The sequence below is a fragment of the Sorex araneus genome, chromosome 5 (assembly GCF_027595985.1).
Source record: "Sorex araneus isolate mSorAra2 chromosome 5, mSorAra2.pri, whole genome shotgun sequence".
In the NCBI taxonomy this organism is placed as follows: domain Eukaryota; kingdom Metazoa; phylum Chordata; class Mammalia; order Eulipotyphla; family Soricidae; genus Sorex; species Sorex araneus.
This window is the reverse complement of record NC_073306.1, coordinates 52971645-53093540: the sequence shown is the minus strand read 5'-3', so window position 1 is coordinate 53093540 and position 121896 is coordinate 52971645. Positions and strand designations below refer to the sequence as shown.

The 121896-nt window shown below is 56.5% G+C and overlaps 1 protein-coding gene across 2 annotated transcripts; it reads right to left on the bottom strand.

The window, feature by feature from the left end:
• Window positions 1-213: 213 nt before the first annotated feature.
• On the bottom strand, window positions 214-111540 carry ECE1 (endothelin converting enzyme 1). Of its 2 annotated transcripts, XM_055138482.1 has the most exons (19): window positions 111418-111540; window positions 54001-54087; window positions 44901-45042; window positions 38773-38985; window positions 25734-25855; window positions 24096-24242; window positions 22383-22448; window positions 20689-20880; window positions 17156-17298; window positions 15372-15486; window positions 14012-14122; window positions 12827-12925; window positions 12321-12398; window positions 10804-10907; window positions 9297-9407; window positions 7750-7817; window positions 6769-6959; window positions 3108-3203; window positions 214-2392 (listed from the first exon to the last, which is right to left on the bottom strand). In XM_055138482.1, the coding sequence occupies exons 1-19, from the start codon at window positions 111418-111420 to the stop codon at window positions 2216-2218; spliced, it is 2265 nt and encodes a 754-aa protein (XP_054994457.1). In that variant the 5' UTR covers window positions 111421-111540; the 3' UTR covers window positions 214-2215. The 2 variants fall into 2 exon arrangements, with proteins under 2 accessions (XP_054994457.1, XP_054994456.1); XM_055138481.1 differs by lacking the exon at window positions 111418-111540 and having other exon boundaries at window positions 54001-54129.
• Window positions 111541-121896: the final 10356 nt, after the last annotated feature.

Sequence of the window (121896 nt, the reverse complement as noted above, 5' to 3'; positions counted from 1 at the left end):
TGGGTGCAGTGACTTTGTATACCAACACCAGGAGCATGACTGTTACTGCAACTGTTACCTTCCCTATAGCAGATACAGTAAGACAACTGACAGCAGCATGTGAATGTGAGGCCCTGGGTCTCAGCTCTTCCTAGGGACAGCCCTTGGGGACACCTCAGGGTGGCTGGAGACCTTCCCATCCGGCCGGGACAGACACACACGCTCAGTCACGAGGCCCTTGGTACAAGTACTTTATTTCCATGGCAAGAGTGCCACACCCAAACTACAGTAGCACAGGACATGATAATACAAAAAAAACAGACTCCCAGCTCCGAGCCCCGTCCACGTGTCCACGTACCCATAGAGGAGACGGCCCTGTGGGCAGCCGCCCCTGCTCCCCTCAGTCTCTCTTTCTCCAGGCTTTGGGGTGGGGAGGGGTACCAGCAGGGTGCCCACGGCTTCCAGCCCTGCAGCTGGCGTCCTCCTGGGCCCTGCCGGCACATCCTGAAGCGGGAGTGCGGGCCACAGTCTCCTGGGGGAACACTGGCTTCTGGCTGGGGCGACAGCAGGGGTGGGGGGGCTCCCTGCCACGCCGAGTGCTGACATCTGCTCTCCTGGACGGTGGTTTTCCACGGGGTGAAAACCAAGGAAGGTGGGTGACAAGGGGCACAGCGGGTGCCCGGGAGAGCGTACTTGGGAGCGACTCTCGCCTTTCCTTCTGGCCAGCCGAGGGACCAGGCGCCCCCTCTTTCGCAGTCCACTCCCCACAGCCCCCCTCTGCTCGAGAGCATCTTCTGCTCCTCTGGCGGGGGGGGGGGGGAGGGTCCTCTTCTGGGAAAGTGAGGGCGGTGACCCGGGCTGCTGAGGCGGGAGGGCACGGGCTTCCCCAGGCAGGGGTGGGGTACACCGAGCATGTTCCTCGAGGTGCTGGGGGGTAGGGGGGAGACGTGTGGCCGTCTTGGCGTCCCCACCTCGTGCCACACGGGGGAGGCACAGCTGCCGGGGGCGGGCTGTGTCTCCACCGCGGGGACTGTCCTGGTCCAGCCGAGGGGCTGGGGTGGGACGAGCGCCCGGCAGGCTCGGGAAGCCGCCCGGACTCCGGAGCGCCAGGAAGGCCACTGGTCTTCAGGCTGGAGCTGCTGGGGGGCAGGAGGGGAGCAGGTGGGTGACGCAAAGTGGGGGTATGGCCTTGAGTTCCAATTAAGTCACTTGGGGGCTTCACTGCAGAGGCCAGAGGGGCCCTGGGGCTGGGCTGGGTGGGGGGTAACAGGAAGCTCCCCTCTCCTTAGTGGGGAGCCCAAGCCACAGCCTCAGATAAGGCACTGGAGGGGGGCAGGGCCGGAGCCGAGGGGGATTCCTGGGGCTCTGTGGTGCGTTTTCACTTCTCCGTCCCCTGGGGAAGGGTCTGGGCAAGGCAGCCCCCTTAGAGGCTGGGATGGGGTGGGGGGTGATGCTGCAGGAGGGGAGTGGGGCCCCCAGAGCAGAAAGAAGAGGGGCAGAGGGTGGGGGACGGCGTGGGGGGTGGGTGCCCAGGGCCTGTAGACGAGCCACCGGGGCAGGCAGTGCCAGTGTGGGGGCCACTCCCCGTGCCAGGCCTCCAGGCCGCCCGGACCCCTGGGGAGCACTGGCAGTGAGGGGAGTGGCTGGCAGAGCCCGGGGGCCCAGCGCTAGATCTGGGGCCTGCTCAAAGCTCAGTCTCAGCCTGATGTGGGCGCGGGGCGGGGGTGGGGGACAATAAGGGGCTTCCCTTGTCCACAGGTTACTTAGAAAAACGAAACATAATAAATATACCAATCCTTCCCTTTAAAAAAAAAAAGTGTTTTAAATGTCTTGTTTCCCTGAAGATTTCCAGTGTATTCCACAATGCTTAAAAAATAGTTTTCCCCAAAAATATATCTTTGAAACATTTGACACAGTGGCGTCTGTGGTGCTTCTGGCGCTGGATGTGGGCGGGGGCCGTGTCCTGCCCCCCTTGTCGATGTGGGGCCCAGGCCTGGCCCCCCAGCCTGCCCCCCCAAGGCCTGTCAGAGCTGGCGCAGGGGCGGGGGATGACAGGGTCTTTGTGGGGACAGAATCTCAGACGACGCAGAGACACCCCGGCCCGACCCCGGGCTCTGCCGGCCCCGGGAAGCCCGCCGGAATGGTGGGGGGTGGGGGGCTGGGTGGCGCCCTGGATGGAGGCTGGCCGGAGCGGCGCCTCATGGTGCCGGCCCCTGTCTTGGCTCTCGCTCACACCTCACCAGACTTCACACTTGTGCGGAGGGTTCATGGGGGAGCCCAGCGGGCAGCGGAAGTGTTCCGAGAACTCCTTGGAGTTGGAGATGGAGCCGATGACCCGGAAGCGGGAAGGGCTGTGAGGGTCCGTGATGAGGCCTTCGTGGGAGCTCTCGGGCGTGCGCACGGAGCACCAGACCTGGGGAGGCAGGCAGGCAGGCAGACAGACAGACAGACAGACAGACAGACAGACAGAGGCAAGGCTGGGGTCACTGCAGGGCCACAAAGCCACCAGACTCACCCCGTCCAGGAGATAGGGGCACGAGCCCTGCCCCCCCATTTGGTTCTGAGACCCCCAGGATGCAGAGGCCCTGCCACATAAGGAAGGGCCAGGGTGGGGGTGCTGGCTCCTCCCGGGGTCTCCCAACCCGCACCCTTTCCAGCAGAGCAGCGCTCCGCCCTGCCCTGGGCGGGAGGTTCCCTCTGAGCAGGGGTTCTGTGGCCCAGGCCGTGTGAAAAGCTGGAATTCAGTCTAGATCATTTGCCTCCTGTGTAAAAAACATGATCTAAGGGCCAGTAGCTCCAGAACCAACAGGGGCTCTCACCCTAATGCTAGGCTCAGGGGCAATCTGGGGCCACCTGCATTTAAGAAATTTCTAGAAACTCACAGCCAGAAGGACCCTTAATGATCACCTGGCCCTCTCATCTCCTTGTTTCTGTCTGTCCGCACAGGCCAGGTCAGGGCCGTGCCACCGCCTGGCACCCGGGCATCGTGTCCCCGCTCAAGCCTCTCTCAGGGCCGAGGGTCCCGTCTGAGGGGCAGTCTGATGGGGCGGGAACCTGCCCTCTGGCCTCGGGGCTCCAGGAGCACCACCCGGCACCGTGTGTGTGAGCCGGGCACCCTCCCCACTCACCTGTGCGAAGCCCAGGAAGAAGAGCTGGTTGTTGGAGAGGCCCAGGGTGGGCAGCGTCTGCTCGGGCCCGTTCTTCTTCACCCAGTTCTGGTAGGCCTGGGAGGAGGAGGAATAGGTGGGGTGGGAAACGGGGGCAGCAGCAGCATCCTCGGCTCCGCTGCCCACCCCAGAGAGGACACATGAACACACACATGCATGCAATACACCCATACACACATACATGCCAACACATATATGGACACACACACACACACACACACACACACACACACACACACACACACACACACTTTCTGCGTCACAGCCCAAACCCCAGGACTCTGAGTCTTTTTATCTGGTGGTGGTGGGAAGCGGGAGAGGGATTAGCACGGGTCACTCATTATTTTTTTTTTTTGCTTTTTGGGTCACATCCGGCAATGCACAGGGGTTACTCTGGCTCATGCTCTCAGGAATTACTCCTGGCGGTGCTCAGGGGACTATACAGGCTGCTGGGAATCAAACCCGGGTCAGCTGCATGCAAGGCAACCACCCTACCCACAGTGCTATCACTCCAGCCCCATGGGTCACTCTTGAAGGTGTCAAGAGGCTACTCCCTGCTGTGTGCTCGGGCCTCTGTGCCAGTCTGCTCGGGGAGCAAACCCAGGTCTCCAGCATGCAGAACTCGCTCAGCCTTTGAGACATCTCTCTGGCCTCGATGATTCTTTTGCTCCAGGCAAACGCCCAGCTCCGACCACTTCTCTGCTCTCCGACCCGACCCCTGCTGGTCTCACCTGTGGCTTGTGCAACAACCTTAAGGCAATTTTCTCACTTGTCACCTGGACTCAAGCTGGTCCATGTCAAGTCCCCCCCCTGACTCCACAATTTAATCCCTCTTTAATAAAGCAGAGTTGGCAAGCTTCTCTGCGAAGAGCCAGAGAGTAAATATTATCAAGTTTAGAGGCCAGAGGCTCTCTGTGGCCTATGTTCAATGCCAAGGAAACACTGGGAAACAACCAAGAACTCAAAAGCGGTGGCCGTATATGTGCCCCCCCCCGGCCCCCAGCCTGTACTGAGCCCGGGCTGAGGGTGAGACTTCGTCTGTGTGTTTGCTGACCTTTGTTTCTTTCCTTTATTTTCACAGGGGCCAGACTCGGTGGTGTTTTGGGGGGCGAGGACTAGAAGCCAGTCAGGGCCTTGGAAATGCAAGGCATGTGCTGGGCCACGTGAGCTGCATCCCCGGCTTCTTCGGACCCTGATTTTTTAATTTTTTTAATTTTATTTTGGGGGCTGGAGAGAGTACAGCACATAGGGCGCTTGCCTTGCACACGGCCGAGCAGGATTCAATCCCGGGCATCCCATATGGTTCCTCAAGCCTCGCCAAGTGGAGCATCTTTGGGTGTGGCCCACAAAAAATATCATTTTTATTTTCAGGTCATATCCAAGGGTGATCAGGGACTGGGGGGTCTCTCCTGGTGATGCCCAAGGGGCCAGTCGGTGGGTACAGGGGCTGGAAGCCAGGCCTTCCACACACAGAGCCTGCACTCAGCCCTGCCCCCTGGTTTTTTTTCTATTTTTATTTTTTTTGGGGGGTCACACCCAGCGATGCTCAGGGTTAACTCCTGGCTCTGCACTCATGAAGTACTACTGGCAGTGCTTGGGGGACTATGTGGGTTTTTTTGGTGGGGGGTGGTGTCACACCTGGCGATGCACAGGGGTTACTCCTGGCTCTGCACTCAGGAATTACTCCTGGTGGTGTTCAGGGAGCCATATGGGATGCTGGGAATCAAACTGAGGTCGGCCGCATGCAAAGCAAATGCCCTACCCGATGTGCTATCGCTCCAGCGCCCTGGCCCCTGTTTTAAGGTAAACAGGGTCACATCTTTCCTCTGTTTTAAGACTGAGCTTCCCCTGTAGCCCCCTGAAGCCAAGTGCCCTGTCCTGGCCACTCAGACCACCTGCCTCCTGGATCCACGCTCTCTCTACTACACCTGCCTCATGTCCTTGAACACGTCCAGCTGTGTCCATCTCCCGCCTCTCCTGGTCCAGTTTTCCCTGCCTGGTCCTCAGCATTAGGTTTCATTTTTTCTTTTTGCTTTTTGGGTCACACCTGGTGATGCACAGGGGTTACTCCTGGCTCATGCACTCAGGAATTACTCCTGGTGGTGCTCAGGGGACCATATGTGTGCTGGGAATCAAACCCAGGTTGGTCGCGTGCAAGGCTAATGCCCTACCCACTGTGCCATTGCTCCAGCTCCCAGGTCTCAATTTCAAGGCTCGGTGCCTCCTGGCCGTGCCCCTCCTCTTCCTTTTCAGGACCCTGCCCTGTGTTCTCTTCAGCTGGCCAAAGCCTGACCTCATCTTATCTCGACAGACACCTGCCCTTCCTCCCCTTCCCTGTGCTGTCACATCCACAAGCTTTTTCGGGAATCGGGAATCTCTAGTGGTGGTGCCCGGGGGCCACCAGGACCACACCCAGAGAAGCCAGGGAGGGGGAGGTCCCTGTGGTACTGGGGGGCCAACCCAGGACCTCATGTCTACAAACTCGGTCTCGGGCAAGTTACCAAATAATTGTCTCTGGGCTCAGTTTCCTCATCGGCAAAATGTGGTTGTAAGAGCCCCGAGAAGCTGAGAGGGCTAAGTGCAGAGTTGGCACGCTGGGGCCCAGGGTCCATCCCCGGCACACCGAGGCCCCCTTACCACTGCCAGCATGGCCCCAAACCCACCCAGAGCGGCCTGTGAGACCTTGCTGTAAGGTGTCCGGGTGCGAGCCAAGCCCATTTTGGGCACAGGCAGAGGTGGGGAAGGGCCCCTGCGGTGAGGGGGCAGCAGGACGCGCTCAGAGACCGCCTCTTCTCCATGGATTCCTTTGTGGCTCATTTCTACTCAGTTACACACAGGAGTTCCTTAGGGGCGACTCCTGGCTCTGTTCTCGGGATGGTTCCAGGCTGTGCCCGGGGGACCCTGCAGTGCCAGGGATGGGACCTCCCACCTGCAACGCCCGCACTCCTCAGAGAACATTTCTTTTTCCTTTTGGAGTGGGAGGTCTGGGCCACACGTGGTGGTACTCGGGGCACCAGAGAGAGTGTCGGGGACCCGAACCATGACCTCAGCCACTCAGCCACGTGGAGGGCAAGTCCCTCACCTCCTGTGCCTCTCTCTGGCCCCTCAACTGACACGTCTAAAGGCCACTCTGTGCCCAAGTTGTTACCCCCCTTACATGCCAATGGTGTTGGGGTCCCCAGACAAGCACATGGAGGCTCTAGCGGGGAGAGGCAGGACTTGAACCAGATGGACCCTGGCCTGTCTCCCTCTGCTCTCAGGCCCTCCCTGGGTCTGGGTGACTCCATGGCAACTCGAACAACAGATGGGAGGGGCCCGAGAGACTGGACAGCAAGGAAGGGGCCTTCTAGACACGTGGCCCACCCAGGCTCCACCCCAGCACCACATACGGTCCCAGACCACCACCAGAAGAGACCCCCAAACACACAGGCAGGAGCATCCCCCCGAGCACGGCCCGGTGTGGCCCCCCAAACCCCATATTAAAAATAAAAACAAAACCAAACAGATGGGTCTTGGGGGTGGGCTGCGGGTGTTCCCTCCCAAGCCCCTCCGGTCTCCCATCGGGTCACACTCCAGAACAGTCTTCTGGGAGGGGTGTCTGACTTCGTGGCGGGGCCCCTACCCGATAGGCCGCCTTGAGGCCCCCGTTGTCGGCGATGTTCTCCCCGAGCGTGTGCCGCCCGTTGACGGGCTCCCCGTTCACGCTGTAGTTGCCGTACTGCGCCACCATGCACTCCGTCTGCTGCTTGAAGGCCTCCACCGACGAGTTCTTCCACCAGGGCCGCAGGTTCCCGTCCTTGTCATACTCCCGCCCTGGAGGGTAGCGGGTGGCATCGGGACCAGGGTGAGGGGGAGTGGGGTGGAAATGGAGCCAGGGCGTGGCGGGCCCCCCCCCCCCCCCCGCTGTCCAGATGGGCCTCTCGCCCCTACTCCAGCTAGCAGCCAGCACTCAAAGGGGATGCTGGGCCGAGTCCTTCACAGCTAGAGTGGCTGGGAGGTAGCGACCGGGGCGGGGGTAGGGGGGCAGAGGAATGAGGAGGGACAAAGGACCAGCACATGTGCAGCTTCCGGAGGGCTGGGTCCACGTCAAGGCTGGCTAAGGGCCTCCACCCCATGTCCAGAGCAGTAAATGGGGCCACACGGGACTGGGGTCCTGCCTCTTCCTTCTCGGCCCTGGGGTCCCCAAGGCAGACTAAGGCAAGGAGGCAATGAAGATTCTGGACCTTAGCAGGTACAGGAAGGACAAATGGCATTCTTCTAACTGTGGCCATTGTTGTACTCCTGTCCAGTGGGGGCTTGTCCCCCACTAACTGTCCCCATATCATGCCCAGCCACTAGGCACCTTCCAGGAGCAGGAGGTGCCACAGGTGACACAGCCACCACACACCAGCTGGAAGCTCCGGGCCCTTTCACGGCTGAGGGGTGCAGGGAGGAATGGTCGGACTCTCTAAGGCTCATGAACTGGTGGAGGGCAGAGTCCGAATCTGACCCCACACCCGTCTGAATCCAGTGCTAAGTTCCCTGGAAGCAAAGGGAGAAAGAGCAGAAGCAGTGGGATCGGGAACCCGATTGCCTGATCTGAATGAGCCTCCTGAAACTCTACCTTGATCGTCAAATGCGTGAGTCAGCTCGTGGCCCACGACGACACCAATGCCACCAAAATTTAAGGCCCTGGAGTGGAGGACAGGAAAATGAGGGTGATGCTGTGACAACGAGGGAAATCACTAACCCCCCAGCACTGGCTGCAGCCGCGTCCAGTGAGGGTGCTGTGGGGGTGTGGCTGCAGCCAGAGCTTCCAGTTGGGTCACAGAAGCCTGTAAGAAGCCGGGGGAGTGGGCTGGGGCTGGCCTGTTCCACGGGTGCCAAGCACTGTGCCAGGTGCTCCGCATAACTGTGCACCATTGTCAGTCCTCTCGGTCATCAGAAAAGAGTCTCTAGTGTTCATGTAATACATCCTGTCTATCCATCATCCATCCATCCATCCATCCACCCATCCGTCTATCCACCCATCTGTCTGTCCATCTATCTATCCATTCATCTGTCCATATCCATCTCCATCCATGTATCTATCCTATCCTGTGCATTCATTTATCCATCCACTATACCACCCCATCCATCTATCCCAGTATCCAACTGTCCAATCCTTTCATCCATCATATCCCATCCATCCATTCATCCATCCATTCTATCAATCTGTCCATTCATCCATTTAGTTTGTCCCATTCATCCCATTGATCCTATCCCATCTATTCATCCATGCATCCATCTACCCATCATCCACGCATCCATCCATGCATCCACCCATCCATCCATGCTATCAATCTGTCCATTCATCCATTTAGTTGATCCATTCATCCCATCTATCCTTTCCCATCTATTCATCCATGCATCCATCTACCCATCATCCATCCATCCATCCATCCATCCATGCATCCATCCATCCTGAACATCACTTAACTCTTCTTGTCTGTTTTTTGGAGCCACACTTGGTAGTGCTCAGAGGCTACTCCCAGCAGTGCTTGAGGAAGCATGTATTTCCAGGAATTAAACCAGGGCCCTTACATGCAAAGTTCATGCTTCTGCACCTAAGGTATCACCTCTCCTCCTGACCCACCCCCAAATCCTTAAGTCTAAATGAGCCTGGAACAAAGGAGCAAAGCCTTTGGCCCCTTTGGGCCACACACCTGGTGATGTTCAGGGTTTATTCCTGGCTCTGATCTGTGTGCCAGCTGCCGCAAGGCGGTCACCTTAACCTCTGTACTATCTCTCCAGCCCCCAGTGAGCAAATGTGTAAATGATCAAACCAGTCCTGAAATGGTTCAATGCCGGGATAGAGCAAATAACAGACTTGGGATTCAAACTCAGGACCAAGAGGCCTGCATTTCAGGCAATGCCCACACCTTTTCCAACTACCCCGCTGCAGCTGTTCTGAAGCCTGGACAGAAGAACGTTCCTTGAGGGGGCTCCTAACTCCACACTACGACCCCCAGTGCCTGCCGATGCAGAGACCACTGGATCCAGGCACCTCTGGAGGGAAGCCCAGGAAGCAAGGCTGCTCCCGTGGCGATTTCTCGGACAGTCACAGGCTGCCTGGCAGAGGGGCTGGCGGGGGTCGGCATTCAATGGGCAGGAGGGCCGGGAGCTACCTACTTGGGTGAGGAGCGGGTGTAGAAGGGAGCCTGCAAGATCCCAGCTGGAAACACGATCTCATTCTTGGTGGGTGAGTAGTAGGCGTTCACCATGGGCGGGGTCATGCTCCACCTACAACACACACACACAACACCCCAAGGAATCCCCTCAGTCCAGCTGCAAGTGTCTCAACCCAGAATTGAGACCACTCCCGGTGATGCCTGGCCCAGCTCTGTGGGTCAGAAGGTTCCATGCTTGGTGATGTGGCATTGCTCAGGTCAGAGCTAGTGAAATATTTATAACGAGGGGCTGGAGAAACGGTACAGCAGGTAAGGCACTTGCATGCGCCTGACCTAGGTTCAATTTCAGGCATCCCATAGGGCCCCCTGAGCACCACCAGGATTGATTCCTGAGTACAGAGCCAGGAGTAATCCCTGAGCATTGCTGGGTGTAACCCCAAAACACTAAAAAAAAAGGAAAAAAACCACCAAAAAATACAAACAAAAAAACCTTAAACTATTTATAATGAACCACTTATATACATATTCATGGACAAGAAACCAAATCTAAATGAAAACTCTTAAGCTAAATCAAGAGCCTTTAAGTAAAACTTCAAAGTATGGTGGTATCTCTGCCAGGCAGTGGAGATAAAGTTCTTGTGAATTCACAGGAAAAGGAGCCGCTCAAACCCTTATTTTCCAGGAGGGGGCGCCCGAGGCAAAGGGACATTGTTTCCTCCAGGTTAAGATTTGCCGCAGCTCAAGGAGCATCTGAGGGCTGGCTGGTGGCTGGCCACACCTGTGTTCCCCGAGAATATTAAAATATTCTCGGAGATAGGATAGGATATAGGCCGAAAGAACGCCTGGTACTAAGTCACATTCCAGACGAGTCTCGAAGGCCAGGAAGGTACATTTTTTAAAAAAGGCTCCTTGGAGGGTTCAGTAAAGTTCTGAAACCGCAGTTGCTGGGGATCCACCCAGAAGCCTGGGGGTCCCTTCCCCAGCCTCTGTCTGGGGAGGTCGCCGAGAAGCTGATGCTGCGTCAGTGGACCGAGGCTGGGGGAGGGGCTGGTGCTGGTTGGTGCGAGGCTGCCCTGAGCACCACTGACCCAGCCACCCGCTCTGCAGACTGCAGGGTGTGCGAGTTACAACCCGGGGCGGGGCGGAGCAGGCGGCAGCTGGGGAGGGGCTGCAGATACACAATGGCGCCAGCTCCTGGTGGGTACCACTTCCTTTCTTTTCTTTTCTTTGTGGGGGGGCACACCCCACATGCTCAGGGCTTACTCCTGGCTCTGCACTCAGGAACCACTCCTGAGCGTGGCTTGGGGAAGCACCCTCCCCGCCGTACTCTCTCTGGTCCCAGAGAAGCAACCCCGGGATACCTGGTTTCCCCATCGGGGATGTGGGGTAGCCATGGCTGAGGGCTCTCCCGGCCATTCCCTCCAGGATGTGGCCGGGCCGCCCCCCCGCCCCCCCAAACCAGGGGGGTTCGGCCCAGGGTGCTCTCCCAGCCAGGCCCAGGGACTCACTGGTCTCTGTTGGGAGCTTTCCGGAGCTGGTCGGCAGTGACCCTCCAGGAGAAGTTGAAGAACCGCATGGCATTCTCGAAGTAGAGGCCTGGCACTGTGGAGTACTGACGAGAGAAGCAGAGTACAGGGGTGAGAGCCGGCCCTGGCCGGGCTGGAGTGAGGGCCGGGAGCAGACACGAGACGGCAGGGCTCGGGCAGTAGCTGGGGGGCGCCCCCGCAGCCTGCTCCCCCCGGGGCCTGGCCCCACCCCCGTCCCCTCTGCTTCAAGAGCACGCTGGAAACCCAACACACGGCAGTGCTCGGCGCTGCAGCCATGCCTGGTGCCAAGGCGGGAAGAGCGGACAAAAGCTGAGGGAAGCAACTCTGCGAGGGGCTGGGCCCACCGTGGCCGCGTGGGGCTTGCGCAGCCGACTCCACTCAGGCTTTGACGGCCGAGGGAGCCTCCCACCCTGCACAGCACAGCCCCCCTCCAGCAGGCCCGGGGCTGCCTGGGCTCCGGCAGGACGTCCCAGGTCCTGCTCTCTCAAGGCCAGCCCCTGGCTCCACCACACAGCTTTCGGGCTCCTGCCGGAGGTCTGGGCAGACAGGGTCCAGGCCTTCGAGTGGGCAGTGTCCATGGAGGCTCAGACTCTGGAGCCCCCCGAGGGATGCTCCAGGAAACAGACCAGAGGATACAGGCCAAAGCCCGAGTTCCACGTTCTCAGAAATAGTTTTCATATTTTTAGGTTTTTTTTTTTAATTTGGGGGGGAGGGTGCAGACCCAGCGATGCTCAGGGGTCACCCCTTGCAGTGCTCAGGGGACCATATGGGATGCTGGGGATCAAACCTGAGTCAGCTATATGCCAGGCAAGAGCCCTACCCGCTGTACCATCGCTCCGGTCCATATTTACAGGTTTTAAACAGAACCATCACGAGGGGGTCATGGTAACTGCAACAGGCTCACAGAGCTCAGCCAACGAAGACAGAGAAGCTGACCTTTGGGGGCAAAAGCAGGATCCACACAACGGGCTGGTGAAAAAGCTTTAGCCGCCAGGGAGCCATTCGAAATTAAGCGGAAGTATCTAGTTGGCATTTCTGTGCCCTTCCCATCATGTCAAGATGCCAGAGAGCAGCCTGGGTCTCTCAGGGAAGGCCGGGGGACCGGGGATGGGGCAGAACTCTGGGGCCCAGGAAGGAGGAGGTCCAAGGGAGCCCACTCTCTGCTCCGCTGTCTCGGGTTCTGGGGGTCCACTCTCTGCACCAGGCACACTGCCCCCAGCCTGGGCCCCCTCAGACAGAGCAGGGCTGCTTCTGGTGGGGACAGCAGGCGGGGCAGCTGGGGGACCGAGGCTGGAACTCAGAAAGGGCATTGGCTGGTCCAGGAGAGGGAGGGCCGGGCAGTGGCCCCTGGATGCACGCGCTCCCCTCCCCCTTGCTGCCAGACTCCAGGATGCCTGGCACTGCTGCCCCCCTCGTCTCGGGCCCCCGCCCGCTCTGCTCCCCACAGCGGGGCTTGGAAAGGCCAGGGAGCCACTCACATCATTGAAGACCTTGTCAAGCTCCTTGGGGTCCATGATGAAGTTGGGGTACCCGATCATGTTGTAGATGGCATCCGCCTGGGCAGGGGTGCCGAGACAGTGAGTGAGCGCCCGCTCAGCTCTGGCGTGTTCCCCGCCTCGGGAGAAGAGTCCCCTCCAGCCTCACCTCTGCTTCTCCTCTGGGCGCATGTGACTGTCCTCCCCCACCACGCCCCCCACACAAAGGCATCCGCTACCAGCCATGCGGCCACCTACGCTGACTGCCGTCCTTACAAGGTGGCACAGCCCCAGGCCGAGCTCTCCACCTCCCCCCATGTCTCCTCTCTCTGTAACCCCTGTTCCCCACCCCCCCGTGGCTCCTGCTCCCCCTTCTGTCGGTGGTCCCCCCCATCACCTCCTCTATGAGGCCCCCTGTCCCTCCGCCCCCTGGGCATCTTGGCCCCTGCACCCAAGCTCCTGTTGGGGGCTCCTGCCTCCCCTGCCCCTCTGCCCCCCTGAGTGCCCACCTTATCCTTGGCTGCCTTCCGGGTGTCCTCGTCCATCCACTTCAGTGTGTTCAGGCTTTCCTCAAACGCCTTCTTGATCTCCAGGATGATCTCACTGGCCTGAGAAGACACACACACACACATAGAGCAGTGGTCAGGCCAAGGCCCTGGGCGACCTTTGTCCCGGCCCCTGTGCAGACTCAGGTCCAGGCCAGAATGTGGCTCTGGCTCCAGATGCAGGGCCAAGAAGGGTGCAGTGGCGGCTGCCCCCAGGGGCAATCATGTCATGGCAGTCCCAGAGGTGGCAGGCTCTGGAGCAGGAAGCATAGGTGTGGGGGCCGCGGGGCTCCACCTCTCCAAGGTCTCAGACTGCACCCCCCCCCAGGTCACCTGTAACTCATATTTGCACTGAAAACAGCGTTGGTAGGACAGCAGCAGCCTGGAAGCCTCCTTATAACCCGGGGGCCCTTTCCATGGGTGTCCCCACCTCCCCTGCAGCCGACACCCCATTCCACACTACAGGGAAATGAGATGCTGGCCCCCAGGGGCCCTGCCAGGAATGGGTGCATGTAGGAGCAAGCTGGGCCCACCATCACCCTGCCACGGCAGCTCCACCAACAGTCAGGCTGGGCCCTGGGGAGCTGGCGAAGGAGAGTGCTGGGCCAAGGAGGCCACGAGGAGTGTGGACAGAGAGGGCCAGCTAAGGAGTCCATGAAGAGCGTGGACAGAGAGGGCCAGCTAAGGAGGTCACAGGGAGTGTGGACAGAGAGTGCCAGCTTAGGAGGCCACGGGTAGCGTGGACAGAGAGAGCCAGCTAAGGAGGCCACGGGGAGCGTGGACAGAGAGGGCCAGCTAAGGAGGACATGGGGAGAGTGGGCAGAGAGGGCCAGCTAAGGAGGCCACGGGGAGCGTGGACAGAGAGGGCCAGCTAAGGAGGCCACGGGGAGCGTGGACAGAGAGGGCCAGCTAAGGAGGCTACGGGGAGTGTGGACAGAGAGCGCCAGCTAAGGAGACCATGAAGAGCGTGGACAGAGCGGGCAGGCTAGAGGCCACGGGAATGCCGACTGAGACATCAGACATAGAGCAGTCGCTCACTTTCCTTCACCGTGAGCTGCAGAGAAGGAAGGGGTCGGGAAGGCCAGGGTCCTGCCTCAGGCGGGGCCATGGCAGGTGTGACATCATGGGCACGTGGCGGGAGGCACTTACTATGTTCTTGCTGTCCTCGGCGAAGGTCGCTTTGACAAACATGGGGCCCAGGGCGAAGCCCAGGTTGTTTTCCGTGTCGCTCACGCAGAACTTCCAGCGGGGAAGGCAGGTCTGGGAGACACAAACCAAGGAGGTCACCCAGCCCCGGCCCTCTCCAGCGGGCCCCTGCGTCCTTCCAGAACCTCAGAGACCTTTCCTGACATGGTGACAGTCACTGTAGGCGTGGACCGGGGCGGGCAGTGTGGACTGTTGCTCCCTGCCACCGTATTCCGTGGCCTGACCACAGGCTCTGAGATTTAGCTTCTCAAAGGGCACCTACCTGCGCTGGGTGGCCGGGGTGAGGGGCCCCGAGGGAAAGCATCTCAGCCCCCTGGAGACAGAGCTCGTGGGTCCCCCGGGGAAAAGGGGGCCTGCAGTCATCAGTGCCCAGACATGCCCAACACTGGCCCAGGCTCCACCCCCACAGGCCCTGCCTCCCCAAGCAGACATGATTCCTCATGGCAGGGAACTTAGAATTTTACTGGGTGGGAGGTAGGTGGGGGGTTCCCAAAGGTGCTGGGGAGCAGTCAGTGCCTGCAGCTCAGTGGGCCCCACGTCAGATTCCCTCCTCACTCTCAGCAGGGCTCCTGGTAGCAGGTGCTCAAGCAAGACCCTCACATAGAGGGACCTAGGGGCATGAGACCCGCCCTGCCAGCGTCTGATGGGGAGGGGCAAGGGCCTGGCTTGGGGGGTCCACAGCGGGGTGGGGGAGGATCGAGCCCTGCAAGGTCAGGCGGGGCACCCAAAGGTGGCGCAGGCTTCTCCGGGCCTGGGAGGGTGGGAACATCAGAGGGCTCCTGTGTGGTGCTCCCCAAGTGCCAGGTGCTGCGCTGGGTATCTTCTGGGGAAGTGGGCACCCTTGGACGTGCTTGGGGGCCCATGTGGAGCTGGGGCTGGGAACCTGGAGGGTCCCACTAGCTCTTTTGGTTTTTGGCTTTTGGGTCACAGGTGCCAAAATTTATCTTATTTTTACTCTTGGCTCTGCACTTAGGAATTACTCCTGGTGGGACTCAGGGGGGCATATGGGATGCTGGGGACGGAACCCAGTTTGGCTGCATGCAAGGCAAGCACCCTCCCTGCTGTTCTAGCTCTCTGGCACCCGAACTTTTCTTTTTTTGCCCTCAAACACGCGTGAACACCTCCTTCTGGAAGCTTCCGCGCCTCCCCTCAGCAAACTCAGGTCCTCTCCTTCCTGTGTGCCCAGGACCATGCAGGGGGACCCTCCAGAGGCCCTCCACACTCCCTGCTTCACATTCACTGTGGCCGGTCCAGAACCCGCCTCACAGCCGGCTCTCAACACGGGGACAGAGACCAGACTCACCTTCTTGGTCCCGTACATGACCTCCATGAACTTCTCGTCGGCATCCTGAAAGCGCTGGTCGAGGAAGGAGCTGGTCTTCCGCACCAGATTCCAGATCATGTAGTTGTTTAGCAGGCTGGGCCGGGGGAAAGCAGACGGGCTGGCTGGGGTCCGAGCAGAGCAGCACTTCCCTCACCCACCTCCGGGGGGCGCTCACACCTGGCCCTTTCAGCACCAGACCCGGCTCTCGGGACCAGGAAGGTCCACCCTTAACAAGGCCAGGGCTGGGGTTTTCTGCAGGAAACCTTCAGGATCTGCTGCCCTGCCCTGCGTGCGAGGTACCCAATCGCAACCAGAAATGCTCCCTGTGCACCTGCTGCTCCAGGAGCCGCAGCCAGGTGGCGCTGCTGTCTCCAGAGCTTGGGGATGTTCTGGACACATGGCCAGAGAGGCTAGACAGGGGCCCGGGAACAGTGGGGGCGAGGCAGGGCCTCCCCCAGAGACAGGAAACCCTCCGGAGCCCTTGTCACCTGCACAAAGAAGTTGCCTCAGCACAAGGAGATGGCCAGTAGGCCATCCAGCCTCGGCCTGACCCAGGCTGCGGGTCTGACAACAGGGGCCAGGCTGGGGGGTACTGCAGACTCATGAAAAATGGGGTCTGAGAGGGTCAGGGTGACGGGGGGCACGAGCTGGGATAGAGGTCAGGAGGAGACTAGACTTCCAACCACCATGACGGGCAAAAGGGTCAGGCACTAGAAATCCCGCTCCCCCCCCTATCGTTTCTCTCCCCATTCAACTTCCCGGAAGATCAACAGCAGATGATTTGGGGGACAATTTTTTTGGGGACAATGATGCCTGGGGCAACTTTAATTTTTATTACTTTTTTAAAAAATTGGTCTAAAATGAAATGCCTAAACTAAACTAACTTTGCCGTGCGGATGATATTTTATATCTTTCATGGGGATGGTTTGTTTTGGGGTCACACCTGTGCTTAAGGGCTCCCCCTGGCTTAGTGCTCCAGGGACTGTATGGGAGATGGAACCAGAGATGGAGCTGGGTAAGCTGTGGGCAAGGTGAGTCCATGAGCCCTGGACACTCTCTCTGGCCCTTCTTATAAAGTCAAAAGCTGGAACGATAATACAGCGGGTAGGGTGTTTGCTTTGCATGCAGCTGACCCAGGTTTGATTCTCAGCATCCCATATGGTCCCCCAAGCACCGCCAAGACTAATTCCTGAGTGCAGAGCCAGGAGTTAACCCCTGATTGCCGGGTGTGACCCAAAAAGCAAAAAGGGGTCAGAGGAGGTAGTCCAGTGGGTAGGGTGCTTGCCTTGCACACGGTCAAGCCCAGTTCAATCCCATTAACCCTGCAGTGTCCCCTGAGCCCTGCCAGGAGTGGAACCCTGAGTGCAGAGCCGGGAGTAAGCCCTGCACACCACCAGTGTGACCCCAAGACAAACAAACAAAAAGTGAAAAGAAAGATGAAAACATTAGCTGACATTTACTGACTCCCACTCTGCATCGGCACGACACAGAAGCCTCCCCACAGACCATCTCACTCAGTCCTCACACCAGCCGGGCCCACGCTTACTCAGCGTCTGCCCTCATGGAATGCAGGTGAGGAGACGAGCCTCAGGTCACAGCACCGGGAGACAGAAGGGGCCGGGCTGAGGACCTGGCCCAGGGTGGCCCCTGCTGCCTCCCGGGGCCCTTATCCTGCTCACTGGGTCCTCGGCCGCCCCTACCTGAGTGAGACCCCCAGAGGCTGCTTGTCGGGGGGAGCCCGCCCCAGGCTGAGGGCCACTCACCACTTGTCGGTGTTGTTGATGAGGGTGGACACCTGCCCCAGGTACTCCTTGTCGTAGACCACGATGGGCTCCGACTCATTGATCTCCACGGGGTGGAAGATGGTGTTGAGAAAGGGCAGCCAGTTGATGGCGGGTGCCAGGGTCTGCGGGACGGGGACAGCGTGAGCCGGTCACTCTCCCCGGAGCCCAGGTCTCCAGGGCGCTCCAAAGAAGACGCCATGGGACCTCAGCCCTGGGAGGGGCCGAGAGCTGAGCGCAGACGGGACCCGGGCAGGTGCCGAGAGAGGCTGGCTGACTTTTGCCAGAGATGGAGACAATTCGTTTTGGGGCCTTACCCATGACAGTTCAATGCAAGGACCCGAGGGTGCAAAGACGTACGGGCCCTGCAGTGCCGGGACACCCAGGCCAGTCTGGAGGTGCCGGGGGTCCCCCAGGACCACACGAGGCGGCACTCGGGGGCCTCTGTGACTCGAGAGATGCCCAGGAGACCCTGTGGTGCCAGGGGCTGAACCTGGGTCGGGTGCGTGCCAGGCAGGAGGCAGACTCACTTCATTTCCCACCAAGAGTTCGAAAAGCCTCTTGCTCTAGGCCTAGTTCCCCCAGAGCTGCTGTTATTTTTAGTTATTTCTTGCCCAGTAATTTTAGAGACTGCAGCAGTTTTCAGGGTGACATACGCTCTGCTAGAGCAGAAGCCCTGTCTGGGCCCGTCACCGAGAAAGGGGTCCGGCGTCTGGCAAGCACACCGTCAGGGTCAGTGTCACGCGTCCCCCGGGAGGCCTCCTGGGCCGACCCAGGCCCAACTCCACTCTCTCTCCCCTTGACAAAGGAAGTCAGGAGACGCAGCATCCATATCTTTCACAGGGCAAAATCAACCACGCAAGACCCACCGGCAATGTCAGATGAATCTCTTTTTTGTGATTTTTGTTTTGCTTTTTGGCAGAATCCCCAGAGGCAAGCGAGGGACCACGCTGGGGTGGGAATGGTGGGGGCCACACTCTGAAGTGCTCAGGGATCACTCCTAGCAGTGCTCATGGAACAGGAACGGGCACTTGTGCTTTTCTTTTTGGGGGTGCCAAATCTGGTGGTGCTCCAGGCTCTGTGCTCAGGGGCCACTCCTGGCAGAAGGCAAACACCCTCTCTTCCTCCCTCCCTCCTTTCTTCATCTCCCTCCCTCCCTGCCTTCCTCTGGATTTTTGGGTCACACTCAGTGGTACTCTGGAGACCATGTGGTACAGGGGACTGAATCCAGGCCTCCTGCGTGTGAAACACACACCCATTCCTTGGATACCGCCCCCCCCCGTCCCACAAAACTACTTCTTTCCTTTTCTTTCCTTTCCTTTTCTTTTATTTTCTTTCTTCTTTCTCTTCCTTCCTTCCTTCCTTCCTTCCTTCCTTCCTTCCTTCCTTCCTTCCTTCCTTCCTTTCTCTTCCTTCCTTCCTTCCTTCCTTTCTTTCTTTCTTTCTTTCTTTCTTTCTTTCTTTCTTTTCTTTCTCCTTTCTTTCTTTCTTTCTTTCTTTCTTTCTTTCTTTCTTTCTTTCTTTCTTTCTTTCTTTTCTTTCTTTCTCCTTCCTTCCTTTCTTCCTTCCTTCCTTCCTTCCTTCCTTCCTTCCTTCCTTCCTTCCTTCCTTCCTTCCTTCCTTCCTTCCTTCCTTCCTTCCTTCTCTTTTCTTTTGTGAACGCACCTGCCCCATCTCTCCTGAGAGCCACTCTAGAATTTCCAGCCCATTCTCAAAGGATACTGTGACTTAGAAGACCCCCAGCCCCCAGCTGGACAGACAGGATAGGTGGGAAGGGGCTGGCCTCGCATGCAGCTGCTTTGGCTAACTTGGGCTCCGTCCCTGGCACTGCACACAGTCCCCAGAGCTTGCCCTGAGCACTGATGGTTGTGAACCAGCCCCGCGCCTGTTTGTTTAAAAAGCAACAACAAAAACACAGGCCCTTGCCATTTCTGTGTTCTGGCCCGGGACAGGTCAAAATGAATGACCAAGGAGGGAGACTAAGGCTCAAAGTGGCAGGCCGTCAGACTGCTCCGGGTCATGATTTCCTGGCAGGGCGGGGCCACCACCCAAGCTGGGGGCTTAGGATGCTCCAGGCTCTGTCTTTGCTAAAATGCTCCCCTCCCGCCCCCCCCCCCCCAAACCCCACTCTCACCCCCTGGGCAGCTGAGCGACCAGAGAGAGAAAAGGCCTCTCCTTCTGTGCTGGCAGAGGGTGGCAGAGACAGGCCCCCAGGCCCGCCCGTGGGCTGTGCATGCAGCAGGGCCCATGTGCTGTCTGGCCTCGTCAGCCCTGCCGGCACCAGCCCCTGAGCACCAAGCCCTGAGCCCCGGGTGCGGCCCCCCAAACCAAACTAACCAACAGAACCGCCAAGGGCGGGAGGCCCCTGGGGGCCACACCCAGCAGCCACACTAGGCTTCCTTGGCATCACGGGCACCTGGGGGTGCTCTCGTGCTGAGAACTGGGCAGCTGGGGCCAATTACACGGCACAATAGCAGCTCCCTGACCTCCTGGCCTCCGAGTAGGAAAACAGAGCCAGATGGTGCCTGCCAGGCTGCTGCTGCCTGTAAGAAGCAGCCAGTGGCCCCACCCGGCCTCCCCTCCCCCACCCCCGCCACCCAGACCAGCATTTCTGGGACCAGAGAGGTGGTGGCTGCACCCACCATTGGTCTCACTGTTTCTGGCTTGACCATGCCCCCCTCCCGGAGTCCTGTTCCTACCAAAACACCCTGTCAGTGGACGTGGCTGTTCCCACCTCCCCCACCCCCATCACTAGCCCGCAGCTCGGCAAGAGCCAGCCCCCAAAGTGGCCCGGGGTATCTGCCGGATGGAAGTGAGGAGGGAGAAAGGGAGCGAGAGATTCTCTCGGAACCTTACCCCAAGGGCCTAGAGACCACCCCCCCACCACCACCACGCGAGGAAGCGAGGCCTGATCAAACTGGGCAAGAGCAAGAAGCAGGGAGCCAGACCGAGGTCACTTAGCCTTTGGGAGCCTGACCCCTGGGAGAGCAGGGCAGCGACACCACACAGAGGAACTGGGGCGACCCGCTCCCCACCAGGGGCCGGCCTTCGGCAGAGCGCGACTTGCACTCTTGTTCTGCGGGGTGACGCCCCAGAGGGTGGCGGGGTTCTCAGCCCAGCCCGCTGTGCCTCCAGGGCATCCCAGGACAGGTGGTCAGGGCAGAGCCACCGCCCGAGCCGATGTCCAGCTCCTCAAGCTGCACACGAGCCTCAAGACCTTGAATGTGAATGGAGAGCCGGGCCTCCCCCTTCCGAGGCCTGTGTGGTACAGGAGAGGCAGGAATTGCCCCTGTGCACCCTCTCCGCACCGTGGCACCCCTGCAGGCCTGGGCACAGTCTAAGCACAGTCTGGCACGGCCGTCATCAGCCAACGCCCTCTGGGCCTCAGTCTTCTCATCTGTGAGGCGGGGAGAACCACCTCCTCCCTCCCCAAAACTTCCCCGGGTTGTTCTGAGGACGCGATGAGACAATGTCCAGGCCCCAGCCCCGCCGCCCAGCGCCCCGTGCCCACTCACCTGCAGCTCGGCCGCCGTCACTTTGTGGTAGATGAGCTCCTCGTCCCGGCGCTTCTCCTGGGGGATGGTGATGTTGGCCAGCGCCGTCTCGAAGTCCAGGATCTGCTGCATCTGGGGCCGGATGGAGTCCTCGTCCGCGCCGCCCAGCAGCTTCCCCAGCTGGACCATGTAGTCCAGGTATCCCGTCAGCACCTGCGGGGTCCGGGGCCCCGAAGCGGTCAGTGGCTGCGGGTCATTACCCGCCGGGCCCTGGGAAGGCGGCAGCCAGAATCGCTCGGGTGCTGCTCCACCGCCCTCCCGTGCGGCCCGGGCTGGTCCCCGCTGTCCTGGAGGCTCGCCACAGGGACGCCACCTGCAGGACGGGCCTCAGTTCCTCAGACACACTCTTCCCTGTGTCCGGTGGTGCTGAGAAGCGAACCCAGGGCCTCGCACACGCCAGGCCTGAGCCCCGGGCCCGGCCCAGACACAGGCTTCTGTGGCTTGGTGCTGGTTCTGGGGCCACACCCAACGGTGCTTCGGGCTCAGGGGACCCCAAGTGACACCGGGGACTGAACCCAGGCTGGTTACGTACAAGGCAAGTGTTCTGCCCAGAGAACTCTCTCTCCACCCACCGCTTTTTTCTTTTTTTTTTTTGGGTCACACCCGGCGATGCACAGGGGTCACTCCTGGCTCTGCACTCAGGAATCACTCCTGGCCGTGCTCGGGGGACCATATGGGATGCTGGGAATCGAACCTGGGTCGACCGCCTGCAAGGCAAACGCCCTACCTGCTATGCTATTGCTCCAGCCCCAGCTTTTCTTTTTTAAAACTTGGGTCAGGGCCTGGAGCAATGGTACAGCGGGTAGGGTGTTGGCCTTGCACGCGACCAACCCGGGTTCAATCCCCGGCATCCTCTATGGTCCCCTGAGTGCTGAGTGCAGAGCCAGGAGTAATACCCAAACACTGTTGGGTGTGATCCAAAAAGAAAGAAAAAAAGATAAAAAAAGGAGGTCACGTTATTAACCCACCTCTCAGAGCTACTGCAAGGGAAGCACCTACGTGCTGTCCCATCTCCCTGGCCCAGAAAACACACCTTCTGGCCGCCTGCCTCAACGCACCCCCAGGTCTGCATGTGATCTGGGGTTTTTCTCCACTCACTGTTCACTTGCCACAGTGTTCTGTGAGGGCAGCATGAATGTCCCCCTCCCCTGCTGGACCCAGAGTCCCCTGGGCAGGAGCCTTGTGGGGGGCTCTCTGCTTCTGTCTACCGGGCATGTACTGCAGGGGTGGGTGGGGAAGGGTGAGGAAGAGGAAGGCTCCCTCAGAGGCTCCGTCACAAGGCAGCAGGGGTCACCTGGAGTCCAGCTGGCTCAGCCTCCCCACCGCTGGCTGTGTGACCCCAGGCAGGCCTCCCGGCGTCTCTGAGTCATATTCCTCCCACTCAGGCAAGGTGAAAGTGACACCCAGGTGACAGTCAAGGCTCAGACGGTATGGATGGGGCCGGCAGCCAGTACCTCGCTCAGGGGGCAAACGACACCTGCTCCCTGACAACCTTGCTCCCATGCCCGAGCCAGTCTGGTCACCACCGAGGGGCGGCCGGTGACTCACTAAGGGCAGGAGCCTTAGCACGGGGGGGGGGGGGGCAGAGGGTCACAGAGGGGGTCAGGGGACACCGGGAGGGGGCGGGGAGAGCGCGCTGCTGACGATGCACTCACCTTCTCGTTTTCCGTTTTGTTCAGGTAATAGTCCCGAGAGGGTAAGCCCAGGCCAGACTGGTCCACCTGGAAAGAAAGGTGGGAGTGAGCGCCTCCCCCCGCCCCGCGCCACTCCCACTGCCCAGCTGGGGGCGGCTGCCCAGGGCCCCAGGGTAGCCCACTGGAAGGGGGCGGACATGTTTAGTCTGCTGCAGGGGTGCTGGCCAGAGCCGGCCTCGCCTTGACACGCTCCTCGCTCGGCAAGGCACCCCTGCTGCAGCAAACACTTTCCGAGACAGAGCAGGGGCTGCGAGCCACTCGCCAGGGCCAGGGACATGACATCCTCAGGGCTGAGGCCCTGGGCCAGATCCCCGGCACCACATGGCCCCTGAGTACTGCTGGGTTTGGGCCCCAAAACAATGGTAAACATTTTTTTTTCTTTTGGTTTTGGGCTATACCAGGCTGCGCTCGGGGCTTACTCCTGGCTCTGTACTTGGGCATCACTCCTGGCAGGGGGCTCAGGGGACCTTACGGAGTGCCAGGGATCAAACCTGGGTTAGACACCCGCAAAGCAAGTGCACTACCCACTGTAGTATCATTCCAGCCCATTAAAAAAAAAAAAAAACAATGCTACTGAGGCTAGAGAGTTAATACAGTGGGCAGGGCGATCCCTGGCATCCCTCACGGTCCCCTGAGCAATCCCCGAGTGCGGAGCCAGTAGGAAGCGCTGGATCTCAGTCCCGTGCGCCCCCTTCACCCCTGCAAAAAGCAAAAACCAAAACACAGTAACAGTAACAAACACCCGCACCCCTGGAGCCCAAGGGTGCAGCTCTGACGGTGGGGAGTAGAGCACTGACAGCTCATGCAACTCTCAGGACAACGCAGCTAGAGAGGCCCGAGGCCCGAGGCCCCTGTCCAAGGCCACACACTAAGGCAGTTGCAGAGCTGGGCAGAAACTCATGACCTCAGCCTGGGATTCTCACTCCTGTGTCTGAGTGGGCTGGGAGTGCGGGGGGAGGTGCTGGGGCCCCCTGGACGTGCTGATGCTGTTAGGGGCTGTTCGAGGAAGAGACGGGCTCCCAAGTCCTTCTAAATGGCCACAAAGGTTGGGGGCAGGGGCGGGGGGGCCAGGCAGAGGCTGCAGCTGGGATCACAGGTGGCATCACTCTGGGACCAGAGCGACAGTACCGCAGAGAAGGTGTCTGCCTTGCGTGCAGCCAACCCGGGTTCTGACCCCCGAGGAGCCCCAGGAGTAATTCCTACGTGCAGGGTAACCGCTGAGCACCGTAGGGCGGCATCACTCTCGGGGTCCCTAATAACCAATCAGAACCCTAAGGCTCCGTCTGTCCAGCAGTGCCCTGGCCTGCCCCGGGGCTGCAGCTTCTCCCTGCCCGTTCCCTTCCTTCTGTGGGTGGCGGGGGCGGGGTGTTTGGCATCAAGCTGGGGGCCCGCACGCCTGGCTGGGAGGAAACTGTCTGCAGTGCCAGGGAACGACAAGACAAGCACTGCCGGGCCCAAACAGCAGAGCGGTCGGGCGGTCCTCCGCAGGCACCCCTGGCGACTGACCTCAGGGCCTCTGGCCTGCGAGCCGGGTGATTCAGCCCGCCGAGCCGAGCCTTCCCTGGCTTCATGACTGGCAGCCGCCAGCAGGAGCCCCACAGAAGCAGGAAGCTGCCGCCCCCGTGTCCCCCCGAGGCCGGTGTGTGCCAAATGCCCACCAGGCCGTCAGCTCACCTGGATCACGTTGCTGTTGGAGTTCTTGGAGTCGGCGCTGACGTAGACAGAGAAGAAGGGGGAGGTACGGTAGTGGGAGGTGACCACCTGCAGGATGTCCTGGAAGTTGTCCTTGTCCCAGGGCCCTGTGATGTTCCAGCCCCCAAGCTGCGGGGAGGGGAGGGAGGGAGGAAGAGGTGAGGGGGTGAGGCAGATTCTGCTTCTGCATCGGCCACTCGGCCTCTCTGAGCCCAAAGAGCCAGTGAAAGAGGGGGGCAGTTCTCAGCAGGGGTTTGGGTCAGCGTACGGGGGGCCCGGGTAGAGCAAAGAGGAATCAGATAGCTCAGTCACAGATCCCGGCCACAGCTGCTCCCTGGGGGTGGGCACAGGGATAGGAGCAAAATTTTCTCTGCTCTTTGAAGATAGAACCATGTGAATTAAATCCTGATAGATCACATTTACCTGGAAAGAGGACATATACATTTGGGGGGGTGGGGGGAGAGGGAGCCACACCCAGTGGTTTTCAGGGGTTACTCCCGGCTCTGAGTTCAAGGATCGCTTCTAGCAGGGCCTAGGGCACCACATGGGATGCTGGGGGTCGAACCCTGGTCAGTCGAGTGCAAGGCAAATGCCCTGCCCATGGTGTGTATGTCTCAGAAGGGCTGTAAGTCAGGGCCTGCTTTGGTTTTTCTCTGAGTTGGGGTTTTATTTAATCTTCTTGGTCTTCCCTAGTTTTGGGTTCACGTGGCACGTTGTGGGGCTTGTGCCACGGCAATGGGGATGGTGTGGGCCACTTTCTCTGAGCTGAGTTGGGCTGCAAGGGAGCGTGGGACAGCCAGAACGCTGGTGGGCGGCCGGGGAGCAGCCCACGAGGAGAGACGCCTCCCCTGCAGGAGAAAGGGGAGGGTGAGGCGGGGACTCGCCTCACTAGGCATCTCTGCATCTTGACCAAGACTTCCTGCTGGTCCTTCTGGAATGTTCCCTCACCCTGCCTCAGACACAAACTCATCCTCTGGGAAAGAGAAAGCAACAACACAGAGGAGCCCATTCCCCGTGAGGACGGGCCCTGTCCCACACAGAGGCACTGTTGCACGCGCACACACACAAACCCTCTCCAGATGCATGCATACATGGCCCACACACACACACACACGCCTCTACAAATGTATGCATACATAGCACACACAGACATACACGGGCCCTCTCCAGATGTATGCATCCCCCACTTGGCCTTCCTGGAGAAGCATCCACAGGAGGACGCCCTGTGCTCCCCCACCAACCACACACAGACACAGACAGACAGACAGACAGACAGACACACACACACACACACACACCTGTCCAAATGTATGCATACATGGCACACAGAGACACACACACAAATACATGTACACACACGCACACACACCCCCTCTTCCAGATGTATGCATACATGCCATACACACACACACACACACACACACACACACACACACACACCTCCAGATGTACGCATACATGGCACATACACACAGCCCATTGCACAGACAGGCAGACTGCACCATCCAGCTGCCAAGGTGACTGGAGGGGGAAGTGGCAGGTCCCGGGACTCCTCAGAACTGGGGAGCAGGGTGCGGATGGGGGGCACTGGCACAGGCCAGAGACCTGGGAGAAGCTCACCCGCTCGATCAGCTCCATCAGGGGCTTGGCCTTGAGCTCCTCGATCCTGGTCTCGTTCATGCACGCGTGGTAGTACACCTGAGCCTTCCTTTCGGCCTCGCTCACACTGGCCGTGGAGTTCTCTGGAATGACAGAGACGGGGCTTGGCAGGGAGAGCTCACCCTGATTCTACGGGGGGAGGAGTTTGCCGTCCCCCACCGGGCCTCCCTGGACAGGCAGGAGAAACACCCACAGGGGATAGCCCGTGCTCCCGCCAGCCAGCGATGGCCACGTGCCCTGCGGCTCAGTGCGACAGACACCTGCCTGGGCTCCCGATGAGCTCTTGGACCCAGACAGGTGGAGGGAAGCGGCAAAGGCCTACTCGGTCCTTCCCAACTGACTCTCCACCTCCTCTCCCGGGGGACCAGGGCCTGCACTGGGCCGTGAGCTGGCATCTCCTGCCAAGCCCATGGCGCCTCTCCCTCCCCCTCTCCAGGACCCCAGGAGGACAGGTGGGCCCCATCCTCCTGCCCCCGTGCCCTGGCCAGGCAGCGAGTCAGGTAAAAGGGACCAGTTACATGGTGGGGGTGGAATCAGACTTTCTGTGGTGAACTTGGCTTGTTTTATCTACAGCTGCTGATTTACAATGACGCACATCCGGGACCTGTATAATGTTGCTTCAGGTGAAGCTACGAAGGCGCAAGAGATAATACGGTGAGGAAGGCGTTTGCCTTGCATATGACCAACCCTGGTTCAACCCCCAGCACCACACCACGCTTGGTCCTCAAGCCCTGCTAGAAATGCTCCCTGAGCACAGAACAGGAGTAAGCCCTGAGCACCGCCAGGTGTGCCAACCCCCCTTCCCCACCGAGAGGACGGCTCTCCACATACCCACCCACACACCCACACTCAACACACCCACACCCACACCCACACACACACGCACGCGCACGCACGTGGAGGCTTCCCATCCTGCTTCCCGGGACCCAAATGCACGAAGGATCTGTGCGCCTGAGTCTGCAGGCCCCTCAATCCCACCTGCTCCGTGCACTCCCCCCTGGGCTCGCTCCCTGCTCGGGACTGTCTCTTCCTCCTTCCTTCTAAGACTCCTCCAAACCCCAGCTCCTCACCGAGCAGGGCAGACGCTGACTCTGTGAGAAGGCACCAACACCACGTCCCTGTCCCCGGGGAGGCTCCTTCCCCAAGTGAGGATGTGGATAATGGACACATGGGCACGTGAAGGGAAGGCTCAGCCTGACTCCGGGAGGGACACGGTGGGCCCTCCAGCCTGCGAGTCACACAGGAGCAGCATCTGCCCTTCTCCTTCCCCTTTTCGCTCCGGGGCCACACCTGGTGACGGTCACACATGCTTCCAAATGAACCCAGGCCCCCCGCATGCGAAGCAAATGCCCCCCAGCCCTTTGAGCAATCTCCCAGCACTCCTCTGCTTTTTTCCCCTTCTTGGTGGGGAGGGGGGGTTGGCACACCTGGTGGTGCTCAGAGCTCACTCCTGGTCTCTCTCTCCCCCCGCCATCCCTGTTTGTTTATTTTTTCTCTATGAACCTTACAACTAGATCAGACAGCAACTGCCTTTCCCTGAGACCCTCTGTCCGAGGCCTCTCCTGAGATGTTCGTGGAGTCCCTCACTCTGAGCACCTCTGGGTGCCGTGTGGGCTGCACTCACAGTTTACGGACTGAATCAGACCCCTCCCCTCCCCCCAAGGAACTCGTGGTCCCACAGTGACACATACACACCAAGAGGACCAAAGGTACCCAGGGGTTTTGATCTGGGCAAATGGTTTCAGAACCAAAGACAGGCTGCACCCTTAGGTGGGTTGGGTGGTTTCCGGAGGATGTTCTCTTCAAGATGAAGTTATCCACCAGGCCGAAGCGACAGAAAAGGACACTGGGTTTGGGAGAGTGGGGCAGTGTGAAGAAACGCAAGGAAGTCCAAAGGGGCATACTGTTTGGAGAAAAGAAATCTGTTTGGCATGACCAGTCCGCACAAAAGGCACGAGTCATTTCCTGGCCAGCCTAATCGCCTCTTGCAGCCCACATCCTGAGGGCCAGCCTGCCGGCCCACATCTCCCCACAAACAGCATCGTGGGCTGGGGGGGGGGGGAGGACTGGACTAAGAGTCTAGCGGGTAAGACCCTTGTCTTGACAAGGGTTCAAGCCCCAGCATCCCATGTGGTCCCCTGAGCACCGCCAGGAGTGGTCCCTGAGCACAGAGCCAGGAGTAAGCCCTGAGCATCACTGAGTACAGCCCAACAACCCCCAAACCAACGAAGAGACTAAATCCCAGCATCCTAGCTTCCTCTAGTCAGCTGAAGGCCGGGGCATAGCTCTGAACAGGGGACAGTACAGGCCTAAAGCCAGTCTGACGGGTGACAGAGAGACTGCTGTCCGGGGTCTGAGTGGCGGGGACCCAGGCTCCAGGGCTGCTGCACACTGGACACAACCTGAGTGTCCCTGGCTCACTGCAGAGGGGGGTCCCGGCACAGGGCCGGGATGGGGCGAGTGGGGCCCCCTCCCTGCTCCTCAGGCCCGGGAGGGGAGGGGCAGGGAAGCCCAGCAGCCGGGTTCCTGGCAAGAAAGGCCACGGATTATCGGAGCTGGCGAGAGCCGGGGCGTGACCTCAGGCCTGCATCCTGAAGGCCAGGGCCGTGCTGTGGGAGGCACGTGCTGTGCGCCTGGCACGGCAGCTGGCACAGCTGGCATCTTCCCCACCAGGGCCCCGAGAACGGCCCTGAAACACTGTCACACTGAGCTGCCACTAGCGACTCCCACCCGGCACCTGGCCACCCCCTGACCAACCCTCGGCCGCCCGCCCTCCTTCCTCGAGGCCACCCGATACACCTGGCTTCTCTGGGAGTCACGTCCACACCCTCCCCGACACTTGTCCAAGGCCCAGACCTGGGTCCTGTGGCTGAGGACGCAGACAGCAACATGGACACAGGTCCCTCTGCCTGTCCGCATCAGGCCGCTGGGTGGACACCGCTGCCTCGGCAGACACCCCCCACCCCGGTGTCTGATACGAGGAGGAGACCATCAGGATCTCTGCAGGGATGGAGGGGGGGTCCCAGGGATCCCACCACCACCTCCAGCTCGCATGGAGGAGGAGTTCCACAAGCAGTGGGGGAGGGGCTGGGCTGTACCTGCCCACTCGGCCGTGAGCTGCTCCAGCACCGGCAGGCACCCAGCCCTCGGGGACACTGGCTGGGACAAGAGTCTGGGTCTGTCTCTGAGGACGAAGGCCAGACTGTCCAGAGGAGCGAAGGCCTGCGCCTGCTGGACACTTCCCAGGGAGGGAACGAGGCAACTTGGGGCAGGAAGGGACAGGCCCAGCCAGGGCCTCGCTGCTCAAAGCTCAATGCTGATGGAGCCCACCCACGCGCCAACCCCAAGGATCACCTCCGTCCCTCCTTGCTGCCTCACCGGGCGCCCACCAGCTACAGGATCCAGGGGACTATGGACCAGGGGGACGATGATGGGAGCTCGGGTTGGGAAGGCAGCAGAGGAGGACAGAGGAGCAGGGGGATAAGGACCGAGACGCTGTCCGGGGCCGGGGGCGAGCACTCACCCGGCATGTGCATGTCACTCATCAGCACTCACCCTGATTCACAGCCTAAAGGGAAAGAACGGCGTCCAGGCCGCAGGGCATGGCCTGGCTGTGCTGCCTAGACGCGGGGGTCGGGAAGGGAGGCAGGCTGTGGGCGGCGGGGTGAGCCGTAGCTCTGTTCCAGGCTCTGGTACGTTTGAGAGGCTCTTAGCGACCCGGGGTGCCCCACTGCCGGGAACCCCTTGCAGTCTTCCGGTTTAGAGCAAAGGCCTCAAAGAAAGTCCTCCACGGGGACCGCTCCTGGGGCCACAGCGGGGGCCCCCCAAAGGGCAGGTGACGGGCTCTTCGCTTCCATGCTGGCCCCCAACAGACAAGCAGGGCAGGGGCAGGGGAGAAGCCAGGAGGGAGTGATGGGGGGAGCTGCACAGGGGATCTGGGGCCTGCCCCGCCTGCCCGCCTCCTATTCCCCTCCAGGGCCCTCCTACTCCAGCCTGGCATGCCCCCCCAGCCTCCCCCCTCACTGAATTCAGAGTTTTGGCATAAATGTTCCACCCCCTCTTTTCCTGACTCCTGGGCCTTTAGTGGTCTCTGTCTGGCCCCATAGCCTCAAGTTTTTCAAAGCCTCAAGTCTTCACAGTATTTTTTTAAATTTAAATTCGTTTATTTGGGGGGCCACACCCTACAATGTTCAGGGGTTACTCCCGCCTCTCTGTCCAATGGTCACTCCCAGCGGTGCCGGGGAACCGTGAGGGCCTCCATGCCTGGCTTCCCACCATTTACTCGCCTATTTGTTTACTCTGCTGCTCCTGCTGGGACGTGTAAGAAGAAAGGAGCATCTTTGGTTTTGGTTTTCGGCCACATCTGGTGGTGCTCAGTGTGGTTGCTCCTGGCAGTGCCCACGGGACCATGCAGCGCCAGGAATCAAACCCAGGGCTCCAGCATTCACAGACGGCGCCCCAGTCCTCTGCGTCATCTCCCCAGCCCAGGGAAGAAGCCAAGCTTACATCTGACACCGTGCCCGGACCCAGCATACAGCATACACTACAGGTCTGCTAAATGAATGAACAGATGGAATGTTCTAGAAGCTCCCCAGGGAAAAGACGGCAGTCACTGGGGAAAGCTTGGTCTCCTTTAAGTTCCCCCTTGAAGGTTTCAGGGGACCCACAGAGAGAAACTGACAGGGAGGCTTCAGGGCTGAGCCGGGGGCCATGGTTTGGAGACGTTCTGGACACAGGAGTTTGAAAATAACTTGGCAGCCCTGGGTCCAGACAACACAGCTCCCAACTGCCTGGGCACTTCCTTCCAGGGACCCTGAGTTCCAGAAACTTCCTTAGTCACTTCCCCACTGTCTCAGCGAGGAAAGACAGCACACCCCTTAACTGGCCCGCTTCTTCCTCTGGGAGTTTTTACTAGAACACGCTCTCCCCTGGCGCCCCTCGGGCGGAAACGAACGCCCAGGCGGCAGGGCAGGTGGCGAGGAGGGGGCTTCTGAACGCGGCAGCCAGGAGCACTGGGGGGCTGGCCCGACTCCCCGCCAGGGCAGGCCCCGAGTTTGTTTTAGATAAGCGCGTCGGTGGCTGATTTCCTTCAGTGACAGGCCCCAGGGGCCTCACCCTGGGAGGGGAAGTGAACAGCAGATAAAGGAGGCGCCCTCTTGGGCAGAAGAACAAAAATGACGACAGCACCCCTGTTCCGTGGGGCCCGCCGGAGGCCAGGCCTGAGGCTGACACTAGCACCCCACTTCTTTTCTTGACAAGAGTACAGATGCTTTTCTGCTTTAGGGGTGCAGTGTGACCATGCCACACTCACCATCACAAGTCACCAACCCTCACGACAGTCTATCGACCACCCCCGGCCCCTACCTGACTCTGGCTGACTTCAGTAATCTTCAGTTCAAGGGCTCTGCCCACTCCCATGGTTGGCCGTTTTGTTTGTTTTTGTTCTGGGCCACACCTGGTGGTACTGGGGGCTCTGTCTTGGGGGGGGACCATGTGTGGCGCTAGGAACTGGTCTGGGGTGAGTCGCACGCAAGGCGGGTGGCACCAGGACTCCTGTACTATCTCTTTTTTTTTTTTTTGCTTTTTGGGTCACACCCAGCAATGCTAGGGGTTACTCCTGGCTTTGCACTCAGGAATTGCTCCTGGCAGTACTTGGGGGACCATATGGGATGCCGGGGATCGAACCCGGGTCGACTGCATGCAAGGCAAACGCCCTACCCATTGTGCTATCGCTCCGGCCCCACCTGTACTATCTCTTGACCCTTTCCTTTGTGTCCTTAATGCCATCGAGGAGACCATCCGTGTTTGTCCTTTTCATTTTGACTTATTTTCCTTAATAGGACAATGTTTCATTCCATCTATGTGAAAAAAAAAGGCTAGATTTTATAGCCAAATAGTAGTCCATTGTGTATAGATACTACAATTTCCTTTTTTTTTTTTTTGGTCTTGTCTTGTTTTTAGCCTATACCCAGTGGTGCTCAGGGCTTACTCCTGGCTCTGAGTTCAGGGGTTACTCGTGGCATGCTTGGGGAACCATATGCACTGCTGAGAACCATATGCGCTGCATATGGGGAACCATATGCACAACCAGGTTGGCGATATGCAAGGCAAGCCTAACGTTTACTGTCTTTCTGGCCCAAAATAACCACGATGTCTTCAGTGACTCCTCTGTCACTGGACACTTTGGCCGTCTCCAGCTCTGGCCTACAGTATGTAGCACTGCTACAATCAGAGCTGTGCTCCTGTTGTTTTTGTGTGGGTTCTCAGGATAGATACTAAAGCGTGGAATTACTGGGTCACAGGCAGTTCTACCTACATTTTCTTTTAGTTGTTTTTATGTTTATGGCTTTCGGGTCAGGACTTACTCCTGGCTGTGTGCTCGGGAATCACTCCTGATGAGGCTTGAGGGACCATAGGCAGTGCCAGCAATTAAAACCAGGTCAGCACATAGAAAGACTGCACTCATCTGTGGAATATAAAGTAACAGAATGGGAGACTAACACCCAAGAATAGTGGAGATAAGTACTAGGAGGATTACTCCACAGCTTGGAAGCTGGCCTCACATGCTAGGTGAAGAAGCAGCTCTGATAGAGAAGGGATCACCAAGCAAAGGGTGCTAGGCAGGCCCACTAGGGATGGGAGATATGGGCTGAAAATAGACTATAGACTGAACATGATGCCTACTTAATAGCTCTATAGCAAACCACAACACCCAAAGAGAGAGAGAGAGACAGAGACAGAGAGAGAGAGAGAGAGCAAAAGGGAATGCCCTGCCACAGAGGCGGGGTGGGGTGAAGGGGACAGGGTGGGGGTGGTGGGAGGGATGCTGGGACCATTGGTGGTGGAGAATGGGCACTGGTGGAGGGATGGGTACTTGATCATTGTATGACTGAAACATAAGCATGGGGAGCTGGAGCGATAGCACAGCGGGCAGGGCGTTTGCCTTGCATGAAGCCAACCCGGGTTCGATCCCCAGCATCCCATATGGTCCCCTGAGCACCACCAGGAGTAATTCCTGAGTGCAGAGCCAGGAGTAACCCCTGTGCATTGCCAGGTGTGACCCAAAAAAGAAAAAAAAAACATAAGCATGAAAACCTGTAAGTCTATAACTTTATCTCGTGGTGATTCACTAATAAAAAAATAAATTAAAAAAAAAAAGGTCAGCAGTGTGCAAGGCAAGTGCCTTACCTGCTGTGCTATCTTCCTGACCCCCATCTTTAGCTCGAGCTAGTTTATTTTTCCTAACCACAGCAAAAGAGAGTTCCTTTTTCTCTACATCCCCATTTACTTGTTTTTGGTTATTCTGGTTATTCTGATACAGGCCATTTTTACCAAGCCTCGGAGGCCAGGATCGGAGCTGACATTCTCTCTACTTGCCTGTGAGTGGATCCCAAAGTCCAGCTCGAGACCAGAAGCCGTCCTCCTGTCCCTAAGAAATCCTGGACGTCTACTCCCATCTCTGACCCACAGGAACACTCTCCAGACTCGAAGGGAGGGTCCGGCATGACAGATGGGACCCTGGGTAGAAAGTATTCCAGACACTGATCTTGTACACAGTGACCAGGGTGCACAGGAAGATGGAAACCAAAACAAATGGAAAAACAAATCAAAACAGAAAGCGGAGAAGCCAGATGAGCCTGCCCAGGACCAGCCGAGGGGAAGCTGAATGCCGCCGGGAACAACTCTGTGTCCTTCCCAGGGAAGCTGGTACAGGGCGAGAGGGAAGGGACACAGATAACACTTTCCTGTATGGAATCGAGTTGCTCAGACTATTACAGCCAGCAGGCATTGATTTTTTTTTTTTTGGTCTTATCACTTGGAAGAGGAAAGTAGATAGGATGCACACACACGATGTATTTACAGCTCAAGTCGAGTGAGAGAGAGAGAGAGAGAGAGAGAGAGAGAGAGAGAGAGAGAGAGAGAGAGGCCTCTGGGTGGCCAGGGAAGGCGTTTCAGGGGAAGCATGAAGGTCTGAGAAAACCCTGCAGGTTAGGGAGCGGGTGGAGGGGGCACTTCACATAGCAGAGACGAGGGAGGAGGAAACAGCTCAAAGGGCGGGGCACGTGCCTGGCACGCACAGGGACTGCTCGCACTCTGCGACGCTCGCCGGCCCCGCAGGCCTCCTGAGCTTTGATGGATGCAATTTGAGTGGCCCCTGGCACAGCTCAGAAAAACCCAAATAAAACCTAAACCCTGGGGCTGGAGTGATAGCACAGCAGTTAGGGCATTTGCCTTGCACACGTGACCGACCCGGGTACGATTCCCAGCATCCCATATGGTCCCCTGAGCACTGCCAGGAGTCATTCCTGAGTGCAGAGCCAGGAGTAACTCCTGTGCATTGCCGGGTGTGACCCAAAAAGCAAAAAAACCCTAAACCCAAATGGAAAAGTCTGTGCTAAGAGCACAGCGGGAAGTCCAAGTCTAGGCCTGGCCTTAGGCGTGTCAGGTCTGGCCTGGCCTGAGGGGTGTCCGGTCTGGCCACATCACTCCCCCAAAAAGTACAGGAAAGACCACACCTTTACCTCCTCAAAACCGAGAGAACCACTGGGACTGGCCGACCAATGGGCAGTCGACGGTCTCTGGATGAGGCGCCTGCGGTCATCCTCTCCACCCCCTGGGCTGCAAACACACGTCCTGTGGCAGGCGGCCCCCTTCAACCCTCTCCACGGAGCCCTGGAGGGCCAGAGCTCACTCCAGAGAAAGCAGCCGCCTGCCAGAGCGGAGACAAGCTGGCGGGAGCAGACACAAGCCCCAGGGGCACTCGGAATGTTCCTTCCTGCCCACCCGCAGGCCAGCCTGGACAGCCGGGTGCCCGCTGCCCGCTCAGATCCCCAGCCACTCCAGCTCCCTCCCTGCTGCCTGCTGGCTGACCCCTTTGTCTGCGGGAAGCTGCAATCTGCCTGGCCTTCAGCCCAAGAATACACAGGCCCACGCACCTGCATTTTTGGTCACCCACTCACCTGCCTCCCGCCCCCTTAGGGGTTTCCAGGTATCAAGGCCCACAGGTGAGGGGCCACTCCCAGAACCAGAACCAGTTCCCAGGGAATGGGAGTGTATGTGTGTGTGTGTGTGTGGGGGGGGGGGTGCCAGCCGGTGGCCTTCTGGGGATGGATGCTCAGGTCAGGATGACCTAGGGGTGACCTCAGCCACACCCACATGTTCATTCTGTCTAGGTCGGATCTCAGTTGGCCTGGCAAGCTCCTTCATGCAATCAACAGAGAGAGGAAGTTGGCGACCAGCACCACGGGTCACTCTGATGTGTCTGCGCTCAAGGAGTCAGAAAGAAGACAGTTCTACCTTTCCCGGAAAACACCGCGCCTTTGGAGTTTCCTAAAACGATCACAGGCTGCAACCAGAGAGACAGCATAATGGGTAAGATGTTTGCCTTGTGTGCAGCTGACCCGGGTTCGATCCAGAGACAGCACAGTGGGTAAGGCGTTTGCCTGGTGTGCAGTTGACCGGGGTTTGATCCCCAGCACCCCTATGGGCACCTGAGCCCCGCCAGGAATGATCCTGAGCACAGAGCCAGGAGTAAGCCCTGAGCATGACTGGGTGTGGCCTAAAAACCCAAACCAAGGAAACGGGCCCCGCCTACTCCGTGACATAAGTGAGCCACCCACCCAAGGGAGCCCGAGTGGGGAGAGAAGGGCTCCAAGCTGCCTGTCCTGATAACAGGGTGCACGGCGAGCTTCTCGGGGGAACCAGCTAAGCACCGGGGAGTCTTCTCCCAGATCGCTGGCCGGGGAGAGCATCTGGGCCTGTGCTCCCCGCCCCCGCTGCGGCAAGCAGGGCGGCCCAGCCCTGAGTCAGCTGAGCACTTCCCGTCCCTGGCAAGTGTCTGCTCATAGCGACCTTGTGTGCTGGCCGGCCCCGGCTCACAGACAATGAGGCAAAACAGAACAGAGGCGGGCCCCTGCCGCAAGGCCGCACAGGCGATAAGCCAGCATGGCAGCCGTGACCACAAGGCCCCGCGATCCAGCTTCCCGGCCCCCGCCCCCGGCCCCCTGCCTCATGCGACTCAGCTAGAGCGCACAAGCCCCCAAGGGCGCCACGACAGTGGGTGCGGCCCCCAACACTGCAACAGCAGCAGCCACCTATGGGAGGGAAGGAGGGAAAAGAACAAAGACATTCGAGATGAGAAAAACTAAATGCCCCAATTGTTTGCTTGCTTGTTTTGGTGGGCTTCTGGTTTGGGTTTGGTTTTAGAGCCACATCCAGCGAGCCCAGGGGTTAGTCTGGCTCTGCACTTAGGAATTACTCCAGCAGCGTTCAGGGGACCGGTTGGGGTGCCGGGGATCAAACATGGGTTGGCTTCGTGCAAGGTGTGTGCCGTGCCCTACCTCTCCAGCCTCTGCCTGCTGGTTGTGAGCCTTTATCCAACGGTGCCCAGGGGCTGTGCTGGCCTCTATGCCCGGGGTCACTCCTGGCCGGGCCTGGGAGACCCCGTGGTGTCTGGCACTGAAGCACAGGAGAGGTGCCCTTGCCCACTGAGCTCTCTGGCCCGCAGATACATACGTCACGTAAAGAGAATGAACGGCGACTCACGAGACAGCTCAGAGGGCCAGTGCGCGTGTACTGTATGAGGGAGGCCCAGGTGTCATGCCCAGCACCGCGTGATCCCCTCAGCAATGCTTGCAGCAACCCTAAAGCCGGGAGCACCCCCAGAGCATCACCAGATGTGGCTCCTTAACAACAAAAGAGAAAAAAAAATTTTTTTTTTTGCTTTTTTGGGTCACACTTAAGCAATTCACAGGGGTTACTCCTGACTCATACACTCAGGAATTACTCCTGGCGGTGCTCGGGGGACCATACGGGATGCTGGGAATCGAAAGAAGAAAATAACAGTAACACCATCATAAACAGTGACCACCACGACGCAGCCGACCTGGGCAAAACACTTTGGTAGTTTGGGGTGGACGAAAATGGCAGTACTCAGGAGCGACTCCCAGCTACTTCCATGCTTGGAGGTGGCTCCCAGCATCGCCTGAGGGGTTATATGGTGACCAAAGTCAAACCCAGGTGGCTGAGTTTTCTCTCCAGATCGAGGCAAAACACTTTAAATGAACTTTCCCATTTCACTTTCATTCCCTGGTAGAAGCATGGTTTCTCCCGTGGTGTAGATGGGAGAAACGCAGAGAAGTTATGTAACTGACCCAAGATCACACAGTAGAGGGCAGAGTTGGGGGCAGAACCCAGATCTTCGTGCCTGATGAAGAGGCATCAACTCATCTTATATGCAGTCTCGGGACTGCTGCCCGCTTTGGTGGAGAGGTCCTGGCAGGCACCGGCTGCATCTCTAGACGCTGGGAAGAGATGGGCCTGAACTGTGCTTCGGTCACACACACTTACAGCCGTCTAGCTCTGAAGCGCCGGGCGGGTCCCTTTCTAAAGGGGACATGAACAGATGCAGGCGGGACTGCTCCTGACAGAGTGCTTCCACCCCACCTCCACCCAGCACCTGCTCTCGACCCGCACAGACACACGCACAGAGGGGCCCGGGCCGTCCAAGGGCTGCCATGGACGCTGCCCAGCTCTCAGCCAGGGACAGGAAAAATGGCAAAACTGCAGAGAGTGTGAGCCTGGGGGCTGGTATGGGAAAAGAAAGGTCCCCTCCACTGGGTTTATTTTCACTTTCATCTCAAAGACACAAATCACTTCAAATTCACAACTGTCGAAGGAGAATCTTTCCCTGTTGCACCACAGGCTTCTGTTGACCTACTTTTGAATAACTGAAGGATTTTCATTTTGTCTTCCTTTGGTGGGTGGGGGGAGAATCTCTTATAAGCGGTGCCTACAGAGCCTGGGGCCATCTGATGGTACTCGGGGGATGCCATGCCGAGCTCTGGCTAGAACCCAGGCTGCCCACATGTAAAGTGTGTGCTCCAGCCCTCGGGGTTCTCTCCCCACCCTCTTGAGGGTTAAAAGAAAAAAAAAAATCAATAAATAATTTTCACTCTGAGTTCTGTCACTGATGGATTAGCCGACCGAGCTTTCATGATCTGGCCTCTCCCAGCACTTAGGGCCCCGGGAAGAAACAGGCGTCAGCGGGAGGCGGGGGGAGCAGCCATGTCCCTGGCTGCAGGAAGGTCTGAACTGGGAGGTGTCACCACAGGCATGTGGTGGCTTCACAGCAGGAGGACAGGTGCTCAGAGGACAGGTGCCAACTCAGCAAACACCAACTAGAGATGCTAGCAAGGAAGCACGAGCTCGCCGCATGCAAGACAGATGTGAGATTCTCACTAGGGAGAAGACCGCCAGTGCCAAGGGCATCCAGCGACCTCAGACCTCACCAGCACACCCATGCGCAGAGAGCACTTTGGTTAGCCAGTTTATCAGGCAGTGCCAAGAACTTAAGGCCCAAGAGGATTTCTGTGGGCCACTGCTCTAATCACTCAGCGGGTGAGGCGCTTGCCTTGTAGACGGCCTACACAGGATCGATCCCCACATCCCATCTGGTCCCCTGAGCACTGCCAGGAGTGACTCCTGAGCCCTGAGGAAGCCCTGAGCATAGACAGGTGTGCCCCGCCCCCCCCACCAGATATCTGATCTCTTTCTCCTTTTATTTTTTACTTTTTGTGCATGGTGGGGGGCACACACAATGGTGCTTAGGAGATCACTTTGTGCTGGGGACTGAAACTAGGTCTTCCTCATGCAAAGCAAGTGTGCCAGTCCTTTGAAAAGCTTTATCTCTGGCCCCTAGTTTGTTTTTTTAACACTTGGATGTGCTCAGGAGCCCATGCAGTGTCAAGAATCCAACTCAGGGCTCACACACTCCAGGCACAAGCTCTACCATTTGAGCGCTCTCTCTCTTGACCTTTGCCGGTCCCATTTTACAGATGTGGAAACTGAGGCTCAGGGATAAGTAACCTGCTCAGGATCACCCAAGTGTTAGGGTAGACATTCTAACCCCATTTCATCTACATCCACATCTTCCCTAAAAGCTCTTTTTATAACCAGCGGGGCGGGCCCACCAACAACGTTCCCCATGCTGGGTGCTTACCCAGGAGGTGCTTGATGATGGCTTGGTTGTGCTCCCAGAGGTTACTGAAGGTCCCCCAGCGTGAGTGGCCATCAGGCACAGGGTTGGCTTTGATCCAGCCACCGCAGGCGTAGGTGAAGAAGTCCTGGCAGGGGTCCACTGTGGGGTCCATGGAACTCAAGATGGAGCTGGTGACAGAGACACAGGCCTCGCTCAGGCACACCGGAGGGCTTCCTGGCAGGGAAGAGCGAAGGGAAAGAGCCAGTGAGAGCGGGCAGAGGCAACATGCAGTGCAGGGCCCCGGAGTCTGTGCCCACTCCTGCCCCTAACGGGGGAGGGACCGGGCAGCTGCCCACCCTGAGACAGAGGCTCCCGGCAGAACACACTCCCTGACTTCTGTTCCATCCCCTGGCTAAACTACGCAGACCAAGGTGCTTGGCGCGTCCTTCCACGCATCTTCACCCACTTTTTACTATTCCTTGATGGTTAATCAATTATTCATTCACTCATTTGGGAAAGAAAATAATCACCAAGTTTTTGCCATGTTCTTTGCTGAATACTGTGTGCACGTGTGTGTGTGCACGCGCACACACGCGTGCAAGCATGTGCTTTAGAAGATAAAAGTCTTTTCCTTTAAGAGTCAGCAATTGGGGGGGGGGTGAGAGATTGCACAGCAGTGACCGTGCACGCCTAGCATGCACCTGACCTGGGTCCAATCCCCAGTGGCACATGGTCTTGAGAGCACTGTCGGGCATAGCCCTGGGGACCCCCTGCACAGTCCTAAGGAGACCTGCATCTTCGGTTCCTCACACTGACCCATGGCCAGGTGGGTCAGCAATTACCAGGAGTGATCCCCAGGCCTTCGAAGCACCCCCAGGGTGGTTCCTCTGCAACCGACGTCCCCAAATTAGTACTTTGGCTGGGGATTTACACATGATACCAGAGAAGTCAAAAGACAGGGGCCAGGGATGTGGCTCAGAGGCAGAGCACACGATTTCCATAGGGAGGCCCCGGGCTGGAACCCAGCACTGGCAGGAAAGTCAGAGACAGTGGGGGGAGCGATGCTGTCAGGCTCCCACCCACATACACGGAGTGCTGGAGGGAGTGAGGGAAAGACGGGGGAACGGGTACAGCTGGGAAAAGCCCTTCCCTGACGCAGGTGGACTGAACCCTAACACCAGAGAGGAAACGGCTCTGAAGGTCACTCGGCCATAGGCCCTTTTCACACCAGGGCACACTGCAGGACAGAGAAGCAAAGTCCAGTGCTCCTGGTCAGTGGGGCGTGAGCCCCGCCTTTTCCCATCCACCTGCTCTGGGCCTAGGGAGATCCCCAGCCCACACCTAAGGGGTTCCAAAACCACCCGTCAGCACAGGGCTGCAGGGAGGGTATCTGGATCCTACAGGCGCCCCCTTCCAAAAACAAAACCACAAAGGAAGATTAGCTCCCTCTGAGCACTCTCACGGGACACAGGGGCGTGGGCTGTCCAGGAGACATCTGGCTCAGAGGGGCCTGTGAGCTCCAGTCCAGGACCCAAACTGGGAGCACCCTCGGCTGGAGCCCAGCCTGGGGGTGGCAGACAGACCTGGCCACAGAGCCAGGTGGGGGCTGGGAAAACAGGCACAACAGGCCCGGCTCAAGGCTGACCCTACTCTGAGGGATGCGAGTCTGAGGGATGATGGGAAGGAGGTTGCAGGGCTGGGGGGAGACTCAGCCTCTCTGTCTGCTGCCGCCCCGCCAGGGCTGGGCTCTGCCCTGGCCCTCACCCACCCTCCGAGGCCACGCAGGGACCCTTCTGACCAGTTCTCTCCTCCTGCTAAACCTGGAGGAGGTGGGGCAGGCTTTGGATCTGGGCCTAAATCCCAACTTATTTATTTATTTATTTATTTTGCTTTTTGGGTCACACCTGGCAATGCACAGGGGTTACTCCTGGCTCTGCACTCAGGAATTACCCCTGGCGGTGCTCAGGGGACCATATGGGATGCTGGGAATCGAACCCGGGTCGGCAGCGTGCAAGGCAAACGCCCTACATGCTGTGCTATGGCTCCAGCCCCCCAACTTATTTATTTTTGTTTTGGGGTCACACCCAGCAATACTCAGGCGTTACTCCTGGCTCTACACTAAGAGATCACTCCTGGCGATGCTTAGGGGACCATATGGGGTACCAGGGATTGAACCGGTGGTAGGCCACGTGCAAGGCAAAAGCCCTACCCGCTGTACTATCACTTTGGGCCCCTCAATCCCCTCTTTTGTGGACCCTGGAGCCTCAGTGTCTCCATCCAGAACTAAGGAAGCACACTGGGGTCTAGTTCTCTGACACGACCTCAGGATTAGGTGTGTGGGCTCAGCACCTGGAGCCTGAGGGCCACTGCTTCTGAGAGGACAGAGGGAGCCGGAGGGGCCAGGTGTCGCCTCACTCAGAAACAAGGCATGGCCAGTAGGCTTGTTCACAGCTGGTGACCCACACAAAGTCCTGGAGGACAACGGAGAGTTCAGAGGAACAGCACAGGAGCACAAGAATAAGCATGATTTGATTTGAGGGGATGACACGCTTTGTAGAGATGATATAGTCATTACTGGTTACTGAGTCTTTAGCATGGAAAGAAAGAAAGGAAATGGTGGGGAATTAAACCCCATGGTCTCTTTCAGATCATCGTAATCAGAGCGGCATGGCCTACTCTCCACCTCAGAGAGGGTCCCACAATTTTTATGGGGGTTTGGCTTGGACGCAGAGAATTTCTGTTTATTTTAGAAAAGCTATTAATATCAACTGTCTATATCTAATAGGCAAGAATCAAGTCTGGGAAAACCCAGAAGACAGATGTGATGGAACAGTATTCTCAGGGAGTGAGATACATCAGGTGTGTGTGAGACAGATTTTTATAGTTATTATAAGGGAATTTAGGCTTAGAATAAGAAACCCATCCCGGGGGCTGGAGCGATAGCACAGCGGGTAGGGCGATTGCCTTGCACGAGGCTGACCCGGGTTCAATTCCCAGCATCCCATATGGTCCCCTGAGCACCGCCAGGAGTAATTCCTGGGTGCAAAGCCAGGAGTAACCCCTGCGCATTGCCATGTGTGACCCAAAAAGCCAAAAAAAAAAAAAAAAGAAACCCATCCCTTGGAACTTGTCTTAAGTTTACATTCTTTGTTGCAAGATACCTAGGTGTACTGAAGTAATAATCATTTGATTATTTAAACATCTATTTATTGTTTTTGTTTGGGGGCTACACCTGGTGATGCTCAGTGCTTAACCCTGGCTCTGTATTCAGGAATTACTTCTAGTGGTGCTCGGGGTTTATAGGGTACCAGGAATTTAAACCCAGGTTGGCCACGGCACGGCAAGGAAGGACACATGCAAGGCTGTACTCTCTCTCTCTCTCTCTCTCTCTCTCTCTCTCTCTCTCTCCCCTTCCCTCCCTCTCTCCCTCCCTCCCTCCCTCCATCACTCCCTCCCTCCCTCCCTCTCTCTCTCTCTCCCTCCCCCTCCTTCCCTCCCTCCCTCCCTCTCTCTCTCTCCCTCCCTCCCTCTCTCTCTCTCTCTCTCTGGCCCTGTTAAGTACCTATTTAATTTTAGGCACGTTACCAACTATTTTTGGCCTGGCCAGTGCTTAAGACATCTTTGATTGATCTATAGCTTTCTAGACGCCTGCATCTAATGCTAAAGTCAATACCTCCCTGACTTGGCTCGGGCCCCATCTCTGAAGAGAAGCCTTCCCAGACTCTCATGCCTGTTTAGGCCCTTGGCTGCCAGGCCGTCTCTCTGTCTACTCCTCCACAGACTGGGAGCTTGTGAGCTGGGCATTTTTACTTCCTTTCTCCAGCACTGTGTCTGGCACCAGCAGGTATTCAACGCATTTGTTGAATGAATGAATATATGAATGAATGAATTTATGAATGAGTAAATCAAAGAACACTGGCTAGACCTGGGCACCACCGGGAGAGGCAAACAGCCTGCTTCCCTTTTAGCGTGCGTATGACCAATGGAGAAGGCAGCACCAGGGGACCGAGATCTAGGTGAGACCCTAGTCTGGACACTTGCCTAGTTTCACTGCAGTATTTCTCAGCAGAACGTATTGTTTGGTTTGCTACCACTGTTTGGAAAGCACTGGCAAGTTTCTGGAAAGGAGGGTGTAGCAAGAAGGTAGACAAATATGTGTTTAAGTGTCCAGACATAACTTAGAGGTGAGCTTTTCAAACTCATCAGGCTTGCTTGTGACCTCATGTTTGCTCCCCTGTGGCTGATGCCAGCCCCTGGGGCTAGGAAATGAGGCCACGGTCAGTATCCGAGGCGGCCACCACATTCCTAAACCAAGCCAGCCAGCAAGACTCACGGACTGGCTCAGAGGCTACCTGCTGCCCAGCCCAGTTCCACCAAGGGAAAGACTAGGGGGGCGGTCATCCTTCCTGTGGGCCCCACCTGGAATGACAGCTAGAGTGCTTTGGGCCCAACCGCCAGGCGCCCAGCCACGGGGACCCCTGGATCAGGGCAGAGCTGGCCTCGGGGAGCAGAGCCACTCTCCAGACACAGGGCCCAGGACAGTGGGCATTCCCGAAGGACACCAACTTAGGTAAGACAGTCGCTGCAGGACAAAGTGACCAGGGGGCAAAGACTATTCCCAGCTTAGTCTTTTGCCATGTCACCGTGTGCACTCAAGTCATCTGCTTATTCACTCTGCAAGGTACAGGCACACTGAGGCACGCGGGGATTAGCTAAGCACACAGGGTGAAGGGCTGGGCAATGATTGCTTTATTAAGCAAAATCCCGGGAGGCACTTGTTGCGCCTGGCATATTTGGTAAAACATCGACAAACCGCTAAGCAGGCAATGAAATAATCGAGCAATTATTTCTCAAGCACCATCTGGGTGCCCCGCGTCGAGTCGGCACTCCTGCGACACTTGTGGCATAATGACTGACAGAAGGGAGCGACACGCGGTGAGTACGGGCGGGGTAGGAGAGGAGTCCTGGGAAGTCCTGCTCTTTCTCCGGCCACCACCCCTGCCCCCAGCCCTCCATCGCCCTCCCCACCCAGCCTGGCCTCCCCCGCCACACACACACACACACAGGCCAGAAGCTTCCACAGGGAGTTCTCAGAGGAGCCAAGCGGGTTATTTCCTGGTCCACCAGAAGGAAGTGGGTGAGCAGGTCAGTGGGAGAGCCCCCCAGGTGGCCCTATCAGGTGAGGCCCTGAAATCTCAAAGCGAGATGTGACAGAGAGGCTGGCCCCGGGGGGCTGGCCATGCTCATTCTGAACTCAGACCCGCCCTTCCCAGCTCCAGAATGCCTGGCAGCTTTCTGTCTAGGACAAGAAAGAGCCACACTGTGTGGGGGGCAGGGGGCGAATGGGGACAGGAGTGTTGGGGAGGGGGAGTTGATCCTAAAGCTCTATGGGGCCAGATACAGAAATGCAATGACAGAGGTCCACTGGGACAGTGGGTCTTTCTGGGTGTCCAGCACCCACCGGGGCACACTGTGATACAAAGGAAGGGGCAGCCTGGACTCTAGGGTCCACCAAGATACGGGGGACTCCAGACTCTCTTCTCCCTCCCACACTGGCCACTCGGTCCCAGGCAAGGCCCCCTGTCCCGGGGATTCGGTGTCCTCAGACAGAAAGCGGCCAGCAGCACCACCGCCTCGGAGATGAGGCCCCATCTGCAAGGGAGGGGCGGCACAGTCGGCTCATGGAAACGACTCGGTAAACAGAAGCTCTTACGGCTGCTTTGTTGCTGTGAAGGGTGACTGGCCCCCACCCCCGACTAACCGCGCCCGTAACTGAGGTCAAAGAAATGACGGGGCACGAACTCCGTGACTCTCATCCTAATCCTTGGAGTCATTCCCCGAACTGGCCTGGTTTTTCTCCCCCTCCAGGAGAGGAGCGAGAGGCTCTGGGAAGCGAAGGGACTTCTCCGAGGTCACACGGGGATGGGGGGGGGTCGAGTGGCTGGGGCTTGGACTTACCTTATTCTAGTCGCGCGCCACACCCACCTCCCAAGGCTCGCCCCATCCTCGCACTTGGAAACCCCCATCCCTGACGCGCACTGTGGGCCTTGGAGGCAGCCTGGGGCGGCAGGGGAGGCCCTCGCACAGGCAGACAGCTGAGGCCCGGGCGGGTTCGTAAGCAGCCCGAGATGCAATGCAGAGGCACCTACTTGTCCGGTACTGGACGCCCAGCGCTGCCAGGCTGATGAGCAGTCCTACTGCCAGAAGGGCCACCAGCACCACCAGACGCTTCTCCACCTGGGTCCGTGTGGCCCAACATCGCTGGCCTGTCCGGGAGCTGCGGAAGTTCACCTGCAGGGAAGGAGGCAGGAGGGGTGGGGAGGCTGTGAGCCGAGAGCCCCCCTTCCCCAGGAGGAAGGGGCTCTGGGGCTGCCCCAGGCCCCGAGGCGACATCAGGGGGGTGGTCTGGCTCCCACAGGCTCAGTCCTAATCCAGGAAAGGCACCACCGCCCGGCTCTGCAGCTTGAATTAGCTCCGAAACATCAGCGTTGAGTGGCGCTCAATCCAGCCAGGACTTGTGTGTGTGTGTGTGTTTTTTGTGTCACCCGATCCGGGTGGAAGGGGGAAAAAAAAATAAAAAGCCTGCTTTTCCCTGTTTCTCCAGCAAGGAGCTCACAAAAAGAACAGGATGTTTGGACTCGCCGGCCTCCACTGAGCGGCCAGCTGGGCACTCCCCAGAGCCCTGGCGTCCACGGGGCCGGATGACGCAGCCACGGAGTCGCGCTACCGCCCGGGGAACCCTCACGGTTCCACACGAGAGGAGGGATTCATCCTAACGGAGGAGCAGTTCCCGGCAGGAGGGGACTGAAGTGCACGGAGGGGACCCTGGCCGCCGCCTCACGCTGCTCAGTGGGCGGCGCCGGGCTCTGGATTCCGGAGCCCACAAGTGGGGCTTCGAGACCTGGGAGATGCCCGAGAGAAACAGCTTCACACAGGCAGGTCCTCAAAGGGAGGGAAACGGTCTGCAGCCTCACAGTCTAGCTAAACAGGAAGGGAGGCACAATGAGAGGAAGGGGGGGGTGGCAGGCCAGAGGAGGGACGTACCAGCCCTTGGCCCTCGCACCTCAGGCCAGCGGAGGGACGTACCCACTCTGCCCCAAGAGGCGCTTCCTGCAAAAGCCCAGGCCATGGCACGAAGCGTCTCCTCCTGGCTGGGTCTAGCTTGGTAACTGCGGCTGGGGACAATCAACCTAGGTAGTAACTCGGGGGTGGGGGGGATGAGGGGACAATGAGGGCAAGACTCTCTGGCTCTCTGCGGCTGCACGGCCCAGCGGGGAGGCAGAGAGGGAAGAGAGCACAGTCGGCGGTCAGGGTAGGCTTCCTGGAGGTGGGGATACCCGGGCTGGGTCTTGGAAAAATAAATAGGTGAATGGGGGAAGGAAGAGGTGAGAGGGAAGAGGGGCAGAGGCTGCGGGGCACGATCAGTCAGGGGAAAGGACTCAGGATGCTTCCGCAGGATGGGAGTCCCCACGTCTGCATGGACCACTGGCCACGGCGGAAGCAGCAAGGTCTAGAGGCGGCCAGGCAAGGAGGCAGCAAGGCTGGGGGTGTGTGGGGGCTCCCAGGGAGGAGTGGGCACCCCCCGGCTGACCTGCTGGGAGCCAGGCCACTGCTCCAGGGGCATCTCCTGACCTTGGAGAGCTGCAGGGCGAGCACCGGGTGCCCTCAAGCTCACCCGTGGGCACTTTCTGGAGAGGAAGTGATGGAAATGGCTGGACCAGAGAAAGGGGAACACGAGCGCTTTTGTGGAAATCAAAGCAGCGTTCTAAAACTGAGAAAAGGAACTGGGGCTGGGTGACATTTCTTCAGAAGTCGAGGAGGCTGGACACCAGAGCAGCTGCGTCAGATTTGGGTGGTAGCATTAGTGGTGGTGGCGGTGTGTACGTGCGGGGTAAGACGGCGGGGCGCGGGGATGGGGAGGGTGCTGTCCGCTGAGATCCTGTCAGAACCTTCCCAAAACAAAAACCAGAGTGACAGTACAGAAAGCAAGAGGCTTGCCTTGCATGCAACCAACCCCAAATTCCATTCCAAGCACCCTATGTGGTTCCCTAAACCCTACCAGAACTAACCCCTGAGTGCAGACACAGAAGTAAGCCCTGAGTACTGCTGAGCGTGTCCCCAAAACAAAACAAAACAAAACAAAAAAGGAGATAATGGGGTTGAGAAGCAGTACAGCCCTTGCCTAGTTACGGCTGGCCCAGGCTCAATTTCTGGCACTCTAGCACAGCAGGTAGGGCGTTTGCCTTGCACGTGGCTGACCCGGGTTCGATTCCTCTGTCCCTCTCAGAAAGCCCGGCAAGCTACCAAGAGTATCCCGCCCGTGGCATATTCGATATGCCAAAAAACAATAACAACAAGTCTCACAGTGGAGACGTTACTGGTGCCCTCTTGAGCCAAGCAATGAGCAATGAGACGACAGTGCTCCAGTGCTACTATATAGTCCCCCTGAGCCCACCAGGAATGTCCCCTGAGCACAGAGCCAGGAGTAAGCCCTGCGCACCCTCGGGTGTGACCCCAAATCAAAAACCAAAAATCAGCAGAGATTGGAGAAACCAGGACCAGGGATACGGCTCAGGAGAGGAGCGTGCGCTCGCCTCTCTGAGGCCCAGGGTCTGAGCCCTGGCATCACAAAAGTAAGACCACACTGGCTCCCTCTCCCCTTTCCCACCGCTTGGGTAGCTCCACCCCTCAGCCCCCCAACCTGAGAGAAAGAGCCTGACCAGCTGCTGTCCTGACTGACATCAGGGCAGGGGGGGCTGGCATGAAGGCCGTCGGGCACAATGCTGGCATGAGCACAGCCCTGGAAGGTCTCAGGGTGCCCCTTCCCGTGGCAGGTCTGTCTATCTGCCCGTCACTGGGCCCTGAGGGCCCAGTGCTGCCTGCGCAGGGTCACTGGTGTACACTCAGCCTCCTGCTCCTCTGCCCCTGCCTCCTGCTCTGGGCCTCTCAGCGCCCGCATTATTACAGCTCAGCTCTAATGGAGGTGGGGGGCCTGGGCACCGGTCCGCCCGGTGCCGACTCAGGAAACCGAGGAGTATAGTGATTTGGGGGAAGAGGGAAGAAAAGGGAGATGATGAAAGAAACAGGGAGGGAAGGAAAAGGAGTAAAGACGGCAGCCAAGGCTCGCAAACTTGCCACGTGGGGCTGGTATCCTGTAGCTTCTGTGCCGCTGCTAACCGGGGCTATTCTATGGCCACCCTGTCCTGAAGACGGGGTGCCAGTACTGGCTCCAGGAGAGGCAGAGGGAGGGTGGCAGGGCAGAGAGAGGCGAGAACAGGGAGGAAACCTTTCTCTGCAGGACCCGTGGCTGCAGCCCTCGGAGGCCACGCTGGCCTTAGAGCAGAAAGCTACGGGAGCACCCCTGACACCGGGCGAACAGAGCCCGCTCGCTGCCAGAGGACATTAGCATTAGGTCAGGACTAAGTCAGAAGTCAGAGGTCAAGGCAGAAGCAGCAAACAAAACTGGAAAATTGGTTTTGTAACCTTTGTCATGTTCTGCTCCCGACGGGCACTGCCTGGCTGGGGGTCTCTTGGCTTCCGGACAAGCCTGGTCCCAGAGGACAGACGGGGTCCCGAGGAATCCCTCCCGGAGCAGGAGACGTCCGTCACCTCGGAGGCCCTGGCGGGGACTGTCTAGTCCTGGTGCCCGGATCTGGGTTAGGGCTTTGAGTCCCTTCTCCTCTCTGAGCCCCTTGTCCCGCCCGGTCTCCTTCCGAGGCTCATGGCGAGGGGGAGGAGGGGGAGGACAGGGCTTCTCCCGTTTCTAGTGGGAACGAGCGCATGCTGGTCACGAGAGACCGGGCTGCAGGGACTCGGAGGGCGGGATGGTCAGCGGCGGGGCCGCCCAGTCCCTCTCGGGAGAGGTAACCGGAAGCATCCGCTGCCACTGAGAGCACTGACATCTTAGGAGTCGGCAGGGAGCTGCCACGGTCAACACCTGACCCCTGGGAAGGCGCGTCATCCTGGGCGAGGCGGCGAGAGGATGAGAGGCAAGAAAAGGATGTCCCGGAAAGTCGGCGGGACAGGAGAGAGAGAGTGAGAGCTGGAGGCGCAGAAGGAGGGAGGGAAGAGTCCCAGGGAGCAGCCGGCCCAGAGGTTCCCAGGGTTCCCACAGCAGAGGGAACAAAGCCCGGACGAGGGATAAATATTCGGTTACAGAAGTGAGTGCTGAGCTCACCGACCAGAACAGGAACGAGTTTTGCAGGGGAGCACACAGCGCCCGGGGCCCAGGAGAAAAGCCAGCTGCAGAAGGGGGGTGGGGCGGGGGATCTTTAGAGGAAGCAGGCAGGGCAGAAGCTTTTCCTGAGGCACTACCATGTCCTCCACCATCTGTGCAGTGAGGGGCGGCAAGAAAGGAGCCGGGCTGGCCGAGCTTCGGCAGGGAGCCCACCCCCTGCAGCCCGAGGACCGGCCACCCCGTGCGGGTGGGCACGGTGACCAGTTTTCAGAGTAGACGGACCATGACAGCTCAGCTCGGCGTGTCCCCCAGCGCCCGCCGTGAGGCCGTGAAGTTAAGGAGGTCTCTGCCCGCCCGTCAAGTTTCCATGACAGACTTCTGGTGGCAGTCACTGGGACCAGAACCACGCATGGCTCCAACACACACGCGCGCGCACACACACGCGCACACACACACACACACACACACACACACACACGCACAATGACTTAAAGCCATACCAGTGTGAGAGTGTGTGCATGGAACAGGAAGAAGCAATGCTTGTGCGGGAGAAGGGATGCCTCCGATTTTTTAGTTGTTGTTTTTTGGTTTTTCTTTTTGAGGGAGGACATCATACCTGGCAGTGCTGGGGTGGGAGGGAACCTTGAGGTGCCAGGGACCAAACCCAAGGATCCCAAATGCAACGCCCTTGAGCAATCTCTCCAATCCACGGATCTCAACAGAAATCAAAGGCAAGTATTTAGAACAAGCACTTTCCAGATCTCTCTGCTTCCGGAAGGAACACCCAGCACCTGAAGGCATAGGAAAAAAGGGGCCGACCTGGGCAGTGGAAAGATTCAGTTTTCACTGAGACCCGTGGGGCTCTCAGTCTGCCAGTCAGCCTCTGGGCCTCGGGTGCTCTGTTTTGTTTGTTTTGTGACCAGACCCGGTGGGGCTCAGAGCTTAACTCCTGGCTCTGCAGTCACGTATCCAGGCAATGCTTGAGGGACCATATGTAGTGCAAGGAACTGAACCCAGGTTGGTCTTGTGCAAGGCAAGTGCTCTTTCTGCTGAACCCTCTCTTTGACCCAGCATCGTTCTTTCTTTGAAAATTGGGGTTCCTGTTAATTAATGCACATGTGGGAGCTATTGTGAAGATTTAAGTGAAACAAATAAGGGGTTTCCAGAGTGCAGGGAAAGTGACTTGGGTTGTCATGGAAATTTTTATGGGAACTCCCCAGGTGAGATGACCCAGAGATGGCGCAGAGATGGCCCTTGAATATAGTGGCATTGCTTTTACAAACCTCTGCTCGGCTCAGACAAGCTGCCTGACCTGTGTTCATGCCAGCCCCACAAAATAATGAGCTTGATTTTAGATGGGGTAGGTGGAAATAGCAAAGTCACACCTCCAGCCTAAACTGGGGTGCAGATGGCTACCCTTATTAACCAACACATTTTTTTTCCTTTTTGGGTCCCACACAACGATGCTCAAGGGTTACTCCTAGCTCTGCACTCAGGAATTATTCCTGGTGGATGCCAGGAACTGAACCCGGGTCAGCCTCGTGCAAGGAAAACGCCCTATCCACTGTACTATTATTCCGGCCCTCTTAACCAAAACTTTTGAAATTCATTCAGGTGCTTCTAAAAATCAATGTTAAAGAAAAAGGAAAGCTGACACTGTTCATTCTTAGTAGTGGCTTTCTAATTTCTTCCCAAGTTGTGCGCAAGCTACAAGGCCTGTGGTATGACTATAGTAGACTGGGTAAACTTTTTTGGGGGGATGGGAAGTACACATAACCCAGTAGCCCGGGGCTATTCCTGGCACTGCGCTCAGGATCACTCCCGGTGGTGCCTTGGGGGACCATTTGGGACACTGGGGATTAAACCTGGGTGGGCTACATACAAGGCAAACTCGGTACCTGCTGTACTACTGCTCAGCTCCCCTGGGAAAACATTTTTATGTTCTGGGACCATAAGTTGCAATTTTTAATTGGTGGCATGTTTGGGAAGTTCCTGACAAGATAGGCAATGCTTATGTAGTACCATTAAATGAAAACTACATTAACTACTTAAAATAGGATTCAACATGGTGTACTTACAGCCAGTTCAACTGTGCTCAAAAACGTACACAAACAAATGTGAAAAATTACCAAGTGGTTACATCTGCTCTCCCCCACCCCCGGACACTCTTTAGGGTCACTTGCAATCGTTCAGGGGCTGATGAGATAGTACAGCAGGGAGGGTGACTACCCTGTATTGCAGCTGAGCCAGGTTCGATTCTTGGCATCCCATGTGGTTCCAAGCCTGCCAGGATGCACTTGCCCTCAAAAAAATAAAAAAATAGCACTGAGATGCTATTCTCAGTGGCACTGCGTTTGGGGGCACCGTTTAGAGGATCATTTAGAGGATTGATTCCAGGCTTCCACAGGCATAGTACATGCTCCAGTCTCTGGAGGCATTTCCCTGGCCTCTATTTTCATTAAGCTTGATTTGGGGGGAGTGGGGCATACCCAGTAGTACTCAGGATCATATCTGTCTCTGTGCTCTGCAGCCACACCTGGCAGTGTTGTGGGGGCCCATACGTGGTGACCAAATTTAAACCCAAGTGACAGTCATGCCACGTATCAGGTAAGTGCCTTCACCTTTGTATTATCTCTCTGGGATCCCTTGATTTTTTTAATGACAACAAAAAAGTCAAGTCTTATATTGAAAAAAAAAAAGCCTCAGTGATTAAAAACATAAGTAGAAAATTCTACTCCATAGCCCATGGGGTGTGTAATGGGTTCTTGACTCTTACAAGAACAAGCACTGGGGATATTGGTGACGGAAAATGTATATACTGGTGGAGGAATGGGTGTTTGATCATTCTATGACTGAAACTTAGACATGAAAGCTTTGCAACTGTATTTTATGGTGACTCAATAAAAAACATGAAAATATCTGTCTCCTGGTTTTCCATTTGGTCTCCATAATTTTATGTAGGAAAAAAAAAAAAAGAACAAGCACTGGCAAAGTCAGCTTTCTGTGCAGGAAGTTATGCGTGTTCGAGGCAAGCCAGTGTGGATACTCACAGAATGCCCACATCCTGAGGGCAACCTCTAGCTTTTAATCCTGCATGAAAAAGTGGGCCACAGATCCAGTTGGACGGTTTGGCACAGGGGTGCAGGCCTCTCGCCCCAACCCACGGGAGAGGTGACCACAGGAATGTCTCTCACCACTGCATCATCCGGAACACGGCCATGGGGGCCCTTACCTCATAGGTTATGAAAACAACAGGCCTGCCGGGGCCCCACGTCGGGCGGCACATTCACTTTCTCTCATCCCCGTTTTGCTGAGCCGAGAGTGTGGTTTAAAGAGAGGGAGCATGCGGGCCCAATTGATGGTACGGTGGGTAGGGCACTTGCTTTGCACACAGCTGACCCGGGCCTGATCCCCAGCAGGATATCCCATCTGATCCCCCACCAGCCACCACCAGGAATGATTCCTGAGTGCAGAGCCAGGAGTAATCCCTGAGCAACACCGGGGATGGCTCATAAAACAACCCCAAAATTAAATCATAAAAATAAAGAGATGAAGCAGCCCACCCAAAGGGGCATGAGTGAAGTCTAACTCAAGCCAAAACCCCAGTTTCATAGGCAGCCGGGGTCTGGGGGGGGACGAGGAGGGCTCACACCCCCAGGGTGCAGGAACAGGCTGCTGCGGTGACAAAAACCACCACCCAGCATATTATTTTGTTGTAAATTCTGAAATGCTTTTGTGCTGATATATTTAGAACCTCCCGTGAAAGATGAGACTGAAAAAGATTGCTGATTAGATTGTTTTGGTTTGTAAAGGGAGGGGAGGGGAGTGCCTGCCGCAGGAATCTAATTTCCTGCTGGATTTAGCATTTTAAGAAGGGTCTGCAGGCAGGAAAATGGCCCTGGACAGAACAGAGTGGGCTTCTTACTCCCAGCACTCCCCTGTGACCTAAGGCCAATGGTTTCCCTTTCGGAGCCTCAGTTTCCTCATATGTAAGCAGGCACTGTATGTTTATGATCAGTTTATGAGCCTGAACATTGGTCGGGCTGATATGAGTAACGAAGTCAAACCCATGGGGCAGAACATTAGGAATCACGAGCTCGGTCTTGGGGGGACCTCATCAAGGCTGCCTCCCTTTCTGAGTGCAATGAGTCCATCTTGAAGAGGGCGCCTCGGGTGGGCTGGGCCTGGTGCCCGGGTTTGCCTTTGGTGTTAGATGGGGTTTGGACTCAATGCACTGGGCGGTCCCAGGACTCTCCCCAATGCCTCTCTCGGTCAACCTAACTGAAGTCCTTCTGGATGGAGGTGCCCAGACCACAGCCACACTCACGGGTCCCTCACATTTCCAGTTTGCTTCTGCCTGCCTACCTGGAGGGGGTGGTGGGGGTTGGGGGGGCAAACCTAACCAGGGCTATAGCTAAGGCCAGAAGCACAGGAGCAGGGAGGCGCCCACTTCTGCTTCAAGACAGGCGAGGGGGCGCTGGGCACCGTGGCAGGGCTGCGGGGTGGGGAGCGCTGCAAGGGGGCAAGGAAAGAGAGGTGGAGGATGGGCTTCGAGCAGGCGATGGCCCCAGGAAATTCAGGTATGGGAGAAAGAGGAAGAGCGAGGTGCCGCCTACCAGATAGGGTGACCAGCCCACTAGGTCTGCTCGGGAGGGGCTGCGTGGGGGGTAGGTGGGGATGTCGGGCACACAGGATCTTCCCCAGGGGAAAAAAAGAGGCTGCTTTCAGGCTGGGCGGGTAAAGCGCTGTGAGACGCGGGACTCGCGGCCTCCGATTCAGCGCACGTGTGCCCTGGGCCGCGGCCCCATCAACAGGTGGTCGGAAGGCTTCGGGGATGGGCCGAGCGGGTTAGGGGAGGCCACTGGGGGGAGCTCGGCGCGCCCAGGCTGCCCCGAGCCCCGGCAGGGGCGGGACGCCCTCCCCCCCCCACCCCACCCCCGCCCTCTCCCTCCCGCGGGGGTGGGCGGGCCGGGGGTGCGGGGGAGGGGGCGGCGCGCCGGCGCGCATGCTCGGCGGGCCGGGCCCCTCCCGGGCGGGCCGGGGGCGCGCCCCCCGGGGGCCGGGCGCTTTACCTGCAGGCCGTTCGGGTAGCCGTCCCCCTCGGAGAGCGAGTCCACCAGGTCCTCCTCGTCCAGCGTGGCGCGCTTGTAGGTCGACATCTGCAGAGCCAAGTGCAGCACGGACTCCCTGAGCGCCTCCATGTCTCCGACGCCCGGACGGGGAGAATGGGGAAGCGGCCCCGGCGCCGCCGCCACCGCGCCCCGCCCCGCCGGCCGGGACACGGAGACTGGCCCACGCGCCCGCCGAGCGGCGGGGACGGGCTCCCGCCCCCCTCCGGCCCCCTCCCCGCCCCCTCGGCGCTTATGCAACGCCGCGCCGCATCCCCCGCCCCCCGCGCCCCCCGCCGGGCGGCCCAGGGGTGCGGGGGGTCCACCGCTCCGCTCCGCGCGCTGCGCCCCGCGACGTCAGGGTCCCCGCCGCTGCCGCCGCCGCCAAGTGAGACGCGGGGCCCCGCCGGGCTCGGGGGCGGGAGATGGGGGGCGCAGGCGGGGCCGGAGCCGAGGCTCCTGCGCCCCAAGGGGCGACCCTAGGGGTCCCAGGAACCCAGAGCACCCCTCCCGTTCCCACATCACTGGTAAGCCCCACCTCACCCCCTGCTCCTCAAAGCCAACCCCAAGAAGGCCGGAAGGGCCCAGGATGCGGCCACCCAGCCTAAGAACTCAAGTCCCCTCCAGGGAGGGGGTCCCCGGAGGCAGATACCAAGAGGCTCGTTGTATTAAGGTGCCCTTAGTTGGCCCTGAGATGCTTGGAGGTGTGTGTGTGTTGGTGGGGGAGGGGGGTGTCTCCCTGCTCATCTCCCTGGGGCCCAAGGGCATTAACCAAAGTTCATAAATGAGTTTCAGGAAATTCCTGAGCACCTCCTCACCTAGAATGAAAAACGCGGTGGGTAGCAGTTGGGTGTCAGGGGATCCAGGGTATCTCCACGCTCAAAGGCAACAGCAGAAGCTTGGGGCTAACCAAACCTGAAGCCTCCTGCCCTCCCAGCCCCTCAAGCACCCATTCCCTACCCAGCCCCCTGGCGCTGGGGCGAGGGAGGGTGGGAGCTCTCAGCTACAGGGGTGCTTCTTCTCTAGGGGGCAGGGGCGGTTTCGGGCCCTAGGAGAGATGCTCAGGGGTTACTCCTGGTAGGGTCCAGGCCACCGTATGGGATGCCGGGGGTACAGCCCAGGTTGGCAGTGTGCAAGGCACGTGCCCCACTGGCTGTACGATGCCCTGGTCCCTGGAAGGAGTCTTCCACCCAGGACCCCAACCCTCAGTGGGGTTTTCTCACAGGACCCTCCACTTCTAGTGAGCCCAGAAACGCCCTGTGTGTATGCATTTGTTCATCGTTGCCAAGGGCAGTCCTGCAGCCGGTAAGGCACCTGCTCTCCATGCGGCTGACTCTGAGCACAGAGCCAGGAGTAAGCCCTGAGCACTGCTGGGGGGTACGCACCCCCCCACACACACATACACACACTCTATGAGCTGAACCAAAGTGTGCTTCTGCTCATTCTCCAGGCGCCCACAGCCACATTTACGTGCAGGGACAGGCCTCCTGGGGTGAGTGCCCCGTCACAGCCACGGCCAGTGCTCCTGATGGTTCCAACCTCGCAGCCCTGCCCTCGCCAGCCCTCCAGAGCCCGTCTGAAGCAATCGTGATGAGACACTGCAGGCGCAAGACCCGTGAAGGGACCATCCCTTTGCCAGCCCCCAGCCGCCCCAGCCTCATCTTTTGTTGCTCCTCCTCTTTCACTCAGGCCCCCTTATCTCTGCCCCTCACTCCTCGGGCCTGCCAAGTTTCCCCTTTCTGTGTCTTTCTCTGTCCCACGTAGGGGATTGAACTCAGGGCCTAAGACCCGCAAGGCAGGTGCTCCACCACTGAGCCACATTCCCCCTGACCTACCAAGTTCTCTCATTCCCAAGACCTCGGTAGCCGTTGTTCCCTGTATCTGGAACATTCTTTCCTCATGGTTCAAGATCTCGGCGTAATCGTCACCTTAAATGTCCTGACTGCCTTCGGTGGTGACCCCCCAAATCTTCTAGTATAGCAGTTTTCCCCCCATACAGTTTTTACTGAGTTGGTGATTTGTGCTGATTTCCATTTTAGGCCTGTCCCCTCCCCAGAATGACAATCTGTTATCAGGGTTGGGCCCCTGTCTGGGACAAAGAACCCGATGCCTGCCCCATCCTGCAGGTGTCCGTCCCCAGGCCCCCCATGGCCTGGTGGCATAGCGGAGGGCAGCAACAGTGACCCTGGGCCATCGCCCGGTCCTCTAAGCAGAGCATTTCACCACCCGAGGAGCAAAGGGGGCACATATGAGGTGCAAGGGCCCTGAGGTAGGGGAGAAGGTGAGTTCTGGGATGCTTAGTCTCACGGCCACTGAGCCAGACCGAGCCCCAGACACATCACCTCCTGCTGCGCCTTTTCTGAAACCAGTAGGGCCACTTGCTTACAGTAAGGAAGAAGGGGTGTCCCCAGAGGAGGACATCTGAAACCCAAGTTTCACTCCCCAGACGTCTCCGGGCCTGGCACACGGGGAGGCGGGAGGCAGCTGCCCTGCGTCCTCTCCCACCCAGCCTTGCCTGCCGCCTCTCCCGCCCTCCACAGCCCCGCGCCTGGCCCCTCTGACAGAGCCAGAAACAGGCGTGGGGAAGTCTGGAGGCCGGGGGCCACAGAGCCACGGCTTGCCTCCCTTCTGTCTCATTTCAGGCGTTGCCCCCCCTCTTCTGGGAAGTCTGCCTCACACCCTCCCCAGGCACCAGGTAGATCTGTGTCCCCCCCACCCCCACTTGAGTCCCCGGACGGGAAACCCTGAGGGCTGCGGGGTGTGGTGTTTCCAAATCAAGCGTGAAGGTGAGAGGAAGAGGAGGGTGGAAGCCCCCTTAGGAGCCAAGGCCAGCCTACCCCAGCCTACTCGGGAATACCCCAGCCTACCCCGACCTACCCCAGCCCACCCTGGCCTGCCCCGGCCCACCAAGTCAGACCCTCACAGACTGTCCCAGCAAAGAGCTGCAGAGAAGAAAGCAGATTATTTTCCGGCCCGGGAGTGACGCTGAGCCTACCCCATCCGAGGGCCGGGCTCGGCCAGCTGGGCTCAGCCCTCCACTGAGGCCTCTGGCAGCCTAATCTCTGCGCCGGCCACCCGGGCGAGCAGGACCTTCCCCTCACTTAGCCGGACCCCCTCCGCAGGTCTCACTTCTAGTTCACGTTCTGGAGTCACTCCCAGCAGTCCGAGGGGGGCTACTCCCAGCTCTGTGCTTGGGAGTCGCTCCTGACGGTGCTCAGGGGACCATGTGGTGCCAAGGATGACATGCCAGCCTCCCACAGGGGGCACCTTTGAGGCATCGCCCCGGCCCATCCAGGCCAAACAGCTACTAACAGGCACTTGGCTGAGCATCCCTGCCAAGGAGACTGGGGGACCAACGAGGAGGCAGGACAACACCGCACCCCCCCACACCTCCAGAGAAGCCACGCCCACCCGGCCTGCAGGCGTGGCAGGACAAGCTGCTCTCCAGGGGGGACCGCACCGTCCATCAGTCCATCCAGGGAACCCGAGCTGACAGGGCGGTGAGCACTTAGGCTCCCTAATTGCCTCATTTGTGGTTGTGGGTGCCACACCCTGCGTGGAGAGCGCCAGGGAAAGGGGAAGAACAGCCGCTGCTTTGTGGGAGTCCCTGCCTTGACTGGCACATGTGAGCCTGCAGTCAAGAGGAGGGCGGGGCGGGAGCCACCCCTGCTGCCCAGCCCTGGCAAGTCCACCCCGGGCTAAGGGTGAGCGGGGAGCTAGGGCCAGCGTGGATGTGTTGCAGGTGACGCCAGCACAGCACCGGCAGGGTCCCGTCCACCCTGACTGTGCTAGTCACGTGACGGCATTCCCAGTGGGTCCGCACACAGGCCCAGGCTCTGCCCAGAACCGGGAGCACGTCAGAAGCAGGAACAGGCAGGCTGGGGGAGACACTCGGGGCCCTGGGAGCCCTGGGCCGCTGCCTCGGAGCTGGTGTCAGGGCTCTGTCCAAGTCTCCGCTCCTCAGGGGGGAAGCCCCTTGCGGCTCAGAGAGGCCCCCTTCAGCTCCTCCCTCCGAGGCCAGGAAGTAGCTGGGACCCGTGACTTCTTCCCCTGTCATCTAATAACGGCTCTCACAGACGTCATGCCAAATGCTGGTTCTAACAGACACGGCACTCAGGGCGTGTAGCGTGCTCTGGAGCCAAACCTCAGGTCAGATCTCCACGCTTTTCCAACTATGTGACCTCGGGCCCGTGACTCAGCCCCTCAGGACCTCAGCTGTTTCATCAATAAAACGGGGATGATGACAATAGTACTTTCCTCATAGCATAACTGTGTTACCTAAATGAGTAATAAAGTGCTTACAACACAGCTGGGCACATGACAAGTGTCATTTAAGTGTTCGCTGTTACAATTTGCATCATCACTATTACTTATAAAATATGAAGGAGCCCGAGGGATGCTCAGAGCACCGGGCGCCTGCCTGGCATGCAGGAGGCCTGGATTGGATCCCTAGCTCTACACGGTCACTGGCGCACCGAGCCAGACGTAGACTCTGAGCAATGCTGGATGTGGCCCCCAAACCAAAAAAAACAAGCACCAACCCCCCTCTCCCACAGTAAAATAAAAACTGTGGCTGCCTGATCACAAATATAGGAAGTTTATGAAGCCAGTTATGGGCAAGATAGTAAAAGCAGGGTCATTCCACTTCAAGATGATGCCCGTGACCTCTGTCACTCTGGTTACATCACCCCTTATATTGCTCAATGCCCTGCACATGAGAAATTCCCATGTGAGTCATTTCTCTTTAAATTTACTACAAGGGTCTGAGAGATAGTTCAATAGGCTGAGTGCAGTCTTTGCATGTGGGAGGCTGGGTTCAATGCCTGCAAATGGTCCCCAGGGCACTACGGGGTGTAACCCCTAAGCCACAAGCCAGGAGTAGCCCCTGAGCACCACTGGCTATGGCCTGAAGACCAAAGGGGGGGGGTGGGGCGGAAACAAACCTGTGCTGATAATAGAGGGAACTGGTGTGAGCTATAATAAGGAACTGTGTGCTATCTTCTTGGGAATTCTACAAATCCAAAACTGTTCTAAAATAAGATACTTTCTTTTAAAATGAAAAAGATGACCGCCTTCCAGAGAAGTCACTGACCCTGACTCAGCCTAGCACTATTGGTTCTCGAGGTTCTTTGTCACCCTGATGTTATCTGGGTCTCATGAAAACCCTATGGAAGAAGCCCTGGGAACCCCCCATTTTACAGATGGAGAGATGGAGGCCAGAGGAACAAGGCTAGTCAGTGGGGGAAGGGGGGCTCAAGCCCAGATACTCGTGACTTCACAAAGCTCCGACTTCTTTCCTTGTCAACCCCCCTAATACTTCTTTTGGAGCTTTCTGGCTGCCTCACTTGAGAGGTATAAATGATGTGTATGGGGGGCTGGGGGGGGTTAGTAACTCGGGGTAGGGGTGAGAAACCTCACTCTGTTCTCCCCGGGGCTCAGATGGAGCTGGCGGCCCATAGCAGAATGGCAGAACGGGGCGGGAGGCAGGAGTGCAGGGGGGCCCCCGAGGGAGTCTGGGGGAGAGCCTGGGAGGTCAGAGGTGCAGGGTGCATGTGGGAGGTTGGGGCTGCAGCCCCACCAGCCCAGGACCCAACCAACCAGCTCGGGACCAGAGTGCCAGGCCGGATCCCCCAGTGCACTGGCCGCGGGAGATGCGCCCACACACGCCAGGGAGCTGAAAAACACTCCCTTGGCCGGGTACTGACTCACCCAGCCTCGGGGCCCGGGGAGGCTGTGCCCGCCTTACCTAGCCCTGCCAACCCCCTGTCTGAGCGCCCACATGGAGCCCCACACCTGGCGCACCCCTCCCCCACGCCCTGACTCACCGCAGACCCAGTGCTGGCCACGCCCTTCAGCGCCTCGCCCACCTGGCAGCCACCGTCTGTCACCCGAGGCGGCCCCCAGATGCTGGCCCTGGCTGACCCCCCCCTCCCAGTCTCCCGACCACCAGCCGCAGCTCTCCCCCTCTCTCGTCCCGGCCGGCTCCCAGCAAACGCTTCTCACCTCCCCAAGAGGATCCCGTCACGCTCCTCGCACACTCTCTGATTGGCACAGGAAGGCGTGAGCCTTGGCCTGGCTTCCACTCGCCCTGGGATGGGCGTCCTGGACCCTCTCCCATCTCGTTTCTCACCACACCTCCCTCACACGCAAGCCACGGGCGAACACGTAACCACAATGCCCCTAAATACACCGTGCTTCCTGCTTCCAGGACTCTGAGGCTTTTCTCCCCCCTCTCCCCTGGCTAGCCCCTCACCCCCAGGCAGCCTTTCTGGATTCATGGGCCCTTGCCCCATGCTGCACCGCAGACCCCTTGCATAGCCTCCAAGGGGCCTAGGCCAACAATGGGCGGCCGCCAAATGCCACAAGGTGGCCTCAACAAAGGCGTTTCATGCTGTAGTTTTCTCATCGGGGGGAGATGGCCAGGGCTCCCGCTCCCTCGGAACTCTGGACGTGTTAAACAAAGGGAGGCCCACATGCTCAGCCCAGCACCCTGCAGAGAAATAGCAGTGGGAACATGTGCGAGTGGAAAGGGCCGCGGCTCTTTCTGCCGTACCGAGGGTGATGGAGACGGGGAGGGAAGGGCCCAGGAGGCCCTATGCCATGCCAGGCGCTGGGCACATCTTGGCACATATGGATTTCCTCGACTCTTCCCCTTAGCACAGTGTAAAACATCTGTGGGACAGTAGCGTTCCCAAAGTCGGACATCTGCTCGGCAGTAAGGCTGGGAGCGGGGCAGTGAGAGACAGTACAGCGGGAAAGAGCCTTTACCTTGCGTGCGGCCAACCTGGGTTCAATCCCCGGCATCCCCTGTGGTCCCCCAGTGCACCACCAGGAGGGATTTCTGAGCGCAGAGCCGGGAGGAAGCCCTGAGCACTGCCAGCTGAGGCCCCCAAACGAAAGAAAAGCTGGGACTGGAAGGCGGGTCTGTGTGCCCCCGCCCACACAAAGCTCATAGTTTTGCTATTAGGAAAAATTGAGATCCGAGACCCGTCCACGCAAGCTCCATCCTTACCGTCCCCGGTCTCACCAGCTTAAAGGGGCTGAGTTGTCCGCACTGGCATCTCTGAGCACCAAGTTCAGGCCTGATCAGGAACCCGCAGCGGCCCTCAGCTGTATGGGACGGGACAACCACCAGGCTGCCAAGGTCCCACGTGTGCCCGGGTAATTTGCTGTTCTAATCACATAAAACCTAAGACAAAGTTAATCTGCCTCACTTAGTGATATTTATAATGGTGATGATTGTGCTACCCCGTAATTAGGCCCAACCAGGAAGCAGCTCGTGGAAATGGCTGTAATTAGTATTTGTGTTCCACGGGAGGGGGAGAAGGGCTGGGAAGAGGGACGAAGAAGCAGGTGAGGCAGGGAGCTCCGGGGACTCCTTCACTCACGAGCTGAGCGTAGCCGGGGCCCTCGTAGCTGTGCCAAGTCGCCTGCCCACATCACCCACGTGCACGAGGCTATTTAAGGTTCCCGAGAGCCCTTCGGCAGGGGAGCTGTTATCCTTCCTTCTTCTCATGTTTCTGTTTTGTCTGGGGACCATACTCGGAGGTGATCAGGGAACCATGTGGTAGAGGGGAGTGGGCCTGGGGCACCCACATGCCAAGCATGTGCTCCAGCTCTCTGAGCCACACCACCCGGCCCTGTTGTCTTTTTTCCAGGTCTCGACGGTCCATCCACTTCTCCCAGGTCACACAGTCTGTGAGCCGCAGAACCAGGCTGCACAGAAGTCTGCTCATCAACCCCCCTCCAGCCCAGCGGGCATCCAAACAGCAGGAGGCAAAGAGGGCTGGGGCTGGGGGCCAGGAGGTCTGCATTCTGGCCTCAGCTCCCAAACTGCCTCAACCTGGGCTCCAGCAGGTGGAACCCTCCTTCCAGGGCACAAAGAGAAGGTGGACAGATCAGGCTGGGTGGCTACGGATGTGGACTTGAGAAGTCTGTTCTCGGATTCTAACTTTTGGCCCCTTCCACACTTGAGCCTCAGTGTCCCCATCTGTAAAGTGGACAGAAGAGCTGCCTTCTCAGGGCTGTGGGCATTAATTAGGTCCATGCCAACTATTAGTACATGTATGGAGAAGCATGGGCTTTGGAAGCAGTTTTTGTTTGTTTGTTTTGGGGCCCACACCCAGCAGTTCTCAAGAGCAACTTCCAGTATGTGCTCAGGGGTGCCTCCCTGTGACGTCATGGGACCATGCAGTGCTGGGGATCAAATGGGGGGGGGCAAAGCCTGTGCCATGTGCTTTGAGCCAAGCAGGCCAAGATGCCCCTCTCTGCTCCACAGGATCTGCAGCCTGGCCTCTGAAAGGTCTAGTGTGGGAGCTGCTGGAAGGCGTGTGAAGGTCCTGAAGGGTCACATGACTCCTCAGCGTGAGGAGACCCAACTGGCGTAAGGAAAACAACCCCAACCCCAGGGCAAAGAGCAGCCTTCAGCAGGCTCAGGGCCACGTCCAGCCCCACTCCAGGCAGCCATCTCCTCGCCCTCTGGCCCGCACCCACACCCTGGCTCTGCACACAGAACGACGTTCGGGCCAAGCTCTCTCCGCGCCTCACTCATTCCACCCGGCACACCACTTTCCGGCTGGCCGAGGCTCCCTCTCTGAGCCTCCTTGGCCTTCTTGTTGGTCAAATGACAACGTATCTCAATGGTGGGTGTGAAGATCACATCAGGGGGAGGGAAAAACAGTCATTAGGGCCCGTGCTTGTTTAGCACCAGCTGTGCGGCGACAGGGATCAGAGAAGGCAGCATCGGCCTCTCCCTGCTCTGCCGCGTCCACGGACTCTTTCCCAGGAACTCCGGGTCCTGCAGAGCACAGCCGGATGGGACTGAAAGGCCACGGAGGGCGGCCCGGCCTGGTCTGGGTCGTGGCTGCGCCCTCGGGCCTCAGTTTCCTCTCCCTGCCCTTCTAAGGGGGAAGCAGGTGGTAGAAGTGCGACCTCACCCTCTCCTTCCAACAGGCCCGGGAGGCCCGTCTGGGCAGTGACAGGGGCGAGCAGGCCCAGCTTCCCCGGCAGCCTGGCCTGGCCCTGGGCCTCCTCTGCTGCTGGCACCGTCCCTCCTCTCCCTGGGTGCAGGCTCCCCCCCCCCGCCCCCCGCCAGCTTCCTGCTGCTTCAGCGCCCTGCTCCCTAACACCCCAGGCGGCACCCGGGACTCCCTTCTTCCACTGTGTCCCCGTCACTGGCTGCCCTCCCAACAGCTCCCAGGGCCCAGCCTCCGCCAGCAGACGGCCAAGGGAAAACTACCCGTCCTGGGCAGGGGCCAGCCGACGGGGCCGAGAGGCTCTCTCGTGGCTGGGTCAGAGGGGGCAGCCCTCTCTCAGTGGCCTAGCAAAGCAACCCGAGGGGTAATACCATCCGTGGCAACCGCACCCCTCAGCCCCAGGCCCAGGGCATGTACTGGGAAGGGTGAGGAGGAACCACTCAGAGTTCAAATCCCAGCCAAGCACTCCCTTCTGGAACCTCAGGCAAGTCACTTAATCTCTCTCTGGGGCTCGGCTTACTCATCTGTGAAATGGATTTATTAACAAACAGTTAGGATTAGATGATTTAATAACACCCAGCAGCTAGGAAAGGGCCTGAAACAAAGGAACCACTCCAAAAACATCAGCTATTATGGTGATTACCGCCTGAATCAGCCCAAGGCAGAACCCACAAACCAAAGGTCAGCTCTGGCCCACAGGTGTGCATCAAGGGGGCCTGATGCGACAGAAAAGGTTTCAAAACAGCAACTTGTCAAGTGAAGATTTTACATGAAGATCAGCACTTTCAGCTTCCCTTTAAGATTAAAGACGTGGGTGCAGAGTGACAGCATAGCAGGTGGGGCATTTTCCCTGCACGTGACCAATCCGCAGCACTCCACACAGTCCCTGAACCTGCCAGGAGTAATCCCGGAGCATTGTCAGGTGTGGCCCAGAACCCCCAAAATAAAAAGTAGCACTGTAGCCCTGTCATCCCGTTGCTCATCGATTTGCTCGAGCGGGCACCAGTAACGTCTCCGTTGTGAGACTTGTTGTTACTGTTTTTGGCATATCCAATATGCCACAGGGAGCGTGCCAGGCTCTGCCGTGCGGGTAGGATACTGTCCGTAGCTTGCCGGGCTCTCCGAGAGGGACGGAGGAATTGAACCCAGGTGGGCCATGTGCAAGGCAAACGCACTACCCGCTGTGCTATCGCTCCAGTTCCAAAATAAAAAGTAATAAAAAAAAATGAAATGAAAGATGCCGGGGCTGGAGACAGAGTTGAACCAGCTGAATGCAGGCTTTGCTTGGTGGAGGCCCGGGTTTGAAGCGTGTCACAGTCCCCCAAGCATGGGCAGGAGTAGTCCCCAACTACCTCTGGGTGTGGCCCCAAACTCCAAAAACAAATCAAACAAACATTGGTAATGCTGGACCCACCAGTCATGAGTTAACAGTCGGCTGGAGCTGAGGTGTGGCTATCCCTGGACAGACCAGGTGTCCCCCGGGCACCACTGTCCCTCCACCCTGCCCCTCACAAGTACTTGAGGACGGTATTTTGTATAAAGAAAAAGAAAAAAGAAATTATTTCTCGTCTCCTTGTCTCCATCAAAATTGGAGAAATTATTTATGGGCGGTCTGGAAACAGAAAATGTAATCCATGGGGCCCCGCCTCAGGGGCTGCTGCCTTTGAAGATGGGATCTACCCCAGGGGGTCACCGGGGAACTTTCAGGGGGGACAGCCACGTCCTGGAAATGCCTAGGACACGATTCCACTCGGGTGACACAGGAGTCTGTGTTCGTCAAAGCTCAACAGACTATTTTTGGCCTGACCCTCTGCAGGGGAGGGGGCCCCTCCGGCAGTGCTGGGGGGCTGCTCCCAGCTGTGTTAGCTCTGGGCTGCGCTCAGGTGGGATCGAACCTGGGCCTCTTCGTGCAAAGCATGTGTGTAGCCTGCTGTGCCCTCTGCACCCTAAAATTGTTCTTCAATTGCATTTTTTTTTTTTTTTTTTTGCTTTTTGGGTCACACCCAGCGATGCACAGGGGTTGCTCCTGGTTCTGCGCTCAGGATTTTCTCCTGGCGGTGCTCAGGGGACCATATGGGAAGCTGGGAATTGAACCCGGGTTGGCCGCGTGCAAGGCAAACGCCCCACCTGCTGTGCTACTGCTCCAGCCCCTAAATTGCACTTTTTTAAAAAAAAAAAAAAAAGTGAAAACACTGAGAGATGGTTCAGGCAGAATTTCTTAGACCTTCCCACTGACAATCCTTTTTCATGGGAGTTTTCATGCAATCCTGGGTATCTTGGTATATAAACCAAGCATGTAGAACAAACTTTAATAAGTCATATATAGGACTGTCTTAAAACAGAACTGTGGTTTTTGGGGCTTACTCCTGGTTCTGTGCTCAGGGATCACTCTTGGACTCCTGGTGATGCCAGGGAACATATCTGGTAGTGAAGGGTTGGGGGAGGGAAGGGAGAATGGAACCCAGGTAAATCACATGCAAAGCAACCCCCCTACCAGCTGTACTGTCTCTCCAGCTCCTAAAACAAATTCTTAAGATTTTTCCTGACCGGTTCAAGACCCCTTATGGAGGGGCTGAGAAGGGTCTCACATTTCAAAGAGAACAGTAGCAGAATCCTTTGGGGTGGGGGCTGGGGAAGTCTGGCTGCTGGGATTGAAGGCTGAGAAGAAGCCAGTTTCCCAGTCTACACTGGAGTTAGAGAGCCACCGTCTGAGGCCCTGAGAGTTGGCCCACACATGTGGCCCCCCAAAACCCCACCACAGTGATCCTTGAACACAGTCAGGTGCAGCTCAAAACACAAACCCCCGAAATCAGCAAATGAAGAAACAGTTCCTTCATTGTCCTGGTCACATTTCCCAAGCTGGACAATACACGAGACCCGACACCCTGGACAGAATATTTCCACAGACACCAAACATTCTGCCAGTGGCCCTGGAATGCACCCAGTCCAAAACGGGGCGAGGCGCCCCAGGCCCAGGCTCTGTCTGGCGGAGCTGGACGGGCAGGGGGAGACAGAAGCAGCAGAAGGGAAGCCTTGGTTTGGATCCTGAGTCTGGCCTTTCAGCACATCTCCTCTCGGAGTCCCTCTTGGCGTTATCTTGACAGATGCCGGCATGGTAATTGCTCCTTCCTTCTCAGGGTGAGGGTCAGAAACCACGTCCTTCGTTCTCGCAGGACTAGGGGCCCCGAAAAGGCGTAGGGGGTGGTGTGGGAGCTGTGGGAGGGCACGTGGGGGCTTTTTCTTTTCTTTTTCTTTTGCCTTCTGGGTCAAAAGGCAATGCACCCAGCAATGCACAGGGGTTACTCCTGGCTCTACACTCAGGAATTACTCCTGGCGATGCTCAGGGGACCATATGGGATGTTGGGAATTGAACCCGGGTCTGCCGCGTGCAAGGCAAACATCCTACCTGTGGTGCTACCACTCCAGCCTACACGGGGGCATTTCTGTCCCAGAGCCATCTTGGAAAACGAGGGCCTAGGTGGCAGAAATCAAGCTGGCGGCCTGATGCTGCAGATTCTGGAGGGACAGCTGTTAAACACTGGAGACCCGCTCGTCCCCATGTCTGGCCGCTGGAATTTAAGCCAGGAAATGACAGACACTGCTGTGGTCGGGATGGCTGGGCTGGGAGCCACATCAATCCCAGAGTGAGCCCTCAGCCATCCAGGGCCTGGACACGGGCTACTGGGATCAGAGGGCTACCGGCAACCCCCACAGAGCCTGGTCCAGATTCACCCTCCCAACATCCATCCCCCTTCAGACCCAGCCAGATAGAGCCTCATCCCTTCACTTCTTTGTACAGTGGCAGTCAGGCACCTTCTGTGGGTGCCAGGAAATGGGCGGTGGATGGTACTAAATGAGACAAAAGGGGCTGGAGCGATAGCACAGCGGGTAGGGTGTTTGCCTTGCAGGAGGCCAACCCGGGTTCAATTCCCAGCATCCCATACGGTCCCCTGAGCACCGCCAGGAGTAATTGCTAAGTGCAGAACCAGGAGTAACCCCTGTGCATTGCCAGGTGTGACCCCAAAATAAATAAATAAACAAACAAACAAATAAATAAATGAGACAAAAATCCTTGCTCTCCAAGTGAATTTGGGTAGAAGAGAGGAAGTCAGCAAAGTTGCTAAGAATGAACAATAGCATCTAACATTCACTGAGCGCTTTAGTTGAGTGCCAAGCACTACATTTAAGTGCTCTGAAATGGGACGGGAGCTATAGCACAGCGTTTGCCTTGCACGGGGCCAACCCGGGTTCAAATTCCAGCATCCCATATGATCCCCTGAGCACTGCCAGTAGTAATTCCTGAGCATTGCTGGGTGTGAACCAAAAAAAAGGAAAAAAAGAAAGTCATAAGTACTTTGAAATGCTTTCTCATTTAATCCTTTCAACAGGATGTACTATAGTAGTAGAAGCCACTTGATTTTCCTTTGTTTAATTTGTGTGTTGGTTGGAGTCAAACCCAGGGCCTTACACACAGTCTAGCCACGAGCCACTGATCTGTTCTCTTTTTCCTTTCATTCATCTTTACTCTTTATTAAAAAAAAAATTTGTGGGGGGATGACATCTTGTGGTTCATGGGAGGCTACCCCCAACTCCACATCTGGCAGGGTGTTGAGGGTAGGGGGGAGTGGGGTTGGGTCATTATTCCTGGTGATTGATGGTCAGGAACCAAGCCTCAAACCCAGGCCTCCTGAATGCCGAGCACATGCCCCAGCCCTGGTGAGCCATCTCCTGGTGCCCGAGCCGCATTTAAAGGTGAGGAACTTGAGGCCCGAAAAGGTTATGGCCAAAACCATCTGTCCCCAAGGGGTAGCCTGTGGGATCTGGACCCTGATCATTTGACTCTGAGCCTGGAGCGGTCCACTGCCCGCCTGACTGCTGAGAGCAATTTCAAGTCTGAAGACGGCAGGGTGTGGTGGAGAGGGCCAGCACATGGCGCCCAAAACCAGAATAATGAGGTGGCTGTCACGAGAAGGCCACTCCGGGGCTGCAGGGAGAGGTGGCATGCAGGAGGCCAGGACTTGATCCCCACGGGGCCTCTGAGCAAGCACAGCTGGGAGCCACCCCTGAGCACCAAGCTGGGAGTATGGGAGTGCCCCCCCCCCCCCGCCGCCCCAACACTGCCAGGTGTGGCCTAAGAAACAAACAAAACCCTCCCAACGGTCACTGATGTGAGAAAGCCGGCGGCAGTACAAGGTCCCCCAGGAGACCTGGCTTGGCTGGCACACAGTGGCTGTCCTACTCCTCTGTCTTCTCCAGACTGGGGCTTAATTCTAGAGTGAAGGATTTGGGTGCTTTGTACCTGCGGAGAAAATAGCCCTGGGCTGGGAGTGAAAGCCCCGGCTTGCCCACCGAGACCGGCTCCGCTGGGTGCACCCTCTGTGCCTGAAGGGAAATGCTGCCCACGAGTGCTGGACAGGGCAGGAGAGGGGACGGGACAGAGAAGCCCCTGTGGAACTGGCCACAGCCAGGTACAGGGGAGGCACCGCGCGGGAGGGGGGTGGGGGGATGCGAGCTCGCCCTGAGCAGCCTCTTCAAGGGTGATGATCTGGGCAGGACAGAGGGAGCCGGGCTCACTAATCCTTTAGTCCCCCGACAGCCACATCCTCTCTGGATATGCCAGGCCGCCTGGTGGCACCTGTCCAGCCTACTCCGAGACAGCGTCCCTAGTTCTCTGCCTCAGGTCTCCCTGGACTCAGGAGGCGTCCTCACCCAGGGCCTCCCGCCCGGCTGCCTCAGAAGTGACCAGCCTAAGCTGCGTTTCTTATCCCCCTGCCCCCACAGGAAGGGGCTTGGGCCTCGGAGCTCTGGCCGAAAGCGCCAAGGGCGGAGGAGAACGCAGGCTGGAGCATCTGCTGTGTGTGTGCAAGAGACCCAGGTCTCACTCCTGGCCCCTGGCCCCCCGAGCACTGCCAGGGACGATCCCTGCGCACAGGGATCGGAGAACTCCCAACCCCAGCACCACTGGGTATGGCCCGAAACCCCTAATAAAAGGTGAAAACACCCATCGAGGTTCTCGCGGCCAGCAGGGCCTCCACGCTGCATCCTGCAGGGTCCAGATCAGCGGGTGGTGATGGCCGGAAGCCCAGGCTCCCAGGGGCTGCCAAGATTTTCTCCACAAACGGGAGTGTACCCACTTATTGGGGCACAATCCCTTCTCTGGAACCGGGGGCGGAGGGGAGGACCAGGAGGCCTGAGGGAGCCCTGGGCTGTGTTCCAGAAGCCTCTTAGGGAAGGGTGAGTGCTTCAGCTCCCTGGCAGGAGGCTGCGCTGACAGCTCCCTTCCCTCCTCGCCTGCCCACAGGGCGCTGAAGAACTCCCCAGTCCCTCAGCTACGAGCCAGAGCTTCTTAAAGCTCCTGACCTCCTGCCGAGGGCTGAGCCTGTCCATTCTGGGGTTTCTGGAGATTATCACAGCTGGAGGAGAGCCACTGCAGGGCGCCTGGCAGGAGCCTGGCCCCAGTCCCTTCCTTGCTCGCCTGCGCTGGAAAGCTCCCCACTTCCTTTGAGAGAACCTACAGGGCCTTCTCTCTTGCCTCACCCAACTCCTGGGCCAGACTGGGGGTGCCAAGGTTCTGGGGACATGCCCCAGGGCCCTCCCCACGGAGCGCCTGGAAAGAACTATACTGTGGGCAGGAGTTAGGGGGTGGGCACTCACAACACCGTGGTTAGGAAATAGATTCCCAGCCTGACTACTGGGCTTCCAATCCTGTTATTTCAAGTGCTACACTCTCGAATAAGTGAGGAACCTTCCAGTCTCCTGTTCATCACCAATGAAGTAATGAAATAATAGTACCGATCTCTTTGGATTGCTGATGGGGAGGCAGGGTGGAGGGAAGAGGGTTGTCTTTGTAAAATGTCTGCAATAATGCCTGGTTCACAGCGAGTGCTAGACTGGTTGGATGGGTGGGTGGATGGATGGATGGATGGATGGATGGATGGATGGATGGATGGATGGATGGATGGACGGATGGATAAATCGATGGATGGATGGACGGATGGATAAATCAGTGTGTCTGAGGTCTGCTCCATGGCTTATAAGGTCCTTCAGAAAGTACCCAGACATCCTCCCCAACCCCGAGGTCATAAGTACGATCCCCCGCCAAGTTCCTCCCCATGCATAACCTGGCCACTATCCTAAGAACTCCTACACGTGCCTCAAATGCCACCTTGTTTAAGAAACCACCTCCATCAGGACCCAGGAGACTGTGACAGAAACCATTATAAGATTCTTTGTGTATGTTGGTTGGGTTTTAGAGCCATACCCAGCGGTACTCTGGGCTTACTCCTGGCTCTGTTCTCAGGAACCACTCCTGGCAGGCTTGGGGAACCATGTGGGGTGCTGGATGTTGAACTCAGGTCAGCCATATGCAAGGCAAAAACACCCTACTCGCTGTACTATCTTGTCAGCCCCAAGTTCTAACACAAATGTCCGAGTGGACACTGGCCCCACACTGGAGGAGGTGTCCTGGGGTGGGCTCTGGCTCACCGGCTGGGTCTCCCCCTCCCTCTGACTCCGTCCTCGCTCTCCTATGGGTGGCCCTCCCCCACCTCCCTCCTGGTAGCAGACAGCATAAAGCAGCACTTGCAAAGGGGCAATACTGCCCTGTGCGGGGACACCGGACCACCCAGGGGTGGGAGTTGTCCCGGGGGCAACTGAGGGGGACTAAGTGATTTTTTTTTTTTCTGAGAAGCAGGAGTGTTTGTCAGATAAATCTGGGGACCTCTGCTCTAGAGAAAAGAACCCTCTCCCTGTATTGAATGATTATTATCATTTTTGCAGGGGATCAAACCCACATCCTTCTCTTGCAGGAAATGAGCTGAACTGCCGAGCCCCCTCCCCGGCCCCCGAGGTTGAATCCCTCAGTCTCTGAATAGAACCAAGACCTGGGTCTTGGGCCTCGCTGTGAAGAGGCAGAATGAGACCTGTGCTTGGCATGGAGGACCAAGAGATGTGGGGAGGGGGCAGGGCCCGGAGGAGGGGGCCGGAGTGACATGAGAGCACAGCGGGTACGACGTTTACCCTGCACGCGGCCCACCCGGGTCTCACTGAGCGAATGGTCCCCCGAAACCTGCCAGGAGCGACTGCTGAGTGCAGAGCTGTGCAGACGAGTAAACCCTGAGCACAGCAGGATATGGACCAAACTTTTTTTTTAATTAATAATAATAAACAAAAGGGTCAGAACAGCATGGAACTGCTCCTGCCCACGCCATCGCCCCCAACACCCCAGCCTCCAAGCTTCTCTTCTCAGTGCTCCACAGCACAGGCCCAGCCCCTGACCCACCAGACCAGGAAGCCTTCGAGACAGAGGGTCTCACCTTCGTGGCCCCCAAGAGCTAACCTCTGTCCCCTGATTCTGCACCATCTCCTCCACCCTTCACCAAGGACCCCACAGTATAAAGCAATCAGGATGGCCTTGGCGTGTGGGTGGCACCAGGATCTGAACTTGCAGGCTTGAATTTGCCAGGCAAGGGCTTAAAGGCACTGAGCCATTTTCCAGGCCCTTCTCACGAGGGACCACCAGCAGCAGGAGTGTCCCGATCCCCTTGGCACACATGGTGGTCACAGGCTTTGAACTCATGACCTTGAGCTTGCCGCACCCATACATGAAGCCATTGGGCCCTCTTCCGGGCCCCGTAAACCACTTTATTTTGCAAAGCTGGGCAAGGAGCCATTACGTGCGAGGCAAGTGCCCTACTGCTGAGCCACGCCCCTGGCCTCCCTGAAACCACGCTTAGCACAGAAAACTGATAGTATAAGAAGGAGAAGGGGGTCACCCAAGGACCAACAGGAAAAGAAAATCTTAGTCTGGGCCCTTTCAACCCCACCTCATGGCGCCTTCCCGCGACCACAGTCACAAAACTGCTTTTCTGATTTTTTTTTTTTTTTTTTTTTTTGCTTTTTGGGTCACACCCAGCAATGCTCAGGGGTTACTCCTGGCTTTGCACTCAGGAATTACTCCTGGCAGTGCTTGGGGGACCATATGGGATGCCGGGGATCGAACCCGGGTCGGCCGCATGCAAGGCAAATGCCCTACCCGCTGTGCTATCGCTCCGGCCCGAAACTGCTTTTCTGATCAGAGGACGGTGACCCACCCTGCAGGAAGGAGGTGACCCCCCCACATTCCCCCGGGGGAAAGTCAGCGCCAGACCCAGGCCCAACACCAGCGTCTTCCGAGGACACAGACCGAGTCGGCCACCCGGGTGGGCACGCCCGAACTGAGAGCAGGCTGCAGCCTGGGGCTCATGAAGGACAAGACAGCGGCGGCCAGCTCAGGGCCTGGGCAGTCAGCATGTCCCTCGGCTCATGTGCGGGAGAGGCCCAGGCTCTGTCCCCTCCTCCAGTCATTCCTCCTTGTATACCCACCACCCCCAGGCCACCCTCAGCAGGGGATACTGGGGACAAAAGAGAGAGGCAGAGAGACAAAGAGAAACAGAGACAGAGACTGAGAGAGACAGAGACACAGAGAGAGAGAGAGTGGAGAGAGGGAGAGGCTCACACCAGCACAGAGACAGAGAGAGGGAGAGAGACAGAGACAGAGAGAGAAGGAGACAGATAGACGGGGGGGGGGGAGAGGAGAGAGAGAGGAGAGAGAAAGAGAGAGAGAGAGAGAGGAGAGAGAGAGAGAGGAGAGAGAGACAGAGAGAGAGACAGAGAGACAGAGAGAGAGAGGGTTCCAAGCCGGACAGCTGACACTCTGCCTCTCACACCAGTGCAGAGACACAGAGAGGAGAGAGACAGAGACACAGAGAGAGAAGGAGACAGAGAGACAGAGAGAGAGAGGGCTCCAAGCCGGAGCAGCTGACATCCTGCCTCTCACACCAGCGCAGAGACAGAGACACAGAGAGAGAAGGAGACAGAGAGACAGAAAGAGAGAGAGGGCTCTAAGCCGGACCAGCTGACATCCTGCCTCTCACACCAGCGCAGAGACAGAGAGACGGAGAGGGACAGAGAGAGAGAGAGAGAGACAGAGACAGAGACAGAGACAGAGAAAGAGAGAGACAGAGAGAGAGAGAGAGAGGCTCACACCAGCACAGAGACAGAGAGACGGAGAGAGACAGAGAGAGAGAGAGAGGAGAGAGAGAGAGAGGCTCACACCAGCACAGAGACAGAGACGGAGAGAGACAGAGAGAGAGAGAGAGGAGAGAGAGAGAGGGCTCCAAGCCGGGCCAGCTGACACCCTGCCTCTCACCCCAGCACCCCACGACGCAACGCAGGAGCGGGTGGACAGCCGCCTGGGAAGCCTGGGTTTGAGCCCCGGCTCTGTCTCCAACTCCCTGTCTGCGCGAGGGGCGGCCTTCTCCGTGCCTCCGGCTCGTCAGTGCCTTTCTCCCAGGGGCCCAGAGAATGAACCGTGCGAAGCCAAGCGGGGCCAGGCGACGGGGCTCCACGGAAGAGCGCCTGCTCCGCCTGTGTGAGGCCGCAGGTCCCAGCCCCGGCACCACCCACATCCCCACCAATTCGCTTGATAACCGCGACCAGGTGCGCGGCCGCTGAACATGACACCAACTGAAACAGACGGCAGGCCCGGGGCAGAGGCACAGAGAGGGACGGGGAAGGCTGGGCCGCAGCAGCACTGCTGCTGACTGAGCCCTCAGCGCGTCTGGACGGCGGGACGCCCGCTGCCGCGACTGCGCCAAGACAGAGCGACAGTCTGACAGCCGACAGCCCAGCCCCAGCTCGGAGCGTCCCAAACCCACACCTGCGGCCGCTGAAATCCTGCCTCTCGGGAGGAGATGGCCCCCACCTGCTGGGCCGGGGGCCGGCCCCACCAGCAGCGGCCAATCAGCGTGGACCCGGCGTTGCTTCAGGGACCAGGAATGTCCGCCCCAGCAAAGCCCCCCCCCCAGGCCCGGCGTCCCATCTGGTCCCCATTACCCCCTCACCACACATGTGTCACGCCTGCCCGGGAGGAAATGCCTGGTGGGGAGAGGACGCGATTCCTGCTGACAACAGGGACAGCCGTGGGCGTCCTGGCGCAAGTGGGCTCCAGGCAGGGCTGAAGGGGCAGAGCGTGACTAAAGAGGGGTGGCGGGGTGGCTGGAAGGTGTGCCAGGCCCCCAGCCCTGGGGAGTGAGCAACTCTTCCCATCCTGGAGCAGAGAGCCGGGCTGGAATCCCTGTTAGTTACTGCTGTGTGACCTCTGACAGGTGGCTCTCCCTCTCTGAGCGCATTTCCTCGGCTAGAAAATGGGACCAGGGCACTTCTTCCAAAGGGTGGGGTGAAAATTAAGGGCACACACGAAAGGCACATGGAGATTCCACCCTGTGCGTGCTGAGAGGACAGGCTGAAACGCCAAATGGGAATCTCAGGGCCCGGGAAGTCCTGGCCCCTGGTGGGAGGGCGTGGGGCTTCCACCTGAGCCGCAGCACATTCCGGGTCCGGATGGAAGCAGCAACGAGGCACTGAGGTCAATAAATAACAACAACCACCATTCCTTGAGCAATTACTTCATTGCGGGCCCTGTGCCAAGTGCTTTCATGTGGTCTCTGAGTTACCCTTCACAGGAACCCCTTATTGAGAGATGGGGGAGCACAGAGAGGTTAAGTAACCCATCCAAGTTTGCACAGCTGGTGAGAGGATCCCTTCTTATTTCCTGCCTCTCCCTGGCCCCCTCCACTGCAGAATTTCAGTGCCAGAGTGTTGCACCTCTCTGTGCGTACAGGATTCACCATGCCCACCGCCCAAGTTCCCAGTGGACCCCACCACCCAAAGACCCCTCTCCCCACTCTTCAAATGCATGCATGCACGCAAGCATGCATACACACACACACACACTCCCCCCCCTCCCCAGAGGACACATTTCGAGCCCCAAGTTTGGACTTCCAAGGAACCAGGGGCCCTTGCCGAAAGTGGAGGAGTTGTGGGCAGGGAGGCCTGGCTAGGCCTGGGCAGGGAGGGACACTCACACAGCAGCTTTCCTAACCCCCTGGGGCCCTCCAGCCGGGCTCCTCCTCCCTGCTGCTCCGGGGCTTGGCTCTGCCTGAGCTCAGCTCGCAAGCCAACCTGCAATTGCACAATTAACAATTCGGACGTTTCTGTTCTTCCAGAGAGAACAGCACAAGCCTTGGTGGCCAGGACTACGGGCGGGCGAGAGAGCGAGAGGCTTCTACCCAGACCAGTGAGGCCATCCCCATCCCCAGCCAGATCCCCTGCCAGGAGGGGGGTAGGGGGGAGCAGGAGGGGCACCCCTGACCCAGCCCAGTCAGGAAATCAGGTGTTAGGCAGCCCCTGAGTCTCCCTCTTGTCCCGGTCATCCTTTCTCATCTCCCTCCCAACACCCCAGCCCCATCAGATGTCCAGACTGTCCAGTCCAGCTCTTGCACAGATTCCTTTGACCAGGCACCACAGACCATCTGGTCAGGCCCCTCTCCGCACTCTTTACAGGACTGTCTGCACCAAACTAAGTAACGTGAGTTTGCTTAACTTTTTTTTTCTTTGTAAACAACACAATGGTTTAACACCAAGGAGTCTCACACAGAGCACAGAGAAGCAGCTTAACCCAGAGCCTACTCCGTGCCTCAGGGAACTCCTGTGCATCCTTCAGAACCCAGATCAAACATCATCTCCTCCAGCAAGTCCTCCTCCGTGTCCTAAACTGCCCAACCTTGTGCACCGCTAGGATTTCTCTGCACCTCTAGAAGAGCCTCCCCTTCCACACTATAGTAACTGCCACCCAGGCACTGTGCCAGCCGGCACCGTGCATTCCAATCTACCAATAACCATGCCAGGGAGAGTCAATATTCTCCAGGTGACTGTGGGAATGGTCTGGCCTGGAGAGGTTTAGCGACTGACTAAAAGTCACAGACCTGGGACCTCTTCTGCTTTGGTGCCATAACCAGCGGTGCTCGGGAGTCCCTCCCAACAGTGGTCCGGGAACCAGGCAGAGCCGATATCTGCACTTTGCCTCGGGCCCGCAAAGCCAGGCAATGCCCCTGCCCCCGGCTGGAACTGAAACCCAGTTCTGTTCACACCCCAAGCTAGCTTTGCTTTGGCTGGCGAATGGTTCTCTAGCTGCCTCCCTCCCTCTAGCCTGAGTCAAATTTTAGCAGATCTCCCCAGAGCCTTGGTCCCAGGGGCCCTGACATTCACCCAGCCCCGGGTCGCATTCCAGGACAAAGGCGACCAACCAGCTCTCTGGTGCCACCTCACTCTCCCAGACTCCAGGAGGGTCCTGAGAGGCCCCAACACTGGGACCAGGCAAGGGGGCACTAGGGAGGGCTCTGAGAAGCCCCTCCCTCGGGCCCCCCATGAAACCCAGGGCAGGTCTCGGCTCAGGAGAGAGTGCAGACTGCCATCGCCATCTGACAGCAACTCTGGGGCCTTTTTTTTTTTTTTTTTTTGCTTTTTAGGTCACACCCGGCAATGCACAGGGGTTACGCCTGGCTCTGCACTCAGGAATTACTCCTGGCGGTGCTCAGGGGACCATATGGGATGCTGGGAATCAAACCCGGGTCGGCCGCATTGCAAGGCAAACGCCCTACCCGCTGTGCTATCGCTCCAGCCCCCAACTCTGGGGCCTTGACCTCTCCAAGGGCTTCTGGGGCGCATGAACTGGGGCAAAACCCCCGTCCTGGGGAATGAGTATGAGTGTCCACCTGCTGCAGGAACAGGTACTGGGCCCAGCTCTTGGTGCGGGGCCAAGCTGCCCACGAGACAAAGGAGCATTCCCACCGCTCAGGGGTTGTCACGGTGGCAGAGCCCTTGCCTTGCACAACACGAGGGCCTGGGTTTGATCCCCGCTGGGGTGGCTGACCCAAGGCAGGCCCTCCTCCGGACTGCTGGTCCCTTCTCAGCAAAGAATCTTAGGAGCCAAGGGCTGATCGCGTCCGCCCCTTAATAGACAGGTACCCAAACTCTCTGTGGTCGCTGAGGCACAGGACGGGACGCCAGGAGTCACCCAGGCCAGGAGGGGGCCAGTCTCAGAGGCCAGCGGGCAGGCTGGTCAGCAGGGCGAGGCTGACCCTGAAATGCTGCACAGCAGAGACGCCAACTGGTCACAACGCGGACACAACCCGGGCAGGGAGGTGGATCCATGGAAAAGCATAAGGGCAGGCAGAGAGAGAGAGAGAGAGAGTGTGCGCACGCACAAAAGGACCAGAGCAGCCGCCCAGCGGCCCTGGCCCCCCGATGTCCAGCTCTAATGCTGTCCTGGAGTGGCAGGTACCACGTGGGCGGGAACCTCCAGCCCGGGCATCTGGCCGGTACATACACAGGAGTTTCTTCTGGAAGAGGGGCCAGGGATGGGGTACAGCTACCTTGGGCATGTTTCGTTTTTAAGCTGGTGGCGGGTTCCCCCGTGACTGTTTTTACTGAACTCTGTACTCAAAAAAGGGCCTGGGACTTGGCAGGCAGAGGCACAGGGGCTGAGAGTCAGGCCGGTGCTTTGCTCTATAGTTGCAAGGGCTCAGTTTGCCCCTCTCCGAAGTGGGGCTAATAACAAGCATTCTTTTTGCTCCCTGGACTCCTCATAGAATAAAGGTCTTGTTTGTAAAGAGCCAGATACATGGTAGGGGGCCTGGGAAAAACCTGCAGCTGTCCATGCCCCGGGGGGGGGGGGGGGGGAGAAGTGGGCATGGCCAGTAAGTCGGGTGGCAAACTCACCCCAGCCACTCTGGCCTTGGTGATTCTTGTTTGTTTGGGTTTTTTTTTTTTTTTTGCTTTTTTGGGTCACACCCAGTGATGCTCAGGGGTTACTCCTGGATGCTTGGGGGATCATATGGGATGCCGGGGATCGAACCCAGGTCAGCCTCGTGCAAGGCAAACGCCCTACCAACTGTGCTATCACTCCGGCCCTGGCCTTGGTGATTCTTAACTGGTGATGTAGCCAAGGCTGCAAAGACCCAAGAAGCGGCAGGCTTTGCTGGCTCAGTTCCCGCCACAACCCTTGCCCCTTTCTCAGACTCAGACTCTGGTCTTTGGTTTGTGGGGACCCTTGTGGGCCAGGCAAAAAATCAGGGCTCCAGGGCCGAAGCGACAGCACAGTGGGTAGGGCACTTGCCTTGCACGTGGTCCACCTGGGTTCAATCCCCACCACCCCATATGGTCCCTTGAACCCTGCCAGGAATGATCCCTGAGCACAGTGTCAGGAGTAAGCCCTGAGCACCGCTGGCTATGCCTCCCCTCCCCACCCACGTCCCCTACCACCCCGCCTCCCCGCCCCCGCAAAAAAAAAATTATGGCTCCCTCTCTGGCCCCTCTTGGCCCCTGAGACCCCGATGCTCACACACCCTGTGGGGTCCCGGGGTCTCGGGCTGGAGAGGCGACTCAGGCTTCATAGGCAGGAGGCCCGGGTTCCACCCCACAGGTTCCCCAAACAGTACCAGGAACCACCCCCAGGCACCAAGTCAGGAGCACTACTGGGTGTGGCCCTGAAACACAAATGGAAAAAAAAATCCAACAAATAGGAAAAGGAGTCTGGACAGGGCAGCAGCCTGGCGACTCCTCTGTTGGCCTCTGCAGGACCCCCCGGGTGGCCACGGCGTCTGGCTCTGGCTCCAGTCCCGAGTCAGGTGCTGCGGCCTCTCCCGCAGAGCAGGGCTGGAGGATGCCCACAGGCAGGTCGGCACCGCGTGAGGGCGGCATCTCCAGGCATCAGAGAGCAGGTCCAGGTGCCCAGCCGCTGGCTGAAACCATTCCTCCCCACTGTGCGGGGGGTGTGTGTGTGTGTGTGTGTGTGTGTGTGTGTGTGTGTGTGTGTGTGTGTGTGTGTGTGTGTGTGTGTGTGTGTGTGTGTGTGTGTGTGTGTGTGTGTGTGTGTGTGTGTGTGTGTGTGTGTGTGTGTGTGTGTGTGTGTGTGTGTGTGTGTGGAGGGGGGGTGTTGGCTGAGCTCCAAGATGGGGTGGGGGAGGTGCCAGACACACAGCCGGGCAAGATGTGGGCGAGGGAGCAGCGAGCAGAGCAGCGGGGGGGGGGGGGGGTCGCCACAGGGGTTCCCTGCCACCCTGCATGCTCCGGACTACCCAGCTGGCACCGACACAGGAATGCAGCAGGGCTCCCCGGAGCCCAAGGGCATTTGTGGGCCAGCAGGAGACAGTGGGCGTGGCTGTGAAATTCGATTTCAGATTGTGACGCATCTGGGGAACTCGATTTACTTCATCTCTGCCCTTTCCTCATCCTGCCCCACCCCCGTTATCAAAGGCCAGCCTGGACGAGGTGTCCTGCCCGGAGACCCAGCTCTGCCCTGGTCACTCGAACAGGGAAGAGACGTCTCCCCCGGGTGCTGGCGTGTCCCTCTGTGGCGCGACGATGTTATCGACCTCTCGGAGCCGTGCCATCATCGCCTGCAAGAATCCTGTCCCTCGGGTGAGAGTGGGCCAGAGCCCCCTCCAGCCCCAGCTGGGCCGAACCCGCCTTCCTCAGTGGGGCTTGCGCTAGCGGAGAAGCAACTGGCCCCTAGCACTCAAGGGAGAGTAAGCGAGTCCGACCCGAGTGCAGCAGGGGCAGGGAGGTTTGGCCTCTGTTCTGCTTTCCCGCCCTCGCCTTTGGCAGATCTCATCTGGGAGGCTTCTGACGGAGCTGTGTAACTCGGTACCCTCATCAACCGAGTACGAACAATAAGATGCTCAGGCAAGACAGCTCAGAGGTTGGAGCACAGGCTTTGCTTATGGGAACTCGGGGTCCCAGCCCTGGCACCTCCTGGTCTCCCCCGAGCACGGCCAGGTGTGCCCCTGACAAGACAGTGAAGACTCAGCAGAGCTGGTTCTGTGTGGGCATGCAGAGGCACTGCGTGCCCAGGGAACGCCGGCCCCATGCCACTGCCACCTCCACTCCCTACCAGGACACCCTCGCACCACACTGACATCAAGGAGGCCCTGGTAGCTGGTTCCTGGCTAGCCTGAACCCTCCACCAGGCCGACAAGCAGCCGGATGTTTACACTGGCCACTCAGGGGGCCCCCTGGCTGCCTGGGACAGGCTGAACAAACACATGCGTCCCCCTGACTCTGGCCTCCAGCTTCCCGCAGCTGGCCCTGGGCCCGGGGGCTCTTCATCCCAGGGATGCTCCCCCTAGCCCACACTCAGGGGCCTCTGTGCGGAGACTCTCCTCGCGGGTTATGTTCAGGTGGGCTGTGTTCAGCTGATACCTGCACAGACACCCTAGCCCGGCACTTGACTCTGTCTGGAGCAGACCTGGCACCAGCATCCAACCCCCGTGGGCTCAGACAGGCTGAACTTCCCCAGCTCTAAATGGGGGACACTGGGGTCCATCCCACGGGCAACAATTCCAAACTGCTCCTGGGAGGAAGGCCCTCCGTGCAGTGCCTGGCACGCAGAAGGCGCTGGGAAGGAAGCTCGTAAACGGTTTTTATGGCTGTTTTATGGGTAATCGTGTTTGGCCAAGAAGTGAGTGGGCCCCGAGAGCACATGCTCAGAATAATAGGGAATTCTGGGCCAGACACTTTCCATGCATAAACTCATCACCTCTGCACGGCATCCCCAGGAGACGAGGTGCATCGTTAACACATCTCCTCACAGGAAGCGAGGAGCAGAGAGGGCAAGTCACTTATCTCTGGTCACACAGCCAGAGAGCTGGCAGCCGTGCGTGCCTGAAGCAGAGGCCGGTGTCCGGCACACCCCATGTCCTGAGAGCGGACTTCGTTTCTTCCCTTCCACCCTCCCTTCACTCCGGGAGCCAATTCCCGAGGTCCTGGCCTTGCCCAGGTCACGACGAGTTGGAAACTGCCAGCAGCCCGAGCTCGGCCCTGCAGCGGCCCTGGCCTGGTCAGTGACGCACTTGCTGGTGAAAGCCATCTCCGACACCTCTTCTGTGGCCCCGCCGGGCACACCGTGGGGCGGGCTCGCATGGAAATGTTTGTGGCCACCTGCTACTGGACGAGGAGACCGAGGCTCTGAGAAGCTGAGCCGGTGCCCAGCGCCCTGCTGGCAGCGAAGGGCAGAGCCGCAGCTCAAGGTCCAAGTCCCGGCCTGCAGGCTTTGGCGGTGGCTCGCCCCCTCCCGGCAGGAAGAGTGGACAGAACACAAACCACCTGACCCAGACCAGAAGCCACCGAGGGCCTGGAGAGGCAGCAAGCTGCCTGGGCCATCTGCAGCGGGGCTGGGCCCTCCCCAGGACAGTCTGAGTGTAAGCGTGTGAGTGTGAGTGTGAGCATGAGCGTGAGCGTGAGAGGAAGCCTCACCTGCCCACCGCCCCCCCCACCACTCCCGGCCATACCCGGGCAGGGCATCTGCCAGGGCTCTGGGCCTGGCCAGGCAGGGCTGAGTGCAGGAAACAGCTGTGCGGGCCGGTGCTGTCCCGACCCGGGTGAGCCACACTCATGGCCCCCATTCAGCCCGCCCCAAGCTTCTTAGTCCTTTTCCCAGCAATTCTGTCCCAAGGGAGGGATCCCTCCCATTTCAGGGAAAAGGAAACTGAGGCTTAGAGGGGCAGGGATGCTCGTCCTGCAGGAAGGGGACGGCCTGTGATTCCCAAATCCATGGCCCAGCAACCTCCCTTCCTCAGCTCCTGCGCCCACCGAGGGGCAGAAAATCACCATCTGGGGGGGTGGAGCCAGAGTTCAGCAGGTAAGGCTCTTGCCTTGCATACAACCTACCTGGGGCCAGCACCAACACCCATATGGTCCCGCTAGCCCTGCCAGCACTGATTCCTGAGCAGAGCCAGAAGTAATAAGCTCTGAGCATGGCCGGGTATGGGGGAGGGAGGGAAGGAGGGAGGGAAGGAAGGAAGGAAGGAAGGAAGGAAGGAAGGAAGGAAGGAAGGAAGGAAGGAAGGAAGGAAGGAAGGAAGGAAGGAAGGAAGGAAGGAAAAGGAAGGAAGGAAGGAAAAGGAAGGAAGGAAGGAAGGAAGGAAGGAAGGAAGGAAGGAAGGAAGGAAGGAAGGAAGGAAGGAAGGAAGGAAGGAAGGAAGGAAGGAAGGAAGGGAGGGAGGGAGGGAGGAATTCTTCCTCCTTCTCAGGCCAGTGACTCTTCCTCCGAGCTGTAGACTGTGGGCTGCTCTGCGCTTCGCATCAGGTAAAGTGGAAGAGCTCTGCTCTGGCAGCTCCAAGCTCCAATCCAGCCCTGATGCCCGCTTGCTGTGTGACCTTAGGCCAACTGTCTCCCTTCTCTGGGCCTTCTCTTTAAAATGAAAGCATGACTCATGTGTGGAATATAAAATAACAGAGTAGGAGACTAACATCCAAGAATAGTAGAAATAAGTACCAGTAGGTTGGCTCCATGGCTTGGAAGCTGGCCTCACATACTGGGGGAAAAGGCAGCTCAGATAGAGAAGGGAACGCCAAGTAAAACGTGGATGGAGATCCCACTTGGGAAGGGAGATGCGTGCTGAAAGTAGACTAGAGACCGAATACAATGGCCACTCAATACCCCTACTGCAAACCACAACACCCAAAAGGAAAGAGAGAAGGGAATGCCCTGCCACAGGACAGGGTGGGGTGGGGGGATGGGATTGGGGGTGGGAGGGATACTGGGTTCATTGGTGGTGGAGAATGGACACTGGTGAAAGGATGGGCTCTCGAACATTGTATGAGGGAAACACAAGCACGAAAATGTGTAATCTGTAACTGTACCCTCACGGCGATTCACTAATTAAAAAATAAATTAATTAATTAAAAAAAATAAAATGGAAGCATGAAAGGGCCCGAGAGACAGTACAGTGGGTAGGGCACTTGCCGTGCACAGGGCTGACCCAAGTTTGAATCTTCAGCCCCACATACGATCTCCTGGGCCTTGTCAGGAGTGGTCCTGGAACATGGGTGGTCAAAAGAATAAATGCAAGCAAACAAAAAACCCCACAAAAGTTGCAGGGTTCCAGAGACCTACTCCTAAAATAAAGGAAAAAGCAGGTCAGGAAAGACTGTGTAGCTCCCGTTTTACTGCGTTTGTCCCAAGCAGGAATTGTGCATGCTGCCAAAACCCTGACTGCACTGAACTGGGTGGGGGCGGGGGGGCGAGCCCTGGGGCTACTGGGCCGAGGTCGTCTCCCAAATCCCAGAAGGCCCCCGAGAATAAGCCTCTGAAGTCTGAAGATACAGCTAAAAAGGCCTATGCTAATGCCTCATTTTTTAAAAAATATTAAACATTCATGTCACGGCTTGAGAGACAGTACTGCAAGGTAGGCTGCTTGCCTCGCACACAGCCGGGCATGGGTTCGATTCCCAGAACCCCCTCAGTTTCCCCTGGGTTTCCCCAGAAGTGATCCCTGAGCACCAAACCAAGAGTAAGCTCTGAGCACCGCCCCCCTCCCCCGTGTGGCCCCAAAACAAAACAACAAAAACGGAATTAACATAAAAGCTTGCGCCAATTCTGCATCCCCCGCCTGAACAGCATCTTTTCACTTCCCGGTGAAAGCAGCCCACTCGCTCCCCGGGCGGATCTATGTGCCCTGGTAAGAACCAGCCGACTGTGAAAATTAGGCACGAGCCCTCCAGAGTGCACGCTGCCCTGAGCGCGGGGATGAGCTGTGTGGAAGAGCACAGCAGGAGGAGGGGAGAGGAGGAGGAGGAGGAGGAGAGGCAGGAGAAGCAGGTGCTCGTGACAGGGGCCAGGCACCCGCCAGGCGCTCTTTTCCCCACTCAGCTCTTTTCCAGAGGCCCACGGTGACACCAGGCCAGCAGTGTTCTAGGTGGGCAAACCAAGCCGAGCACAGCAGGAGAAGACAGAGAACGTGCAATGACTCAGTCAAAGGGGAGCGTGTCAGGCCGTGGTGCGCACGCGCCAGAAAGTCGAGCAGAAGCAGGGTTGGGGGGGGACAGAAAAGGGAAGTTATTTTCAAAAAGGAGGCAGGACAGGAAGGCCTCTGGGAGGGGGTGGCATCTGAGAGACTGAGTCAAGATTGAGGCTGCCCTACCCCCACTTTCTCACCTTCCTTGGTACTGGATGGCAACAATGTGTCCGGTTTCCAGGTGAGGGAGAAAAGCCAGCGGGAGCACAGAGCAGGGCGTTTGCCTTGCTCGGGCAGCTGACCTGGGTTCAATCCCCTGCACCCCTTCTGGTCCCTGTGCACCACCAGGGGTAATTCCTGAGTGCAGAGTAATTCCTGAGTGCAGAACCAGGAGTAACCCAAAAAGCCAAAGAAAGCCAGTAGCAGACAGAGAGCTAGCTGCCCAACAGTGGTGGGAGATAGGGGAAACACACCACCCCACACACACACCCCTCACCCCTGCGGGTTGGGGAGATGGATCTTCACTGATGGCATCCACCCCATCTCCCCGGGAAGTCCGATTCCCAGATCCTCAGAGGCTGGAGATGGCCAGGAAGACCTCAGGGAACTGAGAAGGCTGCAATGGGGTGCCTCTGGGGGGTGTAAGGAACACTGCGACCCCATCCCTCCAGGGCAGAAGACAGCTCAGGGGAGAAAGGCCTGCCAGACCCCTGGGGCTCCAAAGCGGACAGAGGAAGGAGGGAGTGTCCAGCTGCTGAGCCAGCACAGCCTGTCCAGGGTGAAGCCCTCAGCTGTGGCCAGAGATCCACAGAGATGGGACCAAGCCTGCAGGGGCTGAGAGGGGCTCCCTCTCGCCCCTTTCCCTCTTCTTCACACATAAAGAGAAACACTGAAACATTGCCGGGTGGAAGGAATGACTCATTCCCTCTCCCCCCAGGGGGCCAGGGCTAAGCTGAGTCAGGCTGGGGGCACTAATCTGCCTGCCTGCGTGGCCTGAGATGCTCTGGGGGCAGGAAAGACGGGGAGGGGGCACCAGCAGGGCAAACAGCCCGTGGGAGGAGTGTGCCTGCGCCAAACCGCGAGGGGGGACTCACTGGGAGTCACCCCGGCCCTGCTCTAATGAAAGGTGACGGGAAAGAGAAACTCCTCTGAGACTTTCCAGAACAAGCCGGCTGGCTGACTCACCTGGGGACATCAGGAAAGCACCAAAGAAGGGAAAAACAGTTCTGAGTAAGCCGCCCCTGCATGAGGGGACTCGGGAGCACCAGCTGACACGCTCACTTGACCTTTTGTTCTAGAAAGCAACAGTTGATCCAAAGAGGAGGTTGGAGTTGGAGGCAAAGGATGGTTCGGAAACTGGGTTCCGTCTCTCCGGCAGCTCGAATCAGTGTTCCTGCATCCAGCTGTGTCCCGAGGGACCAGGGAGCCCTGAGCCGGCTCAGAACTGTCAGCCTGGTACAGGGCAGGGGCACCACCCGGGCTCCTTCCCTAGTCCAGCCTCCCTCCTGCTCTACTGCTGGCCTGCAGGCATGTGCCTGCCACATGTGCCCGCAGCAGAGCCAAGGCCTCTGTCCTGGAGGACTGACCCAGCAGGGGCCAGCAGTAAAGGCTGCCACGAGAGGGCAAGAGTGGCCAGGACAAAACTTCTGCCAGTGCCAGTTCTTTTTGTTTGTTTTTGTTCTGAGACCACGTCCAGCGATGCTCAGGGGTTACTCCTGTTGGGTTTTTTTTTTCTTTTTCTTTTTGGGTCACACCCCGCGATGCACAGGGGTTACTCCTGGCTCTGCAGACAGGAATTACTCCTGGCGGTGCTGGGGGACCACATGGGATGCTGAGAATCGAACCCGGGTCCGCTGCGTGCAAGGCAAACACCCTACCCGCTGTGCTACTGCTCCAGCCCCCAGGGGTTACGCCTGGCTCTGCGCTCAGGAATCACTTCTGGTGGTACCCAGGGAAACAACTGGGATAGCGAAGATCAAATCTGGGCCAGCCATGTACAAGGCAAACGCCCAACCCGCTGTACTATCTCTTCAGTTCCCAATCAGTTTTGTTCTAGTTTTTAGTTTCGGGGCCACACCCAGCAGGGCTCAGGGCCTACTCCTGGCTCTGTGTCTTTCAAGAATTATTCCTGACAGTGCTCAGGGGACCATATGGGATGCCAGGGATCGAACCCGGGCTGGCCACATGCAAGGCAAATGCACCCCCACCCCCCGCTGTACTATCGCTCTGGCTTCTGGCTCCACTGTCAGTTCTTTGTCCAGCTCCAAGCTTGCTCCCCGAGGCTCGGCCCCTCTCCAGACAGTGCGGTCTTTTCCCCTCCAAAGGGACCCCAGAAAACCTTATCATCATCCCTGGCTGGCTGCCTCTGTCCTCGCTGGCCAGGGCCACTTGGAGCTGCGAGCGCCCCCAACCTCCCCCAAGATCAGACCCTACGCAGCCATCTGCAAAGGCCCCGCTGGTGTCACTGACTCTGAGCCCGTCCTCAGCAGGCTTCAGCTCATCTGCCAACGGGATGCCACACTGCCACCCTGAGCTCAGACTTTCCCGGGGCAGTGCCGCATGAGCTGATGGGTACAAAACTGCCTGCCACCGGGCCCAGCCCAGAGCTAACGGCCCGTCTGTGAGCTCCTGCGCCCCGAAGCAGCCAGGTGGGCCACCGAGGAGAAAGGGAGCTCTGCCAGGCGTCAGTAGTGAGGGACTCCTCCTGGTGGGAATCAGGTGGGCGTGCCTTCTTCACGCGCCCGCCCCCAGTGCTGAGTTCCCACCACAGCCCACATCCCCATCTCCTAGCTGAGCCCTCCCTTTCCCCACTCCCCCCCTCCACCCCTACCTCACCCCAGCAGGCTTTTCAGGGGCAGGGCATGCTGCAGGGCACATCTGCCTGCCCTTCTGGGCCCTCAGCTCTGAGCCAACAAAAGCTGGTGGTCACACTGCATGGCACGGCACGGGGCTTTCTCCCAGAGCAGAAATGCCCAAGCTGGGGCCGGAGCGGTAGCACGGAGGGTAGGGAGTTTGCCTTGCACGTAGTCGAACCCAGGTTCGATCCCCGGCATCCTATAGGGTCCCCCAGCACCGCCAGGAGTAAGTCATGAGTGCAGAGCCAGGAGTAACCCCTGAGCAGTGCCAAGTGTGACTCCCCACACATCAAACATAAAAAATATATTAAAAAAAAGAGGGGGCTGGAGTGACAGCACAGCGGGGTAGGACATTTGCCTTGCACGCAGCTGACCCAGGTTCGATTCCCAACATCCCATATGGTCCCCTGAGCACCACCAGGGTAATTCCTGAGCGCAAAGCCAGGAGTAACCCCTGTGCATCGCCAGTGTGACCCAAAAAAGAAAATATAAATAAATAAATAAATAAATAAATAAAAAGAAATGCCAGGAGGGCAGGATGGGGAGACAGAGAGGCCAAGAGAGGGGCTGCAAACCACAGGGCTAAGAAAGGGGTGGCAGGAGGAAGAGGAGCTCTTTCTTGAGCACTAGTCATGTGGCAGGGGGAGAAGGGGTGGGAGAACGCCAGGGAGATGATAGTCTCTGTGAGGGGTGGGGCGGGGGAAGGGTGCCTGGTCTCCTGGAGAACAGGAGAGTCCCAAAGAAAGATCCCAGCAGAGCCACACTCCAGGGGCGATGCCCCGAGAAAGGGCCGGAGGGAAACAGGCTGTGGAGCCCGGCGATAAGGAGGGCCCGAGAGACAGCACAAGTGGAGCACTTGCCTTGCATGCGGCCAACCCAGGTTCGATTCTGGGCATCCCATGTGACCCCCTGAGCACCACCGGGAGTGATTCCTGGGCACAAAGCCAGGAGTAAGCCCTGAGCACCGCCAGGTGTGGCCCCCAAACAAAAAACAACAAACAAACAGAAACCCCAAAGAGGAAAACGGTGACTCATCAATAGAAGGGTTGAAGCTGATTCCCCTGAACCCCAGAAAAGGTATGTCTTTTTTTTGGGGGGGTGGAGGGGGTGCGTGCTTATGCATGGACCACACCCAGCTCTGCCTACTCCTGGCTCAGTGCTCAGGAATCACTCCTGGTGGTGACCATACGGGACGCTGGGGCCTGAACGTCGGCTAGCCACGCACACAGCGAGTGCTGTACTCTCTCTCCAGCCCCAGCTCCGACCAGGAATGGGGGCTGGGAGAGGCCTGTGGAGACCGTGCATGTGAGGGGCCACTCCCAGGCCATCCCCCCCTCACCAGCACCAACGGGGACAGAAAAGGGAGAGTCAGCAGTCTGGGGGCGGGCGGGGGGCACCCACGGCGCAGGTTCAGGCGGTGGGTCCTGTCTTCCTCCCCATGGCAGGGCATCTCCTCAGCCCCTAGGAATGCAGCTCCCGGCCCCCGGGCTCCCTCCGTGAGAAGCTGTGCACAGAGACTCCAGTGCCCCCACAGCCCCCTCCCTCCTTGGGCTCCTTAAAGCCTGGGGGGGCCCTCGCCCAGAGGCCACAGGAAGACTCAAGGCCAGCACTGGCCTTCCCCCACTTCAAAGACAGGAAGAGGCATCCCTCCTCCCTGAAGCCCCGGGGCCCTGGGTGCAGGGTACAAGAGAGAGACACCCCGGCCCAGAGGCAGGAGTCTGGGTTGCGGGTGTGCTAGCCTGGCACTTGCCCTCCAGCAGCTCACATGCCTCCCTGTGCCGTGTCCTCACCTGCCCCCTCAGCCTGGTCCGTACCCGCCAGGGCGGCACCACCCTCCCCTCCACTCCCGTCGCCACCCCGGGTCCATGCCCACAGCAGCCAGAGTGAGGTGGACACAAAGGCCAGCTGGCTCCTGTCTCCTCCAAGGTGGGGTCACCAACCCACTTCGAGTTACAGAGTTTTGGTTTGTTGGGGGGTTTTTTTGCCTTTTTTCCATCAACTGGGTGGGTTTTGTTGTTTTGTGTGCAGGGCTTGCTGCTGGCAGTACTTGGAAGACCACAGCAGTAAGGGGATTGGACAAGCTGGCAATGTGCAAGGCTAACACTTCCCCCGTACTATCTCTCCAGTCCAGCTTGGTTTTTTTGGCTTGGGGCGGGGGAGTCTAAGTTTATTCATTTGCAGGCATGCGCATGCGCACATACACACACACACACACACACACACACACACACACACACACACACAAGGCCTTCTGTGGTTCTGAAGATGAAGTTCACATCTGTCACTCACGTATCTATGCAGCTTCACAGGGTCCAGCTTCCAACCACCCTCAATCACACAGTGGGTCACTCTTCCCCTGATTTCTACTCTAATCATTCTACATGCGATAGTTTCTGGCCTCAGGCCCTTTGCACAGGCTACTCCACTGACCTAGCACTTTTCTCTTTCTACCTTTTTTTATCTGACCCCACTTAACCCACCCTTCCTATGTCCTCTCAGATGTCTCTTCCTCGGGATATCGTCCCTGATCCTGCTCTTCCCCTCCACACCCCACAGTGGGGACGGACTCCTCTAAGGCAAGTCTCCTCTGCAACCACAGATGAGCTGCAGGGGAAACTGCGTGTCCTCTTGGGACACACAGGTCTGGGCGGCCTAGAGAAGGCAGAGACCCTGCCCATAGGGCCGCGGCCTCGGGCAGCCCCCACAGAATGCACAGGCACGAGGTCTGCGAGGACCTGGAGCAGGGGGTGGGTGGGAGACAGCAGGGCAGTTGTGTGGGGCTTGCACAGTGCAGCCAGGGGCTCAGAGTCCAGTCTCCCGAGGCCAGGCCTCATGACACTGAGGAACCAAACGTGGCAGGGCAGGTGGCCACACACACACACTGGCTGCTCAAACACTCCACAACGTGACTGGTGACACGTCGACCTCCCCCCAGGCTTGGGAGTTCCTGGGAGTTGTTTACAATCCCCCCCAACACACACACACACAGAAGCACAGAAAATGCACTCAAGGGGCCAGGGGGAAGCATAGGGGCACTGAGCATCTGCCTCGCAAGCTTAGGGATGAGGACTCAGTTCTGGTACTGCCACGTGTGCCAAACACAATCCTGCAGCTCTGCTGCTTTGAGGCTGGAGGTTCTGTGGTTCACAACCTCGGCACTCCAAGCAATTTCTGCTCCCACCCAGGAAGTGTTGTGAGCCTCATAACTAAAGGGGCACAGCCCCAACCCCACACCCCGTGAACACACAACTCAAAAAAATTTAAAACCTGTGGATATCACATCGAGAAGTGCATGCCTGTGTGTGAGCACCGAGCACCAGAACCAGAGTGTGTGTGAGCGTGACAAAGTGGAGAGACTCCCAGGGGTGTGCGTGCAGAGGCACAATGGGAGGAAGGAACGTGGACCTCAGCGGGGACCGAGCTCAGCGTGAGCACCGCAGCCCGAGGAGCAGCTCCTGGCCAGCCCCACGGCCCGGCGCCATCACAACAATGAGGGGAAGAGGGAAATACATTAAAAAGTAGGAAAAGGGAGAAAAAGATATTCAGAAAAGGTTGGTTCTGAGGCCGGGCGGGACAGCGAGGAAGGCACTTGCCTTACACACGGCCGACACAGGTTCCAACCCCGGCACCCTATGTGGTCCCTAAAGCACCACCAGGAGTGATGCATGAGCACCACCAGGTGTGGCCCAAACACCAGTTTAAAAAAAAAAAAAGAAAGAAAAGAAAGTAAATAAATGTTGGTACCACTTGAATTTCAACTTCTTCAGTCTTCTGAGTTCTGTCCACACTAAGTGCCTTGTACGCTGATCTCTGCTCCCCGCTGTGCCCTGAATACAGGATCTAAAATATTAATTACTGCACCTTTGCTAGTTGCATGAAAGGGACCAGAGTCTGAGCACACGGGGCGGCCGGGCCAAAGGACAGCAGGAAGGACAGTCCGGGCAGAGTGGAGGAAGCTGGGCTCTCTGCCCACGCTGACTGAGGCTCAAACCTTGTTCTGCCACTGACTGACTGAGAGACACAGTACTTCTCTGTGACTCAGTTTCCCCACCTATAAGACGAATAGAATAACAAACACCTCACAGGGTTACTGGCAGGATCAAGTGAATTTATAATAACACATTTATTATGTGTTATTATAATAACACATAATAAAGTGTTATAAAGTGTTCTTATCAGCACACTTCACCTTTACTGCACTTTGCAGCTATTGTGTTTTTTTTTCACAAATCAAAGGTTTGTTGGAATTCTGGGTAGTGGTAATTCCACTGACCCCATCTTCCTAGCAGCTTGAGGCCACAACTTGGGGATTCTCACAATACTGCCAGCAATTTTTCTATCCTAATTATACTGGGTCCGGGGAACTGTGATCTGGGATTTCTGATGCTCCTTTGGAATTTTTCGGAGGCACCATGAACCGCGTCCCTCTAACAGCGCACACTTCACGGATGAAAGCTGTGGGAGTTCTGCTGCCCCCCATGGCTCCCCTGCATTCCCCCCCTTCTCTGCCTCCTCGTTCCCGCAGACACAACAGTGACACCAGGCTGGCCTCGCAATAACCCTCCAATGACCTCTGGTGCTCAGATCAAGGAAGAGTCTCACATCTCACTGTAAGCCCAGACTAGAAATAAATGATTGAGTGAGGGAGGCCCGGGAACCTGAGACGGGCTGCAAGCGAGGCCCCGTGCATCCACTGGCCCAGGGGCAGACACAAAGGAGACCTCGTTCCTGGAGGAGATGGAAAATACTCCATTCATGAGCACGTGGGTGATGAGAAAGGAAACAGCCTTACTGCTAAAACGGAGAAAGCTTTTAGTGGTGTGGACAGAAGATCGAGCAAGTCACCACATTCCCCGAGGGAAAGGCCCTGGCTCCCTTCAGTTCCAAGAAGGCTGACAGAGGTGAAGACGCTGCAGAAGAAAAGCTTCAAGTCGGGCCTGAGTACAACGGGTAGGGCTTTTGCCTTACATGTGGCCGACCCGGGTTCAACTCCCAGCATCCCACATGGTCCCCCGAGCACTGCCAGGAGTGATTCCTGAGTGCAGAGCCAGGAGTAACCCCTAAGCAATGCCAGGTGTGACCCCCAAAAATAAAAAGCTTCAAGTCAGCAGAGATGGGTCTGTGAGGCTTAAGGGGGAAAGGCAATGCTACAGCATAAAAGCATAAAGTGACGTCACAGTACTGATGTAGATACAGCAGCAAGTTCCCCAGGTCACTGATGAAGGTGTCTACACCAAACCACAGGCTCCCAAAGTAGCTGAAACAATCTACGTGTCACAGAGAGAGACGCCAAAGTCAGGCTTCAAAGTGTCAGAGGACAGGTGGACTCTTGCCGGGACGAAGACAGCTTCTCATTAAAGCCAAGGCTCACTTACCATGCCTAGGCAAAGGGGGAGGGAGGGAGGAAGAGATGGAGGGGGAGAGAGAAAGAGAGAGAGAGAGAGAGAGAGAGAGAGAGAGAGAGAGAGAGAGAGAGAATGCTCAACAAAGTACACACTTTGCCTATAGGCGACCTGAGTTCGACCCCCCCAGTACCATATGGTTCCCAAGGTACTGCTTGGAGCCACTCCCAAACACAGAGCTGAGGGGAGCCCCCAAGCACTGTAGGGTAAGAGCCAAAAAGAAAAGAAAAAAAAATTCTGGGTCCTAAAGAATCATGCTCAAGTTCTGCCTGTACATAAGCAGACAAGCCCAGATGACAGCACATCTGTTTACAACATGGTTTAGTGAATATTTTAAGCCCACTGTTGAGACCTACTGCTAGTAGAACAAGGGTTTCTTTCAAAACATGACTGCTCATTAACAATGCGCCCGGGCCCCCACGGGCTCCAGCAAAGCCGCACAAGGAAAGCCACGCTGCTTCCACGCCGCAACCACGACATCACGGTGCAGCCTGCGGAGCGTTTCTGCTTTCAAGCCTTCTTGTTTCAGAAACAGTCACGGCGATTAGGCAAAAAAAAAGAAATAAAAGATATGCAATTTGGAAAAGATGTTAAATTATCGTTGTTTGCAGAAAGTGGGATCATATATATAGAAAACCCTAAAGAAGCCACCAAAAAGCTTGGAAGTAATAAACTCATACTGCAAAGTTAACAGGCTATAAAACCAACATATACAAATTTTTTTTTTTTTTTTGCTCTTAGGCCACACCCAGCAACGCTCAGGGCTTACTCCTGGCTCTCCACTCCCAGCATGGCTGAGGGAATGATTATGGCACACTGGGGATAGAACCCGGGCCAGTTGTGTGCAAGGCAAATGCCCTGCCCATTATACTATCGCTCTGCCCAGACCCCCCCCCAAATCTATTATATTTCTACAGTGAAACAAAAAACTGGCAAAATTTTTAAAAAGACAATCCCATTTAAATTGCATCAAAGAACAACTCAAGTACCTAGGAATTAACTTAACAAGGGAGATTAAAATAAACTTATATGCTGGGGGAAAAAAAAAAACCTTCCATGCTGAAAATGTTAAGTTACTATTAAAAGAAATAGGCACAAGGAAATGGAAAAATACTGCATTCATGAGTTGAAAAAAATTAACTTTGTTAAAATGACCACTTCACTCAAACCACACAAAGCATTACACAGATTTGGTGCCATCCTTATCAGAATCCCAGTGGCACGGGGATAGGGCTCACTGGTCGCCTTTGCCTTGAGTGTATAACGCCCCGGGTCTGATCTCTGACAATGCCCAGAGGAACAGAACAGTGGCTTAGAACACCTGCCTCGCACTGTTGCAAGTATATGTCCTGAGTTCAAACACTTGGTGTCTCATATGTACCAAGAACAGTTCTTCCATCTCTGTTTAAGCCTGAGAGTCCTGCTGTCTGTGATCCTGGGCCCCACAAACATGACAGAACAAAAATAAAAGGCCAGTGGCATTTTCAAGAACATAGAACATATATACTACTGAAGTCTGCATGGAACCACAAAACCACACCGAAAAGCCAAAGCAATTTTCTAGGGTGAGGACGATGAGAGGCACTGCATTCCGTTCCCCGACTTTTCACTATAAAGCTATAGACATCAAAACCATGTGGTACTGGAACAAAGCAGCCGCCAGACCCAACAGAACTGAATGGAGAGCTCAAAGAGAAACCCTCATCTCCACAGAGGTACTTCGTCACAAAAGAGCCAAGAACTTAGAGTGGAGGGAAGAAAGCCTCTTGAAGAAATGGTGCCGGGAAAACTGATCAGCCACAAGCAAAATACTGAAACCCGACCGCTGCTGCTCACGGTGACAAAGGGTGACTCGCAACGGATTAAAGGCTTAGATGTTAGTCCATAAAATACACTGACAAACACATGGGCAAAACCCACGCCGACTTCAGTGGTGTCTTCACTCCTCTGGCAAGGAAAACAAAAGAAACAAATGGATTACATCAAACCAAAAACTTTCTGCATGGCAAGGGAAATCTTCAAAACTAACATCAGAACAGAAAAGACATCTGACTGAAGGGGAAAAATAGTCACCCACCAGATTCTGGCAAAAGATGAACACCTAAATCATGCAAAACCTTCAGAAAACTAAACGACAACTCACAATGAAAAACAGAACCCCATCCAAAAGTGGGGAGAAGAGCCGGACAGGCATCTTTCCAAGAAGAAATACAGATGGCCAACAGACACATGAAAAAATGCTCATTATCACTCATTAGCTGGGCAATGCAAAGCAAAACAACCATGAAATATTGCCTCTCACCAATGAGAATGGTCTACATCAAAAACGGTCTACATACAAACAACCAGAGCTGGTGTGGGGGGGGGGGGGGAAGGGCGAAGAAATGTCCGCTGAAAACAAACCCTTGGACAACAGAACTGAGTTGACCTCCACGAGGAGTGGGCAGTGCAAAGGGTCTTATGAACTGTGGTGGGTGGTGGCTGGCACTCTGGTGGTGGATGCGGTGTGGAAACACCGTACCCTAAAACACACCAAAATCACACTCCTGCAAATTAATAAACTAGCAGTTAAAAAAGGAAGTTCCATACACATACACCTGCACAGACAGTGATTCCTGTGCCAGATCTGGGCAAGGTCCTTGGAGATGGATTTCCCGGGGATTCACCATTCTGGGTGCCATGAAGAACAGTCATGACTGGGGACAGAGAGATAGCACCGAAGATAAAGCATTCGCCTTGCACAAGGCCAACCAGTTCAATCCCCAACACCTCTTAGGGTCCCCAGAGCCCTGTCAGCAGTGATCCCTGAGCACTGCTGGGTGTGGCCCAAAAACAAAACAAAAAATAGTGATGGTTCAAGGCCAGAAAGATAGTAGAGCAGGTAGGGTGCTTACCTCGCACACAGCCAGTCCAGGTTTGACCCCCAAATTCCTCATATGTTTCTCAAGGCCCACCAGGAGTAATCACTGAGCACTGCTGGGTATGCCTGCCCCGCCCCCCAAAAAAAGAAAGTCATCAGTAACAGGAGTTTAGAAGAAGTTGTTTCTAACCCTCCGGATGACACTGAGGTTGGTTCAAAGACTTCAGAGGAGGAAGTACGGATGTGGCAACAGCACAGAACTGGACTGAGAAGTAGTGCCTGATGTGTGACAGGACAGTGGCAGTTCCACCGTCAGGCTCTCAGAGGGGGAAGCGCTTTTCTTTTTTAAAAACATGTACTTATTTGGCTCTTTTGGGTCACGCCCTGCAATACTCAGGAGTTAATCCTGGCTCTGCACTCAGGAATTACTCCTGGCATTGCTCAGGGGACCACATGGGATGCTGGGGATTGAACCTGGGTCAGCCTCATGCAAGGCAAATCCCTACTCCGCTGTGCTATCACTCCAGAAACAGGAATCACTTCTTTGGGAATTTTTGCTTTGCTGCATTTTGATTTGGGGGGTTATATATATATATATATATATATATATATATATATATATATATATATATATATAAAATCACTGTAGCACTGTCATCCCGTTGTTCATCGATTTGCTCGAGCGGGCACCAGTGTGAGACTTGTTGTTACTGTTTTTGGCATATCGAATACACCACAGGTATACTGCCAGGCTCTGTCATGCAGGCGGGATACTCTCGATAGCTTGCTGGACTCTCCAAAAGGGACAGAGGAATCGAACCGAGGTAGGTCACGTGCAAGGTGCAAGGCAAACGCCCTACCCGCTGTGCTATCACTCCAGTCCATTTTTAAATAAAACATTAAAAAAATAAAAACCTTAAAAACATTTTAAAAAATCCTTCCTGCTTTTATTATTATTATTATACTTATTTATTTAGTTTATTGAATGACCATGGGATACAGTCATAAAACTTTCATGATTTTCAGTCATTTGGTTTTGGGTTTCCTAGCCACATCCCAGTAGTGCTGGGCGGCTATGCTAGGGCACTCTGGGAGGTGCTCCAGGGACTATACAGCACCAGGAAACTACCTTAGGGCTCCTGAATACAAAGCAGGCACTTCAGGGAGGAGAGTGATAGTGCAGTGGGTAGGGTGTTTGCCTTGCACTCGGCCAATGGGGTTTTATCCCTGGCAGCCTATAAGGTTCCCCCAAGCACCACCAGAAGTAATCCCTGAATGCAGATCCAGGAGTCAACCCTGAGTATCACCCAGGATGACCAAAAATACCCAAAAAATTAACAACAACAACAACAACAACAAAGCAGGCACTCCAACCCTTGGAGCCATCTCTGCAGCCTGTTTTACTTCTTTAGCAAGAAAGTGGATTTTTGAGATGAAACCTAGTCCTGATAAAGATTCTGTGAACATTGAAATGACAACAAAGGATTTAGGACAATGCAGAAGCTTAGTAGATTAAAGCAGTGGCAGGAGTAACACTGATCTTTAGAGTTCTACTGTGGATCAAACACTCTCAAACACCACTGCTTGCTACCGAGAAAGCTCTCGTGAAAGCTGAAGGCCTGAAACTGACAGTCACCCCAACCTCCCCAGTCACCAGCATGGACGCAAGACCCTCCACAAAGACTGAAGATACAGATGATAGCAATTTTTAGCAATCAAGAACTTTTCTGGGATTTTTGGACCATACCCAGTGTTACTCAGGGATTACTTCTGGCTCTGTGCTCTGGTATCACTCCCAGTGGTGCTCAAGGGCTATGCAGTACCAGGGATGGAACCTGGGCCTCCTGCATGCAAATCATGCATTCTGGCCCACTGACTTCTCTCCCCAGCCCAATTTAAGCACTTTAAGGTATGTACGGACTGGAGCAATAGCACAGCAGGTAGGGCGGTTGCCTTTCACGCGGCTGACCAGGCTTTAATTCCTCCCTCCCTCTCGGAGAGCCCAGTAAGCTACCGAGAGTATCCCGCCTGCATGGCAGAGCCTAGCAAGCTACCCGTGGCGTATTCGATATGCCAAATACAGTATCAACAAGTCTCATCAATGAACAATAGGACAACAGTGTGACAATGCAGTGCTACACTCTTTCACAAACACTTTTAAATTAATGTATATACACTCTTTTTCAAGCACTTTTATTCATTCATTCATTCATTTATTTATTTATTTTTATTTTTGGGTCACACCCGGCAATGCACAGGGGTTACTCCTGGCTTTGCATTCAGGAATTACTCCTGGCGGTGCTCAGGAAACCATATGGGACGCTGGGAATCGAACCCGGGTCGGCCACAGGCAAGGCAAATGCCCCACCTGCTGTACTTTTGCTCTAACCCCTTTCAAGCACTTTTATATTAATGCATGTACGCTCTTTTAAGTCACAAAGCTATGTTAGCATATGAATAATTAAGACATCATACTTATTAGACTACGTGTAAACTTAATTTTTATATGCACTGGAAAACCAAAAAATTAGTGTGACTTGCTTTATTGTTATACTGGCTTTATTGCCAGTGGTCTGGAACCAAGCCAGCAATTCTTCGAGGTGTTAATAGTGAAGACCAGTAAACTCTCCTGGCAAGAAAAAACAAAGGGATTATTGAATAAAAAAAAACGATGAGGCTGAAGTGAGTATTCCATCATTTGCCTCAAGGCATCATCAAGTGTCGCCAACAACCCCAGGAAGTCCTCTGAAGTAACTTGCGGGAACGGGGCGGGGGGGGGGGGGGGGCGGTGGGGGGCGGGGGGGGCGGGGCAGGTGAGTCATTTCTAACTGTATCTATTAGATAACGTGACCTGGTTTCCACTATGGATGATACACTCTTGGTCCATCTCTCTCATCCCAGGTCCTGCCTTCAGGACCATGGGGTCTCCTCTCGGGGGGGGGGGGGCAGAGGAGGTGCCTGACTGCACTATGTGGGTGTGGCATCAAACAAAATGGTGATGCAGAAAGGGCTGCAAGACTGGCCAAATAAACAAGCTCACAAAGGCACCCGGGTCCTTGACTGAAGTCCCCAGCATCCTTCTCCTTTGTGGGGAGGCCCATCTCCTGGGTAAATCCCTCTAGAAATCCCTTCTCATTCCATCCTCGCCAGGGGCTCAGAAGACAGAGTGGAAAAGGCAGGGGCTCACTCAAACAGAATTCAAGTCAAAAAATCATTCAGGGGCTGGAGCAACAGTACAGTAGGTAGGGTGTTTGCCTGGCATGTGGCTGGCCTGGGCTCGAACCCCGGCATCCCATATGGTCGCCCAGTACCATCAGGAGTGATCCCTGAGTGCAACGCCAGGAGTTACCCCTGATCACTGCCTATTGTGCTTTCCCTCGAGTCAAAAAACATTGGTTCAGGGACTGGAGAGATAGTATAGTGGGTAAGATGCTTGCCTTGCATACAGCCGACCTGAGCTCAATCCCAGGCATCCCATACGGTGCCCCAAATACCACCAGAAGTAATTCCTGAGTGCAGAGCCAGAGCCAGGAATAAGCCCTCAACACAGCTGGTAGTGGCCCACAAACAAAAAACAAAAGACCAAAGAAATCAGTTCACAATTTCTGGCCACTTCCTGGCTGACAAACGTGGACCCATCTTTAGGAAAATGATACTGTTTGCTTAGACAATATTACAAGTTTGGTGCTATTATTATTCCCACTTATACAGAAGCAGAGGTTCAGAATCAAGGCATCTGCCTAAGATTGAGCATGCAAAAGAACCGAGACTCAAACTCTGGAAGATGATCTCAGCATAAGCCAGTGCAGGGAGAGAAGACAGAAGGGGGAGGGGCCTGAGCGATAGCACAGCTTCGAGGGCGTTTGCCTTGCAAGCAGCCAACCCAGGTTCAATCCCTGGCATTCCATATGGTCCTCCTAGCACCGCCAGGAGTGATTGCTAAGTGCAGAGACAGGAGTAACCCCTGACCATTGCCGGATGTGTCAAAAAGCCAAATAAATAAATAATTTAAAAAAATAGAGTGGGGAGTTTTATTCAAGGTATTTATAACTTTTGGGGGATGAAGGGCGTGGCTTACCTAGAGGTGCTCGGGTCTACCAGGACTCTACCTAGCAGTGCTCAGGGGACCATGTGGTTTCAGGGACCATACCCAGATCCTTGAGTATGCAAAGCATGTGCTCCAAACCCTGGCCAGATGTGCATCTGACACTCAGGTCAAGGCTGGAGAGGGCTGTGCAGGGATGGTCAGTGGTGTTTCCAAAAAGCCATGGACAAAGGGATAGGTTTTGGGCACAGGTCAATGTAGTTGTCAGTGACCTCCAGCTGAGCAGGTACCACATGGGTTCAGAGTAGATGTTCTTCACATAAAGCTTAGGGCCCGAGGAGAGGGGTTATTAACCGTCCTCTGCAAGGCAAGAAAACCAGGGCAGAGAGGAAAACTTAACCACCCCCAAACCATCTCTAAAAGGATTAGGTGGTGGATCCAGTGGTCAAGTTAAAGTTGGTCCCATGGCCCCCCAGTCTGTTTGTTTCTGTTTCTGCCGCACCCATGCACCTCTGTTTCTGATGCTCAGGGCTTAGCCCTGGCTCTGTACTCAGGAATCACTTCTGGCAGTGCTCAGGGGACCACATGGGATGGCGGGGATTGAACCCATGCAAGGCTGGACTACTGCTCCAGCTCTGGCCCCTACTTTGTTTTATTGTGGGGACACACGTGCCTCACACAGGCACGGCCCCTGCTCTACTTCCCTACTGCTGAGCCACATCCCTGGTCCTTGGCCCCGACCCTTAGCATCTAGGTCACTTGGCACGAACCGGGAGTGTGCAGCAGGGACCTGGAGCCAACGGTGCAGAGCTGTGCAGCTCTCCACCTGGGGCTGGTTTCGGGGCCAGGCTGAAAGAGGAAGAGCTCCAGCCCACGAAAGCCTGGCACGCATGCTGGCACGGAGGGGGCGGGGGGGCGGTAATAAGGGCTCTCCCAGCTACAACAGGGAACTTAAGCTGGAGGGAGAAGAGCTAACAAAGGGACTTCCTCATACACACACCCCCCAACCAGAGAGCCACAGAAACGGAGCCTAAGTGAAGTTCAACACACAGCTGCTCTTTCCATCTGCCCCGCAGGCGGAGAGCAACACAGTAGTAAAGCAGTTAATAGCTCCCATACTCACCACATGCACCGGCCTATAAACTTTAAGCTTTACCCGAACTGTTGCAGCCACCCTCTGTAATGCGTGAGAACGGCGTTGCTATCCACCCGTTCCACAATCCACACCACCGGCCCAAGATCACCTACACGGGACTAAGTCGTAGAATGCGAACAAGAACTGCAGTCTGGCTGACCCAAAGCCCACATTTTAACCTGAAAGAGCACTACGTTAGAAGTTTCAGAGGTCTGGGTGAGATAGCACAGAGGGTAGGGCATTTGTCTTGCACGCGGCTGGCTCAGGCTCGATCCCTGGCATCCCATATAGTCCCCTGAGCACTGCCAGGAATGATCCTTGAGTATAGAGCCAGGAGTAAGCCTAAGTATTGCCAGGTGTGGCCTCAAAACAAAAACAAAACCGAAAAAACACAAAAGACAAAACCAAAAACACCGCAGAAGTTCCGTAGGTCTATGTCCTGTTTCAAAACTGACTGTGCGGGGGCTGGAGAGTGAGTACAGGGGTTCAAGCACTCACTGCACACATAGCCGACGCAGTCCAGTGCCCAGCCCTACCTGTGGGCCCCTAAGCACAGAGCTGGAATAGCCCCTGAGCACCGCCAGGTGTGACCCAAAACAAACACATTGAAAGAATCTTGCTGTAGAGCCTGAGGCAGCTCTTTCCACCCCAAGCCTCGGGTTCCCCACAGGGAGGCTCTTGAGATCTCAGCTCTACCCCCACCCCACCCTTGTGGCCTGTGAGCCCCCGTGCCCAGCCCTCTCCCCACCGGTCATACCTGCAAACCCGGCAGGATGCCAAGGGACCCACCGGACACTCAGGGACGGAACAAGATGAAATGCCACTTTCTCATAGCCGCCTCCTGCCCCAGGCCAGCTGAGACACTCAGGAACCACAAAGCCACAGGATTTCCTGAGGCTGGGGCCGTGGGAACAGCAGCCCAGAGGGCAGAGGGCTGGGCAAACTGCCCCCCCCCCCACCTCCCGCACCCCTCCAACCCGGGACATCACTTCCTCTGTCCTCGCTTCTGGGCAGGGAATGTGGAAGCAGGGGGTAGGGGGAGGTACTCTCTGGCCCGGTGCCCTTCTGGCCCCATGTCTCTAGATCCCCAGGGCCCAGGGTGGCAGGAATAGGGTCACTTGGGGAGAACGCCAAGTTCAAGCAAAGTGTGAGACAGGTCTGCCTGGCACAGACTTCTGTGCACCAGAGACCCTGCTGCAGGACAACCCTTCAGATCTGACGGCTGCTAGACCCCAGATCCCGGGGTGTCGGGGGGATATCAGCCTCCTGGCCCTCCCTCTCGCCCAGCTCACCCCCCAGGAATGAGCTTCCTGCTTCCTGCTTCACTTCTGCCCCCCATGGCCCACCCTCCCCAGAGCAGCCAGAGTCTGGCTGTCAGTGCCCCCCCCCCGTGGAGCCCAGCAATGATTTTCCATCACCCCCTAGGACAAAATGCCAATCTCACCCCCAAGTCAGGCCCGACGACACCACCTGGTGCCTCTATGCCTGCCTCTTCCGACCCCTCCCTTTCCTCGGAAGGCCACTCCCGCCCAGCTGTCACCCCCTCCCCAACTCAGGTCTCAGCTCTTGGGTAAGCTCCTGCCCCTGCTGCCACACACAGCCTTGTCACTCAGTGCCACTTTCTCTCCTGCCTGCAGGTCATCTTCTGGAGCCTGGGTTCCCCTCGCTATGTCCAGCTCTGGCCCTTTCACGGGCAGTGGCTGTGAACTCCCTGTCGCTGTCAGCCCACGATGCGGCAGGACCCTTTCCAGCCCCCCGCCCTTCCTCAGGAGGTCTCAGACACGGGGTCAGGAAGGGTTGGGATTCAGAGCCAGGTCCACAGGATGCCAAGGGTGGTCTCCGTATAGCCTCTGCGGGCAGGTTTCCATGGCCTGGGGCCCACTTTGGGGGCTCTTCCGAGGGAGGGCCGGATCACAGGGGGGCTTCTGGGGAGGATGGCAAGAGTGATGGACCCACCCCACTTTCTCAAATGACCCTTCTTTAGAGATAGGAAACAGCTGGGGCTCTCCAGGGAGGCCACGTCAGAAGTGGAGAAACCCAGAGCAAGCGGATGCTGATGAGGGAGGCTACGCGGCAGTGGGCGGCCGGGGAATTTTCTACTCAACCAGTGTTTTGCAGAGGGGAAAGTGAGGGCCAGGAAGCAGAAGGGACCTGCCTTTGGCCACACAGCCCGTCATGGTAGAGTCCCATGGCCTGGGGTCTCCAGCACCTTGACCTCCTCCTCGCCAGAGGAGCTCAGCCACAGCGCCAGGTCTGTGGGCAGGGCCAGGCGGACACAGGGATCTGAAGCATGCAGACGAGAAGGGATTCACATTCCTTCCCTCTTCAAAACCAGAGAAGAGGGGCCGGAGCGATAGCACAGCAGGTAGGGCATTTGCCTTGCATGTGGCCAACCTAGGTTCTATTCCCAGCATCCCATATGGTCCTCTGAGCACCGCCAGGGGTAATTCCTGAGTGCAGAGCCAGGAGTAACCTCTGTGCATCGCCGGGTGTGACTCAAAAAGAAGAGCTAAGGGATAGCTCTAGGGGCAGCAGGAGCCTTGCATGAGGGGTGTGTGGGTTCGATCCCCGGCACTGCAGGAAGCATGCCATGCCCCCCCCCCACCCACCCACCCAAGCACTGCCAAATGTGGCCCAAGAAGCAAAAAATAAAATGACATTTAGTAAAGGGAATAAGGGGGCTGGAGAGATGGTATAGTAGGCCGTATGCTTGCCTTGCATGCAGCAGATATGGGTTCAATCCCCAACCAACCATATGGTCCCCTAGGCCCTGCCAGAAATGAACCCTGGGCACAGAGGCTATAGTAAGCTCTGAGCACCACTAAGTGTACCCCACCCCTACCTCCACCCCCCCCCCAAAAAAAAAAGCAATAAGAGCCAGAGAGATAGCACAGGAGGTAAGGCGATTACCTTGCACATGGCCAATCACGGTTAGATCCCCAGAACCATGTATGGTCCCTTCAGCACTGTGAGGGGTCGGTCCTGACATGGATCCAGAAAGAGCCCCTGAGCACTGCCCCCCAAAAACCAAAATAAATAAATAAAAATGGAAACGAGATCAAAGAGAATGTTCCAGAGCTCCTCAAGGAGTGCCAGCGAACAGAGCGGCTGCTGGGGGAGTGAACAGAAGTTTCTGTGAAAGTGAAACACACAGCAACGCTCCGGCCCAGCAGATCCACTCCAAGGGAGTCACCCCCAGAAAAAGGAGAGCCCCCCCAAAGGGCATGTGCCTGTCACTGGCACTCCTATCGGAATCCACCAAGTGCCGGACGGGTTCACTGGCTGTCACGGGCCCAGCCGGATTCGACAGAGCCTTAAGAGGAGCAGGAGGGGCTGGAGTGATAGCACAGTGGGTAGGGCGTTTGCCTTGCACGCGGCCGACCCGGGTTCGATTCCCAGCATCCCATATGGTCCCCTGAGCACCGCCAGGGGTTATTCCTGAGTGCAGAGCCAGGAGTAAACCCTGTGCATCGCCAGGTGTGACCCAAAAAGCAAAAAAAAAAAAAAAAAAGAGGAACAGGAACTGGCAAGGGGGCGCCCCGACCCGACACCCAAGAGATTTAGGGATGGACGCAGCCGGAGGCAGGGAGCCGGCGAGGGCCCCATGTGGCAGACCGAGGCCCAAATCGAGTGAGAAGCGATAGAAAGTAGGTCGTTGCTGCCTGGAGCTCAGTCCCAAAGGGCGGGGGACACAGGGGGAGACTTTCGGAGGGCAGCGACGCCCCATGTTGCTCCACACGGTGTCGTCAAATCCCAGCTGTGTGAGGTGGGCGGAGCGGATGTAAATTAAACTCCAAGTTTGAAAAAACACATTATCTTGCCCTCAAGAAGGGCAGATGCTCTCCTGCTGCTACCCACTTTAGGTCTCTGCCACATAGCAAGAGTCAGCTTGTATAAAATTTTGCATCATACAGCTGAAAACCCACCAAAAAGTAGCCCCCGCAAACAGGCAGGCTTGAGGCATGGTCAGGGAACTGGGGACAAAGGCGGAGGGAAAGGTCACAGTGGCGGTGGGATTGGGGTTGGAAAATTGAACGCTTGTAACAAGTGCATCATGAATGACTTTCTAAACTTGCGGAGTTTAAATAAAGTGAGAAAAAAAACTGGTTAAAAAAAAAGAAAAGAAGAAGGGCAGATGAGCAGAGCCACGTCCCGCGTGCACTTGCGTTTCTCATGATCTTGATAATAAAAGGCTGCTGTCAGCTGAGCTGCCTGGAGGTGGCTGGCCTGAAATGGCATCTGAGGTTGGAGAGATCAGTACTTGGGGGTGGGGGTGGGGGGCGGGAGGCAGTTAAAGGTAGTTAAGCCTTGGGGCTGGAGCAATAGCACAGCGGGTAGGGGGTAGGGCATTTGCCTTGCACGCGGCCAACCCAGGTTCGTTTCCCAGCATCCCATATGGTCCCTTGAGCACCGCCAGGGGTGATTCCTGAGTGCAGAGCCAGGAGTAACCCCTGTGCATCACCGGTGTGACCAAAAAAAGCCAAAAAAAAAAAGGGGGTAGTTAAGCCTTGTACACTGCCCCTTACACATGGTCCCCTGAGCACCGCCAGAAGTGACCTGAGCAGAGTCTGTGACCCAGAAAAAAAACAGTATTTGATTAAACTCTTCCAGCTCTATATGAAATAGACACCAGTCCCTCCACATTCAAGATGCAAAAAGCAAAAAGCTCAGAGAAGTAATACAGTCCACAGCGACAGAGCAGAACGGAGGGACAGCCAGGTTTGACTGGTCCTTCTGCTCTTCCGGGGTCAGAGGATCCATCAACCTACTCTCCTCTCCCCACACCTGCAGGCTGTCACTCCGCCCCCGCACCCCTCCTCCTCAGGGCTGGAGAGAACTAGCTCTGTGTGCAATGAACTCTAAAATAGCTGCTTCGGAAACGTGTCCTTCCTCTCTGTTCCCTCCTGTCAGTGTCGGCCCGCTGGGAGGTCACTCCAGCCCGGGGCGTGAAGGTGATGCAGAAGCCAAGTGGCTCCGGGCTATGAGGCGGGGTGGGGGGTAAGACAGAATTAAAGGGCTGGGGGGGTGCTCCCAGAGTGCCTGGCAGTTAACTCCGGGGCTCCCTTCTCCCCCCCACCCCTTTCAGGGGCTGATTCCCAGAGCTCCAGGAGGGCTTGGGGTTAAAGTCCCCACCCTTGGCTTCAGTTGCCAAGTGACGCAAACACTTTATGATTTCAGAGAATCATAAAATGTTTATTTGGAACAACGGCGGGCTGGGTCCTCCTCCCGTGCCAGGGTGAGCACCTGAACCCTCACCAGTGACCCTCCCAGAGCCGCTGCTGGGATCTCACTGGACACAGGAGGGAACCAGCTCCCAGAAGGGAAGCGTGAGGGGCGGGGCTGAGAGGCTCAGGAGTCAAGCGCCTGCCTCACACGCAGGAAACCTGGGTTCGATCCCCTTCGGCACAGAAACACCAGCAGCAGCAGAAGCCGGGAGAAGGGCACATGACATGCCCGCGCCAAGTGAGGAAGGGGCAGAGCTGGGATTCGAACCCAGGGCTGCCCAATTTCCCGTCTGTGCTTCCATCAGCCCGTGCCAGAGCCCCCCTCCGGCTGGCTCTGAGATTTTAAGGCTGGGAAAGCCCAGGGCCAGGGAGCGCTCACGGCCACGGCGTGGGGGTCGAGCTGGCCGCTGCAGCTGACCCTCACCCTTGGTCTTGCTCTCACATGCACCTGGAAGGGCCCTGGGCAGGCCGGGGGAGGAGGCTCTGGTTCCAGGCAGAGGTAAATATTGACATAATGGTGTTTACTCTGTAATCCTACTCCTCCTGGCAGCCACCCAGCGCTGGCCGCCCTCCTGCCTGCCCAGCCAAGGAGGCAAAGGAGAATGTGGGGAGCAGGAGGCAGAGGAGGGGGTGTCTGGGCAGGGGCTGCCCCACAGGCTCCCCGGGGCATAGGTCGGTCGGGAAGCCTGGGATATCTCCAGCCAGGGAGGGGGCCTGTGAAGACCACACCCCATTGCCCCCCAAGAAGTTCTAGGAGCTGGGTGTCCAGGCTCATGATCAAGTGGGAGATCTGCCACCAACTGGCAGCGGGATGAAGAACGCTGATGACCGGGAGAGGAAAAGGCTTTGCTGTCAAGGGCCGTGCAAAGGTGAAAGATAAATCATCAACGCTCCAACCTGGCCCACGTCCAGCCCCAACCAGCTCCCAACGCCACTGGCCACTGCCCAGGAGTCCCATCCCTGTCCCCAGGGGTCTTCCCGGGAAGGCTTTGTTTCTGCTACAGTGAGTGGCGGCTTGGGAACGAGGCCAGAACCTTGAGGAATCAGGCGGCTGCTGCCCAGATCCAGGCCCCAGGTCCTGTGATCACTGGGCCGGGACCTCCACGACTCCCTAACCTGGGTAAGCAACTTCCTGGGGCTGGTGTCACAACCAAACAGCATCGGGGACAAGGTAGGTGCTCACTCTGGCCCTCAGTCTTCCCACCTGTAAAATGGGGGTAGGCTGTTGCATTAGATGGCAAACAAAGCCTGCACGGACCCACCACCCTGCCTCAGTCGAGTCCCCACATGTTCTCCAGGAAGCTGCTCTTCCTCTCACACCTCCCCTTCAGAGGCTTGTCAGTGAGCTAAGATAGGCCGGTGTCTCTCCCTGACCACCCACAGAGTCACAGCCCCTGGGGCAAGGGCAGAGTCCTCAGGCTCTGCCTCCCAAAGCTGCACTGATGGTAGGGCTCAGTGTCGACTGCTTGGTACACACCACCTACAGATTATAGTTCTTGAAGGACAGAAGAGTGCCTGTTTTCCTCTCCCCAGAGCTTGGCTCCTGGGAGACATTACATTTCACGTGCCCCTACCATCAGAAACTCATATGCCACCTCTTCCGGAAAGCCTTCCTTGATACATACCTACGGCGAGGGTGACTCTGGAGGAACATCTCCAAGTGGGCCTGTATCATTCTCCACCTTGGAAAATTGGCCTTTCTGTCAGATAAAAATTTCTTGGGTTGGGGACTATGGCTCAGCGGTAGAGCACATGCCTCGCATGCAAGCTGCCTTGGGTTCAATCCCAAAATAAAACAATAAAAATCTGAGATCAGGAGCTGGAGCAATAGCACAGAGGGTAGGGCGTTTGCCTTGCACGCGGCCAACCCGGGTTCGATTCCTAGCATCCCATATGGTCCCCTTAGCACCATCAGGGGTGATTCCTGAGTGCAGAGCCAGGAGTAACCCCTGAGCATCGCCAGGTGTCACCCAAAAAGAAAAAAAAAAAAATCTGAGATCAGGCCTTTTTAACCAGCTCTCTGCATGAAAGCATGACGGGAGGCAGGCCAATGTCCATAGCGAAAGGAGGGTCACAGCCACCTCCTCTCTTCACTGCCCCCCTGGGGTGGTGGCAGGGGCACTGCCCACCACAGTCTCCCCCGGAGCCATTCCAATTCCCCACTCTTCCCCACTCTCCACATGCAGCCTGTGTGAACCTCTCACACTGCAGGCCTGGCCACGGCGCCGCCTCAGAACCCCTGACTCCTACCTCCCCTCTACCCTTAGGCAAGAAACCCCAATCTTTTGGGGGGCCACAGCCCGTGGTGTCCAGGGCTTACTCCCACCCCTGTGCTCAGGAATTGTTCCTGGTGGTGCTGGGGCTAGAACCAGGGCTGCCCTCAGCCCGCTGAGCTGTCTGACCCTCGACCCCCAAACCTCTAACATGACTCTCGCTGCTGGCACCGGCCCTGGCCACCTCCCGCGCCTCATCCCCCCCTACCCCTGAGCCCTGCACCCAGAAAACACTGTTTCGCCCTGTCTTGCTCAGACAGCTTCCCTCCGCCCAGAACACGCTTTCAGGCTCCGGTGCTCCTGAGGCGACAGTTTTAATGTCGTGTCCTCAGGGAGCCTCTCTGATGCCGAGGCCAGGCTCCGGCTCCGCTCCCCAGCACCCTGCATGTCTCCTAGGTAACCGTGATTGCACTGGCAGTTTGCTGCTTGCATCTGCCTGGCCGGATCTGTCTGTCTGTCTGTCAGTCTGTGAGAGCCCCATCAGCCTCACTCCCTGGCACGGACTGCACAGCCCAATGTCCCCCAGGTGTGGCGAATGAACGAATCAATGACTGACCACAGCAGGCCCGCTCTCCTATTTAACAGAAAAGGAAAATCTGGGAAGAAACACAAAATGTTGTCATAACTACCTGCTGAGGGGGTCCTCCCTGTTGGGAACATCAAAGCCCACTTCAGCCTAGCTGGGTTGGGGTTGGCTGATGCCAGGGTACAGCCCGACCCACCTGCAGCCCTCTCACTCCTACAGTTACGTTTCTCCCCTGACTGGGCGTGCACGCTCATTCTGTCGGGAAGGATTTGTTCCTTAACAGCCTTCAACAACATGCCTCTTTACCCAAGATGGCAGTGATGCAAAGAAATGCAGCAAGCTAGGTACTAGCAGAGGCACTGACCCCCCGCAAAGAGAAAAGCACCCCTGTGAGCTGGGAACCCCACCCTGTTGGAGACCTGGCTGGCCTTGCATTTTCAAATAATAACTTCCCCTCAAGCTTTTAACAGTTTGCAAAGTATCTCTACATTGTATCCTACATCTATCCCTCTGCTAGGTGGAGGGAAATCAACTTCCCTTGCTAGGGAGGTAGGTCCAGGGAGTGGGTTTGGCTGACCCAAGGTAACACAGCAAATGGTGGCACACCCAGTGTTCAAACCCAGAGACTGTTCACCCTCTCCTCCGTGGAGGCACTTACAGAACAATCCCACCCCTTGGTCAGGGTTTTAAGCTCAGTCCCTAGTTTGGAATATGATGGAACATATTCAGGGGGCCCAAACAGACTGGGAATGCTAGGTTGGACCTCTGTCCCCCATACCCACCACCCCCCAGACACAACTGTCTGCCTGGTATCCCTCAAACATCCCAGAGATTTGAGCCTGTTCTGGCACTATTCTGCTGTGTGACCCTGGGAAATCCCCTTTACCTCTCTGGGCCTGCTGCTGAGCATGAGGACAACTGGAGATATGATAGATATCTTCCTTAGAGACCCCCATCCTCTGGCCTGTGCTGGGGGGGGGTTTGTCTGAAGCCTTTAAGAACAGCAGTGACTCCCTGCCAGAGTTACAAGCTGGGTAGGGAATGAGGGACCATCAGGGAGACACAGCCAGGACAACAGGAAACAGCCCACATGCTCTCCGAGCAGCCCCTAAGGAACAGAACCGGGGGGCCGGGGGAACTTGCTGGATTTGTTTAAAACCCCGGAAGCAGGAGCTCCAAGGAATAAACACAGCAGCCGCCCTGAGTCACCCCCACCTCAGGAATGAGCACAGGGACTGGGAGTCTGGGGAAAACCAGAACCACACAGACTCCATCCCTGGCACCAGGAGTTGGGTCCTGAGTTCCCGGCAAGGGGAACATCACATGTGTCCCTTGCCACCGGGTCCCTTCCCCAGGCCTCTCAGCCCCTCTCTGACCTTCCCTGAGCCCTTTCCTGCACTCATCCTTCGAGTCCCCATCCTGGGATCTTTTTTTTTTTTTTGGTCACATCCGGCGAGGCACTGGGGTTACTCCTGGCTCTGCACTCAGGAATTACCCCTGGCAGTGCTCAGTGGACCATATGAGATGCTGGGAATCGAACCCGCATGCAAGACAAACGCCCTACCCACCATGCTATCACTGGGATCTTTCCCATCCAGACCCACCTGCCAAGTGCAACGCTCACTGAACACCCCTCCCCAGGACACTGCCTCAACCTCTCCCGAGGGGGGAACGGAGACGCAGAGCAGTTCTGCACAGGGGACTTGGGTCAGTTCTTCCTCCCTAGCACGGGGCTCAGCACAGTGATGGGTGAGTGATGACACCAAAGGCTTCCCTAAGGGCATTGCCCCCTCTTCTCTGGGACACAGGCTAAGTCCCTGCAAACGGGAAAGCAGGTTGGATGTCAGGCAGAAGGTCCCACCCCAGCAAGATGCTGCCATTACACCCGAGGAAGGCCTTCTCCCCGGGGGATCCCCTGTCTGACCTCCTGTCTGCCCAGCCAGACCTGCCTCAGCGCCCCACACTGCCAGAAGATGCAGTGAGGACACACTGGACCAGCCAACGACCCAGGGCGGACGCCTTAGAGGGGCTGCCACCCGCTCCTGTCTGCTAACCAAAGCCTGGAGTCTTCCTGCCACTTGCCAGGCTCTCAAAAAAAAATCACCGGGAGGATGGCCTCTGGCTCGGGCGGTGTTTAAGAAGGAAGAACTCCTCTTTTGCAATAACTTTGGTCCCCCTGACTTGGAGGCAGAGTGGATTTTCCCACCTTAAAAATCTCAGTCCTGGGGCTGGAGCGATAGCACAGCGGGTAGGGCATTTGCCTTGCACGCGGCCGACCCGGGTTCGATCCCCAGCATCCCATATGGTCCCCTGAGCACCGCCAGGAGTAACTCCTGAGTGCAAAGCCAAGAGTAACCCCTGTGCATCGCCGGGTGAGACCCAAAAAGCAAAAAAAAAAAAAAAAAAAAAAATCTCAGTCCCATTCGTGATCCCATATCCTGAGGCCTTCCATGCAGGGCGGCTGCACGGACAAGGAGCTCCCTGCAGCCAACACTACATGCCACACGCAGTGGACGTCAGGGGGCAGATTCCTGACCTGGGGGGTAAGAGAGGCCGCTGCTCTCTAAGGCCTAATTTCATGCTGACTCTCTCCGTGGTAGGAGTGGGGTCAAGGAGATTGCCCGGGAAAGACCGAGATGGGCGTGAGGAGCCCAGACCTTGGCAGAGAGGGAGAACTGGTCCTAGGGAGGTAGTGCAGGCACTGCTCAGGTGGAAAGGGGTCCCATCCTGTCCTCCCCCATCCCAGGCCTGCCCGCTGGCCACTTAAAGAGAAGTAGAGCGCTGCCCCCTGCACCCAGGGCACTGGCACAAGCCCGCTCAGATTCAACCTGGGGCCTCGCACCCAGGAGGGAGTCTCAGAGAGGCTCTTGGAAGGGGGAAGCGCGCCCGACAGACTTGGTCTCATCTCTGGCGTTATGAGGGAACTGGAAAACCGTGCCTTTTCTTCTAGGGACAACCCCATTCCCGAAACGGTCACGCAAGCCCAGCCTGGACAAAACGGGTTTCTCTGGGCGGACATCGGAAACGTCCCGGGAGACCCCCTTGCCCAGCTCCCTTCTCCCCGGGGCCAAGGCCAGCCCGGTGGGCCCCGCGCTCTGACAGCGGCCGACCTGGCTGCCCCGCCTCCACTCCCCACGCACCGACGCCAGCGCTGGACCCACAGTCCCCGGGGGCCCCGCCGAGCCCTCCGAACGCGCTGGGCGCGGCCACCCACGATGCCGTGGGCGCAGCCTCAGCCCACGACCGACCTCGGAGTCGCGGGACGCTCAGGTCCAGCTGCACCCCGCCACTTGGGTGCCCCCCTCCCCACGCCGGTCCCGAGCCCAGCCCAGGGTCTCCTCTGGCGGCCCGGTCCGGGGACCGTCCGAGCGCCCCGACGAGAACCGCTCCAACTGTGCGCGAACACACGCGCCGCCGCGCGCGCCGCCCCGGACCGAGCGCCGCCCCGCGCCCCGGGCCGCACTCACCATACTCGCGCTCGGGCGCCCGCCCGCGCCGCTGCTCCCGCCCGACCCGCGCCTCCGCTCGGGCCGCGCTCTCGGACGGCGGCGCGCGCGCCTCTCCGCTGGCCGGCGCGGCTCGGGCGCCGGGGCCGGGGGCGGGCCCGCCCGGGGCCAATGGGAGGGCGCGGGGGCCTGGGCCGCGCAGCCAATCAGGCCCGGAGCTCCGCTTGTACCCGCCCCCTCCAGAACACGCCCCCCACCCCGCCGCGCCGGCCACTTAACCCTTGGCGTGCGGGGGCCGAGCGCGGCTGCCGGGGGGACTCGCGAGGCGGGCGCGGGGGCTGGGCTCGTGCTTGGGGTTGGGGTGCCGACCTCCGGAAGACCCGCCTCGGGAGACAGACAGGCGCGTCCCGGGAGCGGGTCAGCTGCGTGCGGGGGAGGGTGCGGGAGCCCCAGCGACCTTTGTCTCCTGCCTGGCGCGTGCACAGGACTATGACACCAGGCGCTACAGCCGGGGAGTGTGTGTGTGAGTGTGTGTGTGTGTGTGTGTCTGTCTGTCTGTCTGTCTGTATGTGTGTGTCTGTATGCGAGTCGGTTTCCGTGTGCCTGTGTGTGTATGTGCATGTGTCTGTGTCAGTATGTCTGTATGTGTGTGTATGTGCGTATATCTCTGTGTATCTCTGTGTATCTCTGTCTATGTGTGTCTGCGTGTGTGTGTATGTCTGTGTGTCTCTATGTGCTGTATCTATGTGTGTGCATGTGTGTCAGTGTGTGTGTAAAAGGGAAAAAGACAGAAAAAGTGAGGGGTGGATCTCCTGTGCCAGTATGTTTATGTGGGGGAGGAAGGAAAAACAGAAACTGACTATATTTGGGATTTGTTATTGCGCACTTCCATGTGTATCTGTGTCTCTGTGTATCTGTATCTGTGTGTGTATGTCTGTGTGTGTGTGTGTGTGTGTGAAAGAGAGAGGGAAGGAGACAGAAAAAGCAAGGGCTGGATCCCAAGTGCCTGTATGTTTATGTGGGGAGAAAACGAAAGACAGAAACTGACTATATTTGGGATTTGTTATTGCACGCGTCTGTGTGTGTGCATGTGCGTGTGTGTGTGTGTGTGTGTGTGTGCATGCTCAAGTGAGTGAGAGGAAAAAAAGAAGCAAGAGAAGGGATGGCTTGGAGACAAAAAGACCGATGGCTTCCCAGATCTGTGCAGTTAGAATGCCGGTCAAGGAAACTGTCTGTACATGTGTGTTGTTTAAGTGTGTGGATAAAGAGGGAGGAGGGGGTGGGAAGTGTGTGTCTGCTTGTGTAAGGTGTGTGAACTGAAGGCCAGGAAGATCATTCAGCGGATAAAGCGCTTGCCCTGCACACAACCCGCTCGGCTCCATCCCCGGCACTGCAGATGGACTCCCAAACATTGCTGGGTGTGATTCCTGAGCACTGAGACAGGAGTAGGCCCTGAAAGCTTGTGGGTGTAGCCCAAAACCGAAAGAAAACTACAAGCGTGACATGTGAAAAAGGCACAAGGTCCATTGTGCTTTGGTGGTTGGAGAGACTTTGTGTCCCTGTTGTAAACACCTGGAGACCAAATCCTGCGCTTTTGTAGTGTGGTGTGTGCACATGAGCACGAGGATTGGCTCTGACTGTAACTCAGCAAAACAGTATCTGCAGCTGTGTATGTGTGTGTGTGTGTGTGTGTGTGTGTGTGTGTGAGAGAGAGAGAGAGAGAGAGAGAGAGAGAGAGAGAGAGAGCTTTGTGTGTCGTGAAAGTGTCTTTATGTGTGGTTGTGGTAGTGTGACACTCGTGCTGAGAAAGAGAAACCAAAGTGCAGGGCCAGATGAGTGTATAGTTAGCCAAGACAGACTTCCTGAAGGAGGTGGACTGAAACCTTGAAGGAGCAGTGAGAGTTCTTGGGTCCAGATCTGGGGTGGCTTGCCCAGCTGCCATAAAGCAGGGGTGAGGCTACGAGGGCAATGAGCTGGCTGGGGACAGAGATGCATTCTGGGACAGGGAGCAGGAGCCACAGGCAGCAGCCGTGCTCCAGAGCTGGTTCAGAGTAGCAGAGTGTGCAGAGGAGAGAGATCTGGGCACACGGCGCCAGAATCCAAAGGATGGTGTGTGTGACAACCTAGAAGGGGGAGTGGAAACTCTCCCCTCTTCCTTTCAACCGAACCCAGTTGTGCTGTGTAGAGGGTTTGAAAAGGTTCGTCAGAATCCTCAAGGCTGGCTGAGAGTGGCTTAGAAGAAGAGGACAGTAGTGGGATTCAGCTACACCTTAAAAGTCATCACACCTGGGCTCAGAGAGATATCCTATGGGCAGGGTGCTTGGCTTGCACATGGCCGATCTGGGTTTGATCCTGGCGTTCCATATTGTACTCTGATTCTGCCAGGAGTGATTCTTGAGTGCAGACCCAGGAGTGAGTACTGAGCACTGCTGGGTGTGGCCCCCAAACAAACTAAAGTCACCACATCTTCTCTGGACCCCTCTCCCCTACAATAGAGGGTGTGACTTATGCCATCAGCTGCCACTCCATTAGGGTCTTCCTGATGCTTCGAAAGACCTTCCGAGATGCATGAGGTAAAGAAATTGAAGCCCACCCCAGTCTACTCTCGCCTGCAGTGGGGCTGTGGGTGCCTCGCTGTTCTCCTCTGTCAATGGGATCTGTTGTCCTGCCCACATCCCTGTATGAATGTGAGGACTGAGCAAGTTAACACACAGGCCCTTGGTAGGCTTCGGGCCACTAGGTAGTGTCACATCAGCAGTGCTTTGTGCATATGAAGTTCAAGATAAGCAAAGCTCACCATGTAGGCAGAAGATAGCCTTGTGTTACCTTGAGGGAGAGAATGGCTGGAAGGGAGTCACAGGTGGGGGAAATTTCTGGGAGCTGATGAAACTGTTTCCAGAGGAGAGGCTGGGTACAAGGGTGTGCCAGGTATGTTGAGGTACTTCATTTCTATGTGTTTTTCTGTGTATAACATATGAAATCCTTACTTCAAAAATAAAGAAGACCCCCACCGCAGACTCAACATAGCGAGGCACCCAGCTCTGCAATTCCTGAACTCTGCATGCCGCCACACCACCCTAGCTCCTAATTTCACTCTTCCCACAGCACACTGTAGGACCACAGCAAACCCGATGGGGAAGACATGTAGAAGCCCACCAAGCTCAGTGAGTGACAATAAGAACACAGAGAGCTCCAATAGCACCAACCAGCTCAGTAAACCCCCAGATAACGACTTTCTGACACTATTGTGAAAATGCTGAATGAGATCAAAGAAACAATAGCACAGGTAGTCAGCAAAGCCAGCAGCGCAGGAAAAAGAATAAAAACCACAAGCAGAAATGAAGAGCGTGGTAGGTGGTTTAAAATACTCAATAGAGGGGCTGGAGCGATAGCACAGTGGGTAGGGCGTTCGCCTTGCACGCGGCCGACCCGGGTTCAATCCCCGGCATCCCATATGGTCCCCCAAGCACCGTCAGGAGTAATTCCTGAGTGCAAAGCCAGGAGTAACCCCTGAGCATCGCTGGGTGTGACCCAAAAAGCAAAAATAAATAAAAATAAAAAATAAAATAAAATACTCAATAGAAGCTCTGAACCGCAGATTAACAGCAGTTGAGCAAAAGATCAAGGAGCTCAAAGATGAGATGAAGGGAACTGCTAGAAAACAACAGAAGGTGGGAAATACACTGAAAACAAACGAACAGCATATTAGAGAGCAGCATACCAGCTCATACTGGATGAGCTCAAGGGGGCCAATGTAAGAATCATCGGATTCCCTGAATGAGTAATAGGAAGGAAAATCAGATGAAGCAGCAATATTTACAGAAATCATAGATAGGAATTTCCTAAACTTGAGGATTACAGGCACCAAGATCCAAGAGGCCTGGAGGGTCTCAATAAAAATAGACCCAACAGAGGGACTGGAGCAATAGTACAGCAAGTAGGGTGTTTGCCTTGCACGTGGCCAACCCAGGTTCGATTCCCAGTATCCCGTTATGGTCCTCTGAGCACCAACAGAAGTGATTCCTGAGTGCAGAGCCAGGAGTAACCCCTGTGCATTGCCAGGTGTGACCCAAAATGAAAAAAGAAAAATAAAAGAAAATAGACCCAACAGAGAAAACTCTAAGACACATTGCACATTGTACTCCAGATGAGAAACTTCGAAGATGCCGAGTCAGAATATTAAGAGCAACAGGATCAATAAAAGAGATCTCATAAGAGTCACAGCAGATCTCTTGAATTAGACCCAATAAGCCAGAAAGGAATGAAGGATATAGTATAAAAATTCAAAAAATGAATACATCACTGAGAATACTCTATCCAGCTAGATTATCATTCAGATTTGAAGGAATGATCCAAAGCTTCAGAGACAGGTGGCAGCTTAGGGAAGTCATCGCCTTAAAGCCAGTTTTACAAGAGCATTAATAGAGCTTCTTTAAGGGGAGGCGGGGGGGGGGGGGGGCAGAGTGATAGTATAGCAGGTAGGACACTTGCTTTGCATGCGCCTGACCGAAGTTCAATCCCCAGGCATCCCATATGGTCCCCGGAGCATTGCCAGGAGGAATTCATGAGTGCAGAGTCAGGAGCAAGCCCTGAGCAATGCCAGGTATGGCCCCAAAAATAAACAAAAAGAAATTATTTTATTTATTTTTGTTTCTGGCTGAGATCACATCTGGCTCTGTTCAGGGTTGTTTTCTGGCTCGGTGCCCAGGGATCATTCCTAGTGGTGCTCAGGGGACCATATGGGGTGCTGAGTTGGCCACATGCAAGGCAAGCACCCTACTAACTGTACTTTCTTTCACTAAATACGGGGTAAACTTCTCAGCACATGGCATTTAGTATGGCATTCACTCTCAGTGCTTTTGGTTACCCTCTACTAGGTTAAGGAAGGTATGTTTACTCCTGGTTTGCTAACAGATTTTATTCATTTTCACTAATAAATTTATGTCTCATTTATAGTGAATGTGCTGCCTTACTAGTCTTTTCAATATACCCTTTCTTAGGATAAAATACTTTCTTAGGATAAAAAAAAGAATGTATTAAAGATAATAGTTTTATTAATGACAGGGAAGACAGAATTATTACCATAATGGGACTCAAGTACAAAATAAAAGTTGATGCAATATATTTTAGATACCAGAGTTGAAACTTTATCTATGTAAATGAGTGTAGACATTATATTATGTTGTATAAAATGATTTTAATTTCTTTTGTACATAGATTAAAAGTACATATGAGGCTAGAGAGATTGTACAGAGTGCAGGGCACTTACCTTGCATGCAGCTGACCTGGGTTCGATCTGCAGCATCCCGTATGGTCCCCCAAGCACCACTAGGAGTAAATCCTGAACTCAGAGTAAGTCTTGAGCATCACAGGCAAATATACATATATACATGTAGTGCATATACATATATACGTAGCAATCAATCATCACAGATTGACTTTTATTGCTTTCTTTTCAGATCATTGCATTTGGCATTTCTCTAAGTTTTCTTGAAGCAAGCAGGATGAAAAACTTTATTTTGTTCCTGCCAAAGGGGCAAACTGGGGTGGGTGAGGGGGACTAGGGACTTGGTGGAGGGAGGGTCACACTAGTGGTGGGATTGTTGTTGGAACATTGTATGCCTAAAACAACTGTATTATGAACAATTTGGTAAATCAGTGTTTAAGTAAACATTTTTTTTAATGTTATTGAAGTACCATGAGATAGACCATTACAAAGCTGTTCACAATTGGGTTTCAGTCATACAGTGATCCAACACCCATCTCTCCACCAGTGTACATTTCCCACCAGCAATGTCCCCAGTTTCCCTCCACCATCCCCCAACACCCTTCCCCCACTGCCTGCCTCTATGGCAGGCACTTTTCTTCTTTCTCTCTCTCTCTCCCTCCTTTTGTGCATTATGGTTTGCAATACAGGTACCAAGGGGTCATCATGTTTGTTCAGGGAGGTCATTATTTTTATCTGGAAGGTAAGGCTGGAGTAACTTTTTTAACTGGTGGCAGCTTTGGGGTGTGAAAATGACTTTTGGAACTTCCAGAAGTGCAGGGAGGTAGGGAAAGGTAGCCTATCGAGACCTCGAAGGAAGACTGGAGAGCCAGGCCAAGGAAATAATACAGCAGGTAGAGTGTGTGTCAACCTGGGTTTGATCCCTGACACTCCATATGTTTCCCTGAGTCCACCAGGAGTAATTCCCGAGTGCAGAACCAGGAATAACCCTGAGCACTGCTGGGTGTGCCCCTAAAACCAAAATAATAATGATAAAATGAGGGGCTGGAGCGATAGCACAGTGGGTAGGGCGTTTGCCTTTCATGTGGCCAACCCGGGTTCAATTCCCAGCATCCCATACAGTCCTCTGAGCACCACCAGGAGTAATTCCTGAGTGCAGAGCCAGGAATAACCCCTGTGCATCGCCGGGTATGACCCAAAAAGCAAAATAATAATAATAATAATAATAATAATAAAATGAATGAATGAAAACAAAAAGGAAACAAGAGGCCGAGGAGATAGCTCAAATAGCTAGAGCACAAGCTCTGCAAGAACTTAATCCCCGGAATCTCATATTCCCCAAACTCTCCCTGAAATGACCCAAGCACAGAGCTAGGAGAGGCACCCCTTCCTCTGTACTACTGGTGTGACCCCCTAAACCAAAAATAAGGGGGGAATTCATAATAGAAAGGTCAGGGATACCAACCATCCTCTATTCACCCGCACAACGGCGTTCTGGAATGCTCTATCCACAAGACAGGAACTTGACTGAGTGCTGAGGACGCAGCAGTGAACGGAAGTGATCCTGATCGCCTGAAGGAAGTAACAGAGAAAGTTTGTGGTTCTCTCACTTCTGGAAGGTCACATTAGCCACCGTCCAAGGCCACTCTCACAGCAGAATCAGTATTAGCACCCAAGTCTGTCAATATCCGTCTGGTTTCCGGGCCACACCTGGTGGTGCTCAGGGGTCTGTTCCTAGCTCAGTGTCATCCCTGGCAGTGCTGGGGGAGCTTGCGGTGCCAGGGATAGACCCCCAGGGCCCCAGCATGACCTCAGCCTGTTGAACTGTCATTCTAGGTTTTACTGTGAATGTTTTCATCCAATTGATATCTGGAAATGGCCTCAACTTTATCAATTACTTTTTTATGAACAGAGCAATTAGTTTAAACAGTAATGACAATACAGCCACAACTGCGGAAGTGTACTGTCCAATAAATGTATGTCAGGCACTATGCCAAGTACCCTCGGATATTAATATATTCAATTCTAGTAGCTCAATGAGGCATCTACTACTGGTACGCAAGTGAGAAAGCTGAGGCTCAGAGAAGTGCAACTACTTGCGCCAGGTCACACAGCTTGTGTGAAGGAAATAGAATGATATAATTTGCCTATTATTTTAATCTTCTGGTCAATGTAGTTGTATAATTTTGTTTTCTGTAAGCAGCTTCAAATCCCTTTCTTCCATGAGCAGGTGGGAACATATAAATAACAGTTAGGCATGTACTTCCATTAGCCCACCCACAATTCCTTGAAATAACCATTTTTAACATTAAGAAATTAAAGTTAAAAGAGGCTGGAGGGGCTGGCGCGATAGCACGTTTGCCTTGCATGCAGCTGACCCGGGTTCTATTCCCAGCATCCCATATGGTCCCCCCAGCACCGCCAGGAATAATTGCTGAGTGCAGAGCCAGGAGTAAACCCCTGTGTATCGCTGAGTGTGACCCCCCCCAAAGAAAAAAAAGGCTGGAGTGACAGTACAGTGGTAGGGCACTTGCTTTAGAACCATCCCATAGAGGTTCAATACCTGTCACCCCATATGCCGTCCCCCAACTACTGCCAAGAGTACTTCCTGAGTGCAGAGGAGGAGTAACCCCTGAACATCACTGGGTGTGCCCCCCCAAAATAAACTAAGCTGAGAGATCAGAGAGGTAGTTCTAGTTTTTTTTTTTCTTTTTGGGTCACACCCCTTTGTGTTGCACAGGGGTTACCCCTGGCTCATGCACACAGGGATTCCTCCTGGCGGTGCTCAAGGGACCATATGAGATGCTGGGAATCAATCAAACCTGGGTTGGCCGTGTGCAAGGCAAATGCCCTACCCGCTGTCTATCGCTCCAGCCCCCAGAGAGATAGTTCCAGGGGCTGGAGCCCATACTTTGCATGAAGGAGCCCTGGGTTTCATTCCTGGCACCATATGGTCTCCTAAGCATCAACAGTTATATATCTGAGCAGACTGGTCACAGATCTAGCATCATGCTCAAGTTGTATTGATGGACTTAAAGTCAACTGAGTTTTCCTTAAAGGATTATACAGACGCTGGAGTTTGGGTTGCCGTCTAGACCGCATCTAAGCTACCAGGAAGAAGTCCATAAGCCCTGACAGCTGCGCCTAAACCGATGTGTGAAGTTCCCTATTTCACTGTACACAGTGTAAGAAGAGGTGTGGCGCTGGGCTCCCAACATTAATGCAGTGTATAAACCAATAGTGGGGAGGCACCTGTCCTCACCCAGTGGTGCTCAGGAGCTATTCCTAGCTCTGTGCTCAAGAGTGACCCTGAACAGTACTCAAGAAATCAAACCAGGGTCAGCTGCTTTTGAAGCAAACTCCTTACTTCCTGTACTATCTCTCAGACCTACGTAAATTATATTTATTTATTTATTTATTTATTTATTTATTTGGGAGTTTGTCAGAGCGATAGCACAATTTGGGTAGAGCATTTGCCTTGCATGCAGCCGACCCAGGTTCGATTCCTCCATCCCTCTTGGAGAGCCCGGCAAGCTACCGAGAGTATCTCACCTGCACGGTGGAGCCTGGCAAGCTACCTGTGGCGTATTCGATATGCCAAAAATAGTAACAAAAAGTCTCACAATGGAGACGTTACTGGTGCCCACTCGAGCAAATCGATGAACAATGGGATGACAGTGATACAGTGACAATCTACCAGTCACCTCTATGATGATAGAGAATCTGGGAGTTTGGGTCATACCCAGCTGTGCTCAGGGCTTACTTCTGACTCTAAGCTCAGTGATGACTCCTGGCAGTGCTCAAGGGATCATATGGGGTGCCGGGGACAGAACCGGGTCGGCAGCATGGAAGGCAAGTGTACTTACCTTCACTTCACTGTACTGTACTTCACTGTACTGCAACTCCAGCCACCAAGTGTTATGGTATTTTTGTTTGTTTGTGGCTACATTCAGCAGTGCTCAGGGCTTACTCCTGGCTCTAAATTTTCATTTTAAAGATTATCTATTGAGTCCAGAGATGTAGGACAGAAGGGAAGGTGCTTCCCTCTGTGTATCGGAACCCATTTAGGTGTCCCAGTGCTGCAAATGGCCTCCCGAGCACTGCCAGGAGTCAAAATGCAGAGCCAGGAATAGCCCCAGAGTACCATTGGGTGTGGCCCAAGGAAACAAAAAACAAAAATAAAAATAAACGTTATCTCTTCCTGTGTCTCTTCCAGACTATTGAGTCTACAGTTTCCTCCGAGGAAGGTGCCTGGCCCAAGTTTGAAAACCTCTGTTACTGCTGCAGAACCTGGGCCACACCCAGGTGGTGTTGGTAGGGAGGGCTGAGGGCTACCAGGGTTCGAACTTGAATCCCAGCACATGCCAAAGTATATGCCCTGACCGCTGAGCTATCTTTTGGTGCCTGAGAATGTGTAGTTTAGGTTAGTTCACAGATGCAAAAGATCTAGCACTAAGTAGTTGCTCAATTAATGCTCATTCACCAAAACCAGGGTATCACTTGTATCGCTTGTCATCTCATTGATCTTCGATTTGCTCGAGCGGGCACCAGTAACATCTCCATTCGTCCCTGTTGCATGCTAGTGTAGCCCAATGGTATTTGCTCACTCCAGGAACACGAAGAGCCTCAAACCGTTTGTTCAGAGTTTTGACAAAGAAGTCTAACTATCTTGGGGCTGGAGCAATAGTACAGCGGGTAGGGCGTTTGCCTTGCACGAGGCCGACCCGGGTTCGATTCCCAGCAACCCATATGGTCCCCTGAGCACTCCAGGAGTGATTCCTGAGTGTAGAGCCAGGAGTCAGCCCTGAGCATCATCAGGTGTGACCCAAAACCACCCCCCCAAAAAAAAAAACCAAAAAAAAAAAAGAAGTCTAACTATCTTTTTGGTGAGCTGCCATGTGGTCTTTTGACGTACCGTGGAATCCAATCGGTAACAGCTCTAGTCCAGCGGTCATCTCTAAATTTCATTACATGTCCGGCCCATCTGATTTTTGACGCCTTGGCAAACGAGACAGTGTCCCTGATTCTTGGTCGTCGACAGAGATCAGAACTCCAGATTTCTTCTCTCACTTGAGTGAAACGTGATACTCCAAGCATAGCTCCTTCGATTCCTCTTTGGGAGACCCCAATAGCGTTCTCATCCTGTTCACGTAGGGCCCAGGTCTCTGAGGTGTATGTTAGTGCAGGAAAAACGGTGGAGTCAAAAAGATGTGCCCGGAGCTGGAGATTCTTCGTCCTCTTAACCACTTCTTCTCTTTTTTTTTTCTTTTCAA

What these genes read in the sequence shown, in the direction of transcription:
- ECE1 (XM_055138481.1), bottom strand. Translation starts at nt 54,129, where the DNA reads ATGGAGGCGCTCAGGGAGTCCGTGCTGCACTTGGCTCTGCAGATGTCG. An exon ending in CCGAGGACAGCAAGAACATA is followed by an intron (nt 12,926 to 14,011) that starts GTAAGTGCCTCC and finishes GTGTCTTCTCAG; the next exon opens with GCCAGTGAGATCATCCTGGA. An exon ending in TACACCCGCTCCTCACCCAA is followed by an intron (nt 7,818 to 9,296) that starts GTAGGTAGCTCC and finishes CCTCCACTCCAG; the next exon opens with GGCCTTAAATTTTGGTGGCA.